The 109,078-nt window shown below is 41.0% G+C and overlaps 1 protein-coding gene across 1 annotated transcript; it reads right to left on the bottom strand.

Moving 5' to 3' along the window:
- Nucleotides 1–8,451: 8,451 nt before the first annotated feature.
- Nucleotides 8,452–85,869, bottom strand: CAB39 (calcium binding protein 39). Its single transcript, XM_081262117.1, has 9 exons — nucleotides 84,851–85,869; nucleotides 56,239–56,395; nucleotides 33,061–33,225; nucleotides 30,825–30,943; nucleotides 25,298–25,466; nucleotides 17,754–17,813; nucleotides 14,051–14,116; nucleotides 11,571–11,714; nucleotides 8,452–11,037 (listed from the first exon to the last, which is right to left on the bottom strand). The coding sequence occupies exons 2-9, from the start codon at nucleotides 56,350–56,352 to the stop codon at nucleotides 10,849–10,851; spliced, it is 1,026 nt and encodes a 341-aa protein (XP_081118243.1). The 5' UTR covers nucleotides 56,353–56,395; nucleotides 84,851–85,869; the 3' UTR covers nucleotides 8,452–10,848.
- Between the last annotated feature and the right edge of the window lie 23,209 nt (nucleotides 85,870–109,078).

The following is a 109,078-nucleotide window of genomic DNA, read 5'->3' as shown; positions in this document are numbered from 1 at the left end:
GATAAGTTGCTGAGGATGTCCTTGAACTTGTGATCCTCCTGCCCAGCCTCAGGAGTTGCTGGGATTACAGGTGTGGACCACTTGCCTAGTGGCATCTGCCTTTTGCCTGGGGTAACCCTTCTACTTGGCATGGTTGTTTTACAGGATGGAGTCACTATTCACAGTTAATGTCATTGTAATTATGTTTGGATTTATATTTATTCATATTAAAATCACTATTCATAGTAATTTGTGTCCTGTTTTATCTCCTATCCTTCCCCCTTTCTCATTACCACTGCCGTCTGCCTTAAATACCTATTTTTAGTATGCCATTTTAAGTCTCTTGTTAACCATTTTGAGTTTTTCCCGTTAGGGTTGGTTGCTTTAGGCATTACAATATGTATCTTTATTTACCACGTTTTACTGCAAACTGATGCTAACTCAATTCTGGTAAAATTTAGAAATTTTGCTTCAACACAAGTCATTCCACCGCTCCTCCTTTGGAGCAGTTGGTGTCATAGTGAAGTCTGCGTATCACCATAACCCCCAGTGCTAGAGCTTTACGCAAACATAGGCCTTTTGGAAGTTAAAAGAAGACATAAGAATAATAACAATGACTTGTCTGTGACGTGAGTGGACACATTGACTTGCTAGGAGCCACAAGCAAATATACGATGTATGGCACCTTTGGTTGTAAAGTGACGCCAGCTAGCCACTGAGATGATTATGTTAAGATTTACATTCATATGGAAATTGGACTCCCGCTGTTCACCTTGGCCTGCTACCGGACTCATGTTACGGGACTCATGGAGAGTTCCCATTGGTTGGGGAAGGATAGTAGGAGGGAATTCCAGGGGAGGTCCGGGGGACCCCCGGTTCCGGTAGACGCCCGCATGGGAGGACCGGGTTTGGCTTGCCGGCGCCTAGAGAGTATCGGTGACTTTTTCAAAATAAAGTTTTGTTCCTGCTTGAGTGGCTCGTGATTCTGTGCCCAGCCAAAACTGCGGCATTGACTGTTTCTGGATGCCTTGTCCCTGGATTCCACTCGACCTCCCATGTTCTTTCTTTCGCCCTGAACCATTTCGCTGAGTGTTCCTCTGGAGGCAGTTCTGTCAGTACTCAGGTCTCCAGTTTGATTGATCTGAAATTTCGTCTTCACTTGGAAGGACAGTTTTGCTGGGTGCAGGATGCTGGGTGGCTGGGTTTTGTCATCCCAAGGTGCTGCAGGGCGGAACCAGTGTGTCCCCACCTGGCTCTTCCCGTGGGTCCTTTGTTCCCCTGCCTTGGATAGCCTCGAGTGACTCAATGCACCTATCTTCCTTGGGCTGCTGGGTGTCTCGGGCATGAGGACCCACACGATTGCCACACATGGGGCCAGTGGGTGACTGTGACCGCTCCTGCAGGGGGTGTGGGGTGCGAAGTCCCCAGAGCCCTCCTGGGGCTGGATGGCCTTTGCCTGGGCCGCGCTCTCATGATCAGCCCTGATCCTGAGCTGTGGCCTTTGGATCTCAATTGAACCCAGAGCCGATTGGCTTCTGTTTTAGCTATTGTGGGGTCACCTTTGGGTATACTCTGGCAGGACCCCAGGATCGGGTCCCCTCAAGAATGATCAGGACTCTGCACTTTCCCTCTGCCTCTCCTTTGCCCTATTGATTTTTGGCAAAGCCAGGCCGAGGCTGTTTCTGGGCCAGGTGATCTGTTCATGTGCTTGGGGCCCTTCCAGGCTCCAGTCTGTCCCCTGAACCCGCTGTCTCCCAGGCCTGGCTGGTTTCCCTGGGCCAGCAGTGCCTCTCTTTAATTCCTCTGGAGAGATCCAGTTCATCTGGCGCCTTGCATCCACAATGTTTTGCTAACTTCATAGAAACATTATTTTTATTTTGTTGCTTGCTTCTTGTTGCCACAGGAGTGACGCCTCTGTTTCCTGCTGGGGCCGAGGGCCGCCCGAGCTTCCCCTGGGTGTTCTAAACCGTCGGTCAGATGTCCACTCAACTGCCCCGCTGCCTGCCCATCCTGACCTCCTCAGGGAGGTGTGAGGTCAAATCAGCTGACACGCATCCTTGCTAGTGTCCTGGTGGCTGTAATGGAGGGGACAAGGCACTGTGGCCCAGGCTGCTTATTTTTTTTTACATTTTTTTTAGTTGTCAGTAGACTTTATTTATTTTAATATTTATTTATTTATTTTAATATTTATTTTTTAGGTGTAGATGGACTCAACACAATGCCTTTTTTTTTTTTTTAATGTGGTGCTGAGGATCGAACCCAGGTCCTGCCTGCGATACGTGAGTGCTCTTCCACTGAGCCATAATCCCAGCCCGACTTTATTTATTTGTATATGGTGCTGAGAATCGAACTCAGTGTCTCACACATGCTAGGCAAGCACTCTACCACTGAGCCACAACCCCAGCCCAAAACACAGTCTTACTTAAATCAAATCATCCTTTCAGTGAGTCAGTTCTTAAAACCTCGTCCTTCACTACTGCAGGTCCCGGCCAAAGTCCCCCAACTTACATGAGGCCAGAAGGACTTGTCACACTGGCCTCTCTGATGCTCCCCTTTGAGTCAGGGAGGAACCATCGTGGGGTCCCGGGGTGTCCCGCTCACCTGGCCCTCTTGGCCCCTCCCAACAGGCCCCCTTTCCTTAGGGGTTGTACTTAGGTGTGTGGGCAGGGCCTCTGGCAGTGGCTTTGTGTTCTTTTCACTTGACAAACATTCCCAGGTTGGGTGCGGGGCCTGAGCCTGCCTAGGGGCACCAAGAGCTAGGATCCTTACCCTCTGGCTCAGAGTCTGGCCATGGCCTCCTGGTCCCGTGTTTACCCCCAGCAGGTCCTCTTCTGTGGGTGGACACAGCAGGGAGAGCCTCCGCCCATGCTTATCTCCTCCTGGAGAGACACTCGGGCAGCCCAGACTCACCTCCGGCACGGGTACCACAGGTTGACGCTTTGTTAGGAGCACACCTGAGTTGTCTCCATCCTTCTCTGAGAAGCCACCCTCAGCTGGCTCCTGCAGAAATGATGGACCTCAGCCATCGTTCCTCTGTGCCCTGCACCCCAACAGACCAATACTCAGAGGCAGATGCAGGCCTTCGGGAATTGTCACCAAGCCTCAGAGAACCATGTCCTGTCCCTACCTGAGTGAGTAAGGGAGGCAGAGGCCACTGCTCCACGCGAGCCAGGAGAACCACGCCAGCCAGACCCCACACCACCACCCTGGCACTCCGCAGCTCTCCCCGGGGCAGTCCTGGAAGCGAGGACTGTGGCCCTACACGGTGCAGGTGTGTCAGCACTGCTGGGACGGGCTCTGGCTCAGCTGGAGTAAGGTTGAGGGTGGAAAGGCGGGTGACTCTGATTTCTGACCCTGAGACGCTCGTAGGGCCTTGGGGGCAGGTGACATACAGATGAACCATGACACCATAGGTGAAGTTTGGGCCAAATGCTGCCCAGTTCAGACTCCCAGCCCTGGGTGCTAGGTCCAGGCCTGCCTCACCTGGAGGCTGGGCGATGGCCCCTCCGGTGGCTATGGTTATCTTGGTGGACTCAGCAAACGGAGTCCTGGCACCTAGTGATGCCCAGGCCTCGACTGACCCTCTTCCTGGAGAGGCCCAGCTCCACCTGGGCTGCTCTCCTTACTCACCTGTACCGCCTGTCCTGGGCTTGAAGCTGTGTCTGCTGCCCACCCAAGGAGCTGGGCAACCTGGCCATTCTTAGCCCCCATGGCCGCAGGTCTCCTGCTACCACTCCTGCAGGTGCGGGGCTCGGCCAGCAACACCGGCTGTGAGAGTGCTAGGGAGGCCGAGTCGGGGCGCCTGCTCAGGCACTGAATGCACATGGCACCTCCGGGTCCCAGGGGAGCCGGTGAACTGCATAGCAGGAGAGCCCTGTCCTCTTCGTTGCCTCGGGCCAAGGCCCCTCTGTTCACTGGACTTTGATTACCTGCTCTTGACAATTTTGAAGGAAGGCGGGCACTTGGGGGAAAGGTACAGCATGCTGGATCAGAGATGCTGCCTGCCATGACCACTTCTTTGCTTCCCATTACTGTTTGGCCTTAGCTGAGTGACTTAACCTCTCTGTACAATCAGGATAATAGAGGACTTCTCATTCTGAGGGTTATGAGGATTGAGTAGGTTATCCCTTATGAAGCACCTAATAATCGCTCAGCAAGTGTTAATGAGAAATTGTTGGAGAACTTGAAGGAACAGGGATCTGCTTTCGTGGCTGCTGTAGAAGGCATGGGTGGGTTTCCCAGATTAAATGGGCAAGGTTAGCCAGAGCTAGCTATCACTCAGCAGCTATAAAGCTGCTTCATCATAAGATGGAACCTCCAAGTTTGTTTCTTAAGAAGGGAAAAGAACTTTCCTACCCGTTTAGGGGGCTTGTCTGATAGTTTGGAGGATGTTAGACTTGCAACTTTTGAAACTACACGCTTTATGTAGTACACATCCACTGTTGATGGGACGGGCGAGAGGCCAGGAGAGGAATCAAGGATGATCCCCACATTGCTGGCTTAAGACACCAGGGGACCCTGGTGCCCTGAGCTTGAGGTCCCTGGTGGGTGGCCTCCATCGGGCTGTTTTGTGCTGCGGTTGCTGGTTGGGAGGTGGATGCTGCGTCCTACCTCGTCTTTTTCATCATATCCTGCATCCTGTTCTGGCTGCTCGTCCTGCTCCCTGGCCGTTCATCACTTTTTAATTTCCACCACTTTGTTGTGAGACATTTTGAGCACACAGAAATGGAAAGAATTTTATAGGGAGAAGCCATATAATGGGGAGAAGGGACAAAAATCCCACAGAGACAGAAAGGATGTAGGAATTCCATCCTCCTTGCTCCTTAGGTGTGGGCTGGGCACGGTGACTTCCTTCCTAAGAGGGCAGAGTCGACAGAGGGCAAAAACGAAGAGCAACCTGACACTGGAGACACCTGGAGAACCTCCCTGGGTCACAGTCAATGTCAGCAGGGAAGTCCTGTTAGTACAGGTACCCTCGACAGGCTGGGGTAACAGGATGTGTCCTCCCCACCACCTCATTCTAACCCCTGGGAAAACAGCAGGCAGACCTCCGTTGGAGGGGGAGACTCTGTAAGGAACTGCAGTGATGGCGGGTGACTAAGGTGTTATGGGGAAAGCTGGGTGTGGTATCTTTTGGGGATTCTACTACATTTGCATTTTTTCCCACCTGGAAATTGAAAATTCTTCTAAAACATAGAATTTAACAAACCAAACAGTTATACCCATCACCTAAATTTTACCCTTCACATTGTGTCTCACATCCCTCTTTCTAACCCCCTTGGCCACTCCCTCCTTGTGGATGAAAACAGTCCCCAGGAAGCTCAGGGCAGCCTGGTATGTGAGTGACACTTCTGTCCTTTCTTCTTTGTCACACTGGGCTGGCCCTAGAAGGCTCAGCTGCTTCTAAACATGGGGCTCCACTGCCACCCAGTGGGCTTCTCAGAGAACGACCGCAGAAGCCGGGGGACCTGTGGGCTGTCCTAGCAGCAGGGACACCATGGGGAGGCTGACTCCAGAGACCCAGGGCCCTGCGTCCCAACTGCACCATCATTTTCTAGGATTCGTCCTCCATACCTTTCAACAAAGTTTCTTTTGGAAGGGGCAGACGAGAATCCCTCAGTTTTGCTGGCATGTTGGCTGACGATGAACAAAGAGCTGTGGGCACATACCCCACCCCGCGGCTGGTTTTGAAAGATGTCTGGGGCCTCTGGAAGCTCCTTGGGCAGCAGGGCAGCCTGATGAGCCCTGCCGCTCACTATCTGGTGGCAGGCTTTCATGTACCCACGGTGGTCACAGTCCTAAGTATCGCACCGAGAGGGCCTGGAAGGAGGCTTCAGGAGGTCTGGCAACCCCACTTGGCCACCCTGACTTCCTCTCCCAGGAGGAAGGGCCCCCACAGGCCTGACCTCAGGTGGGCCATCCACACCTCCGACTCAGCAGAAGGAACAAGCATATCCTGGGGCCTTGATCCCAGGAAACACTGGTCCAGAGCAGGGTGTGAGCCAGGGAGAGCTCAGAACCCATGGAAGCCCTCCGTGGAGCTGCTGGCCAAGGAGGTGGGCACTGGGGCTCAGTCCTGCTTCAGACCAGGAGGAGGCGAGCACCTGTCCGTGCCCAGCATCCACTGTTGTCACTGTTGGCTGAGGACTGCTTCTGCCTGTGGCTCCAGGGGAGGCACCCAGGTGGGTACGGGAGTTCACACTCGGCAGTGGGCCACAAAGGACAGCGAAGGCACTGCTTGGGTGATGGAGGTTGGCACCTGACCTGCCTGCCTGGGCAAGTGGGAAGCCCAGGGCCACATAGATTCCACCACATATGGGGGGAGTTGGGGGTGGGGGCCTGACTCTCCCCACCTGTTTCTCCATGCGGGGAGGACCTCGTAAGAAAGGCCTAGTGGCCGGTGGTGAACACCTGTAAGCAGTGTTTCTGGGAAGGGTACCTTTGTTCCCAGGGACTGGGCAATTCAGGGGACCACATGCCTTCAGTCCCAGCCCACGTGGAGAGGAAGCCACTAGGGTGCAGCCTGGGGAGGCTGGCCTGCTCCTCCTGAGGCCGCTGCTCACCATGGCCTCTCAACCAAACACAAGGCCCAGCCAACTAAAGCCAGCCTGTGTCGGTTCCATGGACCAAGATTAAAGTGGTAACAATTTATTACCCAGGAACAGGGGTTCTGCTGAGCTGCAACAGCTGTAAAACCTTTCGCCCTTGTGGAAAATGTTGAAAATTAGGCATCTTCCCTAGAAATCACCGGAGTCTGTCTTACGGAAGTGCTACGTAGAAAAGAAATTAATGGGCTGGGGCTGGGGCTCAGTGGTAGAGCACTTGCCCAGCGTGTGTGAGGTGCTGGGTTCGATTCTCAGCACTGCATATAAATAAATGAATAAAATAAAGGTGCATCAACAACTAAAAAAAAAAAATTAAAAAAAAGAAATGAAATTAACAAATTGCAGAAAGACTACTTAATGGATTCCAGAGGCGTCCAACTCTTGCACAGAAACCTGCTGATCACCATCCTTGGATTTTCTTCCCACGGGACATGTCCTCAGGTGCAACGTGTGCTCAACCTTCAGGCCCAGTGTGGACGGCTGCAAGAGGAACCAGACACTGGCAAGGCCTCAGAGGTCACCATGGTGCACACAGGCGAAAACACCGTGCACTGAAGAGATGCGGCCTGTGCAACCACCAGTCGGGGTCAATGCTGGGAGATGGGCTCCCTGAAGGGTCAAGGCTCACAGTCCCAAGACTTCCTCAGCTGCTTGGTGGAGGCAGGCAGGTTGACTGGAAGTGAAATGTTAGTGAGCAGATGCTGATGGTCACTTGAGGTGAAGCTCAAACGGGACGTACTCAAGACTGCTCCTGAGGTCTTTGGGCAAGGTCTATTTTTTGGCAGGCAGTAGGACCTCAAGAACACCACGTAGGAGCATCTTATCTTGTCCTGGCCTGCTGGAACCAGATGGCCTGAGTGGACATCAGGCTCTGGAAGATGTGGTAGGAACACAGCAAGGTTGGGAAGAACATGCTGCAAGTTCAGGAGCAGAGAAGACAGGGTCCAGGCAGTGCTTGAGGATCTCTCTGGCACATTCTCCTGCGGGATTTCTAATGTCCAGGGAGTGGCGCCAGATTCCTTCCAGAATGAACCTGGTGTGGTGCACTGCAGCCCTGGTGATCTTGTTTGGTCCTGGTGTGTTAGGATGGCAGGTTAAGAATCCTATAGCCCCTGAGCAACCTGGGGCCGGAGGTTTAGGGTTTAGTTGCAGAGGAGGATGGTATTCCGATTGGTGACTGGGAGGAAGTGAGATCTGAGCTGCAGTGCAACTCTGTGAGGGTGGTCACCTTCAGAAGCAGCAGACACAGGTTGTAACTCCCTGCTGCAATGGTCAATGTGGAGTCACAACATATAAGTAGATAAAACTGCCCAGCAGAAGGGGCTTTCATGGCAGATGAGGGGCTTTGGACAAGGGAACATCCCTTGCCCTTCTGCCAGAGCACGGCGGTCTCATTTCCTGTTAAATATCAGGGTTAAAAGAGGGCAGGGTGTGCACAAGGTTAGATGGCTTCCTGGAAGTCCATGCCGGGGTTCAGCTGAGCACCTTGCTCCCAGTTCTTTGCCAGTTGTCACCTCCCTCCAGCAACTTGTGAACACCCTACCAAGCGGCTGGTCTATCTTGGAGTATCACAAAGAAAAGGGTTTAGAGCCAGAGAGGATCACTTCCCAATGTTATGGTCTGAAAAATGGCATAATGACACTCAGCTGTGGCATTAGGATGGCTACAGCGAGCTGCGTGCTACAACAGGCATGTGACAGGGAAGTGGAAACTGCCCTTTTGGTATATAAAATCTTGAACAGAGAAAGAGAGGAGTGTTCACTGTTTGCTCTCCAGCGTGGGACAAAATTTGTGCCTGTGTCCCGATGGGGCTGTTTACAAAGACACGAGTGCAGCTGTCCAAAAGATATTACGAAGAGGGACAAAGTTGTTTCTCCAAAATTTTATTTTAATTTAAATTACAGGGCCAGCCAGATATTCTGATAAGAAATTCACTTTTCCTCAGGAGGAAGGAAATGCTTTCATGGCATTAACAACTGTATACATCTCCACTTTTTCTTATAGGGTTAAAAAATCACATTAAGTAACTGCTTAAGTAAAATTAAACCTTTGTAACACAAAAACAAACCACTTCCAGTATAATAATTTGGTAATATGAATATATTAAATGAAACTTCAATGCAACTTTTCAACTTTGAACGTTTTTACAATGTTTTGTTTAAACACAAAAACCAGAAAGTCTGAACTACCTCCGGCATCCAATGCATTAGTAACATACAAAAATTTCGATACACTGCACCCCGTCCTCCACATGAAAGGCTCTAGAGCGACAATCACGGACCTGCCCAAGTGGAAGCTGTTCTGTTTGGACTTCTAAGAACTAGGTTGGCAAGGAGACGCTTCTTCCACTTGGTGTGGTGACTGCATTCACACCAGCTGCTGACACGCGCCACTTGACCACAAGAACCAGAATGCTCTTCTGCGGCTGGGCCTGCCTCCTCCATGGCAGGGGTGTTGTTTTGAGGAGGTCAGAACGCTTTCCCTACTTCCTTCTGGTAGAGAACATGAGTTATTTCACACAGATTCTTGTAAAAGCAGCCTCGGGAAAACCAATTACCGTAGACTGCCATTTAAATTAAACAGAATAAAACTTATCTATTTTCTGGAGTGGTTTTTCAAATTGGTGTCCTTTGGAGAAGATCTTAAAACCTGCTGAAACATCAATTGGAAGGCTCATTTTACTGGCTGATAAATAATTCAGTTAGTAAGAGGCTAGCAAAGAATAATCATATAATAAATTTCTTAATCAGCTACAGCCATGCTGAATTCAAACTGGCAAACTCTGATTCATAAGTTGTTAGTTGTGATCTTCGTATCACTAAAATGAACAGATACCATTCTAATAACTTTACACAGATAGAGTCTAGGAGACATTGTTCTGCTGTGGTCACAGTAACAAAAAGTGGTGCAAAATCAGTTACTTTATAAATACTGATAATTTGCAGCATTAAGGAACAGGACATTAAAAAAAATAAATTTCCCCGTAGGACACCTATGGCTAGGAACTTCTTTTCCTAAGAGAAGCCAAAGTTTTAATTATTCAGTTTCACAACTATTGTATTGGATTACTTACTCTAAGAAAGAAAGGGTGCTCTACAGAGGCCCCCCACAAAGAATCAGCATTTATTTAGCATAATCTGTATCATTCATATATCTGGCAAACTTATGACTCATTTTAATGAATAAGGCCAATATTATGCAGGAAAGTGTAGCGGACTGAGTTCCAGGTTTGTGGTTCCGCAAATCATGGCACCCCATTAGGTAACTGAATACAAAGGATTGGTTTACTTTTTTCTTTTAATGCTGTGATCCTTAAATGTTAAATCAGCATTTTCATGTGATCTGAAGTATTTCAATTACATATGAGCATTCATTTTTTTTTTGCAAAAAACTCAGTATTAGGTAATAGTTACATACTACTACAATAACATTCCTCTGCTGTACAAATTAAACCATTTAAAAGAAATGAGCATTCTAAGAATTATATACAAAAGAAACCTGTAAGCAGTGTTGAAATGAAATGCAAGGTGTTGTTGTTGTTGCTAGCTCTACTGTTTTAAAATATCTTCAAAAAGTAAAATTAACAAATACCCTTCAACATATCCAGGTTTACAAGTTTCAAGAAAATCAAATGTCAAAAAAGTTCTACAAAGCTGTGAAAAGCCTATATACATTTTCCTTATGACCTTATGAAGCTTCATACTTTTTAAGAAGTTGCTAAGTTTCAGTATCAATTTATTCGCACGTCAACTTAATCCGCCCCAAAAGCTCACATCTTGGATATAGTTCCCCTGATTTCCAACAAGCTCTGCATGCACGCTCTTTCTTCAGCGAAGGCAGGTGTACAGTCTGATGCAAGGATGCCACGTGTGCACATGCCACACTGCGCTCAGATCTTTCCCAAAGAGGAATGGAAACACACGGGTGTGCCTGGGTGCTATCAGGGCCTCTCCCCTACACCACTCTCACCCATACGTTTGCCTCCACAAACTCAGCCACACTCAGAACTCCTACAAGCAAATGCAGTCTTTGAATTCTGAAATGACACAAAGATCAAGGAAAAGCCCACGTGTGCTCTAGTGTGCAAGCAGCAGCAGCTACGTTCTCCAACCTGGACTGAAAAACAAAAAGGTAAAATGAAAAACCGTTCACTTAACAGCAGATTAGCAGTAATGTTCCTCATGAATCGATAAGTGTGCCTGATGCTGAATAGCTAACAGCAAATGCTGAATTTGGATTTAATATTTTAGATGTTTATTGGAAATTAGGCTTCTTGCTGAGCTGGTCTCTTCAAATCCCTGATCTGTTTAACTAAATAGGTCTTCTCATCGTTGAACTGCTCGTCCTCGGTCCTGTCATTTTGAAACTTGCTGAGGAACTCGATAAGTTTGGTCTGGTTCTTGAGAAGGATGTCCAGGATGGGCTGTGTCTTGTTAGGATTGGCCACAAACACCTGCAGAGAGAAGAGCCCATGTCAGTCAGAGAAAGAACACAGGTCTGGGTGTGCTCCTGGGGCAAGCAATGAAGCCAGGGGAATAGTTTTTGCTTTAGAGGAGCTTATCTTTCATAACATGGGGAAAAATAATAATTACACGTTATAGCACAAATAGCATTTCCAAACTCATTCTGCTTATCCTGAAACACAGTGGTTAGTACTAAATACAGACTGATATTAGAATAAAATGAGCAGAAATCATTTCTGGGCCTAGGAGGTTAGATGGATTTTAAGTCAAAATCTTCATGAAAAGCAATAAGAAATGCTTTTACTCTGCAATGAATAATCTACTATGCCAAAGATAATAACACTCTTTTATAAATATACTTTCTTGTTCCCCAAAACAATTTTAGGTCTTTCTGTTTAAATGTTGTACCACACAAATATGAAAATTGAATTATATTATCACCAAAATGAAGTTAACAATACCTTCAGTAATTTGTAAATGGAAAGAGATAAACAATTCTGGAGACAAATATTATTTACTCTACCTTGAAAACGTGAAAGGCCTCAAACTGGATGTTACGACTTTTGTCTCGTAGAAGATTCATCATTAACTTGAGGTTCTCAGGTTTACTGATGTATTTTGTCATAATTGTGAAGTTGTGTCGATCTAACAGTAGTTCACCGAGAAGCTGAGAAGATGTTAAAACAATTATTCTTAAATTATTGAGTTTTAAACCAAACCCAAAGCTTTAAAAATAACTCATTCTGTAATCACCATTACTAAATAAAAAAGTGAAGTCTTACACAAGAAATATAAATTTGCTGGCAAAATATAGAAATAAATAAATACCAATGTGGCTGCAAAAAAGATAGTACCAATTAAACTTTATCTTTAAAGTACCACTGGGGCCTGCCACAGTGGCGCATGCCTATAATCCCAGCAGCTTGGGAGGCTAAGACAGGAGAATTGCGAGTTCCAAGCTAGCCTCAGCAGAAGCGGGGTGCTAAGCAACTCAGTGAGACCTTGTCTCTTAATACAAAATAAGGGCTGGGGATGTGGCTCAGTGGTAGAGTGCCCCTGAGTTCAATCCCTGGGACCCCCGACCCCCCAAAAAAGTACCACTGGTCTCAAAACTGTTGCATGTGTTCATGATATCTTCAATCTGGCCTATGACTAAAATAAACTGTGAGAATGAATGAGTTGTTTCATTCATATCCATCAATAAAGGCTTACAAATGCCAGTCTCCTTACAATACTGCAAAAACAGAAAATGAAAATCGGTAACAAAAATACCTACAAACCCAAAACAGAAAAACCCATAAAACAAATGCCAGTCTCAAGCTTCCTTTTCATGTTGGTAATTTGGGGTGGTAGAAAGCAGAATGTGTTGGCTCTTCTAGGATCACAGAGAAGGAACCTCTCCAAGCTAACATTCAGAGAGGGGAAGTGCCTCCACCAACTGCCAAAATTCCCCACAACCCCCTGAAGAAGTTGTTCTTATCAGTCAGTAGACTACTGGATGATCATGGAGGTGGGGACTAGGATAAGTTGAAGATCCCCAACCTCAGGCTGAGAGGATGGCTGGGAGATTAAGCTCCCCCCATGGCAACTGACAGAAAGCACTAGGTGTGCCTGGACTGTTTTGGTACTGATACTTTTCCAAGATGGGGCTGTTATTGATCCCTGACTACAGAGTTATGGCCTTAAGAAAAAAGAAGGATGTTGCTCGTCAGGTGGAAAGGACTCCATTGGAAATCTGCATGGCAGACTATTCTTATCAAAGGACACAAAGTATTAGTGTCTTTCTACAGAAAAATAAGGTCTTTAAGGGAGATCTCCCTATGGCTGGAAGGGGCAGAAGGAACAGGGTCTTGATGAATATGAATTCAGATACCTCAGAGGGGGAGGAACTCCGGGTAGAGTCTAATTTAAAATGAACCTGGCAAAGCATGTAACAGTTACAAATTTCCCCTCTCAATCCTTTGTGATTCTATCTATTCTTCCCACCAGGACCATTTACTGACAGAATGATAGTGGTAGTTATGCATTTATTGGCTGCCCTAAGAATTTAGGGCAGCAAACTTTTTCTGTAAAGGGCAAGACACTAATATTTTAACCTCTGCAGGCCGTATCATATGGTCTCTGGGGCAAGTATTTTAAAACAGTGTTGTAGCCTGAAACAGCCTTAACAATGTGTAAACAATTAAACACACGTGTTCCTATAAAACTTTGTTTACAAAACTAGGCAGATGGCTATGGCTAGATTTGGCCCATGGACTGTAGCTTTTTATTTATTTTTATGTGGTACTGAGGATTGAACCCAGTGCCTCACATGTACTAGGCGAACGCTCTACAGCTGAGCCACAACCCCAACCCCTGGACTGTAGTTTTGCCAACCTTTGTTCTAGAGTTTAAATCTTATTTATCTTCTTCTTATTATTATTGGTGGAGTTCTTTTTTTGTGTGTTTTTTTTGGAACTGGGGGTCAAACCCAGGGCTTTGCAAATGCAAGGCAGACGCTTTGCCACTGAGCTATATCCTAGCCCTAGAGTTTAAATCTTAAATTTAACAGTTTTTAGTTAGTTTCAACTAGAATTGCCCATATTCTGTGTTGATCAAAAGTAGCCCAAGTTGTGGCAGGCTTGCACCACTGTCCCCTCCCCTCACAGCCTTGTGGGCAGCTAGCTGCTCAAGGCACAGGGAATCTATAATCCTTCACCTAGTTGGCATGATTCTAAGTTTTAAAGATATGGTTCAAAACCTAAATACTGCATTGCTAGGAGACAAAGCCCTCTGAAAATTTGTCCATTCCCTTTTGGTGTCTCTAGCTGACGAGGGTGCAGACAGGTATACCACAGGGACCGCTGCCACGTCCTGTTCCTTTCTGCAAAAATCCTGACCGTGGACTAATGTATGTCCCCATGAAGTCTACAACCCACACCAGACATGTCTCCCTTTCCCCAAATCCAAACTTCAAAAACAGAAAAGAGAAACAGGTGACCCGAAGTCATGAGTCTGTCATACCTTCAGTGACTGTCTCTTGGTCACATAATTTTCTGAATGAAGTAGCTTCTCATATTCACTGAAAAACTACGAGACAAGAACACATATTAGGGTTATTTAAGAAAAAGACTGGCAGAAAACATAAAACTCAAGGTCAAACTTTTGACACCATACAGGTCAGTGGTTGCCCAAGCTCTTGTGCTGCCACTGGTTTCACACCTTCCTCTGAAGCCCGCTTATCACCTGTGTGAAGAGGGCTCCTGCAAGGCTCCAGCCAGGCCCAGACACCGCTCAGTCAAGTCCTCTGGGCGACCCCAAATGCCATGAGCACAAAACAATGCTCCCTCCGCCCCACAGTTTTCCCATGATTAAGTCAGTGGTCATTTCTTGGTATTAGTCCAGAAAACCCTTTTTAAAAAAATGAGAACTCAATATATCTAAAGCACAACAAAGAGAAATTACATGTTTTATATATCAAGCGAGGCCAGAAAATAATCAAGACGGTAACAGAGAAGAAACCCAGTACTGTGCTAAACAGAGAAGCAAGAGTCAGGCTCGAGCCTGAAAGAGGGGAGAGATTTCATTTGGAAACATATTCCTGGGGGATAAAAAAATAAGGGCATAGCTTGAGGGCGGACCTGGAGAAGACAGGATGCTACAAATCTAAGAGCTGACAAGAGGCCACAAGATCTTCAAAGTGGCAGCACTAACAAGAAGTGTTACTAGAATGGCAAGGGCTGTGAGTCACTTCCCTAAAGCAGGGAAGTAGAAAATGGAGAGGACGAACAAAGAGGCCAAGGCTGTCCTTGAAACATTTAGTATTTTTAGAAGGTCAGGTAGTTTTAAGGCTATATATACATTCTGCTTTTTTTTTTTTTTTTTTTTTTACTTTGGATAGGTTTAAAATGTTGCCAGTTTGAAGAATCAATATGACTCTGTTGGGTATTGAGCTTTCCTGAGACTTTTCACTGGGTGTGGTGGCTGCTACATAATGCTTGCTTTGTCACTGGTCCATCTGTGCTTTGCCCTAGGAAGAGTTCTCATTAGCCATTCATCTGGGGTTTAAGGCCCACAGGCTGAATCCAGCCCATTGCAGAATTTGCTGAAACTCTGCTACTATGCTCATTTGCTTATTACAAATAAATTCATTTTTGTACTAATGAATTATTTATGGTACTTTTTGTGGTATCACAGAAAGGAGAGTGGACAGAGGCCACAGGGCCCATGAAACCTCAAATATTTAACTCTCTGACACTCCTGGCTTGGGGCTAGCTTTGAGGCAGTCACCTAATTTGCATGCAAGTAAGTTAAAACTGCTCTTTTCAAATAACTGTTGCAATGATGATTAAAAGAGCTAGATCCACCTTTAATCAGTAACAAAAAATACATACACCTTAAGTTCTTGACAGAAAATTCAAGTTAAGATTTTCTGCTGCATGTATATGGATAAGCTTGGTTGTAAGAAATAACTTTCACGGGGAACAACTTGAGGAGTATGTTTGTAGTCCATGCTTTCCTCCAGATAGGTCCGATTTTCTCTGGGATCAGGACAGCCAGAGGACAGGTAACAAACCTGGGCACTTGCCCCAACCCACCTGTGGGCCCCCTCAAATACTTGCTTTTAGGGAACTGCACTTTAGCTGAGTACTGTATATGCTGCAGCGTGGCCTGCAATGACTGTTACCCACTGTGTGACACTGCGATCTGACTCCCCTTTAAGAAGGTGAGTGGAAGAAGTCTGTTTCAGATTCCAGTGCTTGGGAAGGATACATTTCTTCTGAGCAACCAGCACATAGTTTACTTTATAAATATTATGATGCTTTGGTTATTAGAAAACTCAGAGCCAAAGGGTTTAGAATTTGAGAGCATGAATTTTTCTGTAACAACCTCACCTCTGGTTTTTTTTCTCCCTCAGATCTTACTACCCTGGACACATTTCTGTTAGTTTCCTCACATACATAAAATCATGTTAAATGATGCCATTCACTAATAACATGTAGAAAATGATTTTTTCTGCTCTTAGTAAATTTCCTGGAAATTAGCTAGTCTGTATCTTAAATTAAGATATTCTGGCATGTTAAAAGATGTTTGAGACCCAGGTATGGAAGTACACACCTATAATCCCAACAACTCTGGAGACTGAGGCAGGAGGATCATAAATTTGAGGCCAGCCTCAGTAACTCAGCTAGAGTAAAAAATGCTGCAGATGTGGCTCAGTGGTAAAATGCCCCTAGGTTCAATCCCTGCTACCAAAAATAAAATAAATAAAATTTGAGACCATGTGGCAATTATAAAGCTGCTAAAATTTACTAAATGTTTATTGTGTTTTAGCACTATCTCAGGGGCTTTAGCATTCAAAAACTATATGCTTCCAGTATGTACCCTTATCTAATGCCCACACGCCCCAGTAGACAGGGACTTCTTTTGGGCTGAAGATCCTGAGGCAAATGAAAGCAGCTGCCTAAGGTCCTATCAGCACACTCACAGGGCTGGCACTTGAAGGCAGACCTCGGGCAGTCTGACACGAAAGCCCATGTTTCCAACTGCTGGAAAAGGCCCTGATGAAATCAGAGTGCTGCCAATTTAAGTCAACCACATACCAAAAAAACCATACCCATATCCAAATACCCATAGGCAGAAATAAAAGTAAAGAACTGGCAGTATTTAAGCCATGTGTGAGGCTGTCTATGAAGGATTTAGTATGTACTTAGCATGGTGTTTTGAGCTGCTGGGAGTCGTAGGGGAAAATGAGAAGACAAAGACTGAGGAAGCATAGAATTTGCTTCCAAGAATCTTATTATGTAGTTGACCAGCAAAAGGAACAATAAAGTGTTAATAATACCTATGAGTTCAAAGATTCACAGGACTAGTGGAATAATTAAGCCTAAGCCAAATCTTGTGGGATAGATATGAATTTTAAGTGGATTGTTGATATTCTGATTTCTCTAAGAGTAACTATTAGATCTTAGACAACATGGAGTTAAACTACTATGACGTAAGAAAGTGGTGGGGGTATGGAGGGAAGTGCTCAGAGGAAGCAGAACTGGTGTAGTGAAAGGAAACAAGCAGCAATGTGGTCCTGGGGTGGCTGTGTGGGTCACAGGGAATCAAGTCAACAAAGCACCCAGAGCATTTACAATTCTTGGGGGTGGGGTGGGGTCCACCATTACCAGGGACTTCTGACATTGACTCAGAGCTGGAAGGGACCTTACCGATGGGCTAGTCCAATGTCCTCATTTTACAAAAAAGGGAGGACTTCTAAGTCCCCAAGCAGTAAGTGCCTTGGCCATGGCCACAAAGTAGTTAGCAGTGAAGCAGGAGCAGAGCGGGGTCCTGCCCCCTAGGCCAGTGCTGCTCTCATCCTACCAGCTGCTGCCTCCCTTTCTCTCTATGTATATACTGCAACTGATGGAAAAGGAAGGAAAAGTTAAAAGTCAGATAATAATTCTCCTTTTAACTTAACTGTACTTTCATTCAGCAGCAAAATGCCTATTTTCCTTTTCTAAACTAAGAAAAGATGCAAAGGGCAGTGTGTCAACCAAAAGGATTAGGTTCTGATTCTGACCTAGTAACACTCTACACTGTTGCAGTAGAGAAACAAGTATAGCACTAATTAAATATACTATGCATGCAAAATCAATGTTCTGGGGCAAAATGCAATTTAAATCTTTCATTGCTGTTAACAGAAGTTTCAATTTTTTAAAATAATATTTCACATACTTACTCTATCATAATGCTGTTCCAAAAATTCTGCACTGAGCAATTTATGTCTTGTAAGTAAATCCTAGAAAAAGAAAATATATATATTTTTACAGTTGTTCTCCATTAAATTTCTTTCAGAAAAGAGAATCCTAAAACATTCCATGCCATTTTATCTGATAAAAACTTATTATGTATTACTGTTCATGAATTGTACTGAAAACAGTGATTCTATTCAACAGGGAATAAAATCATCAATAATATGAAATCGCAATTTCAATGGTTATGCTATGACAGATCTATAATTCTTAGAAGGAAAAAACCCATAAAAGGCAATGAACAAATATACTAAATAACAAAGGGATTAAAGAAGTGAAATACAAGTTAACAGTTGTAGAATGTCAAACAATGCTATGCTGCTTAGTATTCCTAATGGAGAAAGAGCAAATTTCTTTTATTTTAGACATATCAGAAGGTTCTATTATCTTCCTCCTAAATTCAACCAGTTTCAAATCTAATGCGGTCTTTTTTCAGAGGTAGAATGTTTTTTAAAAGCCCCATCATACTATAAACATTAGTTCCTAACTAAGCAGAATATCACAAAAAATGTGGAATTAATAATTAGTTTGACCTGTAGTTCTATTTGGTATTACTATGAAAAAAAGCTCATGCCTCACCCTAGAAAGGCAACACTCATAGATCATTCAAGTCAGAAATAATCCTGAGCTAGGAAAAATTCTAGGTGCTAGGCCTTAGACAATAAAATAAGACCCTTTGTCTCAGGGACCTGTGAGCTGGCCATGACTAGCCTTGGTCTCCCCAGGTGGGAAAGAGAAGGGAACATGTGATAGTAGGAATGCCCAGGCAATGTTTGATGAACCAAGGAGTCAAGTTCCTTCAGTGCCACCTACTAGAGAAGTCAGTGCCAGCAACCCCTTTTCTCTGATTCAACTTTCCTTAACTTGTTTTCTTTCCTTTTTACAGCTGAAGGCTGCCCAGGGCTAGCATTTCCTAAAACTTGCTGATGTGGTACTTGGTCCTGAGAAATGCTCTAAGCAGTGTTCTATGGTCAAGCATGTGGGAAGAGCCACAGCTTGACTTTTCTTGTAGAGATGTCAGCTCTCAGGGATTCTGCAGGAAGCTCTTTTGTCACCTACTCCTGTTACCATCCTTCCCCAAAGGTCTTCCTTCATATAGGCCTTCCCTTTGCCTAGTTACCTACCACCCAGCCTCAGCTCTTAACTGGGCATCCCTTCCTCAGAAACCATTCTTGACTGGTCACCGCATGAAAGCACTGGTCACAACTGTAACTTTATATCTGCTTATGGGATTATTTGAAAACAGTCTCTCCTGTACACAAAAATAGACAAAGGGTCATGTCTGTTTTTACTAACCTTTGGGTCACCAGTACTTATGTAGTGCTCCATACTAGGAAGAGCTTAATATTTAGTAAATCAATAAATGAACCAAGAAAACCAGGAAACATGTTTAGAAAAACATCACATTAAACAATCTTCAAAAGTGTGCTTTTCAGAAGGCTTTTAACCCCATCCCAAAGACTTAGTTGTTCAAACTTCTAGGCAAGGTCATCAGTACTGTTATTTCCTGATCTTAACAGGGTTGCCCAATTTTTTTTTTCTGAGAATTAGAGGTAAAATTAAGAAATCTGAAGTTTATTTTTAGTACTCTTCAGGAGGAATAGCCACTTTCCTGAAATCATCAGTAGAAATCTGCTGCTTAACATGGTTACATGTGGAAGACTGTGACCTGGCAGAGTGCTGCAAAGTGTCCCCTCATGGAAACAAAGATGAAAATGGTAGGAGAGTCTCCACCATCTCAGTGCACTGGCCCATAGGGTCAGAGGCAAAGAGAAGGAATGTGAGGATATCAACAGAGAAAGTACCAAGTCCATGCCTGCTAAGGAGCACTCACCACCCTTCAGCCTGTCATTGTGCTTTGTTTATGGCTGGCCTCCCTGAGTAGGTGCCACAAGGGCAGCATTTGTGTGTGTGGATTTCTGCCAAGCCCCAGCACTGAAGCTGGCATAGGGCAGGCAATCAGGGGCTTGGGGAAAGAACAAATGAATAAGTGAACTGAGGGTGAATTAAGGGATGTGTCAGGGTCCACACAAGACTGTCACTTCTAAGGTTTTGTGGCTGAATCACTCCGGAGGCCAATATGAGGAAGTACAGCCCACAGAGCCATTGTTCACTATTCTGCCACAATCTGATACAATAGAATGTGAGGGGAGAGGGGACTTAAGAGATACTGGCTCTTAACTGAGTTTAAGGCCTTAGGGATGGGTAGGGGAAAGCATCCACCAAATGTTCTACTAGGCAAAGATCTCTAGGTGTAACCATGTTGGGCACCACAATTTTACTGAAGGTTTGAGTGAGTTATTTCCTCTAAAGGATATACTCAAGCAGGGGCAGGAGGCTCTCAACTGAACCACACCTAAAAAGAGGGGCTTCTAACATCTCCCATCTATTTGTTCTTCTCTGGGAAATCAGGAGATTGTGGTCAATGTGGGAAGCATAGCTCAATGGCTGCAGGGTAGAAAGGATTGAAGATGTTGTGAGATTGCTAAAGTTTGGGCCCTCATGCATAATAGGATAAAAGTCCTTTGGTCAAGGAGGACATTCTAAGGACCTGGAATGGAGGAGAATTTTTGAAGAAAAGAAGCAACTGTTAAGAGCCAGCACCGGGGGCTGGGCTTGTTGCTCAGTGGTAGAGCATTTACCTAGCATATGTGAGGCCCTGGGTTCGATCCTAGCACCACATAAAAAATGAATAAACATATAAAGGTATTGTGTCCATCTACAACTAAAAAAATATTTAAAACAACAACAACAACAACAATAAAGCCAGCACCAGAGAAAAAGGCTAATACTAGGCTAGGAAAGGAGACAGGGCTTTGGGAGTTACCTCCATCTACTGAGAGGTAAGAAGAAACCTTAACTCAGCGACTATCATTAAAAGCTCTGGAGAGCTCAAATAATGGGTCAGGGAAGGACAGAAACCAACAGAAAAGAAAATGAAGCTGACCATGTGGCAAACACCTGTAATTCAGCTACATGGGAGGTTGAGGCAGAAGCTCTTAAGTTTGAGGCCCAGCCTGGGCAACTTAGTAGATTCATGTCTCAAATAAATAAATAAATGGGCTGGGGATGTAGCTCTGTGGTAGAGTACTTGCTTAGAGTGTGTGCCACCCTGGGTTAGTCCTCAGAACTGTGTGTGTGTGTATGTGGGGGGGGAGGGGGGGAGGGGGGGAGAGAAGAGAAGAGAAGAGAAGAGAAGAGAAGAGAAGAGAAGAGAAGAGAAGAGAAGAGAAGAGAAGAGAAGAGAAGAGAAGAGAAGGGGCAAAAAGGGCATGTGGTCAGCGACTCACCAAGTTTATAAGTTACATGTGATGCCATACCAGCAGAGCGGAGGAAAGGATTTATGACCTATCTGAATTTCAGTATATCCAAAGCACTGGTATAACTTGAAGAAAGGCCAGGGATCATGTCCCAGGTCCAGGAAACTGAGCAGCCAATTTTTAGGATGGGTTGAATTAGAAACCTTCTTAAAAGTTTGAATTTGGGCACCAAACAGCAGGTGACAGATATCCCTGAAAAAATACTGCTATCTGGGGGGTGGGGCTTATTTTCACAGCATCTTAGCAAGTCTTTTGTCCCCATTTCCCATACGATGCTCAACTATGTCCAGGGATAAGGAACTCAATTCTTTCACATATGTGGTTTATCTCTGGGCTCTTATAATTAATAAGTTCTTTCTGCGCTAGAGTCAAAAACCCTCTTTTTGATTTATACCTATATGTCTCCAAGTTATTTCCAAACACTGCTAAGGCTGGCAGAATGGCTGCAATCCATTTTTCAGAGGTTCCCACTTTGAATACAAGTAGTATCTCATGGCAAAGTCTGACCAAGTCTTCTTTTCTTCAGGTTAAATATGCCCGGTCCTTTAACCTCTCCTTGAATCATGGGTTCTGAGCACAACCTACTGTCTTCTGGAAGTTATCTATTGTTTAAGTGCCTCCTAAAGTGGAGCACCTGGAATGGAGCACATTTACATGTCACCACCTGAGGAGCTCATAACTGAGGGAGAACACTGATTCCTTAGGTTACATACTTGTGATCACATGGAGCTTTGGAGACTGTATTCAACATACCGCTTAATTTTAGTGGAATCTTCAGAATTTTATTTACTCAGAGTGGGCTTTGAGTCAGGTCAGTTGGCTTGGGTTCAAATATGGTTTTCCCATTTACTGTCTGACTTCATTCAATATGTCTAGGCTTTTCATCACATATGAAGGTGATGATAACAGTATCTATTTCATAAGGTTCTTTTGAGTATCATTAATTGTATCATAGTAATTATTATACTTAGTAATTGTTTAATTTATTAAAATATTTATTATTTATTATTATTTACACCTTATTGCCCTATCCCATTCTTTGTACAATGAGGTCCTCAAGTGGGAGATCTCATATCTGCATTTAGTTTGTTCTGTTCTGTCCCCTCTGGATCCTGAATTTTAGGATCTACTGTTAATCTCTCTTTTTCCCTTCTTGGCTAGGACCTACACATTAGATAAGTATGCCTTGTCACCCTTTGGTCATTAATAAATGATAAAAATGTTCAGCTAGGCCAGGTGGGATAAAGCCCAGTGGAGATTGGCTACAAAATGCATCCAGTTGACAACAATGTATGGATATGGCTTTGTTTAGTTGTGAATCATTATGATAAAACTCCATCTAGTTCATCTTTGCTTACTGTTTCCATGAGAAGAGATGTGTAGATGTTTCAGTATCTAGCACATCCTCATTGTAATGAAGGAATCATCTAACAGTGACGTTTACTGTGCAAAGACCGCATAGAGGTACAAAACCCCTTATATACTTGTATTATCACCTACATTTTAATAGATGGAGAGATGCAGGTTAAATCAGCAGCAGAGCTGGTTTGAAACAGGCAGCCATGTCCTTAACCCCCCTGACCTGCTGGCATCTATGAGATTAGTATGGCTGAACTTACTCTTAGCGAATCCATGGTAGCTGTGGGCACACGGTTTCCTTTCCAAAATGCTCAGAAATCATCTCTTTAGAAATACTTTCTAGAACCTTACAGAGGTAAAACATCAAGCTCCAAGCTCCACCAGCCTCTCTGGGGAATCTACCTTCTTTTATTCTGGAAAATTGGAAATATATTTGTTGGCCTTCTAATTCTCCTCCCCATCTCCTTAATTCCTCAAAAACAAAACAAAAATCACTAACAAATATTTCACCATCTGGCTTACTATTTCAGTATCCATTCATTCAAGCTATGACTCTTGGACGTATTTAGAAAAGATATTTTTATTTCCTTTTAAGACTTAGCACCTGTTCCATAGGCTCTAATCCTAGGGTTTTGGACAAGCTGCATTTGTTCAAAAATTGATGTGTGTAGGGGTACATTTTTTTTGTGGGGGGAACTGTTGTACATTCTCAAAGGAGAACATGGAACACAGATCCATTCTTTTTTTTTTTGTTAGAAAACTGTGCCATGCAAAGGGCCATTAGCAAAGGGGACAGGGTCCTTCTTCTGCCCTCCTTGTCAGCACCTGTGGTGTGAAGATGCCAGACTGTCCCTGTTGGTCTGGTTGTTCTCTCTGTCCTGACCGCAATTTCTTTCAGGGAGGTGTGTAAGGGAGCTTCGGTCTGTTTGCCATTTAGCCCCATGAGATTAAGTGTTAGGTCTGTGTCTTTCGCACTCTGTCTTGGCTAGGGGCCCTGTTGTGCTATTCTTGGAGAGGCATAGTGGGCTCTCTTTCTTGTATAACTGGGAGCACCTGAGATACGGAAGCCAGGCCAGCTTCTCAACCCTCTCTTCTAGAGCTAACCCCTGGAACCCTAAGTTGTTTATAGAAGTTCCCTTTCTTCAAGGCCACTTGCCAGGCTCTGTACAGTCTTTCCCTTTGTGGCCACCAAGACCTGACTGGACTATATTACCCATGGCGATTCTATCACCACCATTTTCTCCTTGGAGAGAATTCACTCAAAGAAGCAACTCTAACTGAAATGAAATCATTAGCAAGGCCTATCAAGACTGTCAGATATCACATTTTTGGCATGTAGCCAGCGCATCTCTCTCACCTCTGAGCCAATTTGGTCATCTGTGCCAGGAGTATGTCCTCCACGTGGTCAGGGGTCTGGCTGCATTCTCCCACACCACTGTTGCTCCTCAATCCGCTTCCCTCACCCTCACGCGCCCAGAGTGCTGCCACTCTCGGGATCCTGGCTGTCCTTCCACACAGGGGACTCTCTCCTTGACACAAGGTGCTACTACACACCTCCCTTCAGGCCGGGCTGTTGCTCCTGAATGGGGCATTCCCTTCCGTCGATGCATTCTAATCATGAGTCCTATCCCACCACTGCGGTGACACCTAAGACATCATAGTGACCACTCTATGTTATAATCTCAAACTCAATTTGTTTTGCTTTGTACATTGACATTTAAGTATCTGAAATATTAACTAAAGCTTCTGATATCCTCTTTAATGGTTTTGGGAAATAAATCCTGAGCACCTTTTACACCATGACCTTATACTCATTCAGTAAAACCCTAATGACCAGTCCCCTGGACTCTGTCCTATCCTAAGGGTGTTCATTCACTGTCAGATACAAATTTTATCTAAAGCCCAAGGTGTGTGCTCATTATGTCACGGGCTCTTTATAATCATAAAACTGAAACTTAACAAGATAAGAGGACATTTCTACTGCAATAGAGTCCATGGTTTCTGAGCATGGTCGTCTATGTGTAAGTATATGAAATAGTTCTAAACATTTACATATAAGATCAGACATTTTATAGAGGGGAATTATAATATATAAAGCTTTCATTGGGGAAATACAAGATTATTGCTTTATTTATATAAACTAAATAGCACAGAACCTTGCAACTCAAATAAAAATCTGCATGTGGTATTGTGTGTATTTAATTCATACAAACCCACAACAAGGGAGATAAAGTGGATGAGGGGAGGGAGGAAGCAATAGCTGGAATAGTGCAAGTGATTCTGTCCTCTCCCTGCATTTAATAGATGTGCTCTGGTGTGAGGACACAGGTATGACAACAATGTGGCTATCTCTGTCCTGAATGTGGTTCTAGTGTTTAATGACATGTACATTCCAAATCAACATGGCCCCTGAAAAGAAGCCAATGACTTCGTCTGTTGCTTAACCAAAGAAACTGCTATAGAATGTCCCAACACAGAAGACCAGGTTGTTAGGCCAACTGTATATTTGTATTTCATATTTAATGGATAATTTAACAAGAAAGTACAATTTTGACCATACAGAACTTCTGCCTTCTTGACAGACTTTACAATCTAACTTTTCCACCTTTTGTAAGCTGTGACTTTTATTACAAATACTTAAAATCATACCAACACATATAAAATTCATCTTCTGTCTTCCCACTAGAGGGCAGCAGTGTGTAGACTAGGAAGGCAGAGAAAATTTAGGGGAAAAAAAAAGCACGCTTTTTGATCTGAATTGCAAGTGTACTTAGAATTCTAGTTTTTGTTACCTTGAATGTGGCAAATGCATCTGAAGCTATGTCAAATGTTGACATTTCAACATATCTGAAGAAATCGTAAAATTGTTCTGACCACAAAATGATTTTTGCAAGTGGCTCGTGTCTGATGCATTCTCTTAACATTATTCCACAATTCAGAGCTATTTCTGGAGATTCATACCTGTAAAAATAAACAAATAAAAAGCCAAACATGATTGCTCTCTCAAAACTTTTAGAATGACTACTTCAAATTTTTAGAACAGGAAGTTTCAGACATGTGTCCTAATCAAGTGACCACTGGTTACAAAAGGTATTTCTCTGAGGAAAGCCTGGGTTTGGGAGCTTCCTGTAGAGCCCACCTGCACTGGCTTGCCTTCAGCCAAAAAGCAGCAGCCACAAGAATGACTGTGTGAATGGAAGTCCACTGTTCAAGGTTTTAACAAGATCTGGAAGTCAGTATTAAGGTCACACCAGTCATTCCATTTGGGCTTAGCTTTTTACCTGTGGTGGTTTTAACACCTTGAAGCACCACCAATGGTTGGATCAAAAACAATACAAAACATTTTTCCAAATTCAGAAATTCATAGTATCTAATAAGGTCTATCAAATATACAGCATTTATACTTTGAAGTTTTAACACTCAAAACAGTACTCAAGTCTCTGGGCTACATGGAAACACTGAGAAGTTGGGAGTTTAGTCCTAAGGATTGCATGGAGAGCTAGGGACCACTAACACCAGCAGTGGACGATCAGACTGGTGCCGCCTCACCAGCTCTGCACACACAGCCTCCCTTTATCTCAGTTCAGGTCTCTCACCTTTTCCATCTCTGACATAGAAAGAAAAACCTCTCAGCCAAGCAGGGGCCTTTTCTTCCCATGTGCACCAAGCCCTCTGCCTGGATTCGGCCACCTGCTCAGACACGTTGTTCTCTTTTCTTTTACTTCCTTTCAAGCTGTATGCATTGGCTTCATTTCTTTCCCACTCACATGCTCCTGTAGTTTCTTGCAGTCAAATTCCATTTCCCAACACTCCTGTGAAATAACTAATTGGCCAGCAAAGGCTTCCTCTTGGCTAAAACAAGCAATCCTTACTTATAACAAAAGATCCTTCTACTTAAGTGTTTTGACAGTGCCAATATTTTCATTGCTCTATTAAAAAAAAGAAGAAGGATAAAAGAAGAAGTTCTCTCAGTTCTCCTTTCTATCCTCTATTCCTATTTTGTGCCTTTGGCCCCAAACCTATACCATCTCAAGGTTCTCACCGCTACTAAATTCCCCCTGCTCAAATCTAGTCCCGAACCTCAAGTTAGGCATTTTCTGTTGCTTCTGGACAACTTCAGTCAGAAATCTACCATAAACTCAACATGTCTAAAATACCATCTTGTCTTCCTCCACCAAATAACCCAACAACTCTTCTGCCTCATTTCTGTAATTTGACTTTGTTTCTGTTTTGATACCCAGGTCTAAATCAGGCCTAACAAAAATTTCTGTGATGTTGGAAATGGTCTCTCTTTTGTCCATAATGGTAGCTACTAGGACATGTGGCTAATAAACATTTGAAATTAGGTCAGTGTGACTTAGGGACTGTATTTTAAATGTTATTTAAAATAATTGAAAATTAAGCATTACATGTGATTGGTAGCTATGGTACTGCACAGCATGGTTTTAAACCTTCCCTTCCTCACTTCAAATCTTCCCAGCTTCAGTGTTGCCAGGCCTTTTCGACATTTCTTTGAGGCATGTTAGTTTCATTTTCTCGTACCTCTTCCCACTAGTGCATTAACTCATGCTGCCAGAATAACTGCAAAGGCCTCCCAACCAGCATTGTTCAAGCTCCGTCATAACCAATCTACCCAACCCACAAGCTCATCCACAGCATTTCCAGTATAGGAACTTAAAATTATTTCTTGTCAATCAAATAAAGACAAATTTCTGGACTTAATGTCTAGTCTTCCCCTCAATCTATTACTCTGGTAAAATGCCATCTTCTGATTCTGCCATAAAACACTCAGATTTTACTGCTTATTGCTTATTCTTCATTGCTGCCAATCAAATGGTATTCACTTCTGTCCCTGAACCTTTGTTCCCAGCAATACACTATTAGGATGCTGTCTCTATATTTTTTCTGCCTATGCAAATTCTAAGCCATCTGGAATTCCAATCTTAAGTCCTATTTCTTTTATCAACCCCTGCCTCTCACAAAAATGGCTGATCGCACAATTCATTTTTGCCTTTTTTTTTTTTTTTTTTGGTGGTGCTGGGGACCAAAACCCAGGACCTCACACAAACTAGGCAAATGCTTTGACACTGAATTAGACCCCCAACCCCATCTCTGCTTATCTTTAATAAGTAGGAGACTAGAAGGACAGGGTAAGACAGTTTGGTAAAACAAATTGGGTGGGTTTTGATAAGAAGTTTGTCAAGCTTGTCTACCTGATTAAATCATAAACTAATGAGTATAAGGCAAACAGTTATGCTATACAACCTGTTAGCACCAGGCTGGAGAGTAAAATAACTTTTAAATGTCCTATAAAAAAATAATTGCCTCCAAATTCAGTCCAACACAAGCAATAAGACCTCAAGTACACACTAATATTAGCAGCATAACACCTTGAAATAGCCAACACCAAAGTACTTACAGCCCAAGAAGACAATTCCATTGTATGTAAGTAGTCTAACCAAACCCAAAAATCTTTAAAAGGCAATTCACAGGCCTCCTTAAACAGTTGTTTCCAGATGTGGCAGGATCCATTCAAAATGAGTAAGGTAGTCATCTTGTGCCAGAAAGCAAGGAAGCTATCAGACTAATGGGAGCCTTGCCAAAAGGACATAGGAACCAATCTGAAAAAGCTCCCAATGGCTGAAGAGGGGACAACTTGACCGTAAAAAAATAATGACTCCATTATTTTTAAAAACAAAACAAAAAACTGAGTTAATAACAATGTTTAAACAATAAACTCAATGATCACGTAAAAAGCAGCCAGAGACACCAGCTAATTATACTAAAATAATGACACAAACCTTTCCCTTAAAGACAATATTTTGTAATATCTAAGTTATGGTTAGGAGAGGCTGTTTTTTGGGCTTTTTTTTTTTTTTTTTTTTGGTAGATGAACACAATACCTTCTTTCTTTGTTTTTATAGGGTGCTGAGGATCAAACCCAGTGCCTCACATATGCTAGGCAAGTGCTCTACCACTGAGCCACAACCCCAGCCCCGGAGAGGCTGTACTTTAGAAGAAGCATAGCTATATAGAGAAGAAATAATGAAAGAGGAAGTGGCCATTTTTAATCTAGATAAGGACTTTCAATGGATATTAAAACCTTCAGGTATAAGGCCAATGGAGTACTTTACAATGGACAGAATATAGACTGTACCCAGAGGTCAATCTAAACATCACCTGAAGTAGAATAACCAGAGCCACCTAATAAAACATACATGGCACCACTCATGAACATACACCTACTCGAAGGGAATCTGAAACTAACCCTAAATCTAAACCCCTACATCTAACCACCAATTTTAAAGGAACAGGGGATAGTGAAACATGTTGAACAGAACCACAGAAATAAAATCCAAAATATGTGATTTGTCTACAAATTATCCAGTTGCTCCAACAAACAAAGGACATGAGTATATTTAAAAAAGAAGAAGAAAGAAAAGAAAAAAGAGGGTATTCATTAACTATTATAGATTAACAGAGTCATATCAATCAAATTTAGTTTGTGGACCTTGTTTAGAATTCAATTTAAAAGAAACTGTAATATGCCGTTTTTTATAACAATCAAAAAAATTTGAAATTAGGTTTTTAAATAATATTGTAACTACATTAAACTATTTCTGTACACTTTATTTTGTTGTGTATTATGTACTAGGGATGCACAGAACTCATGTGTAAGGAAAAGAGGCAAAGACTAGAGCAAGTAAGAACACAGGACGTTAAGGGGCTGCTGAGGCGGGGCTGTGGGTGGGAGAGGTTTTGCTGTGTTTTCCCTGTAGCGGTATGCACAGTGCCTGCGACCAAGGGTGAGGGGGCTGGGGACCAGGCTATCTCACTCTTTTGCTCCCATTCTCTATGCTTCTCTCTAGCTGCGGATTCTGCTTAGGTCAGCCCAGTGAAGAACTTTAGACTTTAAATTGTATCTCCAAAGTCTTACTGTATACAATATCTAACAATGGTTATATCATTATCCCTGGCTACTGTAAAGTGAAATCATAGGCAGAGATAATTAATTTACAGATCTTAATAACCACTAGTTTCTATGGAAAAGGAAATACTGGCTTTAAAAATATATAGAGCCAACAGGAAGTTGCTCTAAGAGCACCAAAATTCCAGGCTACTTTCTACGTGTTCACACAGCAACCATGGGGTAATACAACAAGAAATTAGATGCCAAAAGTTCTGTACGGCAACATTTGAAGAAGCTACAGAGATGGTTAGAAATAGAAAGGAGGAAACAGAATGCTGGTGTGCAACACAGGCACTGACTCACGCTTCATCTAAACAAGCTTGAACTTGAGGGAAGTGTTAAACCACAGAGATATGAATCAGAATGAGGCAAACTGCAAAACTAGGGGCAGGAGAGCAAGCTGATTCACACCACCAGACAGGCCAGCAACGTGCTTGCCCTCCAGTTTAACAGAACACTGCCAGTGCTGGGACAGAAGTGGCACAGCATGCCCAGGGCTGTTAAATAGCTCTGGTGCTGAGCGATAGGTTACCTTGCCAGTCAGGGAGGCTCAGTGATGGGGGAGAAGATTTCTTTTTCCTTTTTTTAGGTTTTTTTGCTTTGCTTTTTAAAGTGAAAAACTTCCTAATCATAAATGCCTGTTTGGTCCAGTAGTGATTCCAGAAAATGCACTGTGCATTACCAAATTAAGTGGATTAGTGAATGAACACTGAGCTGAAACTCAAGGGGCACCAAATCACAACGACAAGAATGCTGCTAACCAAACAGTGCACCTGTGTGGCTCTGTGTTCCACCCGAGGTGGTGTTCCTGGCCTTCCAGTGTGCAGACCAGGTATAAACGAGACATCTGTAAATGCAAGATTTAGCTTGAATTTCAATGCAACTCAACTTTTTTTAATTTTTTAATTTTATTTATTTTTTTTATTTTTCGGTGGACACAGCATCTTTGTTTTATGTGGTGCTGAGGATCGAACCCGGGCCGCACGCATGCCAGGCGAGCGCGCTACCGCTTGAGCCACATCCCCAGCCCCAGCAACTCAACTTTTTAAATCTTAGAAAACAGATATAAGACAACAAAGGATGTCTTTCCTTTAGTCAACTTTAATTTGTGAATTTAAAGGCTCACAATTTGCCTAATTTTAAACTCCATCTACAGGGTATTTTTACATTCAATTTAGCTCACAGGTTGAATTTTAAGGAGGGAAATGTGTCCAAGATATACGGGACAAAAAGCTGAGTAAAGAGAAAATGTTCCCCATATTCACCATCCTGGTTTTCTTTTTTCTCCCAAGGCAGTCTTTCCTTTTTATTTTCAACTAAGAATATAAATTTTATTGCATTGTACATACCCTTTCAATAACATGAACAAAATATTCTGTTGGGTGCAGATGTATTCAACAGTAGGAGTCCTTGTACCAATTTGTCTTCTGAGAATATTGTTGAAAATTTGAGCCACGTCTTTTTTGCCCTATTAGGAATACAATTATAAACATCAAATGCCCATATACCCTCCCAAATAAACTAAAAGAAAACCACTGTATATTTATAGTTATGACCAAATATCTGACTTTAAAACATCCATAGGCATTACATTGTCTTTTATCTTTTTATTTATAACTCTAATTTCTAAGTTTTAATAGTGTTCTATTTTTAACATAAACAATGTGTTGACAAAGTGAAATCTCATTACCGTCCACGTGAAATTTCAACCATTTCTAACTCTGAGAATCATGCTAACTCAGATATAGAAAACAAAATGTTGCTGTATGCTTACAATCTACAGGGATCTGAATCCCACCCAAGTGGAACAAGCAGTTTCAAACAGGATATTCGTATGTGAACAACACATACTTTTTTTTTATAGTGGTAGAAGGAGGGGAAATTATACTCTGCCAGCAGAGTAAATTCAAAGAATTTTGTAAGAAGTTGAGCTTTAGTAGCAAGTAGGCATATCCCCCTATTAAACTAGTTCTGTTTTGATAAAATTTCACAAAGATTAATAATGAAGGCATTAAGCATCACATAATGCAGTAGTTCAGAGACCAGAACTTTATTATACCACTGTACAAAATAGAAGGACTTTACTATTACCCAGAGAACTTTACAATCAGAAAGTTGCACAGAAATTAACAAATAGAAAAGTTGATCCCAAGAAATGCTTTTGAATAGCTACTTGTCACAAGGCTAACAAAGCCACAAGAGAGTGAAATGCTAGCTTTCCCGTACCTTACCTAAAGCACACACAGAGATCACCCTGGGGCCTACACTAGCTCAGGTGCAGTAATGGCAGTCTCTGTGAACCAATCCCAAGGGCACATACCTCTTTTAAATAAATGTCTCTAAAATCCCAAATGAATTTCAATTTCATGCCCAGGTTGGGGAATAAGATAAGTGCAGGCAGGCAAAGGAGAAGAACTATATGTTCCAGTATATCGCTACCTTTGTAGAGGAATTAAAAATTGTTGTTGGAATTCGATATACTATTAAAAGCACATGAGATCAGCTATATAAATGAAAATGTCTTAGTTCTATCTGTTCTACAGGATAAAAATAAATTTTCATTTTCCTTTATTCAAGTGACCTCTGAACTACACCCTCTCATCACCTTTTTCCAAAATTTAATCTGGCTGTCATTTCCCCCTGGAACATGTAGCTCTCTTTTAAGTACCTGCAGAGACATCTCATCACTTAGGCTGATAGACACTGGGGCTGAAAACAAAGCACATTCATGATAGAGTCAAAAAAGAAACTGCCTGAGACCATGACAGAGAGATTCATTATCATATATGTTTCTCAGATAGTTCTTTCAGGCTGGTATCAAGGACTATTATTCTCACTGCTAAGTTCATTAAATATTTAACACAAAATGATCCAGCTGCATAAGCTTTGGTGATAATCTCAAGTGCCTACAAAGGCCAGGCAGGTGATGTGCACAGGTAAAGCAGGCCCTAAGATGGAAAAGTAAGTTGTGCCATCTACAGTAAATCCACATATGGATACCCTGGGTTGCTACTCTGCTCCAGCTGAAGGGCCAAGCAGGACTACTGGCCCCAAACTGCCAGAATCAAATTTCTAGTAGAAGCCAGAAATTCAGAATTGTGAATAAAATCTGCTATTTAAACATAATAATTTAAAAATGTAAAAGCAGTGTCAAGCAAACAAAACACATAATATGATCTCTGTGGCAATTGATGTTCTTTAGAATCTATCTACCTCTAAAATTCTAACATTCTATGGTTTTCTTTAGATTGTTTTTATTGGGAGCCCAAGATGAGTGGATTATGTAATCCACTATGGTGCTCTGAAGAGTAGCTCTTTGTGAAAAACAACCTGAATGAAAGAGAATAAGGAATACCTAAGAAACTCTACATAAAATGTGGTGAAAAAGAGGGGCAAACCCTGGTCTGGGCCTGAGATGCCCTTGGGTTCCTGCCCTTGCTCTTCTAATGAGGCAGGCAGCCTGGGCTTGCTTACAGAGGTCAGGAACCCCTGTGCCAACAGCCCAGTGGGGATCTTAAGATGTTCCAAAGTAGAGAACATATGGAAAAGGACTGCTTTTGAAAATAAAAGAAACTGATTTCTTACCTCAAAGTCAATGAGCTGCAGATCAGCCACCAGGGTGCTAAGGAGCCCGCTATTATATAGTTCTTGAGCAAGTTGAGCCACTGCTTCTGTCTGAGGCTCTTTTTCATTTGTGCCATACAGAATTTCTTTCATGGCAACCAGATTTTTGGAAACTTCTTCTGTGGCCTAATTTTGGGGGAGAAGTTGAAGAAGAGGAGAAAAACAATTCATTTTACCAAAATGCAGCACAGCTGTTTGTTAAATGCCTCCTCTCTGTATCAAAGAAACTCAGACCTAAGTGTGAGCTCCATCCCTGCCCTTAGGAGCTGAGCTGAACACTATGTACAGGTGTTATCCAGGTACCAAAATGCACATTCCTCAGGAAGGTCAGCATGTGTACAATACATATATACTTGAACAATGAAAATCCAGTTCATATATGGTAGAAACAGAACAAAGAGAAAAGAAAAGGTTTAGTTTCTCCTCAAGTTGAAGAAATATCAGGGAAGAAGCCCCTGAACTGACCCTGAGTTTGAGAAAACTCTGAAAAACGAGTGTTAGGGAACAGAAGCAGCATGAGACAGGGATGAGGGAGAGAGAAAACTATAGGGCCTGTGAGAGGAAAGATGTGAGGAAAGTAAAGGACAAAAAATGAAGCCGAAAAAGACTAAATGCAAAGGTAAGGTGTCAGAGGAAAATAAAAAGTCACTTATGAGCTTCTACTTCTGGCCATGGACAGGGTCAGATTTGTCTACCCCCACAATGAAGACTAGCAAATAAAATAAGACATACGAAACAATGCCATTTATTTATTTTTTTTGGGGGGGGTGTCCTGGGGATTGAATGCAGGGGCACTCAACCACTGAGCCACATCCCAGCCCTATTTTGTATTTTTATTTGGAGACAAAGTCTCACTGAGTTGCTTAGCACCTGGCTTTTGCTGAGGCTGACTTTGAACTTGCAACCCTCCTGTTTCACCCTCCAGAGCACCAGGCTTGAAACAATGCTTTTTAAATACTGGACTTCAGGCAGCATGGGACAGTGATCCCTGGAGAAGGGAAACAAGCAAAGAGCACCTTACAATTACGCTAGCTTACTGCCAGGCCACAGCACAGGGATGGGAAGCCATCTCTGTGAGTTGAGGAGGCCAGCTGGGAAGGAGGCCAAGAAGATTAGAGTTTGCAGGGAAGAATACCAGGAAGGAGAGCAGGCACAGAAAGAGTGAATTAGAAGTCTGCTGAAACCTACTGGCATCTTTAGCTGAGCTGATAAGGTGAGTCACCATGGCCAGGGAACAGAACCACAGAGCTCACTTGAGGTTGAAAAGAGTTCTTGATCCCACTGGCCTGAATAGAAAACCTCATAGTTACAGGGTATCAAGAAGAATGCTCAAGATGATTTTGCCTCAGTATTTGCACAAAATTAGCCCTAACCTCTGCTCTGGTCCCATTCAGCAAAGTTAACAACAAGCCTAGAGAGGATTATAACTGAAAAACACAATCAATGAGGAGTCCAACTAAAAGAAACAACCCTGGAAATGACACAGATGGCAGAATAAAAAAGAATGTTAAAGCAGTTATTACAACTTATTCAATATGTTCAAGAAAAATTGAGTACATTACATAGAGGAAGAGAAGACACAAAAACACTCAAGGAATTGAAACTACACTGTCCGAGATAAAAATTACAATGGGTGGGATTAAGGCAGATTAGACACTACAGAAGAAAAATTAAAAACAGCAGTGAAAATTCTCCAAAATGAAATACAGGGCTGGGGGAGACATCAAATCTGTGAGCTATGGGATGACTTTAAGCAATTAAATATATATATGTAGCTGCAGTCCTCAAAGCAGTGGGAAGGACAGACAAAATATGTGGGAAAATGCAAATAAAATTTCTGAATTTGATAAGAACTATAATACCCTTAAAATACTGAAAAATCCCAAGTGCAAGAAACAAGAAGAATATTATAATGAGGAATAGAACAATCAAATTTCTTGAATTCAGTGATTAAAAAAAAAAGTCTCAGAGGCAAAACAAAAACAAAAACAACAAAAAAACAAAAACAAAACACACGTGGATAAAGAACAAAGAATAACAGACTTCTTGACAGAAATGATGAAAATCAAAACATAGGGGAGGAACACTGTAACAAGTGCTGAAAAATATATGCAACCAAAATGCCACCCTAGAATCTCACACTCAGTAAAAATATCTTTCAAAAACAAAGGCTATGAAATAAGAGCTTCTGAGACATATAGAAGCTGAAAGACTTCATTAGTAGTAGACTTGTACTAGGTATACACAAAAGAAGGAAGAACACTGGTAATGTGAGCAAATGTAAAAGAATTTATTTAAAACAAGATATTAAAGGTCTCCAAAAGAGAATTGGCTGTTTAAAGCAAAAAATAACAATGTATTCTGGGATTATGACACATGCAGAAAAAAGAATGTACGGTGATAAAAGCTAAAAGGGAGGAATGAAAGTATAGTGTTGTAAGGGTCTTATAATAACTAAATCAGTGTAACAGTTTCTGTTGACTATACTGTGATAAATTAGCAGTGTATGTTATAAGCCCTAAGCTTATTAAAAACCCCCACACAAAACACTTGAAAAAAGTTATAGGTAATAAACCAACAAAGGAGATTTGGGTAAAATAAGATAAATGAAAAACACAGTGGCTGTAAAAATCTATTTAAAATGAAGCATTTAGCCAGGCACATTGGTTCATGCCTATAATCCCAGCAGCTCTGAAGGCTGAGGCAGGAGGATTGTGTAAATTAAAGACCAGCCTCAGCCTCAAAAAAAAGGGGGGGGGGCTGGGGATGTGGATCTTGGTAAAGTGCCCCTGGGTTCAATCCTCAGTACAAACAAACAAACAAATAAACAAAATGAATCATTTATGACCAGAAATATACCTTAAGAGAAGTAACTTAAATTCACAGAACATCAGCATGTAACAGTCCTTAAAGAATCATCTAGTCCCATGGTACTCCCTTTACAACGTCCTGGTCTTCTCACCAAATGATTATGTTGTCTCACCTTGAATACTTCCAGTGACCAGTAATGCAGCATTGGCAGATATCAGAATTAGATAGCTATTAGACAATTTTATAAGGAGACAAACATTGTCTCACCACACTGTCTGCTGGCTCTGAGTCTGCCCTGCAAATCTGGCAGTATTCTAATTTCTCTTCCACACAAAGGCTCCTATTTGAAGGGAGCCTGCCTGTCTTTCCTAAATAGTCATCTTCTTCAGAAAACCTTCTCTCATCTTCTAAGAAAAGGAGAACTAGTATTCTAATTCTAGCTCAAAAGGAAGGATACAGAAGACATCAGATCACCAATTCCCCATCACAAATGGTAACACAGCCCAGTATCTTTAAGAATTTTGGCAATTATATCAGAGAACTCTGAGTGAACTAACCTCTCTGGCTTTCACAGGCACTGCTGCTTAAGCCAGACCTTTGCAAATGTTGTTCTTAAACTGAAGCAAATGATCCCACAATGAATGATTTAAATCTTCTCACTATTTAATCCCAGTATCAGTCAATCACTCAAGACTGTGGGGATTTCTGTATTCTGAAAGACATCTCACCTTTCTATCATCTGAAACATCTCAAGTGGAGCCCACCATGTTGTCTCTGGCCCATCATGCTTTCTTCAGTAATGTTCTAATAATTTTTGGGTTTGATTGCTCAGCCACTCTATATGTACCTATTTCCAAATCATATTCAAAAAGCTTTTAAAAATTTATTTATTTATTTTTGTATTACAATTCTTAATACACCGTTATACCATAATTTATCATATCCCTGATTATATATAAGGTATTTGTTAGGGCTGGGGCCGTAGCTTAGTGGCAGAGCACTTGTCTCACATGTGAGGCACTGGGTTCAATCCTTAGCACCACCACATAAAAATAAACAAATAAAACAAAGGTATGCTGCTGTTACATACAACTTTTTTTAAAAAAAGTTTTTTGTTAAATTTTTGATAAAACAAAAACATGCTATTTCTTCTATGCTTTCTGAATGTAACAAATTGAAATCAAGTTCATTGGTTGACCTTTTCACTAAGGCTATACTGATTTCTGCAATTTTCTTTTCTAAATGCTTATAAATCATCCTTCAGTAATCACATTATGAAATCTTATTCAGTATTGATTTTAAGCAGAGTCCACTGTTACTATATTCTCCATACACCTCCGAGATTACTATATTCTCTATAACACCTCAGAGGTTTCTGACAGAAGTTCATCATCCCATATGCATTTTTTTTTGAGAGAGACAGAGAGAATTTTTAATATTTATTTATTTATTTATTAGTTTTTGGCGGACACAACATCTTTGTTTGTATGTGGTGCTGAGGATCGAACTCGGGCCGCATGCATGCCAGGCGAGCACGCTACTGCTTGAGCCACATCCCCAGCCCCCATATGCATATTTTTAATAACTTAAAATAGAATTTTCTGAGTCAAGAGGAAATCATTCATTTGGTAACATGTTCTCTTATAATCTACTCACATATGCTGCTTTTTCAAAATAATTTCATTAATTTCTATTCTTCACATGATTCTTTCTGACAGGAAAAAATCTGACAATAGGTAAGACACTGAATCGTAAACTTTAAATGGGGCAACTATGGTATGTGAATTATATTTCAATAAAGCTGTTTATAAGATAGGGAGGAAAGAGGTAAGGATATAATTAGAAAACTATTTATTACACTTCCGAGTTAAATGACAACCTGGACTCACATATAAAGCCCCCTTCCCTTTCAGAAGATGGCACTGACACCTACATTACGGGTGGGGAAGAAATGCTAAATACAATTATACTCTTTCACCTACCTACATTACTGCTCACCTGTTTTCAGATTCTGCCCCCTGCTTCCTGACTGTTCAGGAACCCACCTCTTATCTCCTCATACCACCAATTTTCCTGATTTTTCCCTATCAGTTTATAAACATGATCAAGACTCCCGTTTACAAAATCAAATAAGCTCTCCTTGGACTCCATAACCCTCCTCCCAGCGCCCAACCACTCATAATTAAATTTCTCAAAACATATGTCACAATCTAGTCCTCTTTCCTTGTTCACTCCTCAGCCCAACTCCACATGGCTTCTATATCTAGTACTTTACAAGCCTGGGAGTCACCAGTGACTTATATGCTACTATATGCAATTTTCCCTCTTCGTTATGCCTGAGTTTCCCACAGCATTTGAGCTGTTGATTATACCCTCCTTTTAAAACAGTTTCTCCCTTGTCCTCTGTGACTTATCATCACCTAATTTTCCTTCCTATTTCTCTAGTTGCTCCTTTTTGGCTCATCCTCCTTGGGTAGGCCATTTTAATAGTAAGCATTTCTCAAGGCACGGTACTGGCTCTCCTTTTCTCATTCTGTGGTTTCTCTTTAAGTAAGCTCATCCATACCTACTGCTTTAATTAACTCCCTAATGCAAAGGCCTCAGATTCCTACCTCTAATTCTTTTCTCTAGGCCTTACCCATACATTCAGCAGTCTACTCTCTACTTGTGTTTCATGGTACTTCACACCTAATGCATCCAAAACAACTCGTGATCTTGTCCCAGTGCCTGGTACTCTCCCCTTGTTCCTTTATTTCAGGTTAACAGAAACACTACTGATGCTATTTTTTCATGCCAAAAACTTAAGGGCCACTCTCAACTCTTCCTTCTTCATCTTGCTCCCAAAGCAAAATCATTACCAGTGCTCCCCCAATTTTTCCATCTATGCCCTGCTTCTAATTGCCACCTAAACCAGAGTTTTCATAGCACAAATAATTTAGACATTTTCCTCTGCTTACAATGTTCCAGTGGCTACCCGCTGTTCTTAGGATGGAGCAAATGCTTTCTCAGCATGGCCTATAAAATATAAAGCCCTGCAAGGTCTGGCCTTACACTTAACCTAACCCTGTACTACAATTTCTCCCTGACTACCTATTCACCAATGCTCTGGCTACACTGGACTTTGTTCAGTCTTTGCATGTGTGGTTTCCTATGCCTGAAACGCTCTTTGCATTCTGCCTCCTGGTCAAGTCCCATTCTTCCTTCATTGCTCAGCTTAATGGTCACTTCCTCACAAGTCTTTCTAGGTAAATTCTATCATATACTCTCCTACTACCCCCCATCTTTCTTTATATTGTTTCTCATGGTTGTATGAAATTTTACTTTTCATTATGATTTCAAATTACTGTTTCCTTCTGCTCCATTAAGAACTCAATGCCTACAGGTGCTCTACACATGCTCAACGAATAGTTGAACATCAGAATGCCTGATATAAAGCCAAATTAAAACTAAGTGTATGGAAATGTGGTGCTGTCACACTATAAAGTAGGAAGGATGATCTAGCAATATCTCACCAAGAAAGGGAACAGTGCACGGTACTTAGCAGAACCTCCCCAAAGACACTGTTACACCAAGCAGACATTGTGCAAAACACTTAATTCTAGTGGTGGTGGGGTTGTGGGGATATGGGACAGCATAGCTGGTTTACTCCTAGAAACAAAACATGTAGGTAAGAAATTCACCCAAGGTAGACTCCTACTTCTTAACCTTCCCCAGGTCTGCTGGATCACTGAACAAGCAAAGCAAGATTACAATCATTAATCTTTTAGCTATTGATAAAGGAAAAAAAATATTAGCATTAGAAATCAAAACTCTGTCTAGTAGTAGACAAGAAGAGACTTTCTTCTAGGAATGGGCAAAGAAACAAATCTCCTTAAATGTGAAAAAAAATAACTGTAGTACAGAGGAAGGGAGCTGTTATAGTTTAGATATGAGGTGTCCCCCAAATGCTTGTGAGATAATGCAAGAAAGTATAGAGATGAAATGATTATTAGGTTTGGAAGATGTGGACATCTTCCAAAGCTGAGCTTAATGAAAGCCAACTCCTGCATCTGGTTCTCAACTGAAGAAAGAGTAGTCTGTTTGAATGTTGGAAAAAATACCTGCTGTGTTAGAAATCTTGAATCATAGCACACCCACAATGTAAAGTTTCTGTATGGGCAAGTGGTAAGTTCAAAGGTAAATTTAGTTGTAATCTGCCTTGTGCTCAATTTGTAGCTAACTCCTTATATCTCATGGAAAACACTCTGGGAGAATACACACCAGGGCTGGGTTTGTGGCTCAGTGATGGAGCACTTGCCTTGTATCTTGTATGCGTGAGGAACTGGGTTTGATCCTTAGCACCACATAAAAATAAATAAAATAAAGAAATTGTGTCCATCTACAACTAAAAAAAAAAAAGAAGAGAGAAAAGAAAAAAAAAAAAAAGAATACACAAACTGAGTGAAGTCCAGCTTTTGGGGGCAGGGGATGAAAGAGGAAAACTTTTACTTTTTACTTGCTCTACTTCAGACTTGTTTGAATGTTTTAAAATTCACATTTCCCCTGGCACTGGGGATTGAACCTAAGGGCTCTCTCCTCCACTGTGCTATACCCCCAGCTCTTTTTATTTATTTATTTTTTGAGACAGGGTCTCACTAAATTGTGAGGCTGGTCTTGAATTTATGTTCTTTCTGCCTTATCCTCCTGGGTCACTGGGACTAGAGGTGTGCACTACTGTACTGGCTCACATTTTACTTTTTAAAGAGCAAAGTGATAAAGGGGACAGACAAATATATAGATAAATAGGTCGAAATGTTCATTATGCTGGTACTAACTGGTTTATTTTCTTATTTCTTCTACTTCTCCTTTTACATCATCCCCATAAGATAGTCTCCCAATTTTTTAAGATTTATTTCTAAAAAATAACTACGTATGTAGGTTTACATATGTAAGTAGGTCTACCAACTATTTTTGAAAAACAGTGTCACAATGACAAATATAAACCTAAAGATTAGAATTGGATTTAAGAGAAAGTGTTCAACTATTCAGAAAAAGATAAGCATATTTTGGAATATAAGACTTCCAAAATTGGGCATTTCCATGGCCAGTTACCATCTACACAGGCAACATGACGTGAGAGAAAATCTAAAATTAATCAACCTTATTATTTATTAGCAATTCTGGTGAAATGTTTGTTCATAGTTTAACAGATAAATATTAATATATTTAATAATATATATTTAATAAATTTTAATTATATGTATATGTGATTGTGTGTATGTGTGTATTTCAGCTATTTGTGTGGTTTCTGTTTCCCATTACACAATCATCAGCTGATTAAACAAAAAAACAACAAAAATGTCAAATATTATCAATTAGTAAAAGATTATCAGAAAAGCTTAAGAATTATCACACAAGAAAAGGCAATTCAGCAAGCATTTGCTGACTGAAGATGCCAAACACAGAACAAATTTGGTTGTTCTTGTTTAGATATGACTTGGTTCCCTTCATCAGTGTTTGTTTGTGATCATGCTCAGTCCCCCACCTCTGGCATGTCCACAGATGTCAATATGTTCTCTCCCTCTCTAACCACATCCTCCTTGTCTGCACTTCCCCGTCTCCTCACACCTACTGAGTAAGCTATTCACACTCAGAACACCTCCAAACACTGTGCCCTTTACAAGCTGCTAAAATCACCAAGTGTCGCATACTCCAGTGACTCCTTAATGACCATCTTATCTGTTCTGCTAGTTTCAGTTCTGCCTGTGCTATGAGCTCAGTCTCTGGCTCTCTTAGAGTCTGGGACATGCTTTACATGATTCTCTACCCCAGCTCCCCAAGATTTGTATGTAGAAAAACTGATGGAAATGGTACAGTTCACTAATAATTCATGCTGTTTAACTGCCTTCAATTCAGCTTGGAAATACTGTTTTCAATTAGCTTGATTTCCAACCAGTAACTCCTACTTTTACATATTTCAAAATATGTACAAGTTCATATTCCACTTTCCTCCAGGGAAAGGAATTTCTTTCTCTACTTCATAACTGAACATCTAGCTTTGCTCCTTCTCTACTATGATAAGACTTTTTAATTAAAACACTCTTCATGTATTTCTGCCATCCTCTGGCATAACCTTGGCGACACACTTAGAATCACTTAGAGAACTTTCAGAAAAAACCGACCAATCCCCTGAGATACTTATTAATGACAAATAAATAAATAAATAAATAAAGGTAGTAACTTTATAGAGGAGATACCACCTCAAACAAGTGATCAAAGTCAACATCACCAGTAATGAGACTACTGATAAGTGTCTCCTGCTAGGATGGCTTGAAGAAGGTACATCATCATTCTGTGGTACTCCTACCCAAAATGTATAACCAATATCAAATCATGAGGAAACAGCTATCCAAACCCAAGAAAAATTCTGCAAAATTTTCAAGTGTCCAGATCAAAAAAGGTAAAGATTGAGGAACTGTTCCAGATTAAAGCAGATTAAGGAAAACAACTAAATGTAATGTGTGATTCTGTATCGGATGCTGGTCCAGAAAAAGGTAATTAGTAAAACAACTGATAAAATTTGAAAAATGTGTATTAATTTAATAGTTCTACATCAATGTTACTTTCCTGATTTTGATCATTGTACTATGGTCATTAACATCTGGGGAAGCTGGATGAAGACTATTCTTTTTGCAACCATTTAAAAATTTTCCATTTCTTAAGATCTCAAATTCCAAATAAAGGCCTTCAGTTCTTCACTGTCATCCACCTTTACTTTCTCGCCCTGGACATCTCTCTCTGTTCTAACTGAAAGCCCTGATGCTCACACTCCTCTGCTCCACTCCTGGACTATGCCCCTCATACTGCCCGCCACCTCCGAGGCCTGAGACAGCTGACCTTATAGTACTCTTAATTTGTCCTATGGACCTTCCATTTCCTAGCACTGGCAAGAGCTGGAAAGGGCTGATTTACACTCTTTATAACACTCCATGCTCATTCCAATGTCTAAAATGACAATTTACACATGGAATGACCTCATGATTTTGTTAACTGACTGAACTGTCTGCAAGTATCTGTCAGTTGGACATGGTGTCCCGAGACACAGATGCTACTCTTGTATGGGCCAAGGAGACTCATATTAAGTTTCACAGGCAGACTGTTGCTTTATTAACAGCAGCCAACTATTTCATAAATACATGGTCAAGAAGAGACACATGTGAAAGAACAGTATCCCTTGTGACAAGTCCACTCACTTGACTGGAAAAAAATGTGGTTTGTCTTTTATCTGCTCACCTTTTTAGGTGAGGACAGAAATTTGTTTAAGTTCTTTACTTGTCAGTAGGGTTCTTGAGAAGTGATTTACCCTGCATCACTCTACAAAGCAGCTACAGGGAATTGAGTCTGGAGATACCCATGATGGCCAGAACTGCAGAGGAGAGTCTGAGGCTTAGCAGAGCTTCTTAGAATCAAAGTTCTGAGTTATGAAGTGTAGTTCCTAAGTCTCTTGGGGGCTAGGCAGTTTAATCCCAAACTAGGAAAACTAATAACTTAACCTATCTTCAGGATCAACTTAAGCATTAACCAGTATCTCAGGATCCATATCCAATGCTTACTTTACAATTAACAGTATCAGAACTAAACTTCTTTCCCACCATGTTTTTCAGAAGCAGCCCATCATAACCTCCCCAAATAGCATGAGACTGTGAGACTTTCCATTGCCTGTTTTCCCATTAAAAAAAAAAAAAAAGGTGAGCCAGATGTGGTAGTGTGATCCTATTTGGGGCCCAGGCAGATACAAAGTAGTGAGGTAAAAATGCATTTTTAGACACTAGAGAAGATACCCATTAGTGCTTCCAGACCATATCCCTGAAGTACTTTACCATCCCTCCTCTGGAACCAGCTACTTGGTAGACCCAAACTGGCCTCATAGCAAGAAAGAAAGGAGACAAGGTAACTACTCACAATTGAAGAGGCAAGGTTGTGTCTATTGGGATACAAGAATAGGGCTCTGGGATTTTACACATCCTCCCCCTTGCTTCCAATTTTTAAAAGTTATTAAAAAAGCCTGAGATCTATGTTGACATGAAAGATATTAATGTTAAAATTAAAAAACAAACCAGGTTACCGAAGAGCATAACTTACCTGATCTTATCTGCCCCAGAGGGGGAGAGTACTAGAACTATGAAAAAGAATCTGTAAGGATGCTCCCCTCCCCATGTTAATGACAATCAATTCAAAATTGTGAATTATGAATGAACTTCAGTTTTTCTTCATAATCTCTGGTATTTTCTTAATTTTTTAAAATAAGCATATATCAGAACTTATTGCTTTGTATAAATAAACAATATAAATATAGACATGAATTAAAACTCTTAGGCTTAATGAAGGCAACAGATTTCTCCCACACACACATTGCTTACGAAAAGAAAACAAGGGAGAAATTGTAAACTTGTGACCCACTCCTCCACCAGTGATTTAAGATGAACAGGACTTGGGAGAACAGAAGCTTAAGTAAGGAGAAAGAATCTGATGCCCCTAAGGTTTTGGGCCCAGGATATATTTCTTAGAGCAGTCAGGAAGAAAGCCCAGTTCTGGGAAGGAGAAAATGAATTTCAGGTTGAACACGTTCAGTGTGAAGTGATGCAGCGCAAATGGCAGCATCTTAAGTGCTGATGGAAACATCAGAAGCCACCTCAATTAGCAGATTTCAGATCTTTTGGGGGCCACTGATGCCCTGTTTTCTACTCTTGGGTACTACCATTTTTCAAAATAATCATCTTATGTAGGCTCCCAATGTTCAGATTAGAATAGAGTAAAAATAGATGAAGGGAGAAAAAGCACCTGAAGCCACAGCTAGCCTGCTTCTCCTGAGCACCCTCGGCACATATGTGGAACACCAAGTTTAAAAGCAAAATAAGTACACACAGGAAACACAAGCTCTCCTTTCCCTTTCCCCCAATTTCTAACCAAAATAAGAATTCCTGCTATATCTATCTCCTCAGAAGCATCAAGTTTCTCTAGGTAAGTAGGTGGCAAATTTTTTGTGGTTTGTGCGATTTCTGTCACAACTCTGCTGCTGAGCAGGACAGCATCCAAAGACCACATGCAGATGAATGGACCTGGCTGTGCACCAATGTGGCTTGATTTAGAAAACCAGGTAGTGAGCAACTGGGGCTGTAGTTTGGTTACTTGGGCTCTGGAAAATATTTGGGGAGTATAAGATGATGGGTAAAGGGTATGTGAATCTGAAGTTGAGCATAGATAATCAGTAAACTCTCAGAAACTCTGGTTTCATTTCCTATCTTTACCCCAAATTTTTCCTTTTCACCAGAATTCCCTTACCAACAGTGTCTTCTGCAATTATATCTATCTTACTGAACACACATTCAATCTCACCTCATCTTTGACTCTGAAACATTGCTCAGGCCTAGTAACTTTAGAAGAAGTCTTGGCAGTTTCTTATAAAACTGAATATGTGATTACCACACGACTCAGGAACTGGACTCTTGAGCATTTATCCCAAAGGAATAACAACATATGTTCACCTACTGAAATATGTATAACAGTTTTACTACCTAGAAACTGAAAACAGCCCAGATGTCCTTCCACAGGCCAATGGTTAAACACAGCATGGTACACATCCACAGAACGGAAAAAACTCAGTAATCAAAAGCAATGAACTACAGATAAAACCACTGACATGGATCTCATGGGAATAATGATGAGTGAAAAAAAAAAAAGGTTACATATTGTATGAATCTATATAACATTCTTCAAATGACAATTTACAGATTAGCAGAACAGATTATCGACTGCTGGTAGAAATTAGGGGTGGGAGAGAAATGGATGTGGCTATTCTAGTGTAGCAAGAGAGGGCTATGATGATGGAGATGTGTATTATAAATGTAGTGATGGTTACAGAATAATCACATGGCTGCACATGTGATAAAACTGCACAGAACTACACCCATAAAGGTTGTAAAGATGGTGAGCTCTGAATAAGGCCTGTAAACTGCACCAATGCCAATTTCCTGGTTTTAATATTTAATATAGTTATGTGAGATGTAACCATTGGGGGAAAGTAGCGGAAGGGCACATGGGATCTCACTGTGTGCATTTTTACAACTTACTATGAAGTAATTTAATTATTATGAATCAAAGTAAGCACTTTTAAAGCAAAATAACAAAAGACTTCTTTAGCTTCCTTAGTATATCCTTATGTTGTATATAAAATTCCCTCCCCCCAATATTTTGATACTGGGGATTGAGCCCAGGGGTGCTTTTTCACTGAGCGACATCCCCAACAACCCCCTAGCTTTTTTGAGACAGGTCTCCCTGAGTTGCTGAGGGTCTTGCTAAATTGCTGAGGAAGCCTCAAACTTGCAATCCCAACTCGCTGGGATTATAGGCATGCATCACTGTGCCCAGCTAGAAGACCTTTTTCAATCTACCAAAATTTATATCTCTAGACTTAACTCCCACCATTCCACTCTATCTCCATCCCTATAAAACCACACTGAACAGTGCTGCTCTGGTGTTTTTGTTTAACATTTTTTTTTTTTTTGAGATTTTTTAAACTCACTCTTTACAAAAAAATCATTTTAAATAAAAATCTTCTAAGTATATACCAACCTATATTTACTTCCTTAAATAACAATTCATTCTCAAAAAAAGGGATTAAATGACCTCAATGAAAAAGGAGAGTCTTATATCAAAGTTCATATGAAGACAAAGATGTTAGATAAAGTCTACAAGTAAAATGACAAATATTTGGGCCAAATATTTGATTAGGAGAAAAAGTCCATTATGATATTAATTCCTGTACTAAATGCTTTTTAAAATCCCAGTGCCTCAAGCTCTTTACTTAAGGTGTTACTTAAAATACTGGGTATTCCAAGGAAAGATCATGGACTAAGAAAAACCTATTAATAAACTTGTGGTGTCAAGGATTACTCTAAGCAAGTTTAGTAACCATGAGTCACTGTTAAATGGCCATGCTATGAAAAGGCTACTACCTCCCCCACCTCTTATATTTGCCAGCAAACCCATTCCTTTTGTGTAATGAGTGAAGATAGCTATTCAACCCAGTGAACACACACATTCATGGTGAGGAAGGGAACCAAGTATTAGCTAAGCAAAGCAGCCATACCTTCTTTACATAGCATGTAGTGGGCAAAGTGTGTAAACAGTCATTACATATACCACATATTTTTGGCTCTTGGCAGTGAAAGACCAAGTCCCATCCCAACCCCATTTGCCAGTTACCTAAAAATAGGGATGGTGAAATCAACCTTTTTAGAAAAAAGGCATAAGGAAATTAGTTTTGTACAAATTCTTCAAGAAGCTGTGGCAAAGTTACTAAGGTACCAGTATTTGCATCACATACAATTCTTAATATGATAACTGTGTACCGTGTAAAAATAATAGTATATTACAAATAAAGGAATAAACATTCAAATATATTCATCATTTTGTCCAAGGATCATAAGAAACAAATGGGAAAATGCCAGAAACATAATTTTACCATGGGTTTGGCATGGTATGACTCTTAATATAATGGGTTACCTAGGAAATAATAGTTTTCTATAGCTGGACCATGAGAATAACAACAGGAAACCATTGTACCTCAAAACAAGATGAAGATTTCACTACAAAGCATCTTGCAAAAGACGTTGCTATATCAATGTAAGGATGTGCCAATGATGCAAAGATGGAATTTCTCATATAACTAAGTGGTCATGTGGCCTATGTCAATACAGATTTTGAGGAAGCCACCTTCCTTCCACCTATCATTTTCCCCAATATCAAGACAAAATTTACTCCCAGTTATACTTCCACTCAGGTCTGAAACAGATCTAACCCTTGCCTTACAGTAGATAGTTCCCCCCTCCAATATTTTACTAGGAGCTATAATGATTTTCTCCATCCTTCAAAGTCCCTCTGCTCAAATCTTGTTCTTTTCACATGAAGTCTCTGATTCATTCAACTGTTCCTTATGGCAAAGTTTTGAGTTTCATTGCCAGTCTAATTATGTCTCCCTCAATACAGTACAGGTTTGTTTTTTTTTTTTTTAACATATTTGAGTGAGCATCTGCCCACACAGAGAATTTAAATAGTTCATTTTTATTATTGTGACCTAGTCTTCCAAAAGCTTTTTCAGGATGTTTTATTATATTATCTATTTTCAGGACAGTCATTTGTGGTTTCTAAGCCACATCTGTCCCAGCTGTTACATGGACCATCTTATTATCTATTGGGTTATAGTGGGCACATAATTGAAATGCATACTTGATTGAGTTTTGAATTATCAAGATGGTGAACCTGCCTACCACCAAAAATTCCCTTATGCCTCTTTATAGTCCCTTCCCCTCCAATGACCCACTCTATCCCATAGGTCCCAGCCAATCACCAAGCAATCACTGACCTACGTTTTGTAATTATGGATTAGTTTTGTTTTTTAGAGTTTTATACAAATAGAAACATATATAATGTACTGTTTATAATTTTGGCTTCTTTCACTTGAACTAATTATTTTGAGATTCATTAATATCGTTATGTATAGCAATAATTCATTCTTTTTTATTGCTGAGCAGTGTATCATTATGAGTGTATCCTAACTAGCTTATTCACATACCTGGCTATTTCCTGTTTGGGGCTATTACAAATAAAGCTGCTATGAATGTTTACAGACAAGTCTTTGTGTGGACCTATATTTCTTTCTTTCTTTTTTTCTGTTCTTTTTTTGGTACTAGGGATTGAACTAGCTCTTTATTGCTGAGCTATATCCCCAGTCCTTTATTTTTTAATTTTGAGATCCTCCTGCCTCAGCTTTCCAATGGACCTACACATCTAGTTATCTTAAGTTATCTTAAGAGTTGAATAGCTAGATCTTATGGTAGATTTAAATTTAGCCTTTTAAGAAATTGCCTGTTTTCCGAAGCGTTTGTACTATCTCATATTCTTGCCAGCAAATCCAACACTGTTAACATTTCGTACAGTATTTTCAATTTTAACCATTCTAAGCTAGGCAATCGTATTTCATCATGGTTTTACTCTACATTCTCTTAATGATTAACATCTTTTCAAGTGTTTGTCTGCCATTTGTATACCTTATTTGGTGAAGTGTATATTCAAATCTTTTAATAACAAAAACAGCATGGCACTGGTACCAAAACAGGCGGGTGGACCAATGGTACAGAACAGAGGACACAGAGACCAATCCACAAAATTACAACTATCTTATATTTGACAAAGGTGCTAAAAGCATGCAATGGAGAAAGAATAGCATCTTCAACAAATGGTGCTGGGAAAATGGAAATCCATATGCAACAAAATGAATCGGAATCCCTTTCTCTCGCCATGCACAAAAGTTAACTCAAAATGGATCAAGGAGCTTGATATCAAGTCAGAGACTCTGCGTCTGATAGAAGAAAAAGTTGGCTCTAATCTACATATTGTGGGGTCGGGCTCCAAATTCCTTAATAGGACACCCATAGCACAAGAGTTAAAAACAAGAATCAACAAATGGGACTTACTCAAACTAAAAAGGTTTTTCTCAGCAAGAGAAACAATAAGAGAGGTAAATAGGGAGCCTACATCCTGGGAACAAATTTTTACTCCTCACACTTCAGATAGAGCCCTAATATCCAGATTATACAAAGAACTCAAAAAAATTAAACAATAAGAAAACAAATAACCCAATCAACAAATGGGCCAAGGACCTGAACAGACACTTCTCAGAGGAGGACATACAATTAATCAACAAGTACATGGAAAAAATGCTCACCATCTCTAGCAGTCAGAGAAATGCAAATTAAAACCACCCTAAGATACCATCTCACTCCAGTAAGAATGGCAGCCATTATGAAGTCAAACAACAAGTGCTGGCGAGGATGTGGGGAAAAGGGTACACCTGTACATTGCTGGTGGGAATGCAAATTGGTGCGGCCAATTTGGAAAGTAGTATGGAGATTCCCATTTGACCCAGCTATTCCCCTTCTCGGACTATTCCCCAAAGACCTTAAAAGAGCGTACTATAGGGATACAGCTACATAGATGTTCATAGCAGCACAATTCACAATAGCTAGACTGTGGAACCAACCTAGATGCCCTTCAATAGATGAATGGATTAAAAAAGTGGCATTTATACACAAGGGAGTATTACTCAGCCCTAAAAAATGACAAAATCATGGCATTTGCAGGGAAATGGATGGCATTAGAGCAGATTATGCTAAGTGAAGCTAGCCAATCCCTAAAAAACAAATGCCAAATGTCTTCTTTGATATAAGGAGGGCAACTAAGAACAGAGCAGGGAGGAAGAGCATGAGAAGAAGATTACCATTAAACAGGGACGAGAGGTGGGAGAGAAAGGGAGAGAGAAGGGAAATTTCATGAAAATGGAAGGAGACCCTCATCATTATACAAAATTACATAAGAGGAAGTGAGGGGAAAGGGAAAAAAAAAACAAGAGAAATGAATTATAGTACATGGGGTAGAGAGAGAAGATGGGAGGGGAGGGGGGATAGTAGAGAATAGGAAAGGCAGCAGAATACAACAGACACTATTACGGCAGTATGTAAAAATGTGGATGTGTAACCGATTTACTTTCATTTCTTCTTGCCTGTTTTGTTGTTTGTTTTAAATCAGAAATGAATGCTTTTTTCCCCTTTTCATCTACTGATATACTGTTTGACAATAGTGAATTATATTGATTTTGAATGTTGAACTAGCCTTGCATTCTAGAAATAAACCCTACTTGGTATTTAGATTTGATTTGCTAAAAGTTAGTATTTTTTTGTACCCACCGTCATGAGTGATATTAATTTGTAATTTTCTTTTAACATCTTTGTCTGGTTTTGGTATCTGGATAATAATGCTGACCTGATAAAGGGTTAAGAGCAATTCTTTCTACTTAAATTTTTGGAAAAGTTAGCAATTTTATTATGTTGTCCTTAAACATTTGGCAATTTCCAGTGAAATCCTCTAGGCCCAGAGTTTTCTTGATTGTACCATTATTAGTTAAATTTTCAACTATTTTGACATAGGTTCAGGTTATCTGCTTCTTCCTGAGTGAGCCTGGGCAATTTGTGGCTTTCAGGGAATTTGTCCATTTCATCTAAAGCTATCAAATTTATGGCATGAGATTGTTTATAACACTATTATCCTTTCAAGATCTGTAGAATCTGAAGTGATGTTAACTTTCTCATTCTATATATTAGTAACTTCTGTTTTTTCTTTCCTGACCAATCTTAGCCAGAAGTCTATAGATTTTTGAATCCTTACATTTTTTTTTTTTTTAAATTTTATTTTTTTATGCCAATTGCTTTTTTTTTTTTAAGAGAGAGCGAGAGAGGAGAGAGAGAGAGAGAGAGAGAATTTTTAATATTTATTTTTAATATTTATTTTTTAGTTCTCGGCGGACACAACATCTTTGTTGGTATGTGGTGCTGAGGATCGAACCCGGGCCGCACGCATGCCAGGCGAGCACGCTACCGCTTGAGCCACATCCCCAGCCCCTCCTTACATTTTTTCTGCTCTAAAAATTAGCTGATTTCAGTTTTGATAGTTATTTCCTTTTGCCTATTTTATATATAATTCACTCTTCTTTTTCTACCTTCTTGAAGGCTCAGACTGTCCTTCCTTTCTAACATTTAGTGTTATAAGTTCCGTAAGTAATGTTTTAGCAGTATTCCACTAATTCTGTTGTTTTCACTTTTATTCCATTCAAACCACTTTTTGGGGGGGGGGCGGGGGTCGGGTGGGGTGGGGTGGGGTGGGGGTGGGTACTGGGGATTGAGCCCAGGGATGTTTAACCACTGATTCACATCCCCAGTCCTTTTATGTTTTACATTGAGACAGGGTCTTGCTAAATTCCTCAGAGCCTCTCTAAATTGCTGAGGCTGGCTTTGAACTCACATCCTTCTGCCTCAGTCACCATGCCCAACTTCAAACCACTTTCTAATACCTCTTTGATCCATGAGTTAATTTCTAAATATTTTGGATTTCCAAGGATATATTACTGATATTTAATTCCAGAACAGCATGGAACATATTGTATATAATTTCATCCTTCAAAATGTACTAAGACTTATTTTTATGGCCCAAAATATGGTCCATGTTGGTAAATGTTCCACCTGCACTTCAAATGAATGTGTAGGTTGGTTCTGCTGTTGTTGAGTGGAGTGTTCTATAATTTATTCAGATCAAGTTGGCTGATAGCATCATTTCGGTCTATAAGAAAATCCCTTCATTATATTAATGAAAGTGAAGTACCAGATTATATTATTAATTATAACTGTGGATTTGGTTAGTTCTTTCAGTTTTATTATTTTTGGTTATTTTGAAGCTCTGATTTTTAGGAATGTAAGCATTCAGGATTGTTATATCCATGGATTAAATGATCCCTATACTTTATCATGAAATGGCTTATTTTTCCTTGGAAATTTTCTTTGCTCTGAAATCTATTTGTCTGCTTTTAACAGAGGCATGTCAATTTTCTTTTGACAAGAGTCTGTATTTCTCCCATCTTTTTAATCTATTTGTATTGTTACCTGTATATTTCTTATATAGGCAGCATATAGTTGGGATTTTTTTCATCCAGACGATCTCTGTCTTTAAACAAGTGTTTAGATCATTTATATTTAATGTTATTATTTATACACACACTGGACTCTACCATCTTATTTGTCCCATCTGTTATTTAATCTTTTCCCTTTTTTTGGTCTTCTTTTAGATTTATCATGCATTTCCAATGATTGTGTACTTCTATTCTATTTTTCTTTGCTGGAATTTAGTCTTTGTTGTTGTTTTTTTTTTCCCTAAGATTAAGCAAGGAGCCATACTTTTATCCATATTACATTTTATAAGTTAAGATTATACACCACCACCAGATAATTAACTAATCTTTGGAGCCTGATTCAGTCACTCACATGATTTTCCTATCCTCCTCCAATTTTTGCCATTTACAATATTAAGTTCTTTAATTTTTGTCTTTAGCAGTCATAAAGAGTTCAGAAGAGAATAATATGACAGTGGTTCATGTTAACTCTGCTTTCTATTCCACTTTCAACCAATACAAATATTTATTGAGCTATGTCTTTTAGAAGGCTTATTTTCAACAGGGGCAAGCAAACATCACTGAGTATATTACACAGAAAAAGAGAAAAAGGTCTAAGGGAATTGGAGTGCAATAGGGTAGGGCTGCATTTTCAATAGAGGGCTGGTTAAAAAATGGCATTTGAGCAAAGACTTGAAAAAAGGGAGTAAGTAAAGGAGACAGCTGGTAAAGAACATTTGAGGCAAAGGGAACAGCCAAATGCAAAGGCCTACAGACCAGAGTGTGACTGAAGCACACAAGGAAAGATGGCCAATGTGTGGAAGAGTACTAGAAAATACCATTAAGATCATGGGCCTGATTATCTAGGCCAGTAGTTAGCATTTGCTTTTCTGTAAATGGGCAGAGAGTAAGTATTTTACTCTTTGTTGGCCACATAAGGTATCTATCACATAATTCTTTGCTTTTTAAACCATTTAAAAAATGTAAAAGCCATTTCTTAGCTCATGAGCCGTACAAAAATAGGCCTAGGCATGATTTGGTTGCAGAATGTACATTAGACCCATGTAAGTAAGGACTTTGACTCTTATTAGACCCATGTAAGTAAGGACTTTGACTCTTATTCCAAGGAAATTATTATTTGACTCTGTTTTGAGTGAATGTTTCTACACTGTGGCTGTAGAGAGGCAAGGGAGACTAGTTAAGAGGCCAACACAGTAATACAAAGCACAGATAATGATAGTTCAGGCCAGGGTAGTAACAACGAAAATGAGAAGAGGTGATTAAATTCTGTATTTTTATTTAATTTCTTCTTCACATAACATAGATGAATTTGAGGAGTCAGAAAGGAGTCATGGATGCCTTTTTGGCTTGAAAAACTAGATAGAATTTTGTATACCACAATTGTGGAGACTGTGAATAGAATAGATTTTGAAGTATGTTTTGATTCAAAATAGAGTGAATTTCTATTGGTCGAATTCCAAAATATCATGCTGTGATCTGAATGGAATTGCTTTCAGCTTAAAAAATTAATTTGGAAAGAAATGGCATCTTAACTATTTTCCATATTTCTATCTGTTAACAGATCAAGTATTCTTCCATGCCTCTAAATTAGGTTCTATGGTTTTCTTCAAGTGGAGAGTTCTAAAAGAGCAGTATTGAGGACTATTATCCCCAGTGCTTTAAATGACACCCAGCACTAGATAGGTATTCAATATAGTCTGATGAGAGCTGGGGTGTAGTTTAGTGGTACAGTACTTGCTCAGGATGAATGAGACCTGGGTCCAATCCCCAGCATCATAAAAATAAAAACAAGCACATGCAATATTAGTTTGGTGAACAGAATATATTTTAAGAGAGTGGACAGCACATTTAGGCACTGCAAAAGATGATGAATCATTTTAAATTCATGGAATGCACACAATATTCTGTCAACAATTAGCAGTTTCAGGATAAGGATGAAGGAGCAGCCATTGTGGGCAGTTCCAGCAGACAGGCAGTGTGTCTGCTTCTGTGGGTTTTCTTCTCCCTCACACTGCCTCTTTAGCTCTGCTGTGATCCCAGGTACCACATATGGGTGTCACCCCTGATACTTGCTGGTGTGGCTTCCTCTACCCATGCAAACCTGTAGACTACTAGGACTGCTGGGTGCTGCAGTAGATGTCCAGCAGTGAAAGGAAAGCCAGGTTATGTACTCTTACCCTGAGGTAGAGATATTGCTGTGATTCTGCCAAATGTCTCCTCTACTTTCCTGAGGACACAATGTTTCTAGTTTCTGGAACTAGACTTTTCATATTTTTATATCCTAACTGATTATCTTCAGTAAGATGGGAAGAGTTCTTGAATTCTATGTTTCATATCACTTACCTTACCCAGAAGTTCTCTCAGAATCTTTTTCTCTCTCTCTATATATATATTAACTATTTCAATTAGCCTGGCTTCCCAGTCCAAAGGGCATTAGAAATAACAGCACCTAGTTCAGGGGAATCAGGTACTGTGGAGGACACAAGTAGTCCATAAATGTCATACCGATCAAGGAGTTTGCATTCAAGTAAGGAAGACAAAAATACAACACAAACATAATTAGGCTGAAAATGGTGGCACTTCTGACATTTCCTAGATAGGTGCCTACATGGTGGGGATTTGTTTTAGTGGGCAGGGTTGAGATAGGAGAGAGGAAGTATTTTGGTAAGCAATCTAGGAAAAAAAAAAAAAAAAAAAAAGGCGGGGCATGGTGGTGCATGCCTGTAATTCCAGCAACTCAGTAGGCGAAGGCAGGAGGATCACCAGTTCAAAGCCAGCCTCAGCAAAAGTGAGGCGCTAAATAATTTAGTAAGATCCTATCTCTATACAAAATAGGGCTGGGGATGTGGCTCAGTGGTAAGGTGCCCCTGAGTTCAATCCCCAGTACAACAACAACAACAAAAAATCGTAAGGGTAGTTTTGAATGATAAGTGGGGGCTTTGGTGGAAATCCAGCAAGAGGGAACATGATTTCAGGCAGCACAGAAAGACAAAGGCATTAAAAACAGTGCATTTAATTATCTGACTTGGTGTAGGTTGCTGGAGCCTACAGAATAAGGGAGAAAGAAATTTAAAATTCACCTACAGAAGAGAGCATATCATAAAGGGTCTTGTGTGTCTGTACTGAACATTTAAAGCATAGAGCATATTTTAGGAAGGACAGTAAGAAGGTAACTACTAAGATCCAAAAGAAAGATTATGAGGTTCTTCTTCAAGCAGAAATACGACTCAGATTCTATTCATAAACCTTTATGAAACAGAATATACAATATTTAGTGGAAATGCTGTTTCAGGAATCAGGTGGCAAGACATGACTGGGATGGAGTCAGGTTTGAGCTATGTTGAATGGAAGAGAGGTAGAGTATGGACATTGAGAACATGGAAAGAAAACCAGAAGCAGTATCCTCCCAGGAAGATTTTGGTGGAAACACTGCTTTCAAGAATCAGAGAAAACATTTCAAGGATGAAATAAACACTTTGTAAATAAACTTGGAAATTTCAACAGAAGAAGAAACAAAAAGGTGAGAATGTCTGTGAGATAGATGCATAGCAGAAAACTTGTTTCAGCAGCAGCAGCAGCAGCAGCAGCAAGCAAATGCCATATTAGGACTAGATCTAAAACCCCCCAATCAGGGGTAGAGTGTTTACCTAGCATGTGTGAGGCACAGGGTTCGATTCTCAGAACCATATATAAATAAATAAAATAAAGATGCATTGACAACTAAATATATTAAAAAAACAAAAACAAAAACCCCAAATCACCCATATCCATACCTTCTCTGCTTTTTTGTCAGAAATGTCCTGCTTTTCTAGAACAGCCATGCTCTCCTTCAGGTTCTTCACGATGTCTGCTGGAGATTTGTGAGACTTCCCAAATGGGAACGGCATGACGGCAACAACAGAGGCCTCCGACGCACTCTGCCTGCTTGACCTGCAACAAGCACAAAGCTCAGGTGAGAAAACATGGGGTCAACAGAAGACATTCTTACCAAATAGGGAGGAAATCAGTGCTTAAGAAAGTCATGACTTTCATAATCAATAGAAATTGGGAGACTCACTAATATATGGAAAAAACGATAACAGAGATGCCTTGGAATTATAGAACATTGTACTTTTCAAAATTTTCTTTCTTTTCAAATCCTCGGTTCTCCTAACCACCCAGCCAAGAAAGAACCTGCGGATGCTACTGATATAGGTAGGTACAGTTACTGGTATCACTCACAGGGCAACATCTACTGTCAAACCCAATGCTAAGCATTTAATTCATCATCTAACAGAATCCTACAGTATTATCATTTACAGGTCAAGTTTAGCAAGGTTGAGAATCTGGCTCAAGGTACTAAGCGGTTAAAAAAAGCACTCAGGTCTGTCTTAACCAGTATCCTTAATCACTACATTATACCTCCAATTAATAGTTCTCTATTCTAAAGTCATGAGTGAGGCAAAAAGCCAGAGGAAGCTTTAGTCACTAGGCACCAGCAAAACAGGTCTTTTATCTAGGTCTCTCCCAATGCTCCTGGTGGGCTTCACTGGACATGTGCATACTTCCTCAACATGGCTACCCTTCTATTCAGTCAATCGCAGTGTCTCAGAGATGAAAGAACCTTGGACAAATCTCCCAACAGATCTTCAAAGCTCTCATGTGACACTTTCAACATATACCCTTTAGGAACGGATGTGAAAGAACTCACTTGATAAAACCCTAGAGATATTGAACTTATGAAAGTTCTTAATATTTTGGATATTACATTATCCAAAGGAGGATATACAACTACTCCAAGAAGTCATGGTGAAAAAAGGTTAACAGAACAAAAAATGGAAGTGCTTGAGAACATATTAGAAGTTACGATTTCGTTTTTTATTAAATAACTAAAAAGAAGTTAAACTACGGAATCACTTCATGGTTTCAAACTGTGAATTCCAACTTTATATTTAACTGCTCCAGGTGTCTCCATACTTCCTACCCCTGAACCAACGTAAGAAAACATAGGTCCTAAATCCTCCAACACTACTCTGTCCCCGCCTACATATAAACTCAGTATCTCTGTCACACAGCATCACACTTCTTTTGAGCTCTCCCTACGATTTTATTGAATATTGAATATTTCCCCCCCTCAAGTTTAAGACACGATAACATACATATCTGTTTACAAAGAACAAAGACTTAGGGGAAAACCATGTAAATGAATGCTAATATTAAGACTATAGTTAAATAAATAGTATGCTATTTCTCAAAGGTTTTGATATGATGTGTTCTAACCAATCTGTCCCAAAATATCACCTATCTCAGCTTCTGTCAGCTTATAAATCCTTTTTTGATCAAATTAAAAACACATCTTCATTAACCAAAGAGACACAGCCTAACATGGGTCTTCTTAAAATTCAAAGATAAGCTTAAGTCCATTTCTAAGTATCTTTCTCTAAAAAGTCTGGATGGACTACAGGAGAATCACTCCCCAAGAGCTGTTAAATTATCTCTGATTATCTGGCTACATGGCAGACAAATTCTGGATTTTTTTTCCCCCAAATCATTTTTTAAAAAAATGGCGGGGAAGGGGGACATGCAGGTTGCTTCTACATAAATATAGTAGTTTACACTCAAATTCTCTGAAAATATTATCTTTCCTATTTGTGATTGTGCAAATCACAGCAGTGATGCCCTATATATGTCAATGCTGGTGGAGAGTAGGACTGTTTACTGGAATATTTTGCAGGAAGTATTTAGAATCCTGGCTCAATGGTGGAAGAGGTGATTTTCCAGGGTAAAGGAGTTTTTAAAAGTCCTACTAAAAGTCTAAATATGAAAAAACTTCAAATTTAAGAATACCCACATGGGATGATCAAGTAGACAGATAATTCATGTGCCTAGAACATTGCTAACAGCAGGTAAGAAAAGCAATGCTTTAAGAAATAAAAGATCTTGCCAGGCATAGTAGCACCCACCTGTAATCCCAACTGCTTGGGAGGCTGAGGCAGGTAGAGCTCCAGTTTGAGGTCAGCTTGGGCAACACAGCAAGACCCTTTCTCAAAATAATAATTAAAAAGGGGCAGGAGGGGGGCTGGGGTTGTGGCTCAGCGGTAGAGCGCTCACCTAGCATGTGCACAGCGCTGGGTTTGATCCTCAGCACCACATAAAAATAAATAAATAAAATAAAGGTATTGTGTCCAACTATAACTAAAAAAAAAATTAAAAAGGTGGGTGGTGGTGCTGATACAGTGGGGGAAAAGAGAGGAAAAAATGAGAAAAAAAGTTCTTAAGCATGTTAGATTAACATGCCCAGTACTGTGTATTGATTTTGTGTTGCTAAATTTGCAATGAGTATAATAAAAGAAAGCCAAAGCAGCTACTGAAGCAGAAATATCTGTCTCAAAAGCAACACAGAGAAATCATGGATGATAAAACAATCAGTCAAAAGAGTTCAAAGTGTTACCTCTGGGGGGCAAGAAAAGGGTGAGAATCTGTTTTTTTTTTTTTTTTTTTTTTTTTAGGTACCTTTTTTGTAACTATTTGAGACTCCTTTAATTACTGATAAACATATTATCACTGATAAACAGAAAGCCTAAACTTACAGAAAATGGATAAACAATCCATCCTTAGTACTTGAAATTTACTTAACAAGCCACAAACATGTTCAGGTTACTATATTAATCTAAATGCAGACATTTTCTATTTTATTCAATTCCACTTACAAGGGTGTTATATAACTAATTAGAACAAATTAAAAAAAAATACACAGGTGACTAAACAACTTAATGAATTACCAATTGGTTTTAGTGATAATAAAGAGGAACAGGAAGAAATGGAACCAAATAGACTTCGTGTTTTAATTCTTGCTTCAATCTTTTTACTGTTATCTATACTCACAAGAAATTTTAGCAATTCTTGCACAGAACAACACATCACCTTCAGAAGATGCTCAAATTATATAGCAAAGGCACACTGCTCTAGAGGGACTCTCATCAGTACTGCTTTCTCCATTCAGTGGAGACAAAGTCTTCCAAAAAGCCTGGTCTACCATGCCAGGAGTATTGTTCAGAGTGCTTTGAGACCTAGAAACATGTGAAACACATAGGCACCAGTCTTTGTTTCTGACTGCTTTTCTCATGTATCCTTTTTCCTCATCATTATTTCCTTAAGTAAGAAACTGAAGGGATTTTAGGAAATAATAAGAACCCACTGAATAAGGCCCTTCTTCAATAATTTTTCTCTGCCCTTAGATTAGAATCCAAAACCTGTAAGTTAAACTTATAGCTTTTTTTTTTTTTAACGGTTACACTGCTTGTTCAGCAAGATTCAAACATTAAAGGATTATTACATAAGGAAAAAAGTGAAAATCACAGCCATTATTAATGGATTAGCATAATGTCCTTTTAATTTCTTCCTTTATATGTGTAGCTTTTTGCACTGGAAGTCTCCAACATGGAGATTTGATGACACTAGATATGATGACTTCTAGTTTACAAAGAATAAAAACTTCAAATCACTATTCTATTCCACCGATATTCCTAATAGCTGAAAGTTTAGCAGAAAGCTCCTCAAGAAAGTGCTGGAGAATACACAGAAGAGCCACTGGGGAAAGTCCACACCATTAAAGTTAGGACTGTTAGGTACTGCCCATCTTTGGCAATGTGACTGCTTCCACATTCTTATTCACCAGTGTACCGATGAATACTAAAGGGTAGTCATATGGCCCATAAGCCAATCACCACGATACATTAATTTATTCAAATACTAACAGTGCATTCATTATATACCATAAAGTTAAAGCATTGAGTACCTGTTCTCAAGACAACATTCTGCTGTGTATGGATGTGGGTGTACATGTTTAGAGAGAATAATGAAAAGCTGTTGAATGACAACACATTCCTAGACAGCTGAGTTCATAAGACTCTACATGAACATATTTGTTAGGCTTGACTCATAAACTTGGTGGTCAAAAGCAAAAAAGTGCAAACAAACACAAAGTCCTCCCTCCCATAAGACTCGCATACAGGAACTATTAAGGAACCTAATAGGCAGTTGTAAATTAGCCCTAAAACCTAATCTTGCTTTCAGGTTAATGTTACTTAATTCACACAATTACTGAATATGTACAGATACTGTGTTAGGTGCTAGAATACCTATCCAGTAGTGCAATTATAGAAAGCACAGTAGTTAATTACATGGGCTTTAAAGATAGCCTGGGTTCAAATCTTGACTTCTCAAGGTCTTAACTGATTTAAGACTTTTCTAAGCCCTCTCACCTCATATGTGAAAATGCAAAACACAATAGCTACCTCACAATGTGGTGTTAAGAATTAAATTACACATGTTTAAAGTATTTAGCACATCATTCACATACAGTAAAATTTAAATAAACAGGAGTAGGGGATAGTTTTTTCCCTACCTTCTCTCTAAAATCTGATTCCTATTATTTCCCGAATTAAAGTGGGTAGATACGATTTTTATCACATAGACTATACAGCACCATACAAAGCATTAAAATGAGTGATCTTATCCTTCTTTTTAAGTGTGCACTTAGAAGTCCTGAGTCAGCTTTTGGATGGATGGGAGGTTTGCCCTTCTTAGCTGCAAATAAGATGTGATGATTCAGCTCCATTAAAATAAACCAAGGGCATCTTTAAGAAGCTGGTGGATCTTTGGTTAATTAAAAAGCTACCAAATACATAAGTCTAAATCAACCATGTCAAAACCAAAATCAAGTGCTCAAGAACATACATGGCACTAGAATGTGTTTTGTGATTAAAAGATTGTAACAAGACTTTCAGGGGTCAATGATACACAAAAGAAACCATACAGAAAATTATTTTATAGCCTAGGCAGTAAGTGATAGTAATGGCAATAATACCAGCAATATTTAAAATAATGTAAGATCTCTCACAGTTTGTGAGCATTGCCAACTTCTCCGTTCAATTTCGATCCCCATCCAATGACTTACTTCACTCCTGACCAAATCTACAACAAACCTGACGATCTATCCCTCCCTTTCTCATCTCCCTCATTCTAGGTTTTGGCTACATTTTGTGCTTTGGCATTTCTGAACCATATTGTTCATATTGTTCATAGGGAGCACTTAGCCCAAATCACCATAGCTCTCCCCTCATTTTCATTCACACTTCTGCTGAAATGACACCCAGTCAGTAAGGCCTTCCTTGACCATTGTTTCTCTAATGTCATCTCTTCCCCATTTTCATCTTCTTATCCTACTTCATTTTCATCCAGTACTTACTACCACAACCTGACATAAATTTCTCTCTTCTCTATTAAATCACATGAAAACAGGGACTTTATCAATGTCATTTCTTCACTGAAAACTGTGTGGCATATACTTAAAGGATATTTATAATAAATGACTATTTAATCTTCAAAAGAACAAGGTGGGATTCTTTTGTCCCTTCATTCCTAAGAGAAGTTCTATTATTTCTGCTCTGTAGATGAATAAAATAAGGCCAAAATGATGGTAATGTATTCAAATCTTAAAAAGGTATTTAATAGAAGAACAGGGACTTAAAACCAGGTTTTAACTAACTTTTATACAGTGTTTATCAGGTTATCCAGTACCTTTCACATAACAATGAATACATTCATTATGTATCAATAGCCTTAAAAATGTCCTTCTCCTAAACCTTCAATCCCCCTTCTATAAATGTATCCTAATAATTGCTTCTCTAAGATTTATGTACAAAGAAGGCTAAACAGTTCTGTAAAATAGCAGAAAAAGGAAAAACTGAATCTTCAGAAACTATAGCTGAGCGCTACAAAGTAATTTAAAATGAATTATTCTGAATATTTCTATTGCTATAAAAAGTCTGCAATTTCTTTTAAATGAAAACACTTTATGTATGAAGTTGCATATATATTACAGTCTCACCTGTGATCTTTATGTATTTGCTAAGAGAAAAAATATCAAAGGTTAATAATGGGTAATGAAAATGAGACTTGTATATTTATGTTTTTCTTATGGGTATCTACAAAATACATGCAACATTTTTTCTGATTATACAAACATTATTTTAAAAAATTAATTCAAGATTATTTTCCACTAACAGGAATGAGAGCTCCATGAAAAGAGTAGGAAATATGCAAGATGAGCCTGGGACACCTTACTCCAGAAAGCAATTATTAATGAGATCATGGCAAAAAAGAGAGGAGCCAAACTGGAAAAGTACCCATAGGCCTTTGATGGTATAATTTAAGCATTAAAGGGAAAAGATTATAATGTACTGTCATGCAAATTAAGCAATATGCATATAAAAAGTATTATACATTTAAAAGCAATATTTAAATATTTAAATATTTAAAAGTAAACCATAAAAATCCATTAAAAACTCTAAAATATTTATTGGTCACCCTGAAGGTTGTGAAAGCAACAATTCAACACTCTAAAAATTGGTAAATAAAAGGAAGGAATAGAACACTTTAGACTACCTTTTTTCTGTACCCTGTTTCTCAGGGTAACTGAAGAATGACAAAGGAAAAGTTCTTAAAGATCCATAGCTAATGCATATTGAAAGAAAAACCATAAAGTTATACAATCCTTGATGAAATCATGATCTAGCAACAATAATCAATGGCATTAAAACTACTAACTACAGCTGAATAGTAGACAGACAATTTCACAGTGGTACACGCACTAATAACAGGGAACACACTGACTTATGACTAAAAGCTGGACAACCAGACCCAGCGTCTCATGATACCACATAACAGGGAGTAAAAGCATCACCTATAAAAAGATCTGACCCTTTTTATCCCCCAAAATACAAATCAAAATCCAATCAAGCTTCCAAATCTACTTACCAACTTATGGGAAACAGATGAATAAACCAACAAGTTAAACACCACCACAAAAGCAGTTAGTCAAACCAGAACATGGTACATGTGACAGGACAAATAATGGGTTCTCCAACAAGTCAAACAACATGAGAGGGGGAAAAGAAGGCAGTGGAAACTGTTACATAGGTAAGAGAGATTCCAGGACCTTCTCTGGACCCTAATTTGAATAAACCAACTGAAGAAAAGATATGTTGGCTACCAGAAAAATTATTCACTGGGTATGAGCAATTGTTGTTAGTTTTGTTAGGTATTTCAATGGAGTATAACTGATACATGAAAAACGTCAGTCAGACACATCAAATTATGAAATATGAATGATCTGGATTTTGCTTTAATATACTTCAGTATCACCCTTCCAAAAAGCAGAGCAGAGGAACAGATAACCTTCCTGGAAAAGCCCTCTGCCTTTCAAAAAACATCACTTTTTTTTTTTTTTTTAAGTTTGGCCCATATCTCAGCTTTAGATCTTTCAAGAGGATCTGTCTTACCTCTGTACTGCATAGAGAACTAGGCAATCCATATTGTACACTACTTTTTGTTCCCAACCAAATCTCTGGAGCATTTGCATAGCTCTGAGTGGATATTAGTTTCTCCATACACTCATTCTTTAGGAAAATCCTATCTTAACCAATACAAAGTTTCATTAGCAGTATGCCTACATTTTTTCAGAACATTTTTAAAAGAGATTTTCAAAGAGTTAAAATATTTCTAACCTTTTCAGAATTTAGAGGTGAGAGTAAACTATAGTGAACTGAACATTTTCTGATTACAAAGTCACATGGACCAGTTTTAATTCCGGTTTTTTAAACTAAAATACTAAATTCTTATGCTAACCTATCTTTAGTAGTATTCCCACAAGTGGTTGAATTTTGTTAATCCTTGATATGTTTTTTACTTAGAAAGTAGGATCTGCCTACTTATCAGTGGGACAAGTCTTTGCAGTAATACCTGATTTTTAGAGAAAGACCCATTTAACAAATTTTAAAAAGCAACAGTGCTCATAAAAAGCTATGTGTTGGCTGGGCACGGTGGTGGCACGCCTATAATCCCAGCAGCTCAGGAGGCTGAGACAGGAGGATCGCAAGTTCAAAGCCTGCCTCGGTAATAGTGAGGCGCTAAGTAACTCAGTGAGACCCTGTCTCTAATGAAATACAAAAATTGGGCTGGGGATGTGGCTCAGTGGTTGAGTGCCCCCACCAGTTCAATTCCTGGCACTCCCCACCCCCCAAAAAAGCTATGTGTTAACTTTACAAATAGGAACTTCACGTTAAACCTCAAATACTTTCTGAATCATACTTCTATTGTCAAGTTTTACTGTGATAATTTCAGTGTAAATGCAGTCATTATGGATTTCTAAAGTTATGATAATTAAGTACAAAAAATATTTCAAGCTGTCCTAAATAATTTTTGGAACAAAAGTATTCATAAGGAAAGACTAAACAAAGGGCCACACTGGCTACACAAAGACCAATGTTCTGTGCAAGTTCTATATACCAGATACCAGAGTAAAATGAAGCCAAGGAAGACTATATGAGAGTGACTCAGGTGATTTTTTAACTCACACCAAAAGCTGAAGCCAGTTTGCACAGCCAACTGTGTAAGAATGACAACTTTTTCAGAAATAAGCCATTCTAGCTTAATCTCATTTATCAAACCTCACTACAGTTTGAAGAGTAGTTGCTTTCTTTAAAATACTGTATAGTTGGGGGCTGGGGTTATGGCTCAGTGGTAGAGTGCTCACCTCACATGTGCGGGGCCCTGGGTTCAATCCTCAGCATCACTTAAAAATACATAAAAATGGGCTGGGGATGTGGCTCAAGCGGTAGCGCGCTTGCCCACATACCAACAAAGATGTTGTGTCTGCCAAGAACTAAAAAAATAAATAAATATTAAAAAAAAAAACATAAAAAATAAAGGTATTGGGTCCAACTACAACTACAAAAAAAATATTGAAAAATATTTTAAAATACTGCTTAGTTGTAGGCAAAAAGTTAATCAAGAAATCCATTATGACACAATAATTCATGAGTTTTCTCCGGTTAACCAACAACTAATTAAGTTATTTTGGGGATGCACAGTATTTTCTTTATACGTGATGACTATATTTAAATAGATGTTAAATAAGAAAGATGTTAAATAAACTTACTTAAATTTGTATTTTTCAAAATTATAGGTCTATGATTTGAGAATATTTTAAAAACACAGACATGCCTTTCAGAAATGAATTCCAACTATTTATGTGACAGAATTCCCAGTCCTAGACCTCATCCCAGTCCAAGCCAAGGGTAAATACTGGAATTAGAAGGTGCCAAAATATACCATTAAACCTGAGCAGCCATTTGGTGGGTATTAGGTAGGACTATTTTGAGGTAGGCCTATATCCTCACATCCTAAGCATAAAGGCATCCAGGACTGGGATAAACTGAAAGAGGTGTCATGAAGAAAGAAAGAAAATAATTTTGAACAGTCAAATCAGATACATTACTAAATGCATTACCAAGTGCACACTAGCCTGTGAAGTGTCTGGGGGCAAGAACCATATAGTCACATTCAATCTGCATGACATTTAGCAGTGTTGGCAACCAAATTCTTAAAGTTTATCCAGCTCAGGTTTGTTACAGATGAAAATGATGAACCTTGAGGGAGCTGACTCACTCAGGGAACCCCTCACTTACTCTCTAGGCAGTGACAGTGTGTCACTGTTTCTTTCAAAGAATGTGACATTCCAAAGATTCCATGTGGAGTATGGGATCTGACCAGCCAACATTACTTATCCATCTATTTCATAAATATGATCCTAAACTCCATCAATAGTTTTTTTTTCTCCACTATTTTTTTTCTTCCTCCTCCTTTTTTTTTTGGGGGGGGGGGCAGAGGGGACTGGGAATTGAACCTAGAGGCGCTTTATCCTGAGCTACATCCCCAGTCCTTTTTATTTTTTGTTTTGAGACAGGATCTCACTAGAGTTTTAATAATTTGTTAAGGCTGGCCTTGAACTTGTGATCCTCCTGCCTTGGCCTCCCAAGCTGCAGGGATTGGTGTATGCCACCAAGTTTGGCCCATTAGTAGTTTTTAACAGTCACACTACACAGCTAAAAACTTTTCCAGTAAGGAATTTAACTGATTTTGGTCTCTGGTACTTGCTCTGTGGGAAGCCACACTGTCATTCATGGTTTATTATTGCATTTTGGGACATGCTTGTACAATTATTCCTGTTAAATTTCTTCTGATTTTGATTCAGTATACAACATTTAAAAATTCTTATTGGCTCTCAATTCTGTTAACTAGTGTATTATTAACGTTCCTTACTTCTGTCAATCATAAATCTAGTCAGCAAGTCATATAGGTCTTCCTTTACTCCCTTTAAAAAGTACAAATAGATGGGCTGGGATTGTGGCTCAGCGGTAGAGCTCTTGCCTAGCACTCGTGAGAGGCCCTGGGTTTGATCCTCAGCCCCACATAAAATAAATAAATAATTTTTAAAAATATATATAAAAAAACCATATAAACATTATTTTTAAAAAAAGTACAAATAGATCAAGGAAGACAGAGTGCTAGAACCTTCCAATTAAAGCCTGTCATCAGTTTCTTTTGTGTACAATTATTTCAACAACCACAAGGCCACCTAACTATATTATCACTACCAATGGTGACTTACAGATTTCTTTGACCTCAAGATATACATTCATACAATAAAAAACAAGTATTGTCAGACAGCACTTATCTTTATTATCTTTTACTAGGTAAAATTATACTAACATTCTTTTTTTTTTTTAAGAGAGAATTTTTTTAATTATTTATTTTGTTTTAGTTATCGGCAGACATAACATCTTTGTTTTGTATGTGGTGCCAGGTGAGCGCGCTACCGCTTGAGCCACATCCCCAGCCCTATACTAACATTCTTTATTCTAGCCTATTTTGTTCCATCCTAGTCTCCCACTCTCTAGCCTCCTTTTAAATACTAATCATAATCAACTAATTTGATTTTATAACCTATTGAATTATAGGTTATAAAACTGACAGGATGAAATTTTGATGGGATGAAACCTGAAGTTAGTAAAAGGTTTAAAAATCAACCTTAAGTAGCTGGGGCACGGTGGCGCATGCCTGTAATCCCAGTAGCTCAGGAGACTGAGGCAGGAGGATCATGAGTTCAAAGTTAGCCTCAGCAAAAAGCAAGGTGCTAAGCAACTGAGTAAGACCTTGTCTCTAAATAAAAGACAAAATAGGGCTGGGGATGTGACTCAGTGGTCACATGCCCCTGAATTCAATCCCTAGTACCAAAAAAAAAAAAAAAAAAAACAACCTTAGTAGCTCTTTTACTAATGACAGCTATTTTATTCATAATGTCAAAATTCTCAAATTGTCATAAAAGAAAGTTTTTTTCCCACAATTAAAGACTTGAAGTTATAGCCACATATCACAAAACATTTAGAAATGTCTGTACTATATGACTGACTAGTTTTTTATTAATTTTTTATTTATATATGAAACAGAATGCATTACAATTCTTCTTACATGTATAGAGCACATGTACTTTGGATAATAATGTCCATCACATTCCACCATCATTTTTAACCCATGACTGACTAGTTTTTATGATCTTTTATCAATATAGATCTGCTATCTTTGTTTTATCTTCATGATTCATTCACCAGTCAAAATAGTTAAGAATTACATTACCATTTTTTAAGAATTAGTTTCAGAAAATGTGAACTTCTAACTATTTTAGACAAATTAGCACTGTATTTAATGGTTAATGTCCACATTTTTAAAACAGTCAATCTTCAAGGATAGAATTATAATCTATTTTAATTCTGGCTAAATTTATTACCTGCTTTGCCACAGACTTGTGCAAACATAGTCCATATGATCAAGGGCAAACATCATGGGTCTTACCCATATTTTTGCAAATAAGAAAAGCAAATAGCCAATCTTGCCCTTTAAAAAAGGTAATTCCTTAAAAATGATGCTTAATTCAAAACATGAATTGTAAACAAATGAAAACTTTGAAACAAGCTTCAAATATGGTAAAAAAATAATGCCCTTCAAAAGTTATTTTTGGGTCAAAGAATTAAAGTATATTAAAAATACTATAATTCTAAAAAGTTATATTCAAGAAAGAGTGGTAAAACAATTTTTATTTTTTGCTTTTAGTCATTCCAATAAAGTGTATTTTGAGAAAAAAAAATTCTTTTTTAAAATTTATAACCTTAAACTTACTTCTATAGGATCAGATATAATCCTGGAAAAAAAAATCACTCTCCTTCAAGGTCCAAGCATTACTATTTCTGTTCTGGCCAAATGCCCACAAAAGCACAAACATGTCACAAAACCAGCCAGAGCTAAATCACCATAGTTGGAGATCTGAAGGTTTGTTTTCTTTTTGAACTGCTCAAAGGTTGCTGTATAGTGGTATTTAGTGTACATAGACTGTCCAGCATTAGTATCCAGAGTCACAGAATGCACTATTACATGGGCTTTTTAGAGAATTATGTAGAACATTCTACCAAGGATAATTTCTTTGAGAGTTCTCGTAACCAGTCATATATGCTGCCCACCCTCCAAGCAATGCACCAACTGACATCTGAAGTCTTGATCCTAGGTTGAGAAAAGAGTTTTCAATGAAATAATGAGGCTAAAAAACAAAAACAAAAACAAAAAAAAAACCCACTTAACTTCAGAGGAAGTAACCGTACCTCAGTTGTCAACTGAGTACCAGAATCAAATACAAAAGCTCTTGTTTGAGCTTTTGGAGGAAAAAAATTCCCAATCATACAACCAAAACTCAGCTCATGAACCAAAAGAGAACTTAATGACACAAGCCTAGTGAGGATACAGGTACACACAGAGCACTTAAAATCTATAACACTAATACACACCCCATTTACCAGACTGCACGAAAAAAGTGATGAATAGCAAGTTCAGAGTGTAGACACACACTGTGTGCTGAAGGTCACAGACACCAACAGAGGAGATGCTTCCTGCACTGCCTCTTAGAGACTGAAAACTTTGGATAAGAGCCAGAAAATGTATTACAATTGACTGTAGAGCTTTCTGCAACCATCTGAACTATGATAAGAAAATGACAATTATTTTGTAATTTTGTCAAGCTCTGGCGGGCAATAAAGTATCAAGTGACAAGGAAGGCAGAAGGTGAAAAACTCACTGTAAGCCCAAGTGCTGTTTACAGAATAACCACATGCCTTCTTTTATTGCTCACAGAACATTCCACTCTTTATGGAGTAGTGCTTTGCAGGTAAGTGTTGACATCATAATATAGTCAAACTGGAAAGTTTGCTTTTAAATCTTAAAGCTGTATCTAAAATGCACAATAAAAGCATCTTATATCCAAGGGAGCATAAAATGTTAAATTCTAGTGGGAGGTCCCCAAACAGAATGGATAAATTTATTTACATTAAAACTTATTTCCCTCTACAAATTTTGAACACAGGGTTTTATCTTTAGTGAATTCTAGCCAAGGAATGCTATCAACCATAAGTGATTGTGATGACTCAATATTTGTGAAAGCTCTGTTATCTACAAACACCAAAAAGCCCAAACAAATTATCATCCTGTACAGACCAAAAAAATCTACCTTCTTGATTTTTAAATTTCTCTCAAATGTTGGGGTTATTTATTAACCATACCATCAACTTGTCAGAATCACAGAGGTTTTAACAGAAGTTATACTGATTAAAATTAGGTTTCTGGGAAGGAGGTGAATAGGGTGAGCGTGTTCCATAACAGTGAGAAACTGGTGATGCAGGCTCTGAAATTTTTCCAAACTAAACTGGCATTAGTTGTTCTGACAGCAGCTTTTAAATCTTGTTCTAGCTAAGGTCTGGAGCAGGGAAGGGTTTACTTCTTTTCCAGCCCAAATACCTCACTTCTATCAGTTTTATATATTAGGCTTTTATACCACAGATTTAACAAATATTTAACAACCACCATTTTATGACACGAAACAACATCCACTGAATATGCCTGTGTCATGGACATTATTATCGGAGGAAAACAACGACCTGGTCTCCAAGTCAACACACATAACTAGATTTGAAATCAAGTCCAGGTTAAGCTCCTTGATTTTCAAAGGTAGCTATTAGTGCTGCCATCAGCTCAGCTAATTGTTAAAGCCAGAGCAGTGACCAGATTTTAACCTTGGTCCTCTCTAGATAACCAATTTTAATAAAAAAGTTCACTGGCCTACAGGGCCACACTCCAGATCAATACTATCTTTTATGTCTTATGTTAAACTTTAACTCAGTTACTTCATTTTTACAGATACTATAGAGATTTGAGAGAAGTATACTAAGGATCTGGAGCCCATATTAATAAAAGATCCACAGAGTCTCACTGCCTGGAAGAATTATGCTTCTCTTAAGTGGTCAGTTTTGACTTTTAATCTAACAGTATCAGAACTGATCTTGTTTCCTTCTTTGTTCTAGCTACTCAAATTTAAAGCCAAATATATGGGTTCCATCTAGCTAGTGTAAAAGACATGCATTTGTTTGTATACTAACTCTGCCCAGGAATCATTTTATTTATTGATCCTTATCCAAGTATTTGGGGTGAGGAGGAGGAGGACAGACAGAAGGGGGATGTAGAGTAAAAGAAGAAAAAACATTCCCAATTTCCTCCAGTTCCTTAAAATGGTAGCTAAGTGTATTAGCTTTTTGTCACTATAACAAAATACTTGAGACAAGCTAACTATGAAGAAAAAAATGTTTCTTTAGCTCACAGTTTTGGAGGCTCAAAGGGCATGGCTATATCAGCTCTGACCTGATGAGGCCCCCTTGGCTGTGTCACATTATGTATGGTAAATAGCAATGGTAGGAACAATTGCAGGAGCAAGTGATTTATCTTAAACAGGAAGCCAGAGAGAAATGGATAGGGTCTCCTTTCATGAGAACTACCATAATTTGTTAAGGGACATGCTTCCAATGACCTAAGGAGCTCCCCAAACACCCCATTCTTAAAGGTCTCACCAACTCAACATCACCTCCAACCCATGGGCATTTGGGGAAACAAATCAAATTCAAACCACAGAAGGGGGAAAAAAGAAAAATCTAATTTGAGCATGAGGGTATAGTTTTCCACCATGATAATTTTGTTAAATACTGAAAGATCTGTTGTCAATTCTTCCATTTTCTTGTTGAGGTGGATACTGGTAACAATGCTAAAGGAACATCCTGTCTAGGTGTAGAGGGGCTCTAATTTCATCATCCAGGGAAAGCACATTAAAGCAATCGACATGTATGGTCCACAGCAAAATAAGGGGACTTTGATAATTTTTCTTAAGAGCCCATTGATTTCTATCCGTAACAGTGGTCTAGGCTTCTTTGTACTTTGAGATGTCCAAGGTTATCCAAGTTTCTCCATCACTAAAAGAATCTCTACTGCATGTGCAGTGCCTGTTGAGTTCCCATCATTCTCTTTTCTGATAAATAAGAAAAATTAAAATTATTTCCAAGTCTATTCAACATATTGTTCAAGCCATTACTGTATATGAGGCATTACAGACATTAAGGTTTAAATGCTCCCTTTATAGAAAATTATGTTATTACCAGGTATGCAAAATATATTCTACTCAACTATGGTAAAAAAAAAAATCCCATTAATAAATTAAAATAATGGCTCGGCTGAACTTGCAAACCACTACTCCACAGCCTATTCTCATCTCTCCAGGGAAACTTAGGAAAGCAATAATACAAATGGAGATGAAGATGACAGGAAAAGGGACAGGCAAAGAGCACATAGTAAATGAAAAATCAGTTGTGTATAATGTCAAAATGTACCAAAAATCAACAAATATCAGTGGTTTAAACCAAAAGATCAATAATGCTGAACAATGTCCCACCCTGGGATAGCCAACATTTCAGTCCTTTCTATATTCTGGGGTGGAAGGTTGAATGAATATAAATGAAGTGGCTTTTTAGGCAGGAGTAGAATGCCTTTAAGATCACATGGTCTAGTCCTTTGAAAATGCCCCTGAGACCCGAAGGATATCTGTGACCAGAGGCTAATATTTGAGATAAAGGACAAAATAAGAATAGGAACAAATATGTGGCCTGGGGCAAATGACCAAAGAATTCCATTAAAATTTTATCCTGGACACCTAAACAAACTGGATAACAGGTTAAGATAACCCCAGTAATTCTTTCCTGGAAAGATCATGGGGTCACTCTATATTTACCAATACCCCTCCACCAATACCCCAGTCCATCATGTAGCATTCACATAGCTCCTGTGGGTGGTGCTGGCCCCAGAAAAGTAAACTAAAGAGGAGCTAGACATTTAACCTAGGTCAGTCTCTATCCAGACACTACAGTTCCATGACAGAACACACTGAAATGTAGGTGGCCAGGTTTTCTAACAGGTGGAGAAATCTGGTCTGTACAGAGAGGACAGGGTGAATGGGCAGAGAAATACAGTAAGAAATGGATCACTGCAATGATATTTGTTACTGGTTCCAGGCATTTGTGGGATCCAGGTTCATCTCTGCCTCTAAGTCCCCACTTTGTTGGAAGAAACCAAGAATTCCAATTAACACAGGGCCATTTCCTAGGCCTTACTCCTCAGTACTCTGAAGGAGTGGGAAGCTCTAAGAGCAGGGCTCAGGTATTTTCCCTCTTAACCTTCAGAGAGCCAAACTGGCCCATTGGAAAAAAAGGAGAGTGGCGCTGTTTTTGACTCCACATATTCTGCATACCTAACTTTTGAGGCTGGATATCTAAAATATGTCATTAAAGAACAGAAAAAAAAAAAGGAAAAACATGAAGCAATAAAAGTGTGAAAACATCTGTTTATTCAGTGAGAATACAGTTCAAGATTACATAAGGAAATGCAAATTAAATGCAGCCCCCCTCCCCAACAATGATAAACTGAACTCAAGATAATCTTGTGAAACTCTTTCCCTTGGATATGTGGGCTCACGAACTTGGAAGGCTTATGGAAAAAAAAAATCAACAAAATATTATTTAAATATATAGGTATATGAGCACATTACCCTCCTTTAACAGCCCTTCCAAGTGATACATGGCAAGAGCATCCACCATTTAAAACTGAACTCCCCAACTTTGCTTTTAGTAGTTATAAGAAGCTTTTATGTGTCAGAGGAAGAATTTGTTTATACTGAGAATCTCTAAAGTTTCTGACCTGAAGTAAAACATTTTAAAGTTTGACATATTATAATATCATAGCTCTCACTCAGAGAAAAATGAAGGAGTCCTCTATAAACCCTCTGGTTCTAGAATTAGTGCTCCAAAATCAAGCTATCCTAGGGAGAGACACCTGAGGACCTGATGGACAGCCATGTATATTAGTAGTATACAACAACAATAACAAAAGAGCCAAAGGGGGTCATGACAACTAGTTTTGGGACTGCTAAATGATAAAATTACAATATATCCTCCAAACTTACGCAATGTGAGAGAAAAATGAATAGTTATGTTCAGGACAACAGACATAAATGTGTTCTTTCCCTGGCAAATTATAACATTTGTTTACCCTTACTACACGGTCACTATCTTGAGTAGAAGCCGACTTTTCAATTATGTTCATATTAATGTCCCAATCTAACAAGAACAAAGCATTCTCCACTTAGAGCAGGGCCTAGCAGGGTCACCTTTACATAAACTCTTGTTAGGGATGCTGAAAAGAACTCTCTCCCAGCAATTTGATATTCCAAATCAGTCAACACTTATAATTTACCAATCTTAAGGAAGAATTCAGCTGTGTCATGAAATAACTCTTCAATCTCCAGCTAAGCATGCTGACCATGGCCAGGTGGTTTCAACTAGTTGATATTTCCCCTACAGGCACACACTTCATTATTATCATGATTCATTTCACCCTGCTCTCACTGCTAAAGAATCAGAATAGACTGATTTAGCACATCAAATTTCTCCCAAAGCCCAGTGTCTTTATTTGAGCTCTTCCTCCTCCCCCAAATCTTTTGAGTTATAATTTTACCCTGGCTTATGCACCTTCTATTTGAAAATTTTGTAACTACATTTTCATGCATACCTTAGAGAGCAAGGGACATTTCATGTGCTCTCAACCATGTGAGACACTAAATGAAAATCAGGAGTGCACAAAGTATTTGTGTGCACATATAAGTTTTGAATAAAAAATAAGGTGGAAGGTATCTCCTAAAACCCAAGTGTGTAAGACTGATTTTGAAACTGTAAAATTGCGTTCCCCTGTCCAGGAGACTGCTAGTTTCATAACACCAATTTGTTATTCTGGGTTGTTTTTCCAGAATCTGGAATACATAGGATAGTTTTAATATTTTCAATTTTTAAAAAGAACATGTAATATCTATACTATCTGGGTTGGGAGATCCCATTTTGGTTTGGAGGCTGTGATCTTTGAGATAAGCATTCCATGATTAACAATCTATCTATGTGCTCTACTTCTTAAGACAATTCTGAAAAGCTACCAGTTCTACCTCCATCATAAGATCTTGTCTTGTTCCTTTTCCCTCTTTATTTCTTCTTTCCTCTTCTCTACAAACATAACAAAAACCTCTGTAAAGATAGTCTTGACCTTTTTAAACACTTATGGGTGTCTACACACATATCCCAGGCTAAGCACACACATGCCTCTTTGGTCTTCTTTCTACTACATTTAACTTAAAGAGTGGAGGAGCTTCTAATAAATAAAAGAAAAATATTCCCCATCCCTCTAAGGCTTCTGTGAGGAAGAAGTCCACTTTCCATCATTTCAGCATCCAATTACTCATTCTATGTGAATAAGACCAAGACCAGCTCTTGTGTAAACAAATGGGTTATGAATAATCTCAAAGAACAGGGAAGAATGATTTTAACAATATAAAACTAGGAAATATTTACTTTGCTATGTGCACATACAGGAAGATGTTACCAGTTCCTTGTTCCTTCTCGCCTACTTGTGAAGATAGTGTACAAGAATGCAGGTCACCCTATCTGTGGCTCATCTGCCACATACCTCTTGGGAAAAGTGTATTAGCCAGTTATATTCTGACAACATGAACGTAAATAGAATGATCTTGTACAAACATCAAAATAACTTTTCAGTTCTAGAAGATATTCCAAATTAAATTGTATGATTTAAAATTTTTTTATTTTTATTTTATTTTTTTTAGATAATCTCAATTAACAGAATCCTATCAGGAAAGAAAATAGCTAATAAATGGATGGGAACTTCTGGACACCAACACTTAGCCAAGGACTGTTCAAAAAAATCAATACTGAATTGGTCTCCATGATTTATGTATTCTATCTTTTCCTTGTTTGAAAAAAGAGTACCTTAACTTCTCTAATCTTCCTGTAAGTCTCCTTTTCTTCTCAGCTCCTAAAAGATCACTGATAATAACTCAGTGATATGAAAGTTCTCTCAGTATCCTGAGATATAACATATTGGTGACCAGAGACTTGAGTCATTTTTGTACCAGAAATTTTCTGTTCCAGGATGATTCTACATTCCACTAGCTTGTGGTAGAGACAGCAAAGTTGGGTAGGTTACAAATTCAAGCTCTGCAATGGGGTTTTATATCTAGGGCCTCTTCCTAGGTGCATAACTTCAGACCAATTACTTAGCTTCTTTTTCTCAGTTACTTGTATCTGAAAATACAAAGAAACAAATAGAATTCTTATAGACTTAAATGAGGTAAATATCTATAGAGGCCTTAAACAACATACCAGCAGCTGAAATATATGTGTATGCTGGCAATTATTTTATTCTTTTTGCCTCATTTTTCCTGCTAGCACTACTAGAGAATCTTTAGGCTATTTTCATACTCAATTGGCATATGTCAATGATACTGATTAGAATCTCTTATTTCAGCCCCTTCAGTTACTGAATACAAATAGGTAATAAAACAAACAAATAAACAACCCAAGAAACATTTAATCCAGGCCTAGTAAACTCAAATACCCCAGCAGATGACAGAAATATATAAAGCAGCAGCTATAGTTAAGACAAGAGGAGATTTGCCCCCCAGCATTGTTATTCTCCTCTAAATATCTCTTTTCCTATGTCAGGTCACAAAATTAACCCCCAGTAACAGTAGAAAATATCAAGGATGGGAAACTACAAAACAAAACAAAAAACCAAACCTGTAGAAATGGAGATAAAACAGGAAATATCAACTTTTACCTCACTTTTTAGTGAATTAAAACTACAAACATGCTAAATTAATCACTGATATAAATATATATACATATTTATATTTAATTACATGCTTACTTTAAATTTAAGATATTGTTAAAAAAGAATAATTTTAGGGCTGGGGATATAGCTCAGTTGGTAGAGTGCTTGCCTTGCATGCACAAGGCCCTGGGTTCAATCCTCAGCACTGTCAAAAAAAGGAAAAAAAAAAGAATAATTTTAAAACGTACGTAATAATACATCATAAAGTTCAGTTACTATGAGGCAAAACAACTTAAAGTGAGCCCTTTTTCCTATTTTAAAACTTAGGGCTGATAATCACATCAAACTGTTAACAGCCCACTACACATCAAAAGTCCAGATTCACTTGCTGGCAACTTTTTAAAGTTATAAAAATATTTTTGGAAATACTTATAGTACAGCAGAAATTTTGAGAGCTTTAATCTTCATAAAAGCTAATGTGTACTAGGTGTACAGAGCACATCAGACACGCTGCAGAGCTTTTCTTGCTGAATCTCAAAACTATGCATGTTTGTTTTATACTTTCTACTGTACAGAGGAAAAAGCTAAGGAAAAATGAGTACTGAATATCCTGCCCAGCAATGCACAGTTAGGATTTAAATCCAGAATCCTTAAAGTCAAAGTCTCTTTTTGTCTTATCAACATTGAGCTTTAGATTTTTTCTCTTATAAAACAGTCTATGATATATTTTCATTGAACCATCTTGTGAGTTTGTAAATTCATGTAAATTCGCATTGTTCCTCAAATTGCAGTTATTTTCAGGAGCTCATAACAAACATTATCAAATAAAATAGACATAGTAAGGCCTAAAAATTGTTTCATGAAATTTCTATCAGTTTTGAGAGTGTGTGTGAATGTATTAGGCCTACTGATAAAAAATGTAACTTCTTACTATGGGTTGAAGTTTAAAAAAAGAAAAATGTACTTGAAAAGCCACTGAGCTAAAGTGTTTACTCTTTTCCTTAACTGAAAATAAATTATTCCAACCTTACTTGAATTCCAATGCTTATAAAAGTCATCAACCCAATGAGAAAATAAATGTTCTGAATGTCATACTACTAAGAGTACAAATAAAAGCATTTTCCAAAATCTGTTAGACTAGAATCCTTCTTCAAGATGTTTGTATTTCCTAGTGAAAGGGGTGTCCTGACTAAATAAACTTGGCAAACTGGGAAACACTGCACTGTTTCCTTTGCAAATACTCATAGGCATACTATTAAAAATTCTGATAAGCTCTGCAGAAACACAGTGACACAAATATCATCAAAAATAAAACTGGAGCTGGGGATGTAGCTCAGTGGTCGAGTGCTTACCCTGCATGCGTGAGGTCCCAAACTAGACTCCAGTAACACACCCACACACATAAATACAAAATAATCTGAGCTGGACATGGTGGTATGCATTGGTAGTCCTGTAGTCCTAGCTACTTCCGAACCTGAGGCAGAATTACTTGAGTTCAGGAATTCAAGGTCAGCCTGGGCAACCCAGCAAGAACTCATCTCAATGACAAAAATAAAAACCAAAATAAAAATGTAATTAACTGTATTTAATCCAGTGTTTCCTCAAGCTAAATTTTACCCTGGAACTACTTCTACCAGCAATTAATGGAAAACACTGTGTTATATGGAACTTACCTGGGAAAGGGGGAATCCTAAGCATCAGTCATTATCGATTATAATGCATAGATCACTTTCAAAAAAAAAAAAAACATAAACAGAGCAGAGATAAATAAACCAAAACTGGATTTTGTTTAATATTCATCTCTGCTGACTAAAAGAGAAGTTTTATCATACCATCACATGGATATATCACTTAACAGTTACAGAAACAATGTATTAAACCCTGAAACACAACATTGTAACTTGCATATGAAGACTGAACAGAGGGGAAAAAATGTAAGTAAAAGAACTGGAGCCAAAAGATGATTTATATGGGCTCATGATAGTAACCTGAGTTCCTGTCTCCATGTTGGGAGAGTCCAGAAGTAAATTAACTGGTCCATACTATGCCATTAAAGCAGGAAAGAGTTGTTTAGACAGACTAAGAACTCCCTGAGGCCAGGCACTTAGAATAATAACCTACAAAACAAACAAAAACCCCAACTGTGTGTGGACCAAGCTAATTAATAGTTATTTGAGGAGCTATGAATACTCATGGTACTAAGTATCACCCTCATTTCTTATAGGTTATAGTACCCTAGGCTAGCAAAGACTTGACATCTAAGCTAGCATTCCACCTTTACAAAGGTAAAGGATCAATAGCAATTACAGCCAGGCATGGTGGCACAAGCCTGCAATCCCAGCAGCTAGGGAGGATGAGACAGAAGGATTGTGAGTTCAAAGCCAGCCTCAGCAAAAAGTGAGGCGATAAGCAACTCAGCGAGACCCTGTCTCTAAATAAAATACAAAATAGGGCTGGGGATGTGGCTCCATGGTCGAATGCACATAAGTTCAATCCAGGGTACCCCCGCCAAATAGCAATTATAGTCAAAGAATACTGCCTTAGGACTATTCTTTACATCTCCAATTTGATTGTACATATTTAGTCCTTTCTTTTCCACTCTCATTCCCACAGTTAATGTTTTTCCTTTTCCCAAAACAAACAGCTCATACAACTTCACTATACAATTGTGACAATGAAACTCATGTGAGGCTTGAGGATTTGTTAATCATTACCTGACTAAATTTGCACTTTACAACCATATAACATTTTTAATTCTTAACTCCGTATTTCATAAGTACAAAGGTAGAAAACTGGAAAATACACAATTTGATGTTGCTCACATCTACCCCAAGCAAAGAACTCCAGTGCTGTGAAATAACTCCAGGCATCTGACCAACGGGGAGAAAAAAATGTTAAAGCGTGGTCACATGACATAAAGTTCTCATAAAGAAACAGACTTCAAGACCACAGCAAAACCAGAGATTACCTAGTACAGGAGAAAAGGGCAGGTCTTAAGCCTACACACATGATCGTGGAAAATAAGAGCAAGAAAGATTTGAGGGGTATTGAACCTAGGCCCCTTTGTATAATAATGGGAATACTGAAGCCCAGAGAAGTGGAATTACTTGTCTAGGGTGACAACATGATTAGTCATTGAGTCAGGACCTAGCCCGGTTAATTCCCAGGTTTCTGCCCTTCCCACTATAACATAGGCCTCCTATTCTCACTACAAGACTAACATGAAAAACAAACACTACCTTATGGTCTAAATAAACTATAAACCACTAATCAAATTATGACTCTAAAACATTTAAAATACACCATCTCCTTTAGGATTATAATGTGTGGGTACTGTTTGGGAACCTATTAAAATCCTCAATAGACTCTATTTATAACCCTCATGCTAAATCAAAAATGCTCAGCAAGAAACCAAGACCCTATGAAGGAAAATAAAACTATTTCAGATAAGAAAGTCACGCCCTATTGCAGGGAGCACACATTTTGAAATGAGGGAGATCTGAGTTCCAATCCTAGCTCAACAATACAATATTTGTGGAAGGTCCCACACTTTGGTTTCCCATCTGTAATGATGCTGGGCAGAATACAATTTACCTAGGATTTTTTTTTCATCTCCTTGATCCTTTGTCCATTTCAACTCTTAACCTCATACAGCTGCCCCTAAAACTTGCCAACTACATCACAATTGTGAGTATCAGTGTATTAAATCATTAAAAAAATCATGTGCCAAAGAGCATTTAACATATTGTGAATACAATCTTTGTACATGTGAATGGAAACGTTCGAAGACATTATTGCACAAAGAATAAAAATTTCTTTCATGCAAACTGCATGAAAAGTAGATCTGGCTCAAGATCCAGTCCTGTGGCAAGTGACTTCACTTTGTAAAAACTTCTGCAAAATTAATTGAACATTGTTCTAGTTACGGTGGATCTCAGTATTCCCACCTGCAGAAAGAACCATTCCAGTTAGTTTCTGAGGTACTAAAGTTTCTTCCACCTGGAACAGTCCATTATTAGCATCACAAAACATTAGATGTCTGGGCATTTGATATATGCCAGACCCTGCTCTAAGTACATTAGATGTAGCAACTCATTTAATCTTCTTACAACTCTTTTAGATGTGGTCTATTATTTTTCTCATCCAAGGAAATTATTAGAGAGATGTTAAGGAATTTGTCTAACATTGTAGAACTCAGAAGGAGGGGTGAGGGTTCAAATCCAGTGAACCAGCCTGCACCTATGGTTTCAACACCAGAGTTAATACTGCACCTCCAAATTCTATGAATCCAAGAGTGGGCCTTATAGATATATGAACAAAAACCTGTTCATGCTATTTCTTCTGTGTGCCTAATTACAGCTGATGTGTAATCTGTGGAGGGAGAGAATAGGGACCAATATGTTAACAGTACCTGTAACTTAAGAGCAAGCTACAGTTCATTAGAAAACGTTATAAAGTATCAACTTAATTAAGATCAAGCTATTTTTTGTTTCTCAAAATGTATTTTTTGTTTCTCAAACAAACATTTTATCAAAATTCATCAAAGTATTGTGATGTTTTAACATTATCTTATTTCCTGGTCCTCAACAATTTATCTGATGGATAATGATCCCAAGGAGACTGCCATGATATACACGAGGCTTTCTGCCTTTGTAACATGTATTTGAAAATGCTTACATACACAAAAACAAGAAAATATAAAACTACAAGTTAAAACACCATGTAGAATCTCTGTACCAAAATCTGAAGCCAGTCACAATCTATTCAGGATTATATAAATAGGTATGTGGCAGACATGATCAACATAAATGGCCAGGGCAAGCTTTACCTCCCTTCTCTGGGGCCACTTCACACCTGACTGACCTTTTCTAATTCTCTGCATGCCATTCTCCCTTTCTCTGCCAGCTTAACTTCACAGCTGCTATAAACCACAATTTTGTCCTCCCCTCATCCCTTTCATTTCAAGAGAAAAGTTAAAAGCACAATCAGACTATGAAGCTCTGTGAGACAGAAATGGCACAATGGAGGACTGCACACACACACACACACACACACACACACACACACACACACTAAAATGCTGATGGTGACAAGTTGTTAACTTGCAACCTCTGTTCTGCTACCCAGTACCTCAATAATTCCTCTCACAATCTTGGAGGGCCTGAGAAACAGAAGCAAAATATCTATCATTTTATTCCCAAACTAATCTACTCTACAAATGATAGTGGAGAGAATATTCATCCATCTTTCCTCTCCCCTCATATTCCAGACAGGTAAACGGCTGGGGTCCAGTTCCATAAGCACACACAGTCCAATCCCTTCTTTAATGAAGATTCCACTACCAGTCTTCTCTGGATCAAAGCCAAAAGAGACTGATGACTACATCCTTGTGCAATTCTTAGGCTATTTGGCTTGATCTGCATTCATACAGATTCAAGATCTTTACTCCTCAATAATTAAATAACAATGCAAGTCACAAACAATTTAGCCCAGAGTTTCACAGACTTTGTCTACTTCCCTTCAATTTTATCACATTTTATACATTTCACTTTTTGTTTGTAAAAACCAAAGTTTTACCAACCAAAGTTTTTGTCATTACCCATATTAATCAAGTGATCACATTCCTCTGTGTATAACACCCAAGGACAGCCTTAAAATCAAACTCCTAATTAACATGAGCCATGGGAAAGAGGCAAATGGATTTTAAAAATAGAGTTGAAAAAGAAACACCAAAAAAGGTATCCAAGACACTACCTACATTGAAGTTCTGTCCTACAATTGGATTTTATTTTTTCGTGGCAGAGGAGTGTAGTTGGAAGTGTGTATGCCTTTTTATGGCAGATAGAAAGTTGTGAATTAATTGTCAGAGATCAATCTGGAAAAAAGGCTCTTGGGAAAGTATGGAAGTAACTACATAAATCTATAATCTCACAAAAGTTAATTGAAAGAATAACCTTTAGTAAATACTCCAAAGTAATGCTATAAAAAAAGATATAATAAAACTGTTTTAATACAAGGACCTGCAGTCTAAAATGCTGAAGAACCTAAGTGAGCTGGCCTTAAAAAAAAAAAAAAAAAAAAAAAAGCTGTGTAACTATAGAAATTCATTTCATAACAAATTCTTTAATAAAATTGGCATTTTATTAAAGAAATGCCAATAGAAAAAAAATGCATCTAGTCCCATCTTTGTGGTGTCATTATCAAAAAGGGTTAACCTATAGACTGTCTCAGAGGGGTGAGTGGAGATGAAGAGTCACTGCACCTCAGTGTATGGGAGACAGTGTACCAGCCTTGAGAGTCATCTTTCCATAGTACCCTTCTAGAAGTACATCTGCTCTTATGGCAAAGACCTGCACAATCTCTTCCATACTTCATAATCACATGCCTCCCAAAGTTTATTCAGTAAGCAAGAGGATCCCAAAATTAAAGAGATGTTAATAAACATACTTCAAACAAGAAGCCTTTAGAAAAAGTTCAGTTCACAGTAGCAGTTACATAGCATGACTACTGCATTTCATGATAGAACCTTGTCAGGAAAAAGAAAATTTAAAAACACTTCCCTTGTTTTTTTGGAAAAGAAATCTTTAAAAAATATTTATGAAGAATTTACTGACAAAGGAATATTTAATAAAACATAGGTGCATAAATACACAATATATTGCTTTGTACAAAGAAAAAGACTGGAAAGAAAATAAGCAAAAATGTTAACAGTAGCCAGATTTAAGTGGTAAAATTAAGATTTTTCTTAATTAAGTATTTCTGCATTTCACAAACTTTTTACAAAGATCATGCTTTACTTTGATAAGCAAAATTTTAAAACTGAAAAAGTTGGCATTTATTTGTCACACACACAAATAAGTGCTTACAAAACCTAGAAGCTACTTCTATATTACAGACTTCAAAGACAGCTAATTATTTGCCAGTAATTACCCCCCCCCCCCAAAAAAAAAACCCTTAAAACAAAGCTAAAAAAAATTCATTCTGGCTCTCCTATAAAGTTTTTTCATAACTAAAAACAGAGAAATTTTTACCTTTCTAGAAAAAGGTCTATGTTTAACTTTCAATCCCACAACATTGGTTAACACTGACTTTTCACAAATGCCCTCTTAAAGAAGCAATTCAGGTTTAGCTCACTGTAGACACCTATTATACAGTGCAAGGAGTTTTGATGCATTTTAGGGAACTCGACAACAAAATCACCTATTGTGCAGATGAGCTTATTTTAACAGACATCTTTCCATTACCTCTTAAGAGACTAAGAGGTACTGTGCTTGGCCTGGAAGCGGATTTACTTAAATATCCATCCGGGAAGCTGTCAAAAATCGATCTCAAATTGCATTATATTCAATGGACAGAATGTCAACTCCTGCCTGGGCCTCCTCCACTCCTTTCTTTCACAAGAGCGCCTTTAATGTGCCTTAGCCTACATTTCCGGGCTCATGAGTCACTGAGAAATGAGCTCTAAGTTTCCCTTAGAACGTCGCTCTAACAGCAACTCCACAGCATTCAAGGATTTGGCCCCAAAATACCTCTTTAACCCGCCCCACCCTACCCCACCTCAACACAACAAACTCGAATTATCTACGATTTCTAAAACTACGCCTTTGTACCTTTGTCCTCTAGCTTTGCTGGCCCTGCACATACATCTCTTCGGCAACCCTCCCCAACCGCCTCCAAATCCCTCCCAGGCCTTCAGGACCGTGTTGGGCGCCGCCTCGCCCAGGAAGCCCTCCTAATTTATGCTAAGGCGGAAGCGAGCGGCCGGTGCGGTCTTCCCCGGGCACCTTTCTAGCCCCGTGTCTGGTCCTTTCACAGGACTTATCGCCTCCTTCCTGGTATCGTGGTTATTTGTGGACTGCTCTTATCTCCCACACCAGAGCGTAAGCTCCTCGGGGGAGGCGGCGCGGGACCCGGTTCACCTCCGAGTCCCTCCGGCTGGGACCGACTACGGCGCCCGCTCGCAGTCAGCGCTCGGGTGGCTTCAACCGAACTCAGGAACGCGTCGACCGCACAATTCCTAACCAGAAATCAGTTAGACATTTTCCCGAAATGACGGCCACAAAGATGCCATCTGCTCCCGGGAACAGAAACCTGCGCGGGGCCGGACAGCGGGGCCGGAGCCGGGCGCAGTGGGAGTGACAGTTGGTCCGGTCCGCACTTCCCTGCCCTCCCGACACTGGCCGCGGTCGCCCCACGCCGCCAGCCCGCAGGAGGGCGGCCGAGGTGACGGCAGCGGACCCGCGGCTCCCGGAGCCCGGCCGAGGCTCCGGGTGCCTTGCGCCGGCGAGGGCAGCAAGGAAGGCTCCGAGAAGGGCCGGGCCCGGCCGCTCCCGCCACCCGAGAAAATGGAGGCGGCCGGGGCTGCGGCCGGGCCCGGCGTCAGCGCCGAGAAGGGCCTGGCCTGGGGTCACTCACGGGGCTCGGCCGGGCCGGGTGGCTCCCTCTCCGCCTCCGCGTCGTCGCCGTCCCCGTCCTCGGCCGCCGCCGCCGCCTCGGGCTGCTCGCTCGGTCCCCGCGGCGCGGCTCGGGCGCTCGGCCCCTCCGTTGTCTTCCGCCCGCTGCTACTCCCGGAGACGGGCTCCCGCGGCGGCGGCGGCGACTGCGCGGGCGGACGGCGGCCCAGAGGTTCTCGCGGTGGCCGCCGCGCTGCTGCGCTCGCTCGGGATGCGGCTGCTGCTGAGGGGATCGACGCCGCCTTTGCCTTCGCCTCCGCCCAGCTCCTGAAAGCTCAGTCTCTCAGGCCGCGCCGCTCCCGGCGCTCCGCGCCCCGCTCCCGGCCAGAGCCCGGCTTTGACGTGCGCACTGCGCAGCCGCTGAGGGCGCGACGTCGGGTAGCGCCGCAACGCCCCCTTCTGCCTCTGGCGCCCCTGGGCGATCGGGCGGACTCAGAACACCCACATCGCGCGAGACTGGAGTAGAGGGGGTGCAGAAAAAAGCAGAAGCCCAGAGCGAGTTCCTCTTCCTTCTGCCCTTTACTGGCTGGTGCTCAGCTCCTGCTCAGCGTCTTAGCACTCTTCCTGGAGGACTACACGCCTACCTTCAGCGACACTTCCTCGACTCTTAAAGCTTTAATTCTGTGAAAGGCCTGGAGCCGACTTAGTGCACAGCTTCTTTTTTGCTTGTAAAAAACGGATGACTTCATTTTAGCATCCCTAACAGTATAGAAAGTGGTAGGATGTAGGGTTCAGCCTGGATTTAAACCCAGTTCCACCACGAACCTAGGGATGTTTTACCACTGAACTACATCCCAACCCTTTTTATATTTTAGGATCTTGCTAAGTTTCTGAGACTGGCCTCGAACTTGTGATCCTCGTGGCTCAGCCTCCTTAGCCGCTGTGAATGGCTGTTTCCTCATGGTACAAAAAAAAAAAGAAAGACAAAAGTGTGATAATAGTAGTACCTGCCTTAGGTTCACGCCGATAAATAGGATACTGTTTTACAAAAGACTGATGAGAGAGTCTGGTAGTTAAAAAAAAAAAAAAAGATTTTATGTGTATTTGTTTCTGTATTTTTAACTTGTAATCAAAGAAGATTTGCGAGTGCCTGATGTGTACTGGACACTATTCTAGGTGGTGGGTCTGTGATCTAAAGAGTTCCGGCTTTTAAGAGAAACAGTACACAAAGCAACACGTAGACCATTGAACAGTGTGAATTGCTGGAGAGGAACAGCCCTGGGTGAGGAGGGGCTGCTGTTGTGCAGCTAGCTCCATAAAGACAGCAAGGGCCTGAAGGCCCCTGAGCTTTGGAGAGGCGGAGCAGGAGGACCCAGGGCCTGAGGAGGGCATGTGCTGCTGAGCCAAGGGATGGCAGGAAGTTAGGAGAGGGGGAGAGAGTGGGCCCTGTTGACCCAAGTGCGGACTGTGGTATTTACAGGAGACAGGAAGCCATGTGGAGGGTTTTGAGCAGAGAAGGGACTTGGTATGACATTTTAGAAGGGTCACTGTGGTGTGAAGACAAGACTGAAAGGCCTGAGGGTTTCAGCAGGGACACTAGTTAGAGGACATTGAGATCATCTAGATGGCTAGCTGGTGGGGGAGGGGAGGGGGAGGGGAGGGAGAGGGGGCATAGCTCAGGAGTAGAGCACCTGCCAGGCAGGCAGGAGGCCCCCCGCGTTTGATTCCTAGGACCAGGAGAAAGAGAAGGAAAAAGGGAGAGGGAGAGAGAAGACAGGGATGTCTCCCTCCCCACCCAGGGCTGCTTTTCTCTGTAGCAATTCACACTGTCCAATGGTCTACGTGTGGCTTTGTTTACTGTTTCTCTTAAAATCCGGGACTCTTTAGCTCACAGACCCATCACCTAGAAGAGTGCCCAGAGTGGTAGCAGTGGTGAGTAAAGAAATAAAGAAGTGGTGGGTTCTAGACATACTTCAGAGGGAGACCTGCCAGGATTTTGCTGATTTCTATTTTTATTTTTCTCAAGTAAGACAATTTGGTGATATGGGGAAGACTTCTCTACAGACTGAGCAGCATTGAGAGCCACAGTTTAGTCGGAATGACACCGGGCATTTTGCTATAGGGACTGGTTGAAAGGTGACCCTGCTCCGGGAATAGGGCCGCTCTGGGATTAGGGCGGATCCTGCTGCCTCGGCCCCTACTTTGGAGTTCCCCATTGAGTTGGTGGGGTTCCCGGAGAATTGGCGAAGAGAGCCAGGTGGAGGGAGTGTATTCCCGGGAAGTGTGTGTAGGCTGCCGGCGAGAGTTGGGAATAAAGAATTGCTGTTTGAACCTACAAGGCTTTGTGGCGGCTCCGTTATTTGTGCCCAGCCAGACTGCGGCAGAGCAGAAGGGAGGAAAACAAGGTTCATTTGGTGGGGTATTAAGTTACCTGATGAACAAGGAGGAATTTGGATCTAGAAGTCTGGAGTTCTGGGGAGAGGCCTAGGCTGGAGATGTAATTTTGGGAGTCCTCAGAGCAAGTTAAACCTCAGGACTCCATGAGATGGTGAGGAAACTAGTGTTAACAGAGGGCAAGGTCAAAGACTGACCTAGACCCCTCCATATCAAGAGGTAAAATAATGAAAAGGAACCAGCAAAGGATCCTGAGGAAGAGCCAGAGTTGCAGTGGGGGACCCAAGAGTATCTATTGGAAGACTAGGGCACACTTTTTAGGGAGGCTAATAGTTTGAGTAAGGTTGGTCCCAGTGCCATGGAGGTCCAATACTTCGTTAAGAACTGTTTTAGTGGAGAGCTGAGTGGGAAAGCCTCATTGGAGAGGTGTCTACAAAGACTGAGACCTAGAACGATTTCTAGAAAGAGAGGGTTCTAGAGAGACCACGAGCCAAGACAATTTCTTCATCAAATTTTGATTCTACTTAGCAGAGAAATGAGGTGGCAGCTGGAGGGGAATATGAAGACAAAGCACATTTTGTTCTTGATTTCCTTTGGTACTGTTCAGGATGGGACCATGACAGCATCTTTAAATGCTGTTGAGGTGGAGATGCTGGGTTCCGGAGTGCTGTCCCTGAGGGATAAAGAAGGGAAGGGTGAAGAACTCAGTGGAGGGTCTGGCCTTGGACATCTTGGACATGAGCAAGGAGGTGTTCACTCACAGAACTAGGCGGTAGGGCAGAAAGTGGGCACAAAGGCAGGGAGCTAGGTAGATAAGGTACCAGACCATGTGGCCCAGCCCTTCTCAGGGTTTCTGATTTCTCAGTGAAACAGGCCAAGTCATCGCTCAGAGCATGGAGGGAGAGCAGGTGTTGGAAGTTTGAGGGGAGAGAAGGTGCGAAGGCACAGTCAGTGGGGTATCCTATGATTTTTTTTTTTTAACCAGCTATATTTTGCTGGGAAGATATAGGCATAGGAAGGTGGGAAATTGGATTCTACCAGGATTATTTTTGCTGGATAATTTTATGGAGGGAGTGGGAAGAAGGAAGGTAAAAGAGCATAAATGAAATAGTAATATGGTGAACTGTTGACCCCAAGTCTGTGGAGGAGCGAGTGAGGAGGGGTACGAGCAGTGGGAAGAGAGAGGTGGTGCCAAAGTGGAGGATGGATGGAGGGCAACAGTGAGCCCAGGACTGTTGGAATCAGCCCTGCAGGGGATGAGCTGGAGGGAAGAAGGTGGAGTGGAGAGCAGGTGGCTTGACTGGGATTGTGGAAGAGGCAGTTTTCAGGAAGGATAAGACCAGGGCAGCCTTTCAAATTGTGATGCGCCTGTGCATTGCCAGGGATCTTGTTGAAATGCAGATGTCGGTTCCAGTGGCCAGGGTGGGACCCAGGATTCTGCATTTCTAATAAGCTGGGGATGGGAGTGAAGAGCAGGCTGGTCATTCGTGTTTTTGATACGCTACCAAAACCTCAATAAATGCAACACAAAACCTGGACTACTCCTGTTTGTGAACTTAGTTCGAGGAAAAAAAAACTAACTGAAAAATATAAGTAAAATATCAGCATATTAGCAGTAAATTGCATTCAACCAAGCAAAAATTTACCTCACGCATGTTGGAAGCTATTAGAAAAATCAAAGAGATTCCGCTGGCAGTAGTGCAGCTCCTCTCTGCTCAATGAGGAAGAAGGGAAGGGAGGAGCCTGGCACTTAGCTCTGGCCTGTGAGACTCAAAGGAGATTGCAAGTGCTATCTAATTTTGAAACTTTGTTCATAAAGGACTTTATCCCACAGTGTTTTTTTTTTTTAAAGATAACAGTTCTTTTTAACTGTAGTCTCTAAGAGAGGCCTTTATTATATTAACAGTCCACAAAAAGAAGTCAAGAACCAATTTTCCACAGAATAAAAGATTGCATGAAGGTGAGTCACCTCATATGAACGGTTTTGAGTCATATGCTTTTAAGAATCAGAATACATTCCAGATTAACCTCTTAACTGGAATGAACCCACCATAGCTGAGAATCATAGCAGCAAGACAGGTAGAAATTTCTGGAGAAGGGTATTATAACAAATTCTGAAACCAAACTGGAAGGAACCATGTCACCTGACCACTAGAACTTACACTGGAGAGACACCTTCTACACTCTTCTATGGGCCTCTCTGGAAAGCTGTTTCCATTAAAATATTTCTTTGTAGGCACAACCACTTTCTGGAAAATTCTTCTATCTCTTCATTTTGAACCCTCCCAGAGGTCTTTCGTTCTCCTGACCACGACCACAGAGATCAGGGTCCTCGGCAGGGTTGTTGGGCTGCTTGAGTTAGTGTTGGTCCTGTGTAAATTTTCCATCATCCAATTCCCCTTCCTCTGCCCTTCAGGGCTGACCATAGGATGAAGGCACCTCCCTGCCTTAATCAGACCATCTGTGGAAGGACTTTGGAGCCTGACTCATGGTTTCCCTCCCATTCCACCTGGTGCCTGACTTTGCCTGGGCAGCACAAAGGCCACCCATCCGATCTATTGGGGATCACATTTCCCTTGTAGTCTCTGTCCCAGTGACCTCCACTTCCACTCCACTTCAACAGCCACTTTGATAGCCCCACCCTGGACTCTGCAGTCACGAGAAGGGCTGTGCCTTTGAAGCTTGAACTCCAGCTCTCCTGTTTACCTCCTCTTCCCGTCCTTCCACCTGCCCACACCCTCAGACTCACCAAACCTGCTCTAAATCGCATTAGAACTTTGTTTACCCAACAAATACTTATTGAGAGCAAATAATTACTGAGCTCAGTGGGAAGGGGACTTTGAACAATATGTGGTCCCAACTCTTGGTGAACTTGTAGTCCAGCAAAGACACACAGGGAACAGGCGCTTATTGAAGAGTGAGGCGCGAAGCTGGAATAAGACAGTGGAAGAGAGGGTACAATGATGGAGGAAAGTCACATAAATAGCACCAAAACATGGTGAACTCAGGGAACTGCTTGTGAGTAGTTCATTATAGAGATTAGGGTTTGAGGAGGGAAATTAAGAACAGATAAGATTGGAGAGAGAACTGAAGGCCCAGTCATGAAGAGCCGTGCCATCCATATTGAAGAGACTGGGCTTCAACATCAATGCACTGGGTCTGGGTTGGGTAGATGGAGGTGGAAACTTGAAGCCATCTAGTGTTCCTCTTGGAAGATGCCTCAGGGTTAGAAACACCGCTTTGACTCTGGGGTGTGTCCTTGGGAAGAGTGGAGAGCCAAATTAGAGGCAGTGAGACCAGGGGAGGCTATTCTCATTCTGGCAAGGGGGAGCAGAGGCAGGAACTGGGGTTGTGGCAGAGGGCACGGGTAAAAATGAATCAGCTAGAAAGAAACTTTTAGAAGGTAAATGCATTTAGATGTAAATAGTAAAGGACAATGAGGAACCTGGGAAGACAACAAGGCTTTTGACATGAGCAGCTGATTAGACAGGAGGGACTATTTTCTCAGATGGACACTAAGACGGGAGGAAACCAAGAGAGCATCGTGTTCCACAGGCGCATCTCCATAGGAAGAATAATCAGCCTTCCACTGTTTGAAAGAGGGTCAAGTAATACAAAGTCTGAAGAGAACCACTGGATGTGATACCCAGGGGACCTTGAGGACCTTGAAGGAGAGAGCTGTACTGTAGAGTGATGTGTGAAGATGCAGCCAGGTGGCAGTGAGTTTAAGGCGTGAGTGGGAAATGGAAGTAATGAGGCTGGGTTGCACTTTCCCAACAGGAAAGTGGGGGAGCATACGCTTGTTTAAATGCTGATGGGAAGGAGCAATGAGAGGAGGAATTACAAATGCCCAGAGGTCCCTAGGGAAGGACACTCCACAGGAGTGCAGGAGTGGGAAGAGATGTTCCTCTTTTATTGGAATAGCCAAGAAAGCAAAAAACAGAGGTCCTAGGTGAGGGTGGATGAGTGAGATGAAGGGGAAGGTTCTGGGAGCCGCAGTTTTAGGAAGTGCTTTGTTAAAGGAAAACGGAGAGAGAGTACTTTTGTCTTAGAATAAAACGACTGGTTGCAGAACGAGAAATAAAGTGATGGACACAACCTGATGAATATAGAAAGCATAGAAGGGTCTAGAAAGGGAAATTTTGTTATGGTCAGAACTGGCAAGAGTTGATGGACTTATTGATAAAAATTTTAAACCAAGACTTAGTCGCAAATACTCTGATGTAAAATTAGAATTTAGTTTTCTCTCTTTTAAAATGAAACCTCCAAAGATGTCCATTTTCTAATCCCTGGAACCTGTGACTATGTCACCTTATGTAGTAAAGGAAACTTTTCCAATGGAATTAAATTAAAGATGGGGAGATTATCCTGGATCATCTGGTGGGTTCAAAGTGACCAGAAGCCAGAGAAGAAGCAGAGAATCCGAAAAAGTGACTTGAGAGTGGAAGGAGAGGGAAAGAGAGCAGAAGCCACTTCGGTGCTAGATTTGAGGTGGAGAGGGGTGCACCAGCCAGGAATGAAAGGAGCCTCTAGGGGCCCGAAAAGACAAGGGCATGAGTTCTCCCCTAGAACCTCTGGAAGGAACCAGCCTTGTGACACTTGAATTTAGCCCACAGGGGCTGACCTTGGGCTTCTGATCCCCAGCGATTGTGCTGCTTTCAGCCTTTGAGGGTATGGTGATTCCTTAGAACAGTAAGAGGAAATGCATATGTTTGTGAAAGGTTATTCTTTCTACGTAGTTTGCCTAAAGAACAAAGATTCTGTGTTTTATCAGAATAGCTTCTCTGATTTTTTTGACTTTATAATGTCCTTGATTATGTAAGAGAACAAAGTTTTCTCAGGAAGACCAAGAATATTCATTATTGGTATCTCCTATGTTTATTTGAAAATATTTTATTGTCACTTTAAGTAGTCAAGTATTATTTCACCATAATTTATGATCTTACTTGAATTAGGTGTTCATGTTGCCTGGTAATGTTTGATATTTTCCCTTCCCCAATTGATCTTAATATCTTTTGTGCCTAAAATTGTGTTTGAGATTTTCCAGAGGAAAAAAACTAAAAAGGATTTGTTTTCTCACTTTGTAAAAGATAAGTGCTACCTGGATGTGTTGGTGCATGCCTGTAATCCCAGTGACTAGGCGGGAGGCTGACGCAGAAGGATCACAAGTTTGAGACCAGCCTGGGCAACTTAGTGAGACCCTGTCTCAAATAAAAAAAAGTTGAAAGAGCTTGGGATGTAACTCAGTGGTAGAGTGCCCTGGGTTCAAGTGCTGGTATCCCCCTGCCCTACACACACACACACACACACACACACACACACACATGCACACATCCAATCAAAAAGATAAGTTCTAGAAATAATTAGGTTTATTGGATATGTTCCTACAGAGGAATTGCAGGGGAAGAGTCGTCAAATCAGAAGCGATACTTAGCTTTCCCCAGGTTAAATGTACACGGTAAAATGTTATTGAATGCAGATATTTCAGGGGTTGTGTGCTGCAGGAGAAATCTCCAGAGATTTGTCAACACCCTCATTATCCATGGCTTGTCTCTTGAAGCTGCTTTTCCTGATGTTAGACAAGCAAGGTGTGGCCGTCATCATTTGGGCTATTTCTTAAAATGTAACTTAGCCACAATTTTTATTTGAATCTAGCATCTACTAGGTCAGAAGTTTTCAACTATGGATTCACATTACTTACCCATGAGATCTTATTACTATATAGAGGTTAGGACCTATTCCAGATATTCAGGATCCCTTTATTTCATATTTGTTATATACCCTTAGTATAGTCTAACAAAATGTGTAGTATATTCATTGTATATCTTGTCAGCATTATTAGTGAAGATTTTTTCCTCTATAAAGTTTATGCTCGTACATTTTATAAATTAGACATAATATCCACTCTTCTTTGGAAAAAAGGATTACTTATTATATTTAAAGGTATTTTGTCTAAAGCATTTTTAGATCAGCTATTATTTTAGTGTGCAGGACATACACAACCAGATTTCTTTGTCAGTTGTGCTATTCTTGAAATGAATTCCCAGAAGATCTTTCATATTAGAAAATTGTGGTTAACAGGTTAACCACAGCCATTTTATTTTGTCATCTACAGATAGTTTCTTGTTTGTTTGTTTTACTCTGATAATTCTCTGAACACTCAAAATGAACTTCAGACCACAGAGCTTCATCCTCAACAAAGAACACTGTCTCAGAGCCATGTGCTAAGGAACTATGCTTGGTGCCCTTGGGGATCAAGCTCTGATGCCATTAACAACTTTGAAATCATACTGATGGATTGAGTCAGAATTTCTAGAACTCTAATTGAAACTCTGATGCATTCAAAAGGCAATTAACCCCGGACCCAGTGGAACAAGAATTTATTACCTAAGATTGAATGAACTCTGGGGCTGGGGATGTGGCTCAAGCGGTAACGCGCTCGCCTGGCATGCGTGTGGCCCGGGTTCGATCCTCAGCACCACATACAAACCAAGATGTTGTGTCCGCCGAAAGCTAAAAAATAAATATTGAAAATTCTCTCTCTCTCCTCTCTCACTCTCTCTTTTTAAAAAAAAATATCCATTAGCTTTTAAAAATAAGAGAATCCTATCATTAAGAAAAAAAAAGATTGAATGAACTCATGAGGCATGATGGTAGGTTTTATTTGGCATATTAGTGTTGTTTTTCGGATGGGGTTTTTCAAAATCTATAACTCATACAATCTGGTATGCCATGTTTAGGTAACCAGTGATTTGTGAATATCCTTTACTCCCTTTTTGACCCCTCCAAAATTTGGAAATTCTTGATGAATAATTTTTAATTGCACGGAATACAATTATTTGTGTAGTTTCTGCTTTAGTCAACTTTGCATCACTGTGAACAAAATACTCAAAAACAACTTAGAAGAGGGAAAGTGTATTTATTGAGGCTTCACTATTTCAGAAGCCTCAGTCCATAGATGGCTGCCCCAAGGTGAGTGAGGCAGCACATCATGGAGGAAGGACATGGTGGAGAAGCACTGCTTCATTCATGGGAACAGAGAGAGGGAGGGCAGAAGGGGGCTGCAGGAAAGAGGAACCTTTCCAGGGCACACCCCCAGTGACCTATGAACTCCATTCATGCCCCACCTCCTCCAGCCATGCCCCACCTGCCAATGGTTACCACCAGTCAATCCATTCAAACTAGGAGGGACTGGCTAGGTTACAGCTCTCACAGTTCAATTGTTTCATCTTTGGCTATTTCTGCCTCAACACAGGAGCTTTTGGAGAATGTCTCGTATCCAAACTATGATAGGTACAATGAGAATCTTTCTTGCTAACTGCATAATTGGACACATTGGTTATGTACCCAGGATTTCAAATGAAATATCATATTTGATAATGATGATTATATAATCAGAAATGAACCTGTACTTCTAAGGAACTAGCATTGACTTTACGAAGCCAGGGCTTATAACTGCCTTGGGAAAACTGACTTGGTACCTGGCTTGCAGAGCTCCCACCTTATGGGTGAAGGGGAAAGATCAATTCCTGCTAAGCCAGTGAACTTTAGAATATTTGAGCAACTTCAAGAAGAGAGACTTTACTCAAATATATAGGTTCTAGACGTGAATTTGATGTCAATTTCTTGGCTTGGCCTCCTAGCCTCAAGAGAACACAAAGTTCAATTGGACTAAAAGTCCAATCTGAGATTCCTTGTTGAAGTTTCCTGCAAGGCAAACTCAAGAGACTGTAAGGTAAATTACCATTCTTTTTCTTTTTTTTTTTAAGAGAGAGTGAGAGAATTTTTAATATTTATTTTTTAGTTTTCGGCGGACACAACATTTTTGTTTGTATGTGGTGCTGAGGATCGAACCCGGGCCGCACGCATGCCAGGCGAGCGCGCTACCACTTGAGCCACATCCCCAGCCCGTAAATTACCATTCTTGCTGCTTCTGTGAAAATAGTGATGAATATAATGAGGCCAATCTCATTTTGAGACTAAGAAAAATCTTTCAGACTATCTTTTTCAGAAGAGGAATGGCTAACAGGAGAAATTTTCATGTTTCAATATGTAGCAATCCTTCCTGGTCATCGGACACCAGCTCTGTTCCTGGCCTTTGACATATTTTTTGCACTTCTTTTTATATTGCAGATCGCTGATGACTGTGCAAACTCTGTCTTGTCTGATGAGATTTAATTGACTTCCTTTCCCCACTCCTTGTGGAAAAACCAGTTTGGGCGCCTGCCTTTAAATCTGACTGCATCCTGTTGCCTTGCCCAGATTGTCAATCTGTACCAAATTTCGAATTCCTCCAGGTTTCTTTGATACCTCGCAATCTTCCAAACTGACTTTTCACATTTTTCTTCCTCCAGCCTGAACTGGCATCACCAAGAATGAAAACCTGACTGCCCAGATCCCTAGAAGGAGACTAGGCTGCTTTGCAGGTGGCCTTGTCTCTCAGAACTGAAGCCCTGTGAATTGGCATGAACCCTGAAGGACTCAGCACCTTGACTGTTCACAGGTGGGAATCTCCCTGCCCAAGCCTCTATCTTTATCACTAAAGAAGTCCAGAAAAACACTCAGATTGGGCTGGGGATGTAGCTCAGTGGCAGAGTGCTTGCCTTGAATGCACCATCCCTGGGTTTAATCCCGGCACCACCAAAGGAAACAACAAAAAAAAAATTCTTGGGTCATGCATTCCCTTAGGTGAGAGGGAGCCAAGGCTATGGCCAGTCCACAGCTCAGCTTCAGGAAACTCCAGTGGTGGTGCTAATTCTTCTTCCTCTGACCTTGTGGAATCTACTGAACTTCTAATTCTCAGAAGTCAACTATTGGCGCGCGCGCGCTCTCTCTCTCTCTCTCTCTAATAAAACAGTCATTTCTGACTCTGATTTTTTAAAAAAAAAACATTTATTTACTTATTTATTTTAGTTGTAGGTGGACACAATACCTTTGTTTTATTTTTATGTAACGCTAAGGATCAAACCCAGTGACTCACACGTGCTAGGCAAGTGCTGTGCCTCTGAGCCACAACCCCCGCCCTCAAATAGTGGCTCTTTAATACAACTTTTATATTATTATTTATCCATTTTAGGCATCCACTTTTTAAGGTGCCTGATCTTCAGGATCCTAAAACAAATTCCCCTGCAGTAGAGGCTTCAACTGGTTTTATAGGAGCAATGCCAGCAAGAATCATGGAGAGACTTTTCAGGCCCTGCTTCAGCACGCCGAGGAGGTTTTGGTTCCTTGGAGTTGTTCGTTGATGGATGACACAAGCTGGCACTGTCAGTGTTGAACTTCATCTGAGCCCTGTGTGACCTCAGCAGCAATGGCTAAGAGACGCTGAGCAGCCAACGACAAAGGACCATGTTGCCCTCACAGTTTCTGGCAAGAGACCCACTTCCACCCTTCTTCGTGACTCCCAGGTCTCAGGGATGACTCCCTTCTGTAACTTGCCTCTGTGAAACCCCAGACCCCCTTTTCTGAGATGTTCTTCATTAAAGGAATGTTAGCTGAGCATGGTGGCACAATCCCAGCTACTCTGGATGCTGAGGCAGGAGGATCCCAAGTTTGAGGCCAGTCGAGGCAATTTAGTAAGACCCTGTCTCAGAATAAAAAGGAAAAAAGGCTGGGGTGTAGCTGAGTGGTAGAGCACTTGCCAAGTAGGCATGAGGTTCAGGGTTCAACCCCTATTACCTCCACCCACACATACACATACACAAAGAATGTTCTCCTTATTGCATTAGCCTGAATAAGATCACCTCCTTGGGCTGGGGATGTGGCTCAAGCGGTAGCGCGCTCGCCTGGCATGCGTGCGGCCTGGGTTCGATCCTCAGCCCCACATACCAACAAAGATGTTGTGTCCGCCAAAAACTAAAAAAATAAATAAATATTTAAAAAAAGATCACCTCCTTAATTATCAGGTGAATTTTGTTTAGGGAAGCCCTCCTTTGATGGCAATCAGCTGGATTGACAACCTCCTGTGCCCCCAAGCTCTTTTCAAACCTCCTGTGGTTTAACCCTGTGGACAACCACCTTTCAACCCAGCAGTTTGGGAGAAACTAGGGAAAGAAGGGGTTTCCCTAGGGACCTCAGGTAGCAGTACCTTTGTGGAAGTGAACTCCCACATTCTGTCTGGAGTCTGAGATGCTTCTGAGCTGAGATAGTGGTAAAACATGCCCAGTTATGTCTTTATTAGAAGGGCGAAGAAATATCCAGGCAGCTGAGGTCCAGTCTGGACAGGCATTGAGGATAAGGCAGGCCAAAGCTGAGCTGGACTGGAGTAGGTGCTGCCCAGGTTGGGGGAACTGGCTTGGTGACCTGTATGAAGGCCAAGAGTGAGCTTGCAGGCAGCCCTAAAGGTGGGAAGTCTCAAAGAGGGAATGTCCAGAGGATAAGACTGGCCCAAGAACAAAAGATGTGCATGTCCTTAACTAACCTGACCCTGTCTCATTCATCTTCCTGGCAGGTGAGTGGACACAGGAAGGGAAGGCTCCACGGGCTATAATGTGCCCAGTCAGGAGCATCAAAGGCACCAAGTGATGGGAGTCTCTGCAACTATACAAGGATCAGAAAATGACCTTCCTTATTTCACAAGGGCATATTAGGAGAAGAGCCAGGAGATTCAGATGACATTTCCATTCTAATAGGATTAATTCATTAATTCTCTCTCTCTCTTTTCTTCCTTCCTTCCTTCCTTCCTTTCTTTCTGCGGTTCCTGGGGCCTCATGTTGTTTTAGATATGTGGTGTACCCAAAAGTTCAACTGTGAGACAATACAAAAATTTTCAGAGGTGAAATGATTATGAGAGTCCTAACCTAACCTAATCAGTGGATTAGCCCTCGGGTGGGAACTGTGGGGCTGTAGGGTGTGCCTGGAGAAGGGGGTCACTGGGGTGTCCCTGGTGAACAGAGTCCTCTCTCTACTTCCTTCCTGTCATGTCCTGAGCTGCTTTCCTCTGCCAAGCCCTTCCTCCATGATGTTCAGCTTCACCATAGGCCCAGAATAATGGAGTTGGCCATCCATGGACTGAGACCTCAGAAACTGTGAGCTTGAAACAAAATTTTCCTCTACTACATTGTTCTTCTATGACAAACCTGCCTAAAACAGCAAGCACTGTACCACTGAGCTATACCCTCAGTTCTTTATTTTTTATTTTTGAGTCAGGGTCTTGCTAAGTAGCCCAGGCTGGACTTGCAGTTCTCCTGTCTCAGTCTCTCAAGTAGCTGAGATTAACGGTGGGCACCCCTATACCTAACTTTGTAATAATATCTCTGGTTGTCTGAGGGCTCCAGGCATCCGTAGCAAGTTGTCCACTGAGGTGTCTGATATCCATCTCCCCTGGTGAAATAAGCATGTCTGGGGCCAGCTTGCAGGAGTCAGTGATTATCAGGAAGCCCCTGAGGATTCCTAGAGCCCTTGGATATTCTCTGTGGTGTCCTGAAATCTAGCACAGTGCCCATAGGAGGTGTTTCACGGTGTTTGAGAATCTGTACTTACTGTGTAAAATGTGTTCCAGGTCATATAAAGAATGACAAAGCAGGAAAACTGGCTAGAGGCAAGGTGGGGGAAAAGGTCATGCTGACACTAGTCTGTGATACTAGGGATGATATTAAAAATATTTAATAGCTTGGACATCTCAGGAGCCTACTGAACAGAATGGGTTCTGGCTAAAAATCAGCACTGTGTATAGCTATGGCAATATACCTCTGGGATCTGGATCATTTATTATTTTAACAAAAATGAGCGGTAGAAAGATGTGTTGGCATACAGTAGGCTTTGAACTATGCCTCCAGAATTGGGCTGTGAACTGATAGTCAGTGGAGTTGGAACACAACCTGGATGAGTAGGGCTGTGGTGGCTGGAGATGGGGCTGGGCCACTATCATTTATCATTGTCTTGATGAGAGGGTGGGCATTGTCTTAATGAGATCACCCAGAACACCAGCATTCCAAGGGGACATGGCCTTGAGAGGTTCCAGGTTTTCAGAAGCATCTGGCATCAGACATGGGCAAAGGAACCTTCAGCATCTTCATGGGCCACACCTGAACCATGAAACCTGGGTTCTTTTGGGTCGAGATACTGGCAGAATTTGTATTTGTGTCCTCAATTTCTTCCAGAGAACGTGATGGAGGGGTTATGGTGACAGAACTAGCTTCCTCTGTTCCCTGAACTTTGGTAGTTCTACAGAATAGGTGTAGGGCCTTGTCCAGGGGCTGCTGAACATAGGCACTGGTCTGTGACTGATAGACATTTATGCTGCTGGGTTCTGACAGAGGTTAGCTATGTGTATATTCAAAATGGAGGATCTTTCTCAAGTTAGGGTGACCAAGACGACTCCTCTTGTTTGGGCTCATATGACAAGAGTTTAGCCAAATGGTTGCCTAGAATGTGGTTGTTTGAAAATTTCAATCATCAAAAGTCAAGAGCTTACTTTAAGTGGCCAAGGCCAAGTTCTTCTGTCTCTTAGAGTTGTCTCAAGCTACAGGGGTCATCCCTCAAGGCCCTGTGCTGTGAGTTCCACTGAATTCATCTCTCCATACCTTAAAGCCCATTTGAATGTCATTCTTGTGCTGGAAGTTGGCTTTGAACCAAACTGGATTCTTTGGAAAACAGGCAGAAGAACAAAAGTCCACTAGCAACGGGGTGGCCATAAACATGATTGGGAGGCTTCCAAGTGAGGCAGCTATGGGAAGCTGAGGTAGGGTGGGCTTGAATGAGGGCAAAGCAGAGCAGATTCCTGGTTCCTAGGAGTTTTTGCTTATTTGGGGGTACAAAGAGTATTTCATTTATTTTGAAGAGGTCCATTGTCAAGGTGATGAGGGAGAAGTGTGTGTTTGAATACCTATGTGAGGGCTGGGGATGTGGCTCAAGAGGTAGCGCGCTCGCCTGGCATGCGTGCGGCCCGGGTTCGATCCTCAGCACCACATACCAACAAAGATGTTGTGTCCGCCGAGAACTAAAAAATAAATATTAAAAAATTCTCTCTCTCTCCCTCTCCCTCTCTCTCTTTAAAAAAAAAAAAAAAAAAAAAAGAATACCTATGGGAACCAGAGGATTTGATGTGGGGCTTGCCACTTGACTTAAAATACCTGGTCACATCAACCTCAATATTCTGAATATTTATATTTGGATATTTAGGGGAGGGGACACTGGCCAACACATGTGGTAAAGACTACCCCAAGGAATCATGGTGAGTCTGGACATCCATCAAGAATGGCTTCGCCTTTGTCCCAGGAGACCTTGGAGACGCACACCTGTGAATCCATGTGGGATGGCTCAGGTCTCAGTATCACCAAATAATTGGGCACAGCACATCTGAAAGGTCATCTTCTTGGCCTACAGGCCCATTCCTGAACTATTTGCTTTCAGAAAGTCCAGCTTTATTTATAAGCTGGATTCTTCAAGTTAATTCTGTGGTTGAAAATGTTCAGAAATGAGTAGCGGTCGTTTACTGTAATAGCCCTGACTAGAGCAACTAAGGCAAAGTGTGGGCTCTGGTGAGAAAAAATGATGGCTACAAGTATTTACATAGTTGTATCCTAGTTCCCCTTCCAAATGTACTTTCTTGTCTTAGTGACCCCCACTCCATTCGAAGCAGTTCTGCTTTAGCTGAAGTTCCCAGTTTTCTTTCTTTACAAAGACATCAGCCCCTGATGGGCAGGATCAAGTACCAGCTAACTCCCCAGAAGACATTTCTTCTAGACTGTCCTGGATGAAAGACCTGAGCTTCAAAAGGAATGTGTCATCATCAAGCGGTGCTGCTGGTAGAGCCGGGATGGAGGATGCCTGCCTAGGATAGTGCTGGCTGTAACTCTACGACCATGTGTCTAAGTAAAGATGACACCAGGCTTCCAGTCAGAGGGCCATTAGGAACCCAGTGCCCGGCTGAGGCTACAGGTAGCCATCGAGGAGTCCTGTGGTGAGCTCTTGGCAACAGTGGGGGCACCTGAGAGCAGACACTCAGCTGTGCTATGTGTCTGTCCATATGGTGTGGCCCCAAGTTCAGAGGTTTACCGGATATCCTGTGATCTGTTGTGACAAAGGTCACAGTTATCTGCAAGTGCCCAGGTTCCTTCTGCTCTGGGTGTTAGGGTGGAGGGTTTTGATTCCTGGAGAATAACATCATTCTTAGGTCTGGGAAGGTGCATCTGGGAAGTGGTTGCCTTGGATGTTTACCCAGCGGGAAGGTCTGCCCATTGGCATGGTTTGTGCATGTGGTGAGAGTGTGTGTTGGGGGTTGTTTGGTGTAGGGGGTGCATGTAGATGAATAAGTGTGCATGAGTGAGCACAATGTGTATCCACGGGAGGAAGGTGCAGCAAGAGGTGGTCTGGAGCATTCATACAGGTCACCCACCGACCCACCCCAGGCAGCACCATCTGGGCTCATCAGGAAGGTAAGATGAGGTAGAGCTTTTTTTTTTTTTTTTTTTTTTTTTTTTTTTTTTTTTTAAAGAGAGAGTGAGAGAGGAGAGAGAGAGAGAGAGAGAGAGAGAGAGAATTTTTTTAATATTTATTTTTTAGTTCTCGGCGGACACAACATCTTTGTTGGTATGTGGTGCTGAGGATCGAACCCGGGCCGCACGCATGCCAGGCGAGCGCGCTACCGCTTGAGCCACATCCCCAGCCCGAGGTAGAGCTTTTTTAACCAGCATGTTCCACCAAATTTATTCCCTATTGGGGAAAAAAATGAGTTGAGTCTTCCAGGTAGGACGAGCCCAACTACAGGCACACCAGACTCCCCCCCACAAAGGGTGATAAGTGACATCTGCAAGCACTGGCTCATGTTCTAGAAGAAAAAGAAGGTACCCAAGGGTCAGGGTCCTGCAGAGAATGGGATGGAGGCACCAGGCCCACACACCCACACAGCAGTTGTGGCTGGAATCCAGCCTTCTCATGATTCTGCTGCAGTGGAAGAGAGCCCGGGGAAGCTGCCAGCCACTGTGGTTCAGTCCCTCTGCTTCCAGAGGGATTGTTCAGACCCTCCTGGAATGGTGCAAAGACAGGCTCTTTCTAGTTCAGGCATGGTCTGGGCCACAGCATGCCCTGACTCACACCTGGACTGCTGCAGGGAGGATGCAGCTGATGAACTTGGCACCTGGCTTCGCTTGCTAGCAGGGCCCTGAGAAGGAGCTGTAATATATCCAGCTATTTTGGGACCAATGCAGAAGATATTATTTGTATTGTCACAGCGTCTGAGGAACGGTACATAATGGTACATAAGGTACCTAAAGTGTGCAGGAGATGGCCTAGATTAAATCCATCAAACTGAACTTGATTTTATCCAGGCTGAGGACCCACGTGTACAGTCACAATGACAGTGCGGCTTGGGCAAACCCCAGTGCACTCAGCCGAATCAATTCCACATCCACTGCACATTCTACTAGCCATCCCAGGATCACTGAAATACAATTCCAGCCATTTCTGGAACCAGCCCAGGGGTAGGGACTGACTATTTAGCAAACAAGTTACAGAATAAGAGATAAAAAGTACTTTCACGATGGATAAAGTACCAACAATGTAACAGCTTCACTAAATGTGTTTGTAGTCTATTTCTATATCTAAATTCATCTCTGGTGTTCATTGGCCCAGGACTATTTTAGCGTGATCACACCACGAACCACCCCAGATCGCAAGGCAAGATTATGAGTTGAATAAGCACCTCAAAAACAAAAGATCTCAATGAATTCACCAATAATCATTGCATGTCCCTGGTAAAAATTACCAAGCAAATTAATCCTGGAATTAATTACCATGGAATGTTTCTAATTAATATTACATTAAAACAACTCCATTTCTAACTCAGCCTCTCCAATTAAGTTCCCTCACTGACTGCCTTAACAAAAGTCATCTCTAAAGACATCTTGATTGAATTAAAGGACAGATTACATCATAGAAAATATTTATAAACATGTGGCTGTTTGCCAAGCTGTCTTATGATTAAAAAAATCAGTCCTAGATTTTTGTATCATCTGTATTTCCTGAATATAAATCTGGCATGCAACTTTATACTTTGTTTTAGCAGAATTGACCACACGTACACAATCTTATGCTGAATCATAAACAAAACTGATCATTTTCATATTTGAGTTATTTTATCACAAAGAAAACAATTGATAATTCTACTCCTAAAGTAATTCATTGATAATTACCTTCCCCTAAAATAATGAGTGACCTGAGTCACTACTTCCAGAATTTCTGCACAAGCTTATTTATCTTGATGTTTTCCATGCCCTTCCTGATTCTTATAATTGGGCCCTGCAAAACCATAAACATTTAACATCCTGCAGAACCTCTCTCGATCAATATAGATCAGCCTTTGATTTTACTTTAAAGATTACCCCACTCCACCAAGTAATGTAATGAAAAAAAAATTTTGTTAATAAAAAGCATTTCAAAAGGCAAATGAAATTTTCCAACATTAAGCCCAAGTACATATACTATCAGAATTTTAACAAAACTGGTTCAATCCAAATGGAGCCAATCACTCAAGGTGGCGGCTGGGGAGATGCAGTCCTGGAGGGAGGGGCCGCATTCTAAGCCCCAAGATATATTGGGCATTATTCCAGCGCTCCTGCATCTCCCTTTAAAAATCAATAGGGCGTTTTGCCCTGAACAATAGTCTCTATCTTTCCAATTAAAAAGAAAAAAATTTGTATTTATGACTTCAGCTTTACAGAAATCAGCATTCATGGTTTATCAATTCTCTGGTTTTTGAGGCTGAGGAGTATTTCTTCCTCTGGATGACGTTCCTGCCCTTAGTTGAGTCATCCAGGGGCCTGACTACTTCCCCGGGCCCACTTCCCCTTTCCCCAGGCGCAGAACCCACATCTCTGACATTTCATCCCCACTGTTAAGGTTCCAGGGGGCAATGATACACATTCCATCTTTAATTTTCCCTTCTGTCTGTCTGTCTGTCTGTCTGTCTCTCCTCCATCTTCTGGCCTTCATTCCAGCCCCACCTGCCAACTCAGTATACTTTGTCCAAATCTTACCAGGGCACCTCCTAGGCCTGAAATGACAGCTGCACAGACACTGAGGGTAGAAACCAATTTATAATGACCTTGAAGATCGTTTTTTATGTCTTGAAGTACTAAGGTTGAAACAGCAATTTGTTTTTTGGGGAATCTTCTGTGAGTGGGTCCTGTGGAGCCCTTCTACCTTTGTTATTTCTGGTCCGAAAACCAAAGGGCAATGTTTCATGGGATCTAACAAATTAGGGCTGCAAAACTCTCCATTGCTTTATGTCACCTTAAAGGAAAAGCCCTACTGCGTGTGCGGGAAGTGGTCATGGAGGCTGGTCTTAGCAATGTAAAAAGGTGAAGAAAATTTGTGATGAAGGACTTTACAGATGAGGAAGCCAAGGCTCACCGAAGCTGGGCAGGGTGGCCAGAACCACAGAGCTCCGGGCAGACCACCTTGAGATGCGTCCCCTCCCCTGCCATGCCAGAGGCTCAAGACCGCCCCTCCCCACCCCACCATCGGGGTCTTTTCAGGACCCGGCATCAAGCCACCTGTCCTGGAAAACTCATTCAGTTTGAATCACCCAGGCTGCCACCAGAGCGACAGCAGCCTGGGATGGCTTCCCCTCTCAGGGGAGCCTAATTATAGAGACGTCCCTTTTGCTGAGGCTGCAGGGGTTTGGCATGGTTTGGTCACGGGGGAAGCAGTGGGTGTGGGGGGCTGCGGAGCCTTCCTCCTGTGTCCACGCCACTTCTTTGCTTCTCCACTTCTTGTCCCTGAGGCAGCCCAGGGACAGCCCTGGCCCTGGCCAGTGGCTTAATGAAAGCTGATTTAGGGATCTTGGTCCTTCTGGGAAAATCTCCTGCCTCTCCTTGTTGGATCTTGGCTCCTCCCTGTTAAAATTAGCTGCCACCGGGGCTGGGGATGTGGCTCAAGCGGTAGCGTGCTCGCCTGGCATGCGTGCGGCCCGGGTTCGATCCTCAGCACCACATACCAACAAAGATGTTGTGTCCGCCGAGAACTAAAAATAAATATTAAAAATTCTCTCTCTCTCTCTCTCTCTCTCTCTCTCTCTCTCTCTCTCTCTCTCTCCTCTCTCACTAAAAAAAAAAAAAAAAAAAAAAAAGAATCCACATCTCTTGCAACCTGCTACTGCCTGCTTTGGTGACCTTGGGGGCCATGTGTGTTCCAGATGGCATTGCTGCAAGATGGAGGGGGGGGGCTTCACAACTATGTTGAGATGGGATTTAAGGAGAAATAAGCCTCCAACGTGCTTGCTACTGAGAGCTTAGGGGTTTGACTCAATAATTCATACAACTACCTTAACTAATGAACAGTCATTAATTCTTATGAGAGAGACCAGGAAATGAACTAAACAGGCAAAAAGCTAAGAAGGACATCTGTGGAGAAGTGATATGCAAGCCAGGGTTCAAAGGAAGAGGAGGAATTAATTTAGAGAAGAGTGGGGAGAAGCATGCCAGGTGAGCTGACAGCATGAGCAAAGGCCCTGTGGTTAGAGGGTGCAGGACACGAATGGACGAAGGACAGAGTCAGGAGGAGTGCATTAGGAAGGGCTCTCCACTTACTGTCTGACTGATCTGACATCGAGGTCACATGTGGGATGCCACCGTTGCCTACTGGGCTGTCATAGGCTACTGGAGTGTCACCCAGGTTTGACAAGGGAAGCCAGTTTTCCCCTCCCCTTCCTCAGCCTCTTGCAACTGTACAGCAACCACTTCTGCAGTGCCGTGGCCCTGGTGTGTCCCTCTGTTGCTGTTATGGTTTGGATATGAGGTGTCCAGAGCTCCTGGGTTCATGCAGGAATATTCAGAGGTGAGATGACTGGACTGTGAGGGCTGGAACCCAACCAGTCCTTCCTAGTTTGAATGAACCAGCTGGTGGGTGAGGCTGGAGGAGGGGGACACCTGGGGGCGTGCCCTGGAAGGGCGCCTCTTCCCTGTGGCCACTTCACCTCTGTCTCTGCCTCCTGGCTGCCATGAGCTGAGCAGCTCTCCACCACCCCTTTCTGCCATATGTGCGGCCTCCCTTTGGGTCCAGAGCCGTGGAGTCGACTGACCGCGGATCAAGCTTCTGGAACAGTGAACCAGAATGGACTCTTCCTCCTCTAAGTCGTTGCTCTGGTTTCTCCGCATTGCTCTCATCAGGTATTTTGGTCACAGCGTCGACAAGCTGAGGAGCATGGTTGTCCTATCCAGCTCCAGGGCCCTGGGGAGGGAGCGGGAGGCCTGGGAAGTTCTCACGCAGCATTGGAGGCAGAACCTGCCCCGTGGATGAGCCAGAGGACAGCTGGGCAGGGGACCAGCGTCAAATTAGAGGACCCTGGTGAAGACCATAGGGCATAGGAAGGGGCCTGCGGGCAGAGGGACATTGGGACCTGTGGAAGGCCACTCCGACCCGAGTCCCCTGTCCTAGGGGTCCACGAGCCCAGGCTTTACTCTGACAAGTGGAGCGGGGTAACAGCAGCCTGGGGAGCTGGTCCACATTTCTGGAGTTCCTAGGGTCGTTAAGTGGGTGCCAGGGCAGAGCAGCCTTTGCCCCACCCAAACAGCCGCTGTGGTCCCCACCTGTCCTTTCAGTGGAAGCAAGGCCGCCTTCCACCCTCTGCACAGCTCTACCTGTCACTCACCTGCTCAAAATTTGCTCAGGGCTCCCCCCTGAGCACAGAGCAAACTAGGGCCTGGAATCCAAGGACCCTACTGCACTTCCTCCCCGTCACCCTCATCCCTGGGTCTCTGAGGGGATTGGATGCTCAAGTCCTGAAAGAGGAAGGTGTAGTGTTGCATCTAACCTTTGCAATCCTCCTGCATGTTAAATCACCCCTAGATGACTTACAGCACACCACAATGGCAGTGCTGTGCAAACAGTTGTCACGCTGCATGGTTAGGAACACTGTCAAGAAGAAAACCCTGGACATGTTCAATGGACACTTCAACTTTATTTTTTATGTTTTTTAATATTTTGGATCCACGACCCACGACTGGTCAACTCTACTCTTGTTTCTAGCCCTGTCCTCGACTGGGCCCAACAGTTGTCCTTGTCCCTCACCAGCACGAGTCTCAAACATCTGGGGCAGGTCAAGATTTCATTCCCACAGAGGACACACTGCAGCAGAGCTCACCTTTGCCTCACCAATACCCACAGCCAATCCTGCCTTCCTGCGAGGACTCTGACTTGGCCCCATGCAGCAGTGTGTGTGCCCAGCTCCAGGTGGGGACTTCCTCTCCCACAGGAGATGTATTCCTGGTTCCCTCAGTTCTCTTGCTTCCAGGAAGGGCCAAGTGTGTAGATTCTTTTGAGTCCTAGGAGGACTCTGCTCGAGTGGGGAGGAGTGTTTCCTAGAAAAACTTTTGCTTTTCTATTACGGGGGGACCTGAACAGCTGGTATCACCTCTCTTCCTTCTTTTTTCCTTGACTGCAGGTGTGATGACTAGAGTGCGGCAGCCATTTTTCGATCATGAGGATGTGGATAGCAGGAAAAAGTGGGTATCAAAAAGCTATGGATATAACTAATTAGAAAAAAAAACTTTTAAAAGGTAGAAAACAACCAAGCAAAACAAAATAAAAAAGCTATAGAATTATCACCAATATCTGTCTACTTCTGGGCTTCTTATGTTTATCTCATTTCAAACTCTGTAGCCATATTTCTGTTGCTTGCAGCTCACAATTGTTTGAGCTTCTCAATCCTAGGCACCTTACCTTTGCTCCACTTCAGAACCATACCACATCCAAAGGCTGGACCTCATCATCCTCTAGAGTTGCTCCATTCCTGAACTACTGACAACAAAGAGCCCATTTCTGATCCAAGCTCTGATTCTCCCTTATTGCCGTAAGAGGTAACTGCAAGAGGGTGGTATTCGTTTGGAATTGGAAGGCTATTCTGACTCTGTCTCCTCTTAACCTCTATCTAAATACATGCTCAGGTCTCCCCCGTGAAATACCTTCCTTTGATGCTGAACAGTCCTCTTATTCTCTCTCTTTCCTTTCCTTTTGCCCTGACATTATTAAGAGAGCCATCTTCACTGGGTAATTCCATCCCTCACCAGTCAATCACTCCCCACTGCATGGCACTGTGGTCTGTCCCTTCTGGGCCACTGTAACTATTTTCCAAAGTCTCCAGTGACTTCCAGATTACCAAACCCACTGGATACATTTCATAGCTTATCTTCCTGGGCCTCTCTGTTGCATGCGACTTGGCTGCCGCACTCTCATTCTATTTCCTTGGCTTCCAAGACAGCCTCTCACCTGGCACTCTTCCTACCTTTCAGCAAGTTCTTACGAGACATTTTGATGGAGGCCCAGGGTCTTGCTCCATGGGCCTCTGTGCTCAGCCTATTGCTCTTCCCTCTTTCTCTCTCTCATACACACTCTGCCTGTCATTTCCTATCCACGTTAGAATTTCTATCGCCTCTATTCTGCCAACCCTTTAATATCTATCTTTGGTCCTGCTATTGCATCTAAGGTTTATCCCTCTTCTGTAACCCACGAACTGCATTTCTAGCTGCCCCATGAACACAGCCATGGGGCAGACAACCAAGTCCCAGCTCCTCAGGATGACACGTTCACCTCCAGTCTCTGTCTTGCTCCTGTCTAGTCATCCCAGATCCATAGGATGTGCTTTGGGGCCTCATGACTCTGAGTTCTGACCTGCTCAGCCTGAACCCGCCTCTGCTCCTTTCCTCTCTGCCTCCTCCTGACTCAGGCTTGGTTCCCACAGGGCATCACCTCTGCCAGGAAGCTTTCCCTGCCTGGTGTCCTCAGGCGAGCCACGTGCCCTCTTCTGGATGTCCTTGAGGATAGGAACCATGTGTGGGCATCTCTGTCCCTTGTGCAGTAGGTAGAGTAGAAGACTCTTGGAGTCAGGATGCATCTGCTTGTGTGGAGCCAGTTTGGG

The sequence above is a fragment of the Spermophilus citellus genome (genome assembly GCF_964194105.1).
Source record: "Spermophilus citellus genome assembly, chromosome: 11".
NCBI classification, from domain to species: Eukaryota; Metazoa; Chordata; class Mammalia; order Rodentia; family Sciuridae; genus Spermophilus; species Spermophilus citellus.
The sequence above is the reverse complement of the archived record's forward strand: the minus strand, read 5'-3'. Positions and strand labels throughout refer to the sequence as shown.

Coding starts and splice junctions, on each gene's coding strand:
- CAB39 (XM_081262117.1), bottom strand. CDS start 56,352: ATGCCGTTCCCATTTGGGAAGTCTCACAAATCTCCAGCAGACATCGTG. Junction 14,117..17,753: donor TGGAACAGCATTATGATAGA/GTAAGTATGTGA, acceptor CTTGTCTCGTAG/TTTTTCAGTGAATATGAGAA. Junction 11,038..11,570: donor AGGCCTTTCACGTTTTCAAG/GTAGAGTAAATA, acceptor TTCTCTCTGCAG/GTGTTTGTGGCCAATCCTAA.